This window comes from Pinus tabuliformis, chromosome 9, assembly GCF_031772625.1.
Source record: "Pinus tabuliformis cultivar Carrire ecotype Pingquan chromosome 9, CPIR1, whole genome shotgun sequence".
In the NCBI taxonomy this organism is placed as follows: domain Eukaryota; kingdom Viridiplantae; phylum Streptophyta; class Pinopsida; order Pinales; family Pinaceae; genus Pinus; species Pinus tabuliformis.
In genome coordinates this window covers 1,457,606,334-1,457,750,512 of record NC_142307.1, presented here as the reverse complement: position 1 = coordinate 1,457,750,512, position 144,179 = coordinate 1,457,606,334, and the positions used below count along the sequence as shown (strand labels likewise).

Sequence of the window (144,179 nt, the reverse complement as noted above, 5' to 3'; positions counted from 1 at the left end):
GGAAGAAAAACGACATATCTATATGATTCTTTTTCAATAGCTTGATCTCCAAAAAATATTTACAGAGTTATTATAAACATGAAATCAAGAATGAAATTCAAGCTCTCTTTATCAGTTCCACCCTCTTGGAAAAAACCTGGTGTGTCATTTCAGTTTCATACTTAATTTATTTATCAGTTCCACTCTTGGAAAAAATGTGATGTGTTGTTTCAAATTCAAACTCAATGGATTTATCAATTATATCCTTGGAAAATATGTTGTCTTTTGTTTCAGTTTCATATGGAGAGCTACCAATGAGTGCACATAAGGAGTTCATGAGCAATATTACTGCACTAGAGGCTAGGGGTTATATTTGCAAGTTCATTTCTCGTGAAATGAGATATAGTGTTCAAGTGCAATTATTGTTTTCAGGTGTCATATGTTGTGCAAGAGGGTTTTGCAATGCCTCATAATATCTGGGTAACCATACTATGATGTTTTACAAGTCATAACCTAACTATGTCTTTCTCCTTATTAAATCATGAGATGGTCAACACTCAAGTTTTCTATTAGGTTTGGTCGAGGGGTGTCGGGTGGATAAATCGTTCTTGCAGACAAGACCGATCTCCCTAGTATCTATGGATATCTAGCGACAAGCAAACCAAACAAATTCTATCTTTCTCTAAATATTCAATTTATAAATAAAAGCCAAGAGATGTTTCAGACCCTACCTCAAGTCCAGTGCTAGTTTGTGGAAGCCACGCTTCGTTTATCCAAATGAGCTCCTTTTTAAAGAATCCGCAAACACAAACAAGCACACATCAAATAACACCTGCATAGCCAATATAATAAACCATATTTATCATGATGATCAAGGAATTCATGAAATAAACCATAGAAGACAATTTATTGAGAAAAATGAATCTGATTGTATTAACTTTAAACAAAGAAGAACTTTACAACCTTGGTGCCTTAATGTTGTACAAGCTCCTCCCAGGGTCCAGCAAGAATCTCCTCTACTTTGACAAGTTTCACTCTCTTCCCAATGAAGCCAAAAGGTATGTAATCTCTCCTCTCAAGCTTAACTAGGAAGTCTCAATTCCAACAGCATTTACCCTCAAAAATATTCAGCTTTTAACCTCCCTAGTAATCAGCCCAATGCCTCAATTTATAGTGCAGAGGAAGGAAGTTACCAGGTCCACGTTCAAAGGGATAGAGTCCTCCTTCAAAGGGATAAGCTCCTCTCATCAAGGGGTTAGCTCCTTTAGTTGTGGGATGCATGAACCACCTAGGAGGAAACTAACCACGTCAAGATTCCTTCTAGAAGCGTCCAGAATTAACCCAAAGTGAGTTTTTAAGAATAAACTTGTGCCTTTTTTACTTTTACAAGGGTCCGCACCCATTCCTTTAGAGACAGAGCGGGCAGGTCTGCAGGGAACATGACCAAGGGGTGCGGGACCACAGGTAATGGTAAGGGAGAGTGCAGAACCAGACTTTTATAGATTTTCAAAGGCTTTCTCTCATTTTTAAGGCTTTGACATGAAGAGCTGAGGTTTGAGACTTGCATAGGAGGACAGTATGAGTGGTGATAGACTCACACTGACTGCAAAAGTCATGGTGACAATATTTTGTGTAACAGATTGCCCCCTAAAGTGCAAAGTCTGTAGTAGATGAGGATTTCATTTATCATCTAAGAAGAGTGGAGTACTTTATCATTTCGAGGATCATCTTGTGGAGAGCTTGGTTGGAACATATACAAACATTCAATACAAAATATATATATGAGATCATATCATCGCTGAGGTAGGCATTCCCATACTCAGATCAAAACTGACTAGAAAACTAACTAAACTGCTCTGATATAGGAATGATCTTGCAATACATCACAAGTATAGACACATGTAGACACAGTATGGGCACAGCCATCTGTTTATGAATAGTCCACTGTATAATGAATACAGAATTCCTCGCAACCTGGATCGTGGAAACTAGATCCAGGGTCTTGATTTCTACTTCCCGAAATAGTACGATTCTATCCATGTGAATGAATGTGTCGAAGTCAAACATGGTAGAAACCACTTGATTACCAGTCAATGGTGTAAACTGTTAACAAGTGTGAGAGAAACCACCAGTAATGTCAATGGCTCTCAAAGTACTCAGTACAATCCATGAAATGTGAATAGATGTGTTGATGTCGAACATGTCATGGAATCCTTTGATCGAAGGTCAATGATGCAACCTATCATCAAAGGCGAGAAACTTTCCATTGAGGCATGCAGATCCCAAGGTACTGATGATTTCTAGATCATCTTTCTAGATAATGAGCTGAAGTCGATAGAAAGCGATCCGTCATAGGCAAGCCCACAACACGAAATCATAGATCAAGTTTGAAGAAATATAGTTGCAAGGACTGACTCAGGGATGGTCAAGATGGATGACAGATATTTTGCAGATGAATGGTTTATTTGCACTGACCTCTTAAACACATAACGACACTGCAGATGGTTTTTGTGACAATTGACCCAAAGCTAATACCCAAAAACCGGCTAAAGACCTTCAATATGGTTTGATTAACTGTTAGGCAAAGGATTTCCCAACCCAGGTGAACAAAAAGTGTCATGTTCAAGAGTGGTTAAATGTTTTTCTGAGACACAAAGTATGACAAACAGGTTCATTTTTCTCTCTTTTCCCCCACCATTTCTGACAAGTACCTCTTTATTTTTGACAAGCTTGAGGAGGATAACATTTGCTTGATTATAAGCTCATCCTTCGGATGAGTCCAACTTAGTTTAAATTCGAACCCTAAGAAGGAGTGGTCCATTCCTGTTTGTAATTGAACAGGTCCTTTACTGTTAAATTTTAATGAGTCCAGTATAGGAGAAACTCGGCGTTTAAGAAAACTCCATGGTTGTCTTTTTTCGTAAATTTGTGTCTCCCAAGCCCGAAAAAAGTATAAAATAATACTTGAGAGAATCGCTTGACCATTACGATCAAGGAGTACTTTTCATAATTAGTGTCTCTGATCCGAAAAAGTAAAAAAGCGATCAATGACACGTCGTTTTATAACCAATATCGAATTTGAAACGACAAAAATCCGGCAATCTTTTCATGTTTATACGGTCAAAAAAGCGCTGTAAGTGGACCGTCTTTTTAATTCCGTTTTAACGAGCTTAAAAAGAAAAACTCGACAATCTTTTCATATTTTAGGAGTCAGAAAAGAGCTTAAAGATGACTCTAATGTTTTTGTCAAAAATGATCAATTTTGCCTGAAAAATCCGATATTCTACACAAAAACTCAAACATTACTCATACCTGTTTAAAATAAATAAAAATGCTTCAAAAGTTACCTCTTTAAAGTGAAAAATAAACAAATTAAAAATTCATTTATTCAAAAAAGCTTATAAAAAGGGCTTTTGTAAATTCATTTTTACCGTTTGACTTCAGAGTGAGAAAGAGAGCTTTTGGGTAAGAAACTTCCCGTGAAGATTGCGGAAAATCCATCCGTTGGAATCGAACACCGTCACCTCCAAGTAATCCACATCACTTTACTCTTGCATTTCATCCATTTGAAATTTGTTTTTAGGTTTATATTTTGATTTTTAGGAAGAAATTTGTTTAAAAGTCCACTCGCGGGGGTTCGCAGGCGCGAAACGCGAAACCTGCGGACCCCGACTTTTTCGTATGCAGGAAAAAGCCAAGGGCCCGCACCCGCTGTTTAGGCAGAGTGTAGACCTATGCACTGTCTCTAACTTAGAGGGTGCGGTCCCCGCAGCATATGTTCTAAAATTCCAAATTCTTCAAATTTTGCCCAAAAACTTCGATTTAAAATGTTCTAATCCACCTTTTCTTTCAATGTAGGGTATACATTATGCTTAGCTGGCAGGAACGGGAGCACGAGGATGTGGACCTCGTCACAATCAATCATCAACCTTCAATTGATGCATTAAAGGCATGCGGTTTATTTAAATTCTGGGCCATACCTGGCATGAGGACCCAAGTAGACTTTTTGTAGTGGCTGGTGGACAGGTGGAATGTATAGGACCAATGTTTCATTATTGGTGGCCACCAGCTCGAAATGGAGCCAGAGGACATTTACTTTTTGACTGGTTTGCCTAAGAGAGGTGAACAATTGACTCTATTCGGGACTAGGCCAAGTGGCCAGTCTGTCGATAGTCTCCGGCTAGAGTTTTGTAACGACCAAACCAAGGACAAAGGGATTGATATCAAAACCATCTCCCGTCCTGAACTCAAATTGATTGCATTTACTGTCACCAGACTCTGCGGAAGCGCAACACTACATATGGCCACTGGATCCCAAATGCGGATGGCAATAGACTGCTTTCGAGGCACCGTCTTCAACTGGTGCGAAGCTGTGTTGGCTAATGTAAAAGGCCAACTGACTAGAGAAAAGAATGGACAACTAAAGAACTTTCGATATGGTTTCTTAGTTGTGAGCTTTGGTCTAGAGAGGGTCCCAATGTTGGTCCCACAACATCTTTCTGTTGAAGCTGGACTTCCCCAAGAACCCAAGCTGATGCGTTGGGTTGCAGTTATGGCCCGTCATCCTGAGGAGGGTTCAGAGGTTGTTCGATTTCCTCCTGAGTATTTTCATTGGTTAGAGAACCAAGTTTTCGTGATTCAGGACTTTCCTTATGCTGGGATGGATTATCGTGGAGACCCAAACATGGCTCTTCCACCAGGAGAACAATGGGATGACTTAGGTAAAATCATTTTCAACATTTTCTAATTTAATTATTTGTTTTTGTTTTTAAACCGTCTCAAAACTTATAGCAAAAAGTTTCAAATGCAGATGTAGGTCCACGGTGACCAGCCACTCTCCGGCCCTATGAGAGGAAACAGCCAGCTGCAGCAGCACCAGCCCCACGGGACGAATCTACAGAGACCCTGGCCGAATTGGAAAACCATCTAGAGCATTTGACAGCAGACATTCTAGAGACTAGCATAGATGACATTCCTCTTAGGCTACAACGCTATGTGATTGGGGTCCCAGGACCTTTCAGGAGGTTCCTTTGTAGGGTGGCCCATACAGTGGTTTCTTATCGTGATCATCACCAGTGATAGGATGATCGCCTTTTGTAGACTCATATGACATTTTTTTGCTTTTTGTGCTATCATTTTTGCCGATCATAAGGTGTTTTTCAACCTATGATTGAAGATGATGTATATATGACACACTTCTATGCTATGCTATATCACTATTATTGGCTATCTTGTAAAACATGTTATGGAATGTTTTTAAATTTACTGTTTGATTATTGCAAATGTCTACTTAACATTCGAGAAGCAATTGCATCTGCTAATGTATTTAAATATCTTGGAATATGCTGATATTCAATATAGTCAAATTCACGTTCCAAGAGACGAACTCTCAAAAATAATCTCAATAACACTGGATTTCTAATGGCATAAACTCTATTAAGTTGCAATACAACGAGTTCAGAATCTAACCTCATAATCAAACTCCGAATTCCAAATGAGATGGATTCAGATAATAACTCAATCACTGCACTATATTCTGCAATGTTGTTCGTTGTTTGACCAAGTCTTACCCCATGCATAGATACCAACTCATCAGAGGGTGAATAGAAAACCCAAGCTGCGGAAGAAATGTTCCGTGTATTAAAATAAGCACCATCAGCAAAACCAATGTATGTTTGAAGAGACATCGACATCTGCAATATCAAGAGTAAAATCAAGATAAGCAGGAATAATGACAAAAACACTCTCTAAACTAAACACACTTTTCTAATCTAAAACACACCAGCTAGAAAGAAAACTAATCTAACTAAAATCTCCACACCTATATTTAAGCATAATATATTTTCAGGTAAAGACCATTTCTAGTTTTACCTAAAGAGACTCCGTCAAAGTCTACCAATTCATAGGCCCCTTTTGCCAGATTTTGCTTAACAACATAAGGACCATGCCACATGGGTACGAATTTTCCAGCGCCCAACTTATCATTTGCTTGATCGTACAGTAAGACTAGGTCTCCTTCCAAAAAATTACAAGGTATAACATTTCGATCATACTGAGCTTTAATACGTTTGGTATGAGTTTCGATTGCTAGTGCAGCATCACGTCGACTCTCATCTAGCTGAGCCAAGTACAACAAACGTTTCTCCTCTTCGGAAGTGGCTAGAAGTAATTCTATGGCCATTTGCAATGGCGGGATTTCGCATTCAATGGGTAACACAGCTTCCAAACTGTAAACTAGTTGGAAAGGAGTGAAACCAGTTGATATTTTTACTGAGGTTCGATACGCCCAAAGCACTGAAAATAACATGTTATGTCAATTCAACCTATGAATCCCAATGATTGGTCAGATCATAATGACTAGAACTAGGTTGATGGCTTCAACCAGACCATTAGCCTGTGGGTAATATGGAGTTGAACTATCGTGACGCGGGCAAATTTGATCTATTAGTTCAGTCATCATAATGCTTCGAAAATGACACCCATGATCAGTGATAACCGCTTGTGGACACCGAACCTAGCAATTATATGATTGAAAACTAAAATCGCAGCAGTTTTGCCGTCTGTCGAAAATGTAGGCATCGTCTCGGCCCACTTGGTAAAATAATCTACCGCAAGTATGATATACGGATGCCCCCCGGTTGAGTGAGGGTTACATGTAATAAAATCGATACCCCATTTCGCAAAAAGACCGACGGCAATTATAGGGTGGAGAGGAGCAGGTGGAGCACGCATCTTTCGATCAAAAATTTGGTAGTTGTGGCATTTTCGGACCGCGTCAATACAATCTTTAAACAAAAACGGCCAAAAATAGCCAGCGCGCGATATCTTTTGGGCTATGGCAAACCCAGATATATGACCGCCACACTCTCCAGAGTGACAGTCATATGTTAAACAACGTCAGAAAAAAGAGTCCGCCCCACGACGATAAAGTGTATCTCCAATAATTTTGTATTGTTGGGATTGGAATCGTATTTTTCGACGTTGAGATCTTAAAATTTCAGGCCAAAAGGATTGGGTTTGGAGATAAACTATGATATCTCCATACCATGGATCAAGAGTGCTAATTAGAAACAAGGATTCATCCGCAATGGGCTCTTCTGCCACAGTTTCAGTATCAGCACGCGGGAAGTCACACATCAACTCCGCAAAAACTAAAGATTTCTTTGACTTAGATTTTTCAAACTCCAAGTCAAATTCCTGCAAGATTACAATCCATTTGGAATACTTGCCCCCTAGCAATTGTTTTGTCAAAATATATATCATAGGGTTACAGTCGGAAATTACATTAGTTTTGCGTAGTAAAATGTAATGACGAAAACGTTGGACAGCTTGAACAGCTGCCAAAGCCAATTTCTCCACATGTGAATATTTTAGCTCAGTTGGATTCAAAGTTCGACTAAGGTAATAAATCACATGTTCACTACCAAATTCATCTTCCTAAACTAACACCATTCCGATGGTGGAATGAGAGGCGGTGAGATATAAGAAGTAGTCCTGGTTGTAGTTGGGAGGATGCAATAACGGTGCATGGGTCAACGCGTGTTTTAGTGCATCAAAAGATTTGTCAGCTATCTCATCCCAAAAGAATGGAGTATTCTGTTTCAACAACCTGGTAAAACCCTTTGTTATCTCGGCGTAGTTAGGAATGAATCGACGTAAAAAGTTTGCTTTCCCTTGCAAACTTTGGAGTTGGCGAAGAGTCGAAGGAGGAGGCAATTTGACAATAGCTTCAACCTTCGAGGGATCGACACGAATGCCAGCTTTCAAAACAACAAATCCCAGTAACCGACCCGTTTCTATACAGAAAACACATTTGTGTGGATTCAACCTAATTCGATAATGCCTACATCTCATAAAGATTGCTCATAAATGAATGAGATGATCGGCTCTACGTAATGAATGAGTAGGTAAATCATCGAGATAGGGTTGCACAATGTGCTTGATGTCATGAAACGCGTAAGACATGGCTCTTTGAAAAGTTGCACCGGCGTTCTTTAGCCCAAAAGGTAATTTGCAATAAGCAAACGTCCCCCATGGACAAATGAAAGCTGTTTTTGGTTGATCAGCAGGTAGAATGTTGATTTGATTGTAACCGGAAAAACCATCCATGAAGGAGAATATTTCACTGCCGGCACAATCATCAATGATTTGATCGATATAGGGAGTCGGATAATTGTCTTTTGGACAAGCTCTATTAATATCCCTATAATCGATACATATTCTTATTGTTCCTTGTTTTATATTTACAGGAACAATATTCGATACCCAATCCGTTAAGGGAATTGGATAAATGAAACCTGCTTTAAGCAATTTTTCAACTTCTGCTTTAATAGCAGCAGCTTTTCGTGGGTGAATCTGACGCAAACGTTTCCGGACGGGTTTAGCATCCGGGTAAGTTTTGATTTCATGAACAGCAATTGTTGGGTCAATTCCTGGCATTTCCTCATATGAACAGGCAAACACGTCGCAGAATTCTTGAAATAGGGCCTTATATGTTTGAAATTCATCTTCCGTACAAGAGGCACCTATATGAATGTTTTCAACAATTCCAGGTTTAACCGAAATGTCAATAGGAACTGTTCGAGAAATATTTCCCAAATTTAACTCAGAATCAGGATTTTGAAATGGATTCTGAGGTTCCTTGACATAAACAGTCATAAAAATAGATTAAAAATCATTTTCAAAACAATCAATCTCAGGTAAAAATGAAGATCTATGATGAAGATCTTCCCATGGTAAATCATCAACTGACAAGATTTCACGAATTTTCTCATCAGTATGAAAAAGTTCAGAAAAAGTTGTTGAATCTGAGTTTGATGTTGAAAGTGATTCTTCATGGACCACATTCATTAAGTCAATCTCGGTTGAAGAAGGGTCGGAAAACGACTGTACGGCCTAATATGCAATTTCATAGGGACTCAAAGGCATAGCATCACCAAATGAATCCATCTCGGATTCGCAAGGTACGATCCAAGGATCATCATAAACAATGGTCTCTGATGAAATCATATGAATGGTTGCAGTAGAAGGCAATACGTTAGGAGGAGGAAAGGAAAAAGTTCCTAGTAAACCAGAATCTTTAACTAATCCTACTCCAACATCCTTATAAGGGATAGTTGTTTTGCCGACAAGCTGGATACTTTTAGAAGAGGCTGGGTCGAATGAAAAGTAAGTTAGCTTATCTATAGTTACGATCTTTCCATTATGAGGAAACTTTATAAGCCGAAAGACCGATGAAACAACAACAGTCATAGCGTAAGACCAACTACGACCCAAGAGAAGGTTGTAATCTAGAGGAGCATCAACCACCTCCACATCTAGATTAACAGTTTTGTCTTCAACCCCTATAGGTAAATCCTGTAGAATGCCGAAAGGATGGAACCCACAACCATCAAAAGCCTTTAGAATCATCGGGGATTGATTAAGTGTAGGAGAACCAAGCGATCTCCAACACTGGATCGACATAATACACGTTGAAGCTCCCTCATCAATTACAGTCCTATAGCAAGGTCTGTTTTTGACTCACTGAGATCTGGAAAACCATTTGATGAGGTAAACGAGGTGTACTATTTTCTAAATCGAAAAGTATAAGGTTCGAGTCCTGAATGTCAACAGCTCCTATAGCCGACAATAGCAATTTACACTGTGCTGGACATGATTGCAGCACCTCCAAAGCCAACATTGCTGAAGATGAAATAGCTAGATCTTCAACAAAGTTATAGTTCTGAGCAGCTCTCGCATGTGGATTGAAAGCTGACTTTCGAAGTATACCCTTAGCAGGAGGTTTGATTACTAAGTCTGGGTTAGGTTTCTCGATCTGTAGTGGATCGGAACTGGGAGTTGAAGTTGATGGGTTCGAATTAGAAGATTCTGCTTCCTTACCACCAACAGGACTTTTACTTCCATAATCTTGCGATCGTGTCGCAATCCTAACATGGGACATCATCATTATGGGTTCTTTTGAGGCATTTGAGGAAGAACCTATCATCTTACTGTCTTGACTAGGAAAAGGATCCTTCAAGACAGCAGGCGTTTGAGAACCTTTGACGATTTTCGCAACCTCAGCACGATGAGGGCAGTCTCTTGTAAAATGCTCTTCGCCATAAATGAGACAATGATAACGAGGTTTACGTTTCTCATCAGTAGATTCTGTTTTATCTGGTTTTTCTTTCGAATTTTTATCTGATTTATTTTTCTTCTTCCCCTTCTTCTTACCACCGGATTTTGATTTGGTCGTAGATGACTCTATGACATGAATATCGGCAGAAATTTCCGCGGAAGAATCTCTTCTCGGGGAATCTAGTAAAGTTATGATAGGAGAAGAATTCTTGGAAGATTTCTTCTTACTTTTGGTGTTAACTCTACCAATCATACCATCAGCGGCATGAAACCCTGAAGGAGCTGCAGTTATTTGATTTTGTTTAGGAAGGTCGGGGATTTTCTCGTGTAAAGTACCCGATTGCGTATAAACAAGGTCAAGGTACTGAGCTTGAGCAATTACTTGCTCTTCAGTAACGACTCCTGCCTTAGCTACATCCTCAGTGATTTTAGGTAATAATGATTTAACAAACCATTCTGCTAAGATCTGATCCGGAATAAAAACTTTCACTAAACGTTGTCGACGTCTCCATTCATGAATGTGATCTGAAATATAAGTGGACGTTGACTGTTTTAATGAATTTAATAATTTCGTGCCATTGTCATACCTGACAGGCAACTAAAAATGAGTTAAGAACGAAGTAGCTAACTGACTAAAGTTATAAAAAGTGGCTCACGGTAACTCAATGTACCACTTGGCCGCAAGACCAATTAGAGTGCGTTGAAAAAGACGTAAACGAATTGAATCATCTGAAATGGAGTTAGATGCACACCAGAGGTGATAAGTCATCACATGGTTCGACGGATCCTCTCCTGATTTACCTTCAAACTTTGGGATGTCACTGAGCAACTTATTCGGCATTGGCGGCCAAAACGGAAGATAATTAATCGAATCGTTCGTAAGGCGCGACAAGTCAGGCAAGTCCAAAGTTGCAATGAATGGTAACTGATGATTAGGGTCTCGAAAACCCTGGGTCATGAGACCAGCCCTAGGAGGAGGATATCCGAGATAACTTGGAATTGGAATTGCATTTGGGATATTATATCCTCTCGGAAAACTAGGATTAATCGGACCGTACTAGGGTTGTTGAGGTTGTTGATAAGTATATCCAGGGTACGGTTGATACTGATAGACTAGGTTCTGCACAGCAGGACCGAATTGGTACTGTCCCTGGTACGGTTGATAAGTAAATTGAGGTTGACTTGTGACAACCGTACTTGGACCAGGTTGTCCTACAGGCATTTGAACCGAAGTCTGAATTGTAGGTCCAGATTGAGGTAAAGATGCTTGAGGAATTGATGCAGGAACAGTAGAAACTAGAGCTGCCGATACTCCAGAAGTAGGTGGGGTAGATGGAATAGATGTTGCAGCAGTTGCCGCAGTCGTTTGAGGCGGAGTTTGAGGCGAACTAGGCCCAGGCTGAGAAACTACAGAAGGTGCATAAGATTGAATAGTAGGCTGGACAGGTTGCTGAGTTGAACCAGAAACCAAGGGTTGTCCAGATTGAGATGATAACTGCACATTCAGTTGCAAGATCTATTAAGATTGAGATGGATCCCACACTACGTTCATTCCGGGGTATGGACCCATAGAAGGTTGAGCATATTGAGGACCATAACCGGGTTGAGGGTAGGGTTGATAATTCAAAGGTACATTTCCAGCTCCTTGGACAAATGATTGACCTGAAGGTGGTTGGAAACCTTGGATTGGGTACTGACCTTGAGGTTGATAACCTTGAGGCACGTACTGATACTGGGGTTGACCTTGAGCTACATATTGATACTGGGGTTGACCTTGAGATACATACTAAGTCTGGGGTTGACCTTGAGGAATGTACTGTCCCGAAGGTATGTACTGTCTTTGAGGTTGCCCCCCAAGGTGGTAATTGGGTACCTTGAGGTTGCCCCCCAGGCGATAATTGAGGGCCTTGAGGTTGCCCCCCAGGCGGTGACTGACTACCTTGAGGTTGCGGATTTGGAATGGTACCTGACATCATAAGAATATCTTCTAAACTCAATGGTTTAGTTCCGTTATTACCAATTAATAACCCTTGTTCAACAGGTTGAGGAGATGCTTCCGAAAAAGTACCAGTAAGTGACTGATACCCAGAGGGAACAGAAGGACCGCCATATAAAAATGTTTCCGGAGATTGAGAAAATATGGATGACTGTCTCAACATATTCAAAGGAGGATAATAACCTCTAGATGTTGGATGAAAAGGAATGCGAGGTGGTGAAAAACTTATTCCCGGGTTTTCCAAAAAATTGGTCAATGAAAGATACCAAGCATCCCTCCTAGGTAGACTATAAAAGATCGATTCATGCTCCCTAAGTTCTATAGCTGGTTGATTTTCAGGGATGGATATACCTTCTTTCGGAGTAACAAGTTCTTCAATAGTAATAAGTCCAAAAAGAAGATTTTGGGTAATGACTCTTTCTACCCTGGGTGAACCAGGACCACTGGAAGTTGGAGAGGCAAATCTTGATGATGGAGTAGCAGCAGGTTCAGTTTCAGGTTCAGAAATTTCAGGTTCCTCGGCTAATTCACTAGTAGAAGAAAAACTACCAGTAACTTCGGAAAATGAAATAGGTTCAATAATATACTCTGGTGCTTGAACTTGATAATCAGGATGCACAACTAAAGAAGATTCTCCTTCTTTGGGTGACCCAACTCTACTGTCACTAGGAGTTACAAGAGCTCGTAGCCCTTCAAGCTGGCTTGGTGAAAACTCAGGAGGTTGGCCCCGAAGTCTACGAGACTGCCTCAGTAATTCAGCCACGATTAAAAATTTTAATTACTTCACATGCAAACAAAGAAAAATCTCAATGAAAACCACCTAAAGTCTCTAAAGAATGAAACAATTTGAATCACACGCCTAAAGAATCTAGGAGGTCAAACCACACACAAACAGTAACTTTCCGTACCGAAAACACTAGTTGGTGATGAAATCCAACGTCGCAGAATTCAATACAGAAATGGCGGTTGGAACAGTTACCCCGACAACCTGCTTAATGAATAGACTGACACAAGTTTCTCCACTAAACCATCTCGAGTGAAGAGAACCCCCCAGAAAATCCAAGTGAGTCTAGTTGACGTCTGCTCCAGGTACAGTGGGATCTTCCCTCCACTGTCACCTTAGGAAAGAATCCTATAGATTATGGTCATTATGGTTACCAACAAAAACAAATATACCTGGGGGAACAGTTTGTGATCCGATACACAAGCAAGGGCAGAGCAGCAAGCTCAATCCCCTTGAAGGCTCCTTGACATAATCCAAGGTTTACCAACAAGTGACCCGAGGCTCCTCGACAATGGCTAATCCGAGGTTTACCGTTTTTAATACGTGTATATCTTCTATCGTTCCCAATGAGGAAGGATTGATTACCCCACTGGTTTGGATACGATTTCGTGCTTGACTCCTATAAGAAGAGCTTCCCAGAGCATAGATGTAACAATTGGAATTTATCTCCTACCGCAAGATACAGCTACTTGTTTGTTTTTACTATCTTGGAGAGTTAATTACTCTCTACTCCAAGATACTAGCCTAAGCTATGTTGGTGATAAAGAGCCCTAGAAATAAAAGGATTGCTGGATAGATTTTACTTTAAGCGTTACTTTTATGGTTGTTTCTTAAGTCAAAAGGTGTGGAGATGAAACTTTATGGTGTGAAGACTCGACTCCAAAACACTAAAAAATGCACCTAAGATGATAAACAATCCTTTTTCTTCAATGAATTTCTAGCTAAAGAAAGACTTGAGAATGCAATTGCTTGAAAAACAAATCTTTCCTTAACAAACAAATAAAAAGAAAAACTTTTTTTGTCTTTTTCAATAAACTCAAAAACGAGACTACTAATTATGCTCACGAAAAAATCCTTTCCTTTTTCACTCAAAAACTACAAAAACATACTTTTTCAAAAGAGATTTTCTTTTTTTTATTTCTAGAACACACTCAAAACTATTAAAAAATCTAATCTTGAGATCTATAAATTCTAAAAATCTAATTGAAGTAAAAGCTTACAAAATTTCCTTTCAAGGATGTTTGACTTAGTTATCAGCAAACTAAAAACTAACTTGTTCAGAATAACAAATTAATCAAAAAACAACCAGCGTTTGTTTTCTTTTTAAAAATGAAATCCAAAACTTTCAAAACAAGTTCTTTCGAAGCTTCGCAAAGAGAAAAACGAGATGTATTCCTCACCAAAGGCAGATTTTACAAATCGGTCAAACTCATAAAGAAGACCAGCAAAAACCAGGGTGATATGAGGTTTCTAAGGCTTCTAAGCTCTCAGTTACTACAAAGACCAAACGAAAATCAAGCCAGGCACACAAAACTTCTAGAAATTCACCTAAAACCTAAATGCCAATGGAATTCACCTACAAATTTTTTTTGACAAGACACGTGCAGATCTGGGCAGAGGCTAAAACACATAAACAAATCCTAAGCTTAACTAAACGAAATTTTTTTAAGTTTTTTCAAAATTTTGACGGGGTCCGCAGGCCCCCAGTACAACCAAGTGCGGTACCGCTCTGTGTGGCAAAGCAATAGTGCGGGGATGTCCGCACTGTGTTACAACCAGAACGTGCAGTCCTCTTCCAAAAGCGTGAAAAACAAAAAACAATTCAAAATCTAAAGAAATTACCCAATCCCACACACATCAAGCAAAAACCAGATACAGAGAAAAAGTTTCTCAAGTCAAAGTAAAAGCAAAGGCAAAAACCAAAAATTCAAGTCCCCAGTGGAGTCGCCATTTTGTTGGGAAAATAAATCGTTCTTGCGGACAAGATCGATCTCCCTAGTATCTATGGATATCTAGCGACAAGCAAACCAAACAAATTCGATCTTTTTCTAAATATGCAATTTATAAATAAAAGCCAAGAGATGTTTCAGACCCTACCTCAAGTCCAGTGCTATTTTGTGGAAGCCACGCTCCGTTTGTCCAAATGAGATCCTTTTTAAAGAATCTGCAAACACAAACATGCACACATCAAATAACACCTGCATAGCCAATATAATAAACCATATTTATCATGATGATCAAGGAATTCATGAAATAAACCATAGAAGACAATTTACTGATAAAAATGAATCTGATTGTATTAACTTTAAACAAAGAAGAACTTTACAACCTTGGTGCCTTGATGCTGTACAAGCTCCTCCCAGGGTCCAGCAAGAATCTCCTCTACTTTGACAAGTTTCACTCTCTTCCCAATGAAGCCAAAAGGTATGTAATCTCTCCTCTCAAGCTTAACTAGGAAGTCTCAATTCCAACAGCATTTACCCTCAAAAATATTTAGCTTTTAACCTCCCTAGCAACCGGCCCAATGCCTCAATTTATAGTGCAAAGGAAGGAAGTTACCAGGTCCACCTTCAAAGGGATAAGCTCCTCTCATCAAGGGGTTAGCTCCTTTAGTTATGGGATGCATGAACCACCTAGAAGAGAACTAACCACATCAAGATTCCTTCTAGAAGCATCCAAAATTAACCCAAAGTGAGTTTTTAAGAATAAACTTGCGCCTTTTTCACTTTTACAGGGGTCCGCACCCATTCCTTTAGAGACAGAGCGGGCAGGTCCGCAGGGAACATGACCAAGGGGTGCGGAACCGCAAGTAATGGTAAGAGAAAGTGCGGAACCAGAGTTTTATAGATTTTCAAAGGTTTTCTCTCATTTTTAAGGCTTTGACATGAAGAGCTGAGGTTTGAGACTTGCATAGGAGGACAATATGAGTGGTGATAGACTCACACTAACTGCAAAAGTCATGGTGACAATATTCTGTGTAACAAGGGGAAAGCATTAGCATACAACATCTTGGAGCTTAAGAATAATTATTAAAAGAGATTTAAAACTTATAAATCGGTTTGGTAATGGTAACACAACCTCAGGCTTTTGACTATGAAGCACTGGGAAATATGGAGGTTTCTCGAGCGACTGAAGAATGCATTGGAAAAGAAAGGAAAAAGAGAAAATTCGAGCATGCTTCTGAGTGCCAAACAGTTGTAAAAGGAAAGGAATCAAAATACACATGGTTGACTCTAATAATAATGAGACACAATCGTGCAAGAGGGAGGTAATTTTTTTTATTAAGCCTTTGCAAATTTCTCTCATCTTGTTGGAATCATAGACATCACATTATCTCTATCTCTTTTTCTTAAATTGGATCATAAGATGCCAATCATAGATTATGGGTTATGCTAGTTATAATACTAGTGAGAACTAAGAACATAGTCAGACGACTTTTTGCTAAAAGTCTCTAAATGAAAGCTTGTCAGAACACCTAGAATACTTCTCCATGCTAAGATTGGAGAGACATAGCTTCACTTATTAACGAAGTAGACCGAATAGTTCAAGCTTCCCTTAGACACAAGCCCTTCTTACACCTGTTGAATTTATGAAGTATAGGGCTCAACAACCAATGATGGTAGAGTAGCCCCATTCAGGGTGGGAGGGATATGGGAGATAGAAGCTATTGCTCACACCAGAATCATATCAGATAGAGGTAGGGCCAAAAAATACTGAACCATAGAAAGGAAAGATTTATTACATTTCTTCCCCTCAAATATTCTCTAAACCCTCAAATAGCTAGAAGGGAGGGTTGGTTATATTTCATAATGATTCCCCTCAAATCAAAATTCCCCTCTAAGAAGATACCTTTTATGATACTCTTAATTATGAAGTCTTGGCATTAAGGAAGAAAAACACTCTTGTTGATTCCCAACTTGTCTCACGAAACTTCTTCAGATTAGTACCTCTTGACGGTTTAGCTAGACACTTGGGGCACTTGAAATGTTGTTCCACTGTTATGGCCTCTGAAGCGCTTTCAAATCACTTCCTAGCAGTGGGAAAAATGACAATGCACCATTCTGCCTTAAAGAATGAAGGAAAACAACGCCCTACGGTGATTGGCGTAAATCAAAGCTAGAATAATATGGGTTGCCAGATGGAAGGGATGGAGGGCAGGGTCAGAAGAACCACTAACATAATATCAGCAATTGAAAGGTTCATTACACTGGTCGATGTAGATCTTATGCGAGCATATGGATTTCTTGATCACGAGATCCTGTTGCTGTCACCATGCCTCTTGGGAGGCAGGAAACTCTCTCTAAAGGTGATTAAGCATACTTTACAAATGTGACTTACGTGATAATTTGATCATTTCTTCATACAGAGAAAAGAAGACCCCTAATTTAGGGTGAGAATTCTTGGTATTAAATGAGTATCTATTCGACTAGCGAATAGTGTTATGCTTAACACATGCAACTTTGTGGATCTAGATTTTCCATGGCTAGAGCTAGTGCAACAGTGAAGTTTTGGATCTGACGGAAGAGGTGCTTAACCCTTTCATAGGCGGTAGTTAGTATCGAAAGAGAGGATTCATGGATATCTGGTAGGTCAAACTCTAATCGAGCTCGTGATGCCAAATGGGATTCTATCTTTAGAAGGTGGTCTTGGGGAAGGGAATGAAAGGTACCATCTTCTTGCTTATGAAACACCAATCGATGGATTCATAAAATTTTACTGGTCATCCACGAAGGAAAAGAGTAAACAAAACCTTCTCCACTATATGCCAAAATTTTCATCAACAAATTCTTTTTCGACCGAAAACAACAAAACCCTAATCATTATCTAAAGCACAAAACAACGAAATCCTGATCATTATCTAAAGCACAAGAATAATTGTTTTTTAGCCCCCAAAATGAAAACGATTAAAAATACCTGGAATGCTTGTCCACATTCCATGTTGTTAAAAAAAACCTTCTCTATTATATTCCAGGCTTACCTCAACTGTTTCAGTAGCTCCAAACACTTCAGATAAAATACAATGCTAGATGGATGAGAAAGACTATGATGATAATCTATGGATTTCAGACTACTCTTGGGTTATGGGAGAAGCTGGTGCAATTCACCCTGAACCCAAGCTCAAATGAAAGGCTTACGAATTAACTCCTAAACTATGGTAATTGGCCTAGAGATTTAGTAGAAATTCTTGTCCAACAAAATAATTGTCCACAAAACCTTCACATTCCATCTCGAACCCACTAATACAATCTGTCTCATCTCCTTTAGTAATAGAAACAACCCTGACAAGCTCCTTCCATGCCCAGAATCATCATCCATACAAATAGATTAATGTTGCCTCTGTTTTCCCAACAGAACAAAGGTTCCATGCACTCTCTACCAATAGAACATAGGTTGTGCTCTTATTTAATCCCACAGACCGTGAAACTCTTCGTCTGAAGGAAGAATAATATTGACCCGCAACTCCCCCCACCTTAATAATAATAAGTCAGCCAGACCGTGCTCTAACCCGGTGGACTCATGTGGTTCTGATGTGCCCTGAGGCTAGAGGCGAATCCATCCACGCATGGCCAAACATGTGACCACTTTCTTGGAACATGCCCTGGATGCTTTACGCTCTATCTGATTACCCCAGGAAAAGAGAACTTATGCTTATACCCTTGACCATTTCCCCATTATCGCATCAATGCACTCCCTGAACAAGGAGCTACCCTAAACGGGGGTGGAGAAGGCCCAACTAGAGTACATCGTTGTTGCGAACAGAGGTCTCAACCAACAAAACCGAGGTTGTGTTGTGGATTAATCCCACAGGCCATGATACTCCCCGCTTATTTTTGGCCTACGAATAAAGGTTGTGAACATACATCTAGCCCAACAGAACAGGTCGCGTTGTCGATTACTCCCATGACCACGATATTTCCTGCCTATTTTTGGCGTGTGAACAGAGGTCTCGCCCAACAAAACAAACAGTGCATTGTCAATCTGACGACCGTGTGCGAATAAAGGTCTCGACCAATAAAATAGACGGTGCGCCATCAATCCCACAACCATGATACTCCCGCCTATTTTTTGTCTCCGCTTGGCCAATTTTTGGTATAAAAAATACCTTATAATATATATATATATATATATATATACATATATATACATATATATACATATATATATATATATATATATATATATATATATATATATATATGTATGTATGTATGTATTTACATACATACATATATATATATATATGTATATATACATATACATATATATATATATGTATGTATGTAAATACATACATACATACATATATATATATATATCTATATATATATATATATATATATATATATATATATAGATAGATAGATATATATATACACATATATATACACATATATGTATGTATGTGTATATATATGTGTATATATATATCTATCTATCTATATATATATATATATATAAACCCCTCTAACCCCTATTATATAGCCAATATATTGTTTTGTGTTTTTCTTGTTTTTTATACCCCAATATGAATGCACGTGATATCATATTGCTTCGTCAGTGGCGCCCCCATGGGGTTTGTTGCTCTATATGAAGCTCCAACTTCCAAAGTGCAAGTCAGGAAGTCTGAACCAATTCAGTTTCAGATCCATTTTGGTGACGTTCTTCCTGGAACATGTGTCATTGTTTCATTATCAGTGGATAGAAGTGGATTCACCAGCGCCTAGAGATCCATGATTACTCAGACGGGGTGAGCTGATGCCTCGACATGGAGGTGGCCAACAAATGTCATTCCCTCCGAATTTTTCAGATGGTTGCGTCAGCAATTAATCATGGTTGATGATTGGTCATATGCACGTACAAATTTATGAGATCCATATCTTCCACTTCCACCACGTGCACAGTGGACCGCTGAAGGTAAAAACTATTTTTAAAGTTTTTGAAGTTTTTGATTTTTTTTTGTTTGTGTACTAAGATTCAACTTATGATGATTTACAGATGTGGGACCAAAGAGACCTTCATGGGTTTCTCTAATAGCCAGATGAGTGGCATGCCAAATAGAGGAGGCTCCTTATGAGGAGGTAGCAAATTTGATTATCGAGGTAGAACGTAACATGGAAGCTTTAACTAGGGGCATTTCAGAGTATGCCTCAATAGATGAGGTGTCATTGCAGTACCAGAGACACATTGTAGGGGTTTCCTTCTGCGTTGGTTGTTGGGCCGAGTTATTAAGGCTATTTCATGCTATGATGAGCACCATGTGGGCGAATAGCCAACTCTAGTTTACTTTTTGCACTAATGTAGGCTTATGAAGCTCAGTGTCTCAGAACACAAATTTTGTCATTTTGATGTAGCAAACTCTTTTGAAAACACTATACATATACATACATATATGTGTGTGTATGTGTGTGTGTTTTCTATTCACCACGTCTACTACGTGATGTTTTATGATTTACATGTTTCGCAAATGTCTATCTAACACATAGTTAGCCAATGCATCTGTTAATGTGTTCATGCATCTCGGAATGTGATGATAAGCAATAAAATTAAAGTTTCGTTCCAAGAGACGAACTCGCAAATACATTCTCAAAATTTGAGGGTTTCTAACTTAATATTTTCCATTAAGCTGTAGTACCAAGTTTCACGATTAACTCTCTAATGCCAAGAGCAATAGCTTCTGACAAAAGCTTGATGACCGCACTATATTCAACAATGTTATTAGTCGTATGACCTAAACATATACCTTGTAAATTCACTAACTCACCATTAGGGTCATAGATTGCCCATCCAGCGGAAGATATACTCTGAGTACTATGACAAGCACCATTAGCAAAACTGACGTAACAGTTTGATGACATCTACAAACCAAGTGGAGCACAAGGTAAGCAGAGGAAAACTCGTTTGCAAAAGAAAAATAACACACCAAAACCAGACTGCACACTAATGTACAAAAGTATTTACACAAAAAGTCACGCATAATACTTCTTAAGTTAAAGCCCATTTCAGGGCTTAGCCAAAGAATTTCCTTCATAATCGACTAAATCATAGGCACCTTTTTGTAAAACTCATTTAACAATGTAGGGCCCATGCCACATTGGTTCGAATTTCTCAACTCCCAATTTTTCATTAGCTTGATCATATAACAAGACCAAGTCACCCTCCGCAAAAATGCGGGGAGAAATAGTTCTATCATAAGAATATTTAACTCATTTTTCTGAGCTTCAATTACTGATGCAGCAATATGGCGAGTTTCATTGAGCCTGTCAAGGTAAAGTAAACGTTCCTCTTCAGGTAAGATATCAGGGAGTAATTCGACAACTAGTTTCAGTGAAGGAATTTCACACTCAATCGTAAAAGTTTCCTCTAGACCATACACCAGCTGAAAGGGTGTGAATCTAGTGGCAGTCTTAGTTGTGGTTTGGTGAGCCCAAAGAGCTAAAAATAGCATGAGATACCAATTTTGTTTATGCCTCCCAATGGTGTTTTGAAGCATGGTAACCAAGACTTTCTTAATTGCCTTAACTTGGCCATTAGCTTGTGGATAATAAGGAGTTGAGTTGTTGTGATGCAAACCCAACTAAGCAGTAAGCTCTGCCATCATGTAATGTCATAAATGAGAACCATGATCAATAACGATGGCTTGAAGGACACCAAATCGAGATATGACATGGTTGAAAAGAAATTGAGCGGCAATTTTACCATCAACAACATATGTGGGCATCTCCTCAACCTATTTAGTGAAATAATCAACAGCGACGATGATATAACCATGCCCCCCAGCCGAGCGAGGGCTACATGTCATGAAATAAATACCCCATTTAGCAAAGAGGTCGACAGTAATAACTGGGTGTAAGGGTGTAGGTGGGGCGCGCTACTTACGATTGTAAATCTGGCAGGTGTGACATTTTTTTACTGCTAAAATGCAATCTTTAAAGATCAAAAAGATAAAAATAACCGGCGCGAAGGATTTTTTGAGAATTAGCATATCCTGACATATGACCACCACAGACCCCCAAGTGATAGTCATTTAGGGCTCTCTCAGCATCTTCAAGTGTCAAACATCTACGAATAATAGAATCGACACCAACACGGTACAAAGTATCGCCAATAATCTGATAGGGTTGGGACTGATGTCGAATCCGACGACGTTTAAAATAGGACAAATTTGATCGAAAAGTTTGGGTTTAGAGATAAACAATGATATCCCCATACCATGGGTCAAGAGTGCTAATGAGAAAGAGAGTTTCATCAGGAATTAGCTCATCAAAAGTCGTAGATGTGGTTGCAGAGGGAAGGTCACATATTAAATCGGTGATTTCTTTGATTTGGTTATAGAAAATTCCAAATCAAACTCTTGAAGGATAACAATCCACTTAGAATACTTGACCCCCAGCAACTGGCAAGTCATAATGTATGTCATGGGGTTGTAATCAGAAATCACAGTGGTTTTCCATAAGAGAATATAGTGGTGAAAGCGTTGAACAACGTGAACAACTGCTAAAGCCAGTTTCTCGACATGGGCATATCAAGTTTCAATTTCAATAAGATTTTGTCTTAAGTAGTAAATTATGTGTTCATTTCCATCATCATCGTCTTGAACCATTACCATGGTAATAGTACTGTCGGCTGCGGCCAACTACAAGAAGTAATCGCGGTGGCAATTGGGGGATGCAGTAAAGGAGTACTAATGAGGGTGTTCTTTAATGCATTGAAAGATCGTTGAGCAATTTCATCCCAAATGAATGGGATCCCTTTTTCCAGCAAATGAGTAAATCCCTTGGCAAGTTCAACATAATTGGGTACAAAATGACGAAGGAAATTAGCTTTCCCTTGCAAGCTCTGCAACTGGTGTAAAGATGATGGAGGGGGTAAATTCACAATGGCCTCTACTTTGAGGGGGTCAATCTAGATGCCTTCTTTAGATACAAAAAACCCTAGGAGACGATCAAATTCAATGCAAAAGACACACTTATGCAGATTTAAACGAATATTGTAGTGTCTACAGTGAAGAAAAATCACTCGAAGGTGGTCAGGATGGTCATGACGCTTAGCAGAATGTGCTAGTAAGTCATCAAGATATCGTTGAACGATGTGTTTAATGTCATGAAAAGCATAAGACATTGATCATTGGAAGGTAGTGCCATCATTTTGCAGACCAAAAGGGAGTTTGTTGGCAAAGGTTCCCCACGGACAGATAAAAGTAGTTTTACGCTAATCGGCGGGAAGAATGTTAATTTGGTTGTAGCCAGAAAAAACCGCCCATAAAAGAAAAAATCTCACTCCCAGCACACTCATCAATGATCTGGTCTATAAAAGGAGTTGGATAATTATCTTTTAGACACACCCGATTGATATCATGGTAATCAACACAAACATGAATAGTCCCTTGTTTTTTTAGTCACGGGGACAATATTCGAAACCCAATCTATCAATGGAACGGGGTAAATGAAACCAACCTTAAGAAGTTTTTCAACTTCCCCTTTTATAGCGGCGGCCTTTCTAGGGTGCACTAGTTGAAAACGTTGACGAATAGGGTTCGTGTGTGGATAAATAGGTATTTCGTGCACAACTACTCGGATCTATGCCAAGCATTTCTTCATATGACCAAGCAAAGACATGACAAAATTCCTTAAAAGCGACAGTGTAAATATGATGGAGAACAAGAAACCCTGACATGGATGTTTTCAACAATTATTGGTTTAACAGAAATGTTGATGGGCATTGTAGCACTATTGTTCCCCATGTTTCCTTCAGATAAAACTTCATGCACCAAAATAGGCATTTGAAGTGGATGAGTCTGTGCATGGAAAACAAAGGCATCTAAACATGATGAAATCTCTCCAAGACTCGGGAGAAACGAGGAAAGATGATGGGCATCCTTCCAGGAGTTTATTCAAGAGACATAACCTCGGTGATACTTTCGTCGATTGGAAATGTCTCGTTCAGGGGATATTGAGAATCCCAAGAGCTAAGCCAAGGGGATTGTGAATGCACGTCTATATGCATACTAAGATTAGCATGACTTTCAGAAGTGGTCGTTGATAGGCTTGTTCTGTTGGGATGAGCGGCATGACAACGCTAAAAGAATTAACTTGATTAGGATGAGGAACAACCCAAGGATCGTGTGAAGTGGAGATCATGTTGAAAGAAGCGACGTTTGGAGATGGGAGAGAAAAAGTTCCCATAAGAGCAAAGTCTTTAAAAAGACCCACCCCAACGCTCTCATAAGGGATGTCAGTATTTCCCACATATGGCACATTTCCATTCGAATAGCTAGAAGAGAAAAAGGCTAACTAATCAATCGTGACTATTTTTCTCTCATGAGAAAAACGGAGCACATGAAACAATGTAGAAACCACGCAAAACCAGAGATTCCGGGTTCGATCCCTAGCGGAGTCGCCATTTTGTTGTGAAGGTAAATCCCTTCTGCGGACATAGGTGATCTCACTAGCCCAATGAGTGGGTCTAACAACAAACTTAACAAACTAACATACACCTTCCTAGCTTATGTTTAACAACTGCAGAGAGAGAGTGGCCTACCTCGCTCCAATGCTAATCACTCAATTCTTTGGAAATGACTTTTATTCCTTCGCTTCCAGGCTCGCTCCTTAATTTTTATTCACGTCTGAGTAATTGTAAGAAAGATAAAAGAGCAATCCAAGATACAAGAGCATATATGGCATACATAAAACATAAACTACTTAATAGATAAATGAATATTAAGCTAAAAGCATAAACATTTACACAATTATGGAAAGTGAACATCGAATGTATATATTAATGAGCTAAAAAGGGAAGCATACAACCTATGTCTTGATGTTGGAGACCTCCTTTTTGTGGATGTCCAAGTCCAAGAAAAGACTCTTCAAGCACTCCTTCTCCAAGTTAGAATAGACAACATTTGGGTATAATCTTAGTATAGGAATGCAAGAAATCAATGACCAACCATTTGGGGATGGAAGGGAGTTGATTTATAGGAAGGGAGAGGGAGTTAGGGATCCAAAAAAGAGGGAGGAAGATCCACATCTCAAGGGGAAGGCCCATAATGATAAGATCAATAGCTCTAAATGAGAGAGCTTGACCATATCTACAATAACCAATATCCAGCTCATTGTTCTCAAAGTTTCTAGCATACAAAGCTTCTCCCTCATTTTGGGAACACCTACCAGAAGAGGTTCAGCGCACATTGTCATATCAAAACCTGCGATGGCAGCGCTAGAGTAAAGCAATGCAACCAACCAACTGCATGGGTAGGCAGTGGAGCAAAACACGCTTGCCCTAAAAATTAGGGTTTTAGCTAACCTTCTTCAGAATTGACTCAGGGCAGTTTTCCTTTGGTTTTTCAAGGATGTTTTTATGTGTATATCATGATGGATATACTTCATAGTAGTAAACATTTTGGCACTTAGGGATATGGAACAGGAAGCGAACATGAGGTGTGACAAAATATTATGTAACAAGGGGAGGCTCTTATTTCAGTTGTGTGGGTGCTTCAAGTTGTACATGCCCTAGATGTGCACGATCATCCTGTTGACGATTTGTGTTTGGCCATCAATTTGGGGGTGAAAGGTTGTGGACCTAGTGAGAGCTTAGTATCTAACAACAACTAGTGGCTTGACCAAAATGCACTTAGGAACCGACTATCTTGATCTGAGATAATGGACTATGGGATCCAAAAGTGTACCCATACTTGTTCAAAGAAGAGTTTGGCAGTGGCTTCTATTGAGATACTCTTCTTGCAGGCTGCCATAATGACCATCTTAGAGAATCTATCAACAACCACAAAAACACAGTCATTTCCATGCATGGTAGAAGGAAGGCCCGACATAAAATCCATGGAGATGGATTCACATTGTCGGAAAGGAGTAAACAAAGGAGTATACATTCCTTTCTTCTTGATTGTAGGTTTGGCAATGACGCAGGCAATGCAGGATTTGATCTACTTCCCAACATCCTGTCGAAGGTTTGGCCAATAAAAATACTTTTGTAGTACTCCCACTGTCTTTTCTACCCCAAAATGTACAACGACCCAACTATAGTGTGCCTCCCAAATCATCTTGGCACGCTTGCTTAAAGGCACACAGAGGTGTCGGAGGTGGCATAATAGCGCGTCAAGGAGGTGAAAGACTAGAGCGTGCTAACCTTCCAGGAGCATATGGTACGTGATGTTGAATTATGGATGACTCTTGTAAAGATGTGGCAATTCCGAAGTCTCATGTCCGCAAGAGTCGAGCATAGTGGTCAGCGCCATGACCAACGGTTAGCTGAGGCAGTCTGCAACATTATTGGTGTTGCCCTTATTGCACTTAATGTTTAAATGAAACTGTTGCAGGTATGTGGACCATTTTTTATGGCAATTGTTCAGCAAATTTCCCTATGTCTGTTTGAACTATAGGGGTTTGTGGTTTGTGTGGATGATCGTTTTCTTCCATATAATGTAATGCTTCCATTGTCGGAAGATCTGCATAATGGAATACATCTCTTTGTCATACGTGGGATACTTTCAGACTGTGTTTGAAAGTGTCTCCTTGTGAAATGTCACTGAATGCCCCTGTTGGGTAAGAACTACACCAATAGCATAGTCAAAGGCATATTTGTCAATCTCAAATGGTTATTGTAGGTCTGGTAATGTGAGCACTAATGCAGAGTAGAGGTGATGCTTCTACTCGACAAATGCCTTATGTTGGGATTTGGACCAAAAGAACTTTGCTTTCACTCCACCCTTGGTAACTTGACTCAAAGGCTAAGTGATATGAGAGAAACCCAACACGAACCTATGGTAGAAATTGGCAAGACCCAGAAAGTTGAGGAGCTCTATTAGAGTGGTTGGGTCTAGACAATCCTAAATAACTTGTATCTTGGTTGGGTCCACATGTACACCCCGCTCATCGATAATGTACCCCAGATGTTGAACCTAGGTCATACCAAAAGTGCATTTCTCCAAATTGGCACACAATTTGTGTTGACGCAAGGTTTGGAGGACTTATCAAATATGGTGAAGGTGCTCTTCCCAACTCTAGTTGAAGATCAGGATATTGTCCAAATACACTACCATGAATGGGTTGGTGAAGGGTCACAAGATGTTGTCCATCATCCCCATGAAGGTTGTGAGGGCCTTCATTAACCCGAAAGGCATGACAAACCATTCAAAAAACCCCTCCTTAGATTTGAAGGCAGTCTTCCACACATTAGAGGGTTCAATTGGTACCTAGTGATAACTAAACTTCAAGTCAATCTTGCTAAAATATTTTGCCCCCTTGAGATAGTCCAGAAGTTCATCAATCCATGGGATTAGATACCTATTATGGACAATGATCTTATTAGGCGCTTGATAGTCAATATAAAGTCTCTAGGTCTTGTCCTTCTTTTGTACCAACATGATTGGGCTTCCACAGGGTGATGAACTTGGCCTGATATGCCCTTTCTACAACAGCTCCTAAATTTGCCTCTTGATTTAATCCTTCTCCATAATAGAGCATTGATATATTGGACCATTGGGTAGCAGCGTGCCCAGGGTCAGATCAATGGAGTGCTTGACCTAACAGTGTAGGGGTACCGTTGTGGGTGAAGTGAAGATGTCCCGGTACTCCTCCACGAGCTTATCCATTTGTTGTTGTCATGTAGAGGAGCCCTTTCTGGAGGTCGTGGATGTGGCCACAATATTCTTCTTGCCCTGAGGGTGAATCATAAGGAAGCCAAATTTTCCAGTTTGGTAAATGATCTTACTGGATTGCTTCATAGAGATAAAAGAGACGGCGGTAGGTGGTGCTACCTCTGGTATCCTATATAAGTTATTGTCCAAAGTAATGATAATATTGTGAGGCATTTGTCAACCCAAAAGGCATGACCAACCATTCGAAAAGTTCCTCCTTCGATTTGAAGGTAGTCTTCCACACATCGAAGGGTTCGATTGGTACCTGGTGATAGCCGGACTTGAAGTCAATCTTACTGAAATTTTTGGCCCCCTTGAGCTAATCTAAAAGGTCATCAATATGTGGGATTAGATACCTATTCCGATTAGTGATCTTATTCAATGCTCGATATCAATACAAAGTCTCCATGTCTCGTCCTTCTTCTGTACCAACACGATTGGGCTCCCACATGGTGATGAACTTGGCTTGATGTGCCTTTTTTGCAACATCTCCTGAATTTGCCTCTTGATTTTGGTGTTCTCCATAACAGTGCATTGATAGATTGTACCATTGGGTAGCGGCGTGTTGTGGGTCATATCGATGGAGTGCTTGACTTGACAGTCTAGGTGTACACCTTTGGGTGAGGTGAGTATGTCCTTGTATTCCTCCACAACCTTATCTATCTGTTGTTGTCATGTGGAGTAGCCCTGTCTAGAGGTCGTGGATGTGGCAATAATATTCTTCTTGCCCTGAGGATGAATCATAAGGAATAAAAATTTATTGGTCTGGGAAATGATCTTACTACATTGCTTCGTAGAGATCAAAGAGATGGCGGTAGGGGGTGCTACCTTCGGTATCCTATATAATTTATTGCCCAAACTAATAATAACAGTGCGAGGCCTAGACTCATACATAACTTCATGCTTCCACAAGTATGGTTGGCCTAATAATACATCATAAAATTCAAGAGGAGAAAAATCACACATTACCTCATATGTGAAGGACTTGATGCTGTAGGGAAGGCGACATTGTTAGCTGATGCGAAGATGTCATCCTTGGTGAAGCCACCTGATGGTGTACAGATGCAGGTGTGGTGTGGTCGGTAGGTCTAACCAGTTCTTGATGTCTGCTGAAATGAGGTTATTTTGGATCTTGTTGTCGACAATGAACTACAGAGGAGAACCTTTCACCCACATCTGTGAGTGGAAGAGACGCTCCCCCTCCTCTAGATCTTAAGGCTCAATCTTTTGGATCTTGGTGGAGGAAATGGTAGCACTGGGCTTTTCATCAATAATTTGCTTCCCTCTGTCATTCCCCTTATTGGGTTTTGACTTAGGGTCGAAACATGCATCTAATTCGAAAGCCTCCATCTCAACCATCAGTGACTGCTTGGTTCGTCACTCACTTGTGTTGTGAGTGGGCCCTTATGGAACTCACACAAGAAGCACACGAGAAAGTGGTGTGAGTTCCATAAGAGCTCCACTCACAACACAAGTGAGTGTCGGGCCAAATAGTCACTCATGGCCGAGCTGAAGGCTTCTGAATCATATGCATTTTTCGACTCTAAGTCAGAACCTGACAAGGGGAATTACAAAGGGAAGCAAATCATTGATGTGGAGCCCAGTGCCAAGGTGGCCACCACCAAGATCCAGAAGAATGAGTCTGGAGATCCAAAGGAGGGGGAACGCCTCTTCCACTCACAGATGTGGGTGAAGTGTTCTCCATTGTAGTTCATTGTCGACAGCAAGAGCCAAAAGAAAATCATTTCAACAAAGGTCATGAAGTGGTTAGGCCTATCGACTATATCACATCCACAACCATACACTATCGAGTGTCTTCACCAAGGACGAGATCTCCACATCAGCCAACAATATCGTCTTCCCTACGGCATCAAGCCCTTCACGGATAAGGTACTATGTGATGTTGCTCCTCTTAAAGTTTGTGATGTATTATTAAGACAACCATATGTGTAGAAGCGACATGTTGTATATGAGTCTAGACCTCGCTCTATGATTATTACTTTAGGCATTAAGTTGTACAGGATACCAGAGGTAGCCCTGTCTACTGCCATGTCTTTGATCACTACAAAGCAATGTAGGAAGATCATTTCACATACTAGGAAATCTGTTTTCCTTATGATTCGCCCTTAGGGAAAGAAGAAAATTGTGGTCATGACTTCCAAACAGGGCTCCTTCGCATAGCAGCAGTAGATGGATAAGGTCACGGAGGAGTACATGGACATTTTTGCCTCACCTACAGGGGTACCTTGGCATTGTCAGGTCAAGCACTCCATCGATCTAACCTCGGGCGCGCTGCTACCCAATGGACCAATCTATCGACACTCCATTCCAGAGAACGATAAGATCAAGAGGCAGATTCAAGATATGTTGCAGAAAGGGAACATAAGGCCAAGCTCATCACCTTGTGGGAGCCCTATTGTATTGGTATAGAAGGAGGACAGGACCTAGAGACTTTGTATTGACTATCAGGTACTAAATAAAATCATTGTTCAGAAAAGGTACCCAATCCCACGAATTGATAACCTTTTGAACTAGCTCAAGGGGGGCAAATATTTCAGAAAAATTGTCTTGAATTCTGGGTATCACCAGGTGCCTATCGAACCCTCTGATGTGTGGAAGATTACCTTCAAATCCAAGGAGGGCCTTTTCGAATGCTTGGTCATGCCTTTCGCGTTAACGAATGCTCCCACAACCTTCATGAGATTGATGGATGACATCTTATGACCCTTCACCAATGCATTCATTGTGGTGTATTTAAAATACATCTTGATCTTCAACTAGAGTTGGGAAGAGCAACTCCACCATATTCGATAGGTCCTCCAAACCCTGCAACAGAACAAGTTGTGTGCCAATTTAGAGAAATGCACCTTTGGCATGACCCAGGTTCAATATCTAGGGTACATCATTGATGAGAAGGGTGTGCATGTGGACACAACCAAGATACAAGTCATTCTAAATTTCCCAGCCCCAACCACTCTAACAGAGCTTCGTAGCTCTCTGGGTGTCGCCAATTTCTACCACAGGTTTGTGTTGGGGTTCTCTCATATCGCTTGGCCTTTAAGTTAAGTCACCAAGGGCGGAGCAAAAGTAAAGTTCTTTTGGTCTAAAACCCAACAATAGGCATTTTCCAAGTTGAAGCATCGCCTCTACTCTACACTAGTGCTCACATTACCAGACCTACAACAACCATTCGAGATTGAGGCAGATGCCCCGACTATGTTATTGGTGCAGTTCTTACCGAGCATGGGCATCCAGTGGCTTACCAAAATGAGACATTTTTAGACACAGTCTGAAAGTATACCACCCATGACAAAGAAATGTATCCCATTATGCAAGCCCGCCGTCAATGGAAGCATTACACTATGGGGAAGGAAACGGTCATCCACACAGACCATCGACCCTTGCAGTTCATACATACACAAGGGAAGTTGCAGAACAATCGCCATCAGAAACGGTCCACATACCTACAACTGTTCCATTTGAACATTTAGTACAAGAAGGGCATCACCAATATTGTCACAGACTCCCTCATTTAATGACTAGTCATGGCGCTGATCACTGTGCTCGACTCCTATGGGCACAAAACTTCGGGGTGGTTGCATCTTTATAAGAGCAATCCAAAATTCAGCAACACATACCAGACACTCCTGGAAGGTAAGCAAGTTCTCATTTTCACCTCCAGGATGCACTGTTATGCCACATGAGACACATTTGTGTACCTTCAAGCAAGCATGCCAAGATGATTTGGGAGGCGCACTACAGTCGAGTCGATGGACATTTTGGAGTAGAGAAAATAGTGGCAGTACTACAGAAGTATTTTTATTGGCCGAACCTTCATAAGGATGTTGGGAAGTACATTAGATCCTACACTACCTGCGCCATTGCCAACCAACCATCAAGAAACAAGGCCTATATAATCCTCTGCCTACTCCTAGTCGACCTTGGGAATCCATCTCCATGAGTTACATGCCAGTCCTTCCTTCTACTGAGCATGGCAACGACTGCGTTTTCATGGTCGTCGACAGCTTCTCTAAGATGGTCATTATGGCGGCCTGCGAGAAGAGTTTCACAGCACAGGCCATTGCTAAGTTCTTCTTTGAGAGAGTGTGGGTAGACTTTGGGATCCCACATTCCATTGTCTCGGATTAGGACAACAGATTCCTAAGTTCATTTTGGTCAAGTCTCTGGTCGATGCTTGATACCAAACTTAGTAAGTCCACGACTTTTCACCCCCAAATTGATGACCAAACAAAGGTCGTCAATAGGATGATCGTACACATTCTGTGCATGTACAACTCGAAGCATCCACACACATGGGATGAAAGCCTCCCCTATGTCCAACACAACTATAACAGAGTTTTCCATAGCTCAATGAACCACAACCCCTTTCAGGTAGGGCTGGGATTTTAACCATTATGTCCCATTGATGCGGTCATAAACATTGTAAACTTTGAAACAGGAACTCTGGCCAAAAAACCCCGTAAAAAGATAAAAAACAGTGCTAAAAACAAAAAGTCTTGATGCTGGAATAACACCTTTTTTTTCTAGGGTAAATTTTCAACATGTTTTAAAAATGGCGGTGAAAACCATTTTTTTGTGAAAAAATTGTCCAAAAAACACCCTCAAAACGAAGTGTTGATGTTCGAATAACATTTTTTTTTCAATGGTAAATTTTATGCAAAAAACACCCTCAAAACGAAAAGTGTCGACGCTGAAATAACACTTTTTTTTTCAAGGGTTAAATTTCAACATTTCGAAATAATGGCGTAAAATATTTTATTATGACCTCGAAAAGCATTAAAAAACACACACACACACACACAAAAAAAACAAAAGAAAAATAAAAAAATAAAAATTGTAAAAAAAGACAAAATTAACCTTTAAATAAATAAATAAATAAATCAATTATAAACAAATAAATAGTAAAAAAAACATATTTAAAAAAAAGAAGAAGGAAAAAACAAACAAATATCTCTTAAACCATAAAAAAAATTGAAAAAAAAAACCATTAAAATAAACTATAAAATTAAGTAGGTAAAAATAGAAAAAACATTATATATATATATATATATATAATTGAAAATTAAAAACAAACCAGATTTAAAATATACATATATATATATATATATATATATAAATAAAATTAACCAAAAAATAAATAAAAACCCCTAAAATTAAGATTAAAATATTGATTACTTAAAAAATATATATATAAAAAAGACAAAAAAAAATTTAAAAAGAAAAAAAATAAAAATAAAAAATATTTCATAAACCATAAAAGAATTTGGAAAAAAAATTAAATATATATATAATTAAGTAAGAAAGAAAAAAAAAAAAAAAAAAAACATTAACAAAAACTAGGAAAAAATTAAAATTAAAAACAAACTAGATTAAACAAAATTAGAAAATTAACAAAACAAAATTTAAAACTAGTAAAATTAATATTAAAAGCATTTAAGAAAAAACAAAAATGAACTCAAAGTAAAAATATATATATGGAAGATGAGGGAAAAACAATTTTATAGTAAGTTGTTGCGCGCTCGCTCGGCCCTGCATCGCGAGATCCGCACCCTGCGGATCTGAAACCTGCGGCCTCGCCCGCTCCTGCATCCTTCGGTAACTGCGAGAGGGTCCGCCGAGGGCCCTATCTACTGACTGCGATCGGCCAAGGGTTGTCCGCCGAAAGCTCTAGCTTTTAGCTGTGGTCGGCTAGGGTTTGAGCTGGATCTCCATGGAGGAGCCGGATCCCCCCTAGGACCTTCCTCCCCTTCTCCATCCTCTATTGTTGAGGCCTTCAGATCCTTGTTGGCCTCTCTGCCCAAGAAGAAAGCTGTGGAAGCCGCCAAGTTCGTGAAAAGGCTTGAAGACATCCCAGAGATCGCTCTTCCTCCTGAAGGTCCGATTCAAGTAGCTCTATCTCTGGCAAATCGCGCTTTGGTGGGTCAGTTTACAGGTCTCTTGCCCTCACCGAAATCAACAGAGAACTAGGTCTCCAGAAATTGGGCTCCGCTGATCAAGAAAAAGGTAACATCTTACTTCCTCGGAAGAGGATACTTCCTATTTGAATTCTCAGAAAAAGAGGACAAGGATCTTATTTTCAGAAATGGCCCCTACTTCATGGGGCCCCAAGGGCTGTACCTGAACAAATGGACGCCAGAATTCGACCCAGCGGTGGATGTACCTTCAGCGATCCCGGTATGGGTAAGGCTCCCCAATCTACCGGTCCACTACTGGAACTGGGACTCCCTGAAACACATCGGAAACACCCTTGGGAAATTCATAGACAGGGCCAACAACAGGGACCAGTATGACTGCGCCAGAATTTGTGTGGAGGTGGACCTGGAGGTCGGACTACCAGAAGCCATCAAAATAAGGGTGGGTCCTTGGACGCATGTTCAAAAACTGGACTATGAACAACTGCCGTTCAAATGCCGGAAGTGTCAAGTCTACGGACATTTCGCTAGAGATTGCCCGTCCAAAGGGGTTGAAGAAAAAGGGAAGGAGGAAGGATGGAATCAGGTAAAGAGATCCAAAACTTCCTTCAGGAAGACCACAAATACTAATACCAGAGCCCCCCAAACGGGCCCTGCTCAGCAGCCACCCATGGAGAGTCAAGGGAACAAATTTGAGATCCTTGGATCTGAAACCATAATTACCCAAGAGACAGAAACCCCGAAAGAAGTCTCTATGCCTAAATCTAAAAGCGAACCAGAGAGATCCAAAGGAAAGATGTCATAGGAGGAGGAGGAAACCCAAGAGTCCGAGGAATCAGAGGAAGAAGGGGAAATAGGGGATTCATAGTCTACCCCCAGAAGATCTACAAGAGGCCGAATGTCAACAAAATAAAAAAGGGACCAAGAAACATACAAAGACAAGCTCCAGGGTAGCCAACCTACGCTAGAGAAACTCCTAGCAAAAACCCCGAAGACGAAGAGGATCCAAACCCACAGCTCCAAAGGAGCTCACTACATCAAAAGTAAATAATGAAGATAGTCTCGTGGAATTGCAGGGGAATGGGCTCCAAAGCCAAGGAAGAAGCAATGAACAGTCTAATAAGGCTGGAAGCCCCAGACATCCTTCTCATCCAGGAGACCAAAATGGAGGATTTAGCCTTCCTCCAAGCAAGTAGAAAGTTTTGGAAAAAAGACGGAACGCATGCAACCTCTGCCCGGGGAGCATTAGGAGGAATTGGGTCGCTCTGGAATCCAAATAAGTTATCCCTTATCTCTGAGTCCCTGAATACTCATTGGATTTTGTTAAAATTGCAGCATTTAGAATCTAAAGAAATTATTAGTTTGGTCAATGTATATGCTCCTAATAATGCAGGTGAAAAGAAATTATGCTGGGATTCCATCAAAAACCTGGCAGATCTGGAAGTTTTGGAGAACATTATCATCGCCGGAGATTTCAATCTCACCCTCCTTTCATCAGAAAAAAGAGGAGGCAGTATTGTCAGAGATCCGGCAAGAGAATCAGTAGAGGATCTCATGCAGGATTGGGATCTGATAGATATTAAGCCAACTACCGGCAAGTACACGTGGTCAAACAAGAGGGCTGGCCCAGGACACATAGCTGCAAGACTGGACCGTTTCTTGGTGCAAAGTTCCTTCCTGCTCCTTGGATTAGAAGCTAGATCGCACATCCTTCACAGCAGTATATCAGATCACAAGCCTATCAGCTTGGAATTGCTGACCACTAAAGATCTGGGGCCTATTCCATTCAGGTTCAGCTCTCTCTGGATCAAAGAGGCAGACTTTATGGATAAGGTCAGAGACTGCTGGAAAGACCCAGTCAAGGGTTCTGCCTTCTTTGTGTGGGAGGAAAAACTTAGAAGAGTGAAAGCCATGCTAAAAAATTGGGCCAAGACCCTGCCCAACCCAGCTGCGGAAAGGAAAAAATCTCAATTAGAACTTGAAAGCCAGCATCTTCATCTTGAAACAGCTGAAATTTCAAAAGAAGATCTGGAAAAGGAGGCCAAGCTTCAGCAAAACTTCCATAAGGCATGCCTGGCTGAAGAGGAGTACTGGAGGCTCAAATCTAGAAGTCTTTGGCTCAAATCTGGAGACAGGAATTCCTCTTTTTTCCACAAACAAGCTCAAGCTAGGAAAGGACGGAACTCCATCATTGAAATAAAAGAAGAAAACAACGTTCTAAAGGACTTTGCAAGCATAAAAAAGGTAGCTTCAAAACATTTTGAGAAGTTGTACAGGGAAGATATAGGAGCTGAACAAAATGACAGCCTACTAAACGTTGTCCCTAATCTCATCACCCCCAAAATGAACCAGGTTCTAGAAAGTAAAATCACGCACAAGGAAACCAAGGAGGCCCTCTTCGCCATGGACCCGGATAAAGCCCCGGGACCAGACGGTTTCACATCGAGATTTTTACAAACCTGTTGGCAGATAATTGAGAAGGAATTCCTCAAAATGATTCAGAAATCCCAAGACTGTCAGAAGATTGGAGGCTGCACAAATTCGACATTTCTTGCCCTCATCCCTAAGGAAAAAGGGGAAAACTCCTTCAGCAGATTTCGCCCAATTTCACTATGTAACATCGGGTACAAAGTGATAGCAAACAGGTTGAAAAGATTCCTCCCTAAAATCATACTGGACAATCAAGGGGGATTCATCAAAGGCAGGCAGTTGGTGGACAACTTCGTGCTGGTGCAATAAGCAATTCATTCTAGCCAACACCAAAAGGAAAAAGGTATGGTTATCAAACTAGATCTAGCTAATGCCTTTGATCGTGTTAGACATAGGTTTTTGTTTGATGTAATGTATAAAATGGGATTCAGGCAAGGCCTCATAAAGTGGATAAAAGCTTGCATACAGAACCTTGGATTGCCCCTCTGGTGAATGGAAGGGCTGCTAATTTTTCAAAGCTTCTAGAGGGCTGAGGCAGGGGTGCCCTCTCTCACCCCTCCCCTTCGTCATTCAGGCTTCTATTCTCAGTTTCTATTAGAATAAAAAGCAACAAGAACATGCTATTACCGGGCTGTGCATTGCAAGAGGGGTGAAACGCATCAACCATGCCCTTTTTGCTGATGATACTCTTATGCTGGGAGCTGCCACACAACAATCATCTATTTACTTCAAAGCAATCTTGGACGACTTCTGTAAGATCTCAGGTAGTGTGTTAAATAAGGGGAAATGTCAAATATTTTGCTGGAACATCCCTGCTTCCACTGCAAATTCCATAGCTAGATGTCTGGGATTTGCAGCCTCCACTATTTGGTCCTCATTCAAATATCTTGGGTTGCCAATCTTCAATAAGAGGGCGTCAAGCAAAGACTTGTTTCCTCTACTAGACAAATTCAAAGCAAAGATGCAAGCCTGGGGATCCTCTTGGCTCAACATTGCCGACAAAGCAGTGCTCATCAAGGCAGTTCTCAACAGTCTTCCGATCTTCAAATTCTCTGTCCTCCTGGCACCTATGGGAATTATCAATAAGATGGAGGAATTAATCAGGCATTTTTGTTGGAAAGGTGGCAAGCAAAATGATAAGAGATTCTCCCTAATCAATTGGGAAACAGTCACAAAACCATCTCTTGAAGGGGGACTGAATCTTAAAGATCTCAAGGCTCAAAATCTAGCTATGGGAGCCAAATTAATTTGGAAAATTATTTCCCCTAATCCAAATTGGGCACAGATCGCATTATGGAGGAAATATTTCAGAGGAACGAGGCTCAGGTGTTTGGATCAGCCAAAAAACACATTTAGAACTCACTTCAGCAGCTTCATTAACAGAATCACTCCGATGATAAAAAAACACTCGCATTGGATCCCTGGAAATGGCAAGCGTATCCAGTTATGGAGTGACAGAATACTGGATCGCTCGCCTCTAGAAGAATCGGGAGATTTTACAGCGTTAAGGCCCTGGCTTGCTGCGGCAAACGTCCACACTCTGTGGGACATCTCAATGTGGACAGAGGATTCCTGGGCGGGTTGGAAACAACTATCTGTGCCCAACGTCTTACAAACTGAATGGACAATGCTCAGATCTCATTTACATGGACTGGCCCCTATCCACGCATGCAGGAAGGACGCGAGAGGCTAGGGGAAAAAACGAGCAGGTTACACAGTCAAGCAGGGATACTCTAAGTATCTAGAGTGCCCCCACGTGCCTCCCAATCCTGCCCCTTGGGCAGGCATATGGAATTTCCCCACTATTCCCAAAATAGACCACTTTTGCTGGATTCTCTGCCACCAAAAAATCCTCACTGAGGACAGACTCCAAAAAAGAGGATTCAATGGACCGTCCAGATGCACTCTTTGCAAGGCAAACTCTGAAACCGCCCTCCATATTATGATTGAATGCAATTACACAATCTCTATCTGGCAGGAGCTGTTGGAACCTTGGAATTTCGATCTCAATTTTCCCACTTCTGTTCAAGATCTGTTCGCGGGCTGGATGGCCAGATATCCAGGCATTCAACCAAAAAACAAAACGATCAGATCAGCTTGGAGTGCATTGCCAAAATTCACTAGTTGGCAGGTTTGGTTAGAAAGGAACAGGAGGATATTCTGGAACAAAGCTCAGGATCATAGAATAGTAGCCAACTCAGTGAAATGCCAATTAAACGAGTGGCTGGAAGGCACAGGTGACGATTCAAATCTTAGTCAGCAAGACAGAGAACTGGGTTCTGCCCTTAAGCTTCGCTTCTAGAAGCCAAGAAGCTCACCCCTAGCTCTCGAAGATTGGTAAATCAGGAAAAACGAGATAGACTTTCAGGATTGGTTGTCCAAGCAATCAATTCCCTCCCTATTCTTTGATGGAGCAGCTAAAGGGAACCCAGGGAAGGCCGGGGCTGGAGGACACATTATTATGCCAGACAACACTTCTCCACATAATTTTGCCTAGGGTCTAGGCCACACATCTAGCATGCAAGCCGAGGCGTTGGCCCTCTTTCAAGGTGTAATCTTCCTCAAAGAGTTGGGAATTCGAGAAGCAAATATCTTTGGAGACTCCCAAGTAATCATAAGAGCAGTGGCGACTAACTCCAACCCAGCAGATCTGCAACTAGCAAGGTTATTTACAAGAATCAAAAGCATATCAAAGCCTCTACACTTGACTTATTTTCATGTACTGAGAACAAATAATAAAGCAGCAGACATCCAAGCAAACAATGCAGTCCACTTAGAGGCTGGAACTATTCTCAAAAATAAGGAAACTCTGTGGGCGCCTATCCCGTAAAAAGCCATGTTTTACTGCTATCTTTTAAATCAGTTCGTTTGTATCTTTCAGCTTGGACAATTAGCAACAAAAGTGCACTTTAATAATTGTAAAAAGAGGAAGCGGATAAGAGCAAAAGCCAATTCCCTCTTGGTAGAAAGGCACGCTGAAAATTGCTCCTCCCTTTGTAACCGATTGTGTGGCCATTAGCCAAGCAGATAATGAAATCCTATAACCGTTCTTGTAATATATATATATATATGAAAATTTTAAAAATATATGTCTTTTAAAAAAAAAAACATTTTAAGCTTATAAAAAAATATGTGTTTTTAATTTATTTAATATATATATATATATATAAAAGTTTCATTGTTTATTTAAAAACAAACAATTTTTTTTTTTTTTTTTGGAGAGCCAAGTCTTCTGCATTAGCGGAACATGCAGAGAAGACTAAACATTATGTGTGCATTCAGGAGGCTTAGGTTATTGCTAAGATTGCGCAGTTCCATCACGGGAAATTTAGAGAAGCCATTGAGATTGAAAGGAGACCTAGCAATCTCAATCGAGATGACGGTTGGAAGATAAGTAGTTGCTGAATCCCTGCCCTCTCTTGCTAGTCATTTCCTTCCCCTCCCTCTACTATCGTAGTGCCCCTCCCTCATTCTCTTTTCCTTTCGTTTAAGAGATAGTCCTTGTCGTAACTATATAATAGGGTTATAATGATCTAGTATATGATAATTTAATGAATTTAAGATAACTTTACTATTAGATTTGTATTAATTAGTCGCCCTTACCATTAGTAATAAGAATATGTTATTGTAATATTATAATAATAATAATAATAATAATATAATTAGTATTATTATTGTAGTTAATATTAAATCCATACAATTTCTGGTAGTTATAGTTATTATTTTCATCATTATATCCCTAGATTAATTTTAACTCTATATTGGATAACACTCAATTCAAACCAGAAAATATTAAAATAATATTCCTTATTAAAAATAAAAAATCATTATAAAATACAATGATATTCACCTACAATGAATTTTTTTTGTTTAATGGTCAAAACTAGCTGTTTTCTGGTCCATTGTAATCATTTGTCCTGTCTAATTAATATAGTCGTTTTCTAGTCAAACCTAGTCGTTGGAAGATCTGCTATCCCTATTTAACTTGTAGCCACGATCTGATTCTTCAACTTGTTCTGATGATGAACCACACTTGCTGGTTCGAAACGCGTTGACAAATGTATCTTTATGTGATTTACGCTGAAAGATTCTTTTCAAACTTGATATGGATCACATAAGCCTCAATTCAAATATATAAAAATAAATATATATATATATATATGTGTGTGTGTGTGTGTGTGTTAAATAATAATTGTTAAAAAATATTTTTTTTAACGATTAAAAAAAAAAAAAACCACCCGTCGACCATTTGTGGTGGCGCGACCCTGGGCAGATGGCTTGCACGCAGGCCCTCCACCCAGGGTCGTGTCACCACGAGCGGCGGGCGGGCTATAGGGCAATTTTTAACAATATGATTTTTTAAATTTAAAAATAAATAAATAAATCGTTAAAAAAAATAATATTTTTTAACAATTATTATTTAACATATTTTTTAAATAAAAAATAAAATAAAATAAAAGTTGTTTTAAAAAAATTAAATTTTTTTAATAATTTTAAAATATATATATATATATATATATATATATATATATATATATATTTTGTTTAAAATAATAATGATAATTTTTTTTTTTAAATAAAAAAACAAAATTTTGTTTTAAAAAAAAAATATTTTTTAAATTTTGTTTAAACAATGAAAGCTTAACAAAAAAAAATAAATATTTTTCCTTTTTTAAAATAAAAAACACATATTTTTATAAACTTAAATTTTTTATTTTTTAATTTTTAATTTGAAAAGACATATATTTTTTATTTTTTTTTTAAATTTCCATATATATATATATATTTTTTGAGTTTATTTTTGTTTTTTTAAATGTTTTTAATATTAATTTTACTGGTTTTTTTTTTTTTTTTTGTTAATTTTCTATTTTTTTTTTTTTTAATCTAGTTTGTTTTTAATTTTTTTTTTTTATTTCTCTATTTTTCTTTACTTATATATATATATATATATATTTCCAATTTTTTTTTTTTATGGTTTATAAGATAATTTTTTAACCTTTTTATTTATTTATTTATTTAAATAATCAACATTTAAAAAAGAAAAATAAAACAACTTGAAAATTCGTTAAATAATCATAATTTAAAAAAAATAAAAAAATTGGACATAATAAATTTTAAAGTGTGAAAAATAAGTTCTCTAAAAAAAATGTATGCTGCATCAACATGTTTCAAAATCACTAACATTTAAAAACAAATATTTATATTTGATACATAAGAAAATTTAAATGTCAAAAATGTGCTCCAAAAAAGAAGAAGTGTATTTTGCATAACCACTTTTCAAAATCGGGTCACGTTTTTACTACCCCTACGAAACGGGTAATTGTATCGATTATTTAAAGTGCCAAAAACTATTCTCTAAAAAAAATATGTGTGTTCTACATCACCCATTTTCAAAATCCGGTCAAGTTTTTACTATCTCTATGAAACGGGTAATAGTATCAGTTCATGTTTCAAAGTTTACGTTGTTCATACCATTTGCAACTACTCAAGCAGATTCGGCTTACGTCCTGTCCAAAGCCAACAGGCTAACAACTTCATTGAGCGCATTCAACACATCCACCAATGGTTCCATGATATTTGGACAGAGCCAATGCCAAGTACAAGTAGTGACATGATCAACATTGGGTGCCACACAAGTTTCAGGTGGGTGACAAAGTGTGGTTGCATTTGCAGAAAGAACGTCTTACTGGAGCCCATCAGAAACTTAGACCGGTCTGATATGGGCCTTACACCATTACCAAGGTTGTGGGAGGCAATGCTTTTGAGCTCGACATTCCCCCATTCCTTGGCTAGCACTTAGTGTTCAATGCGGACCGCCTTCAACCATACTTCCCACCATTATTGGACACATTAAACATTGCAGAACAACTCACACCAATAGAGTTAAACCCATAATGCAAGGAACAGGACACAACCGATTAGATCATGGACACACAAATCAAGAACTAGCTAACAGAAGATCCAACTATATCAGGTTGTCAAAGCTGGCTAGCTCCTGCACCAAGGCAAGTGGCTCACCAGAGACCAAGTTTAGCAAAAGTTTCCCCATCTCATGGAGGCACTGAACGCAAATGGGGACCATTGCTTCTTAAAGAGGGAGGACTAATCCAAGTGGATATTGGTGGCCACCCGCTTATTCCACTTGGACCCCCACCACTGTCTCTTTCAGTTTTTCAGTTTCCTTAATTGTACCCAGTTTACTATTTTGACAGTTTTTCGAGTCGTGAACTTCCAAAGCCATTTTGAAGCCCTAAACAACATTTTTTTGGGAAAACTAGGAAAACATCATTATTTAATTGATGTTTGCATTCAAAAGTTGTATTCCCCACATAGATATTTCTAACAAGGTATTGTGTGCATCAAACAAAGATCGTATGCCAAAGTTACGACCCGGGGAAGTTGATGCACCAATTTACCCAAATGGAGCCCATAGTTTTGGCACTTCATCTCATAGGGTTAGGTTTTTGGATGTTTAGGGTTTTACATTGTTTCTCAACACAATTTGGAGGCATGTAGCCACCACATCTCTTCTCATAGATAAGCTACCATCACCCGAGCTAGATTATTTCCATTATGTTTGTAAGCTTGTTTCAGTATTTGATATTAATGAAATGAAGTGTTATTTCTGTTGCATCTATGTATTTATGGTTATATATGTAATTTGTTGTGTTCCTGTTTAAGTTCAGATCATCACCCCACCTTGGCTTTGTCATTTGTTTTGTGGTTCAATGGTGTCTTTTCCTTGCTTCAAATTCACAGATCCAAAGTCTCGCTCTTCTGTTTAAATTTATGTTCTGCTTGATCTTGACAGTGTATCGATGGGCAGTTCCGAGTGAGGAGATGTCCAGGAACTCCATTTGGTCTTGGATGTACTTGTGTAGACAACTGCGGTACTTAAGTGCCAAATGCCGCTCAGAATCCTTGATACCTAACTTCGTGCGAAAGGTATGAAAAATATTTGTAAATTTTGGCATGTCTCGGTCACTTCCTTGTCGTAGCGTGGTCTGCTTTATGTATTTATCTTCATATCTCCCGACAGGGTAATATTGTTCCTTGATGGTGTCCTCGAAAGAATTCCAAGTGGGTGTGGCTAAAAATAGTGAGCGTTCTATCTTATCATTCTATTCATAGTAGGTTTCCCACCAATCCTTGACATGGGGGCTGGCCTTGAAGAGTGCAAAAGTAATATTTTCCCAATTGGAAAAATCATGAATCAAAAAATATCCTTCTAACAAATTTAACCTTTTATCTACGACTTTTGCATCTATCTAGACTTCAAATATGGGAATGTCAAAGTTGACTTGTACCTTAAAGGGAGTGGCACCTCTAGAGTGGTTGTTGGATGAAGATGCATCGCATGTGGGTAGCCACTGAAGGATCTACGCAAAGTTGTCCATCGTCGCATTCCTTTGTCAAGCAAGGACTTCTTCGAACAATATTTTGAAAGAATCTCCTGCTCCCTCATATTTCTTTTCTTCTTCCATGGGAGGTCGTCGAGGTTTGTGACGCTGGCCTTGAAAAGGTTCAACGAGTTCGAGCCCTAACTCTTGATACCCTAACCTCGTTGGGGACATGCAAAGAAAAATAGAGAAAGAGCAAATTGCTCTGATACCATTGATCCAGACTTAGGCGTGAATTAAAACTTCATTGCATTAACATCAGAGAACTGAAATATGCTTAAGTACATAATGGAAATAAACTAGCTCAACTGATGGTAGCTTATCTCTAAGAAGAGATGTGGCGGATACATCCCTATGAATTGTGTTACAATGTGGCTCAAGGGATTTTTTTATTATTTAACAATAAAAGGAAACCCTAAATAACCAAAAACTTAACCCTAGGAGATGGAACACCAAGAGTTTGTGGGCCCCATTGGGATTAGTGGGGCATCCAACTTCCTGGGGTTGTAACTTGGTCATATGATCTCTATTTGGCGCATACAATACCTCGTTAGAAATATCTCTCTGAGTACTGCAAGATTTGCGGTAGGGCCAAACTTATTGCTACGAGGTTGCAACAGACCTCAAAAAATGCAGTTTAGGGGTAACAATAGCTCCAGAAGTTTAGAACCAGAAAAAAAACTGCTAAAAACAGTAAATGTTGCTATAATCAACGAAATTGATGAAACCGACCAGAGGTCTAGGTGGAATAGGTGGGTGGCCATCAAAATCCACCTGGATCATTCCTCCCCCTTAGGAATAAATGGTCCCATTTTTTGTAGAGCCTCCATGAGGTGAGGGAATTTCAGTTGAACCTAGTCCCTAGTGAGCCATTTGTCTAGTGAAGGAGTTGGCCTATTTTGACAACTGGATATAGCTAGATCCTCTATTGGCGACTGTTATTTATCTATATATCCTATCAGTTGTGGCCTATTTGATACAACTTGGGTTGAGCTCTGATTGTGTCCACTGCTCAGCAACATTAGATGATTCCAACAATGGGGGAAAGTATGGTCGTAGCCGGTCCACATTGACTACTAGGTGCAGGCCAAGGAACGATGGAATGTTGAGCTCCAAAGCATTATCCACTAAAGCCTTAGTGATGGTGTAAGGCCCATATCAGAGCGAACGAAGCTTGTGGTGGGGCCTAGTGAGGTGCTCCTTCTACAAATGTAACCAAACTTTGTGTGGAACCCGATGTTGATCACGACGTTGCTTGTACTTTGCACTTGCTCATTCCAATATCTAATGGACCTGTCGGAGGATGTGTTGAACGCACTCAATGAAGTTGTTAGCCCTCTTAACTTCGAAATGGACATGATCTGAATTTTCCAGAGTAGCTAGAAATGGTATGGAACCATTAATGGGGCATAGTGGCTGGAATACCAGTCCGACCTGAAAGGGGTTGTGGCTAGTTGAGTTGTGGAAAGCCCTATTGTAGTTATGTTTGACATAGCGCAGGATCTCATCCCATGTGCGTGGGTGCTTCGAGTTGTACATGTGTAAGATCTGCACGATCATCCTGTTGACGACCTTTGTTTGGCCATCAATTTGGGGGTGAAAGGTCGTGGATTTAATGAGCTTGGTATCTAACAACGACCAGAGGCTTGACCAGAATGTAATTAGGAATCAACTTTCCCAATCTGAAATAATGGACTGTGGGATCCCAAAGTGTACCCATATTCGTTCAAAGAAGAGTTTAGCAGTGGCTTCTGCTGAGATACTCTTCTCACAAGTCGCCAGAATGGCCATCTTAGAGAATCTGTTGACAACCACGAAAACACAGTCATTGCATGCTTGGTAGAAGAAAGGCCTAACATGTAATCCATGGAGGTGGATTCCTAAGGTTAGCTAGGAGTAGGCAGAGGAGTATATAGGCCTTTCTTCTTAATTGTAGGTTTGGCAATGGCGTAAGCAGTGCAAGATCTGATGTACTTCCCAACATCTTGTCAAAGGTTTGGCCAATAAAAATACTTTTGTAGTACTTCCACTGTCTTTTCTACCCCAAAATATCTAGCGACTTGACTGTAGTTTGCCTCCCAAATCATCTTGGCATGCTCGCTTGAAGGTGCGCAGAGGTGTCCTAGGTGGCATAATAGCGTGTCGTGGAGGTGAAAGTTTGGTACCTGCTTACCTTCCAGGAGCATTTGGTATGTGTTGCCCAATTTTGGATCACTCTTGTAAAGATGTGGCTATTTCGAAGTCTCGTGTCGATGAGAGTCGAGCACAATGGTTAGCGCCATGACTGGCGGTCGACTAAGGCAGTCTACAACATTATTTGTGTTACCCTTCTTATACTTAATTTTCAAATGGAATTGTTGCAGGTATGTTGACCATTTCTGATGGTGATCGTTCTGCAACATTCTTGTGCCTGTATAAACTGCAGGGGTTAGTGGTTTGTGTGGATGATTGTTTCCTTCCCCATAATGTAATGCTTCCATTGTCGGCAAGCCTGCACAATGAAATACATCTCTTTGTCATAGGTGGGATACTTTCGGACCGTGTCTGGAAGTGTCTTACTGTGATATGCCACTAGATGCCCCTGTTGGGTAAGAACTGCACCAATAACATAGTCAGAGGTATCTGTCTCAATCTTAAATGGTTGTTATAGGTATGGTAATGTGAGCACTAGTGAAGAGTAGAGGCGATGCTTCATCTCAGCAAACGCCTTCTGTTGGGATTCAGACCAAAAGAACTTTGTTTTTGCTCGCCCTCGGTGACTTGACTCAAAGGCCAAGCGATATGAGAGAAACCCAGCACAAACCCGCGGTAGAAATTGGCAAGAACTAGAAAGTTGCTGAGCTTTGTTAGAGTGGTTGGGCTAGCCAATCTCGAATGAGTTGTATCTTGGCTAGGTCCACATGCACACCTCGCTCATCAATTATGTACCCCATATATTGAACTCCAGTCATACCAAAAGTGCATTTCTCCAAATTGGCACACAATTTGTGTTGACACAGGGTTTCGAGGACCTGCCGAATATGGTGAAGGTGCTCTTCCCAACTCTGGCTGAAGATCAGGATGTTGTCCAAATACACTACCACGAATGAGTTGGTGAAGGGCCACAAGATATCGTCCATCAGACTCATAAAGGTTGAGGGGGCATTCGTCAACCTAAAAGGCATGACCAACCATTCAAAAAGGTCCTCCCTGGATTTATTGGCAGTCTTCCACACATCGGAGGGTTCGATTGGTACTTGGTGATAACCAAACTTCAAGTCAATCTTGCTAAAATATTTTCCCCCCTTGAGCTGGTCCAAAAGGCCATCAATCCATGGGATTGGATACCTATTCCGGACAGTGATCTTATTAAGCGGCCGATAGTTAATACGGAGTCACCAGGTCTCGTCCTTCTTCTGTACCAACACGATCAGGCTCCCACAGGGTGATGAACTTGGCCTGATGTGTCCTCCCAACTCTGGCTGAAGATCAGGATGTTGTCCAAATACACTACCACGAATGAGTTGGTGAAGGGCCACAAGATATCGTCCATCAGACTCATAAAGGTTGAGGGGGCATTCGTCAACCTAAAAGGCATGACCAACCATTCAAAAAGGTCCTCCCTGGATTTATTGGCAGTCTTCCACACATCGGAGGGTTCGATTGGTACTTGGTGATAACCAAACTTCAAGTCAATCTTGCTAAAATATTTTCCCCCCTTGAGCTGGTCCAAAAGGCCATCAATCCATGGGATTGGATACCTATTCCGGACAGTGATCTTATTAAGCGGCCGATAGTTAATACGGAGTCACCAGGTCTCGTCCTTCTTCTGTACCAACACGATCAGGCTCCCACAGGGTGATGAACTTGGCCTGATGTGTCCTTTCGGCAATAACCTCCGAATTTGCATCTTGATTTCATTGTCCTCCATAACATAGTGTTAATAGATCAGACCATTGGGTAGCAGCATGCGCAGGGTTAGATCGATGGAGTGTTTGACCTAACGGTGTAGGCGTACCCCTGTGTATGAAGGGAAGATGTCCCGACATTGCTCCACGACCTTGTCCATCGGCTGTTGCCATGCGAAGGAGCCCTGTCTAGAGGTTGTGGATGTGGCCACAATCTTCTTCTTGCCCTGAGGGTGAATCATAAGGAAGACAAATTTCTTGGTTTGGGAAATGATCTCACTGCATTGCTTTAGAGAGATCAAAGAGATGGCAATAGGCGGTGCTACCTCTGGTATCCTGTATAATTTATTGCCCAAAGTAATAATAACAGTGTGAGGCCTAGAATCATACATAACATGACGCTTCGACAAGTATGGTTAGCCTAATAATACATCACAAACTTTATGAGGATCATCATCATATAATACCTCATTTGTGAAGGGCTTGATGTTGTAGGGAAGACGACATTGTTGGCTGACGCAGACATCTCGTCCTTAGTGAAGCCACCCGATGGTGTACGATTACGGGTGTGGTGTGGTCAGTAGGCCCAACTGCTTCATGACCTCTACTGAAATGAGGTTCTTTTGGCTCTCGCTGTCGACAATGAAATGTAGCAGAGAACCTCTCACCACATTTGTGAGTGGAAGAGACGCTCCCCCTCCTCTGGATCTTCGGGCTTAATATTTTGGATCTTGGTGGTGGCAACGATGGCACTAGGCTTCGCATCAATAATTTGCTTCCCTTTGTCATTCCCCTTGTTGGGTTATGAATCAGAGTCGGAACATGCATCTTATTCAGAAGCCTTCAACTTAGCCACCAATGACTGCTTGGTTCGACACTCACTTGTGTTGTGAGTGGGCCTCTTATTGAACTCACACCATTTTCATGTGTCCTTCTTTGTCTTCATGGTGTTGTTATTTGCTTGTGGCTTCGACAGGTTCTCCTTGGTCACCCCACCTTGGCTTTGTCCTTTGTTCTGTGGTTTGGGGGCACCTTTCCCTTACTTCAGATTCATAGATCCAAAGTCTCACTTCTCCTGTTTAAATTTCTGTTCGATCTTGACAATGTATTGATAGGTGGCACCAAGCGAGGAGATGCCCAGGAACTCCATCTCGTCTTGAATGTACTTGTGTAGACAGCCACAGTACTTGAGTACCAAATGCCGCTCATAATCCTTGATACCCAACTTCATGTGAAGGGTATGAAAAACATTTGTGAACTCTGGCACATCTTGGTCCCTTCCCTACCGCAACATGGTCCACTTTATGTATTTATCTTCATAGCTCCTGACAGGGTAATATTGTTCTTTGATGGTGTCTTAGAAAGAATTCCAAGTGGGTGTGCGATCCGAACTTAAAGAGGAACGCAACAACTTATAGATATAATCATAAACACAGAGATGCAGTAGGAAAACACTTCATTTCATTAAAAAAAAAATACTAAACTATGCTTACAAACAAAATGGAAATAAGATAGCTCGGGCGATGGTAGCTTATCTCTGAGAAGAGATGTGGCGGTTACATGCCTCTGAACTAAGTTACAATGAGGCTCAAGGGCCTTTTTATTATTGAACAATAAGAGAAAACCCTAAACAACCAAAACCCTAACTCAACATCACACATTCTTCTAATTACACTTGTCTAAAATATCATTCAACCAACCAAACAATTGATGTTTTCCCATTAATAGTTAATAATTTCGATAACTTGTTTGATATATTGAGTATAATGTTTAATATTGTGTTTTTTTTAAATTGCTTATGTTTGTTAATTAAAAGGAGCTTGTTACTCTAGAGACCCAAAGATGTATATGTGTGCATATAATGGTGTATTACTTACTCTCTAATTTTTTCCCTTCTTGAAAGGTGACAAAACCCATCATAACTTAGTTGTCAATAAAAAATGAAGGTGCAAAACCTATCATAACTCAGTTGTCATAAAAAATGAAGACAACCATCATTGATTGCTACTACCTACAAATGTAAGTTGACTCATCATCATCATGTAAGGAAAATTATTCCACTTAAAATAACTCCTTGATAATCCATAAAAAAATTATACTTTCATTTGTGTTATATACCTCTTTGCCTCTCATCATAGGCCATTATATTCCATGAAAATTAAATACTAACTAATTAAAAATAATTTTTAGTTTTATAAGAAAATATGAAAAAGATTTTAACTTTGAAAAAAAATCCAATTTCCCTTAATCATCTTAAAACTATGTTCAACCTTGCGAAGTTATGTTTTGTTATAACATTTTGTGTTAAAAATAAAACAAAAAACCATTTAGTAATCCCATACATGAAAGCCGATACCACCCTAGTTACTTGTTCTCCAAGAGAAAGTAACTTTAAATTCTAAAAAATTAAGATCTTTATATTTCCACGTTGGCAGAGCTTTCTAAAGGAAAAGTAAAGGTTGCTCTCTGAACAATTTTCAGCTCGCCACCGAGAAAAGCCGAAAACACAAATACCAAGTGACGGTCTCCTCTTCCCTTTGCCGCGATTTAGGGTTTGGAAGGTCTCAAACTTCGACGGAATTTCACTGATTTCGGGAGTTTGCGGGGTATTATTCTGCATTTTACAGGTTCGAAATCTCGTATGTTTTGCGGATCCTTGAACTTTTCACAGGTTTCATGCTTGCTTTTTAATTCGCTATCTTGATGGCGGATTATGACTTTTTGACAGGGTTTCTGTTCCCATCCGCGAAGCCATGGCAAATACTACGATCGAACTCCCCCCTAAAGGCGGCTTCAGCTTTGATTTGTGTCGGAGAAATGAAATGCTTGCGAAGAAAGGTGTTCAGCCTCCTTCGTTCCGCAAGACAGGAACAACCATAGTAGGCCTCGTTTTCAAGGTCAGCTCCGCTGCTACTTCTTGTTTTCTTATCGTCATTTGCTCATGTTGGTTGTTTGCTTCTTATTTTCGTATTCTGAAGTTCTCTGGCGATTTATTGAACAATGAAATTAGATTTAGGTTACATTTAAAAATGGCCCAGAAGAGTTTCGTATGTAAGAAGGTAAAAGTGAGAAATGAGCATTTGTGAAACGTTACAAGGGGTCAAAAACTGACCAAACGGGTTTTTCACTGGAAAAAAAGAAAACATTTCTTAAAGCTACGGAGGTAAGGGATACATGGGGTTTTAAAGGAATGCCCGTTGTATCATGGGATCTCTGGAGCTATTGCACCGAAGTTGAAATTCACTAAAAATAGAGGGCAGGGATCAAAAGGTTTGGTTAGACTGTTTCTTGGCTTCCAAGGACTAAGAGTTGTTAATAATCCCACCGGACTTCAGAAGTGAGTTTACATGAACTGGCCGATTGCAAGTTGAATTTAAGTTTGGGCTCTTTATGAAAAGCTTTCGCGAAGATTCTACGCCAAGCTTCAGAAGCAGGAACTGCTGAACTGAAGCCTATTGAATTGAAATGTAGGACTAGGATACTCTTGTGGAATTTTCTATTTATAGGTTCTTTACCAGGAGACTTGTGCAGGGGACGTTGTTGCTATTTTTGATATGGAGGGTGCTCATAATTTGCATTTTGTGCAATTGATGTGGATTAGTGGACTCATTGTTTTTTTCCCATGGGAAAATCTGGGCAGATCAACCCTGAAGAGGATCTTTTAAAGCCCATCGGCCAGACTAGCAGGGCCTAACCCAAACGCCAAGGGAGCTGAGGAGGAGAATTGACCCTGTGGCCTCCCGATCGGCATCGGGCGAGGTACTTAACAACGGGGACTCGAACAGTTGAGCTAACCCTTGGGGCTGCTAGACTCATTGTTTACTATGGAGGGTTAACTGTTAAAGCTGGCTACACAGGCGTGCTTACTCAACCTGGAACGAATCCTTAGGCAGTGTTTAAATACACTTCTTTTTAGATAATTTTATTGATCCTATGGGGCAATTTTTGTTTTTGTTTGAGTGGCTTCAAAATCTCCACGTAGACTGGGTCACCATGCTTAGCCACATAGCTGATGAGATGTTCCAGATGCCTCCGAATGTTCTCTACAAGAGCTTCACCTTCCTGCCTGTGTATGTCTGCCATTTTGACCAGTGCAACCAGCCTTTCAATTAGAGAAATATTCTTCTCCTTGAATTTCGCTTGCCTGACTGCGTTCCTCTTGTCATAATCATGGAGTCTTCTGCCTGTGTATGTCTGCCATTTTGACCAGTGCAACCAGCCTTTCAATTAGAGAAATATTATTCTCCTTGAATTTCGCTTGCCTGACTGCGTTCCTCTTGTCATAATCATGGAGTCTTCTGCCTGTGTATGTCTGCCATTTTGACCAGTGCAACCAGCCTTTCAATTAGAGAAATATTCTTCTCCTTGAATTTCGCTTGCCTGATTGCGTTCCTCTTGTTGGAGTCTTCTGCTAGATTTGCACACAACATAATGGAATGTATCCGAAAGACATCAACAATAATGTGATTAATCCGAAAGGCATTCTTGAAAGCATTGGAACATGTTAACAGTAGCGTGAGTTTACTTTGGGTCTGAGAGCCAAGATCAGAAGAATTGGCATCAAACAATAATTGCACACAACATAATGGAACGTATACGAAAGACATCAAACAATAATGTGATTAATTCAAAAGGCATTCTCGAAAACATTGGAACATATTAACAGTAGCGTGAGTTTACTTTGGGTATGAGAGCTAAGATCAGAAGAATTGGCATGGAAATCTTGCTATGCCATGAATTTCCTGAACCATTGCTTCAATTTGAAGGTGTTTAACACTCAGATTAACTGCTTTTGTAAATGTCATGTTAAAGACTTGGCGGATGTGAAAGATATTTTTAGTACCAGGGTTCAAGATCAGGCAGAGTTTCATTGCTAGACTTCGGCAATTTTGCATCGTTGACATCACCGGGAGTTTTCAGGATGAGAAAGCTTTTGTATTTTTTCATGTGAAAGTTTTCGCAAAGAATGTGCTTTCCAGGAGGGAGTTACTTTCAGGGAACAAGCTTGTCTGTCCTTGGTGTGCAAGAGGTTGCTTGATCAGCAACTAGGGTTCGTGATCTTGTAGATTTTGGGCTTTTTCCACCTGATTTTTGGGGTCTATATTTTTGACAGAAGTGCCCCGGAGATAATTGATGGGCAAATTTCAGGGACTGGTTTGCTTGCTTTTTGTGCATGTTTTGGCATTATTTTTGATAGATCTTAACTTCTGTTCACATACGCATCTGTTTCAAATTTGTGTATATTTTGCCAGTTTGATGGAAGGAACCCTACGATGACTGATTTGCCTGGGGAAGAAAATCTTCCATGCAGATTTTGCTTGTCTAATTTTACTGGACTATATCATTTTTCTGGCATCTGTACACTAGCATTGTTTGAGAGCACTTAATGGTGAATTTTGAGATGGACTTGAACAACACTTTGTCTCAGAACTGTTATATTGAAGGAGTTACATCGTTTTCATGATGGAATATTTTTATTTTTGACACAAATAAGAAAAGATTTGCTATTAAGTCTGTGCTTGGTCATAGCAAAGTACCCGCGAAATTTGCATATTGTTTGAGATGACCAGAGCTTCTAAGAAGAACGGGAGAATTATCTCGAAATGATCTGGCAGACTTTTGCTACACTCCCTCCAAGTACCAAAATTTAAACTTTTGCTACTATAGGCTCTATAAAATTGGCCATTTATCAAAATACATTTACATGGATCAGTCATTTTTTTACTGAGGGGGGCTACTTGCTGTACTTCTTGAGTCCTCATTGTTCCTCTGAGCTTGGAGGTCAGCTAGTTGAAGGCGCACCTCATCTAGCTCATCCTCCATGTGATGAATTTTGACTTGTTGATTCTGCATTGTTTCTGTCAGGACCAGGGTTTGTTGACGCAGTTCGAGGACTTCTGCGTACCAATCTAGAGGAGGGTGCGGACAAAGATGGCAGTGGTGAGCCATTGGAGAGATGATACTCGTGAAGACCCTTTGGGTGGTTGGGCTCAGTGAAGTGATGTACTCTTCTGTGCAAGTGAGCAAGCTCCTAGAATACCACTGGGGGGCAGGGTAGGATGAAGTACCAGCCAGACAGTGAGTGCACAATGTCTGCCTTTGAGCTAATTCTAATCTGCTGTGCATGCTTGAACGCAGAGATTGGGAGTGATATGGCTAGAAAGTTGCGACTAGGTCAGTCGACACTCTTGGAAATGCTGACTTATGAAGAAGGATGACCTCCAACACATTTCTCTTCCACTGAAGTATGAGAATTACACTCAAAACAAAGTTTGCAAGAAGATGACCACCATGATTTGCCTGGAGAAGAAATAAACTAGAGGAAGGATGACTCCCAGATAAGAGAGCTTCTAGGCTAGCCTGCGGTGAATTACCAATATTGCCTTGGCCACCCCACTGACCACCAAATTTAAATTTGCTTGATGAATTTCGCAGCCTCAGCATGAGCTCAACTTGCATGAGTGGATGCATAGAATTTAGGAATTCCCATGCTTCTCGGATAGCCATTAACGCCAAAAATTGGAGGAGGTGCTAGCAATGCCCATTTTGCAGAGTATGATGCTGTGTGAGAGATAATGTGAAGGACTTCAATTAAATTCTAACCCAAATCTCTTATGAATGCACTTCATGTCTCTAGACGAGGCAAGTGTCCCTTTGAAGGATGTTGCATGCGATGAGTGCCATCAGGATGGCTTCACATGTTTATAGAGAGCGTGGATTATAGGAGATATGTTGCCATATTTGTTAACCAAAAGGAGTAGTTCCTTCCATCTTCTTAAAGGTTTAGAGATGATCTTTCCTAAGATTCAGCTTTGAGCTTTCTCCCTTTTTGAATTTCGCTTAGTTATGGTGAATTAATGCGGGAAATTTGCTTTGATCATGGGATATGCTTCCAATTGAGATTGCCATTGATCATGAGTTGCCCTTCTTCCCGCTGACAAGCCATATTAGCCTATTAGTCAACTTCCTTATTCTGACTACGAAAAATGTGGTGATATGACTTATATGAGAATGATTTTAGGACACCGGAGATTCTGTAAAGAAGGAGAGAAAGCACGTTGTTCTTAGGGAGAGATCCAGAGTGAAGGTGCTGAATGATTAAAAGAGAGTCCCCCAATGTATTTTGGCAAGGTTGTTTGTTCTTTGCCTTAGGCCTCAGGCAAACTTTGTTTTCGTTTCTCCTTCAAGACTTATGATAATCCCTCCCCCTCTAGCCACCTATTCATGATGGAATATTAGTAGGTATGATTGTTTGTTTTTGGAAGATCCATCATGGAAGATGAGCACCTTGTCTTAGCTTAGTACTTGTGCATTGGGGGGAGAGAGAGAGTATTTGAGTAAGAATTCTTCATGATCAATGGTTTTAACTTTTACGAGTGTATGATAGGCTGATAACATGACCTTTAGTTTTGAGGGGGCGGAGTTTCTATGTTTGGATCCTTCTATTCTGAATCTACCATTCTTCTAACAATACCTTAGCAGGTTTATCCTAAGTGTTTTTATTGAAGCTTTCTTCCTTGGCTTTTGAGTACTATTTGCACCAATATAGGCACCTTTCTTGATTGCCTTTTCATGTCTTTTTGGATTTTATTGGTGGTAGACTTAGGTTCCTTATTAGTGTTTTGTCATGTTTTTATGCTACCATTTATAGCTACAATTGGGTGTGTGTGTGTGGAGGGTTTTTCTTGATTTATAATGTTATATTTCAAGCACAGTTGGATGCGTGTTATAAAACTTTTTTCACTACCTTTTCACATGCTTAGTTCAAGTGCTTTGTTGTAAGACTTTGTTTCATGCTTATATATCTGATATTTCAAACCCATATTATGAGCACTGAACTTGGTTGACCTCGAAAACCTAAGTTGCATGATACGAGGAAACCGATGTGCATTTCTAAAACAATAACACATTGGAAATGTGATCCCCCCAGAAATTTGGAAATGGGGAATATATATATATCAATGTTTTAAAACTTCGACTCAGATTCGGAACCGACCGAGGGTCGACTCCAACTCCGACTAGGTATCGACTCGGCTGATTTGATTTCAATGACTTGGTCGTTGTAAAAAATACATTAAATATTATTTTTTTATTTATGAAAAAACATAATTTTAAAGATTTTCATTTATGTTTCCAAACACAAAGCATTAGAATGCAGAGAGAAGACAACATATTATCAAAGTAGGCTCATGAACATATCCATTATATCAAAATGGCACCCAGTGCTGTTAAAATTGGCAACCAGGGCAAAACTTCATGTGGGTCATCTTATTCACGGATGATAATATTTTTATTAGATTCCTCTCGTCGAGAGGTGTAGGATTGATATAAAGATCATCCAATTCTAATAAGTATTCATGGAGATATGAATTTATTTTGATTATGGAATTATTATCAAGCCGACCTACAACTCATGTAGGCTCAGAAGCCCAACAGTCGCATCTATTCACCCACCAACGTTGTGTATAAATATAAGAGGGCTTTTCCTCATTTGGACTCACTCATCTCATCACATCTCTCTCTCTACTGCGCAGATATGAGTCTCTTCTCTACTGCGCTGAAATGGGTCTCTCTCTCTCACACATGTGAAGCCGGAAACTGCTGAAACTGAAGCTACAACTGCAGAAGTAAAGATTGACTTGCGTGGCCTAGAAGATCTCCTCTTTGGAACTACGCTGTAGGTTCATCTGAACCTCCTTTGAAAGCCGCAACTTTTGGTGGTGGAATGAAGTCAATCCGACGAACAGTTTGCAAGATATCGACTGCCCTAGTTTGAAGCCGGAAACTGCTGAAACTGAAGCTGCAACTGCAGAAGTAAAGATTGACTTGCGTGGCCTAGAAGATCTCCTCTTTGGAACTGCGCTGTAGGTTCATCTGAAACTCCTTTGAAAGCCGCAACTTTTGGTGGTGGAATGAAGTCAATCCGACGAACGGTTTGCAAGATATCGACTGCCCTAGTTTGAAGCTGGAAATTGCTGAAACTGAAGCTGCAACTGCAAAAGTAAAGATTGACTTGCGTGGCCTAGAAGATCTCCTCATCTGAACTGCGCTATAGGTTCATCTGAACCTCCTCTGGAAGCCGAAACTTTTGGTGGTGGAATGAAGTCAATCCGACTGTCAGTTTGTGAGATATGGTCTGCCCTAATTTGATAATGAAGCCGCTAATGTTGATGCTACTGATCTAGGGTTTGCTACTGCTGATATGAATCAGATTTATTGTACTATTTCTCTCTGCTGAATTATTGAAGATAAAAGAAGATTTGATCAAAGGGTTTCCCCACACATTGTGGGGTTTGTCCCTGGCTAGCCGCCACATCTTGTGTCTCTTGTCTTGGCTTGTTTTCTGTCGATCGTTTAATGTTCTATCTGCACTTTACTTTATGTACATGTGATTGCTAATCGGTGGAATATAATAAGAAAAAGAAGTAAACTGTTATAAGCATAGAACATACCATAACTTAACATGGTATCGGAGCTGAGGTGAAGACAAAGCCCGAGCAAGAGCAAGAGCAATCATCGAAGAGAATATTGGCAAGGTTATCCTAAAAGAACTATGGGGTCCTCAACACTCTTTCCTGCTGAAGACAAGCTCCGTGAGAAAGTTGACTATCACGGATGGAAGATGTCTATCGATCTAACCCTTGAGAATCAAGGAGTGTTGGATCATGTGAGAGGCAATATTGTTGAGCCTCCATCAAATGCATCTGCTGCTGCCTGGAACAAATGAAAAAATGGAGAAGTCAAAATAATAGAATATCATCCGGGACTCTATTGACAAGCACTTGGTGGCCTACATCTCTGAACTGGACACCTCCAAGGAAATCTACGATAGACTGGTGAGTTTATTTAAAGTTAATGATGCAAATCAAGTTTTGTTTCTTAGAAATAAGCTGAGAGAAATCAAGAAGGGTAAAGATGAAAGTATGCAAGCATACTTCTTAAGAATCACCGAGATCAAGAACGATCTCCTATCTATTGGGGAAACTATTACTGACAGAGAAATGGCACTCACAACTCTTGGAGGATTGCCATTTGAATGGTATGTGTTCAGGACTACTCTTTTGAACTATAATGTAATTCCTGGTTTTGAGGAATTAATGGCTAGATGCATTCAAGAAGAAACAAGGGAAGAAGTGCAAGAAATGCCCATGCCTAAAGGTACTCCTACTACCTTTTCTTCTCATGCAAAGAAAAGAAATAATTCTGGGACTAAATCAAAAGGAAAGGCTGGACCTAAGGCTAGAAGAAAATTACGATGTTACATTTGCGATAAAGCAAGTCACTATGTATGAGATCATGAGCATCATGATGAATGAGATCATGCACATAAAGGGCAACATGAGATCATGGACATATAGGATAGCATGATGATGATGCACACTAGTTTGAGCAGCATTATGATGGATAAAATCATGGACATGGGCAGGTGATGATAATCATGATTAGAGAAGCATGGTACAGTATGCAGTGGTGCAACTCGAAATCCCTTTGATGGCAATCAAAGGAATGACAAATTCAACAGCAAAGGTAAGAGGAGAGCTGGGAATCAAGGAAGAGGACAAGCATTCAAGAAGGCTAGAAATTCTAGGATGTATTAAATGCACCTGACCTCAAAAGGAACCTAGTGTCCATCTTGGCAATGGAAGACAGAGGCTACAAGGTAACCTTTAGCAATGGCAAGGTATGTATATGGAAAAATAATGTTAAAGATGCCTTTACTCTTGGGTTTAGTGTTGATTCATTATATCAGGTCGATGGAAGTCCGCTAGGTGTCATGTCTTGTGACACAACTCTTTAGTCCGAACTTTGGCATCAGAGGTTTGCCCACCTTCATTACAAAGCTCTACCCGATGTAAGATAGATGGTAACAGGGATGCCCAAATTCCAAGTAGAGAAAGAAGGTGTATGTCCAGGATGTGCCAAAGGAAAGCTCAAAAGGGGACCATTCCCCTCAAGCCAAAGCAAGACCTCCGATATATTACAATTGGTTTACTCAGGAATACCTGAGGTTGGCATTAAGAGGGAGACTACTACACCACATACTCCTGAGCAGAATGGTGTGGTGGGAAGGAAGAACCACACGATGATGGAAGCTGTCCGGGCCATGCTACATGATCAAAGACTTCCAAAGTTTCTATGGGCTGAAACTACAATCACTGCCGTATATGTACAAAATCGATGCCCTCATCAAGCATTGGGTTCCTAAACTCCTGAATAAATGTTCACCACCGGTCAAAGGGAAGTCATGATTAGTCATGATGTCACCTTTGACAAAGATATGGCTCTCAGCAAGGTGGACAATCTGCTGACTTTGAGTAGCTCTCAAGAAGCCGACACTAGGGAACCGAAAGAAAAGGATGATGAATCAATGCCTGATGTAGAAGAACCCATGGATCCGATTGATCCTCATCCACATGAGCCTTCCTCTTCTAGGAAGAGGCCTTCATGGCTTAGGGGGATACTTGATGATGCTGAAGGACATGCTGCACCTTGAGGAACCTTCCATCAAAGTAAGAAACTTAACAGGTATCATGGATACCTGACCATCATGAGCACGATCATACAAAATGAACCTTCATCATTCTCAGATGTCATCAAGCATTAACTATGGAAGGATGCTATGACCATAGAATATGAGTCTATTATGGAGAATGATGTCTGGGAATTTGTTCCCAGACCCTGGACAAGACAATTGTTACTTCAAAATGGCTTTACAAGATAAATCATGCAGCAAATGGAAGTATGGAAAAGTATAAGGTTCATTTTGTTGCTCGTGGTTTATCCCATAAGGGAGGTATAGACTATGATATTTGCACCTGTTGCCGGATATACGACCATCTGCTTGATCATAGCCCTTGTGGTTTCACAAGGATGGAACCTACATCAGATGGATGTTAAGACCGCGTTCTTGCATGGTTCTATCAAAGAAGAGGTCTATGTGGAGCAACCTGAAGGATTTGAGATTTATGATTGAAAATCTCATGTATGCAGGTTTAAAAAGGCTCTCTATGGGCTGAAGCAAGCACCCCGAGCATGGTATGAGAGGATCGATAGCTACTTGATGAAGCTGGGATTCACTAGGAGTGAAGCTGATCCTAACCTTTACTTTAAGGTTGAAGATGACAAGCCTCTCATACTGGTGTTGTATGTGGATGACCTCTTTCTAACAGGTGCAAACCCTCTCATTCACAAATGTAAGAGGGAGATGGCTTCTGAATTTGAAATGAAGGACCAAGGACTTGAAGTGTGGCAGAAGCCAAAGGGAAAATTTCCTATCTCAAGGAAAATATGTGGTAAATATATTGGAAAGATTCGGTATGATGGACTGCAAGCCTGTGACTACCTCGAGGATCTTAACTTTTAGAAGTTATATGGTAGTGATGTCGGACCAGACTTGGGAAACGCCTCTGAGTTTCAAAAACTCATTCGCATTGATGTTCTTGGTGAACCTCTGTCCGAACATATGTTTTGCAGTTAGCATTGTGAGCTCATATTTGGTTGAGCCTCACTGGATTGATGCCAGGAATCTTCTGAGATGTCTTCAGGACACAATCTCTCATGGATTAAGATACACTGCCGGAGATGTGAGACTACTTGGATATATTGATGTTGATTGGGTAGGCAGTGTGGTGGACCGTAAGAGGACTTCCGGGTACTGTTTCACCTTGGGATCTGCTTCGATATCCTGGATGAGTAGGAAGCAGAAGTCGGTGGCTTTGAGCACCGCCGAAGTAGGATGTATTGTTGCTAGCATAACCTCGTGTGAGGCAGTCTGGTTGCGAAAGCTCTTCAGTGAGCTGTTTGGATTTACATTGGATACCACTGTGATTCTTTGTAACAACCAGAGGTGGGATTCGATTATTGAGGAATCCCGTATTCGTCAATTGCTCCAGCAGATAGACATCATTTGGGATATGGTAAGTCGATGAGCAAGGAAGCTCCATCACATTAAGATGATGTACAGGTTGATATACCTTGTCAAGGCCCTGAGGAAAGATCTAATCTGTGATTTTCCCAAACGACTTGGAGTCGGCAAGAAACCCTTGTACAAGGGTCCTGCATGTTGCATACATTGAGCTCTGGGAGCTCTGAGGGCTTGCGGTTCCTACTGGAGCAACATATGACCACAGGGTGACTCACCCTCCCCTGGTGGTGCACACTAGAACAAGATGATTCACTCTCTTGTGGGACAAGATGATTCGCTCTCTTGTGGAACAGGATGATTCGCTCTCCTGTGTAGCAGGATGATTAGTTCTCCTGTGAGGCCTGGATTGATGTGTTCTCCATGGCAATTGTAGCAGGATTGATGTGTTCTCCTGTGAGGCTTGGATTGATGTGTTTTCCATGGCAGCCTGGATTGATGTGTTCTCCATGGCAATTGTAGCAGGATTGATGTGTTCTCCCGTGAGGCCTGGATTGATGTGTTCTCCATGGCAATTGTAGCAGGATTGATGTGTTCTCCATGGCAATTGTAGCAGGATTGATGTGTTCTCCTGTGAGGACATGATTGATTAGTTCTCCTGTCGAGGCATCCTACCCATGCAGTCTGGGACTCATGGGAAGTACCTCTCATCTGATCAATGAGCAGGGAAATGAAGTTAGGGACCATAGTAGTACCGATGGACGCATCGTTGTAACTACCGTACTCCCTACGCTAGGATGACCTCCATTGATCTGGGATCAATGATACTGGTATGGGACCAGTGGTAGGAGTTGTACCATACTATGACGCTGACTTCGGGTCGGTTGAGACTGGTCTGGGATCAGTGGTACATACTCTGAGACTGACTTTGAGTTAGTGGAGGATGATATTGGTCTGGGACCATTGGAGTTGTACTCACTATGACGCTGACTTTGGGTTGGTTGAGACTGGTCTAGGACCAGTGGTACATACTCTGAGACTGACTTTGAGTCAGTATGATACATCCTCGATCATTTCTTCTTCTTCATAATTCGGACAAAAGCAGAGTAGAACAGAACAATGCAAGAGCAGAGCAGAACAAAACAAAAAAAAAGTACAGATCAGTGCAGGGCAGAACAAGACAAAGCAGAACAGGCAAAATAGAGCAGAGCAGGGCAAGGGTCAGGCTGTACAAGGCAGTGCATTTGATGGATGAATAGTAACGACCGATAGACAGATTGCAGATGAAGTTCTCCATGGTTGAGAGGGAGTGTTAAAATTGGCAACCAGGGCAAAACTTCATGTGGGTCATCTTATTCATGGATGATAATATTTTTATTAGATTCCTCTTGTTGAGAGGTGTAGGATTGATATAAAGATCATCCAATTCCGATAAGTATTCATGGAGATATGAATTTATTTTGATTATGGAATTATTATCAAGCCGACCTACAACTCATGTAGGCTCAGAAGCCCAACAGTTGCATCTATTCACCCACCAACGTTGTGTATAAATATAAGAGGGCTTTTCCTCATTTGGACTCACTCATCTCATCACATCTCTCTCTCTACTGCGTAGATATGAGTCTCTTCTCTACTACGCTGAAATGGGTCTCTCTCTCTCACACATGTGAAGCCGGAAACTGCTGAAACTGAAGCTGCAACTGCAGAAGTAAAGATTGACTTGCGTGGCCTAGAAGATCTCCTCTTTGGAACTACGCTGTAGGTTCATCTGAACCTCCTTTGAAAGCCGCAACTTTTGGTGGTGGAATGAAGTCAATCCGACGAACGGTTTGCAAGATATTGACTGCCCTAGTTTGAAGCCGGAAACTACGGAAACTGAAGCTGCAACTGCAGAAGTAAAGAGTGACTTGCGTGGCTTAGAAGATCTCCTCTTTGGAACTGCGCTGTAGGTTCATCTGAACCTCCTTTGAAAGCCGCAACTTTTGGTGGTGGAATGAAGTCAATCCGACGAACGGTTTGCAAGATATCGACTGCCCTAGTTTGAAGCCGGAAACTGCTGAAACTGAAGTTGCAACTGCAAAAGTAAAGATTGACTTGCGTGGCCTAGAAGATCTCCTCATCTGAACTGCGCTATAGGTTCATCTGAACCTCCTCTGGAAGCCGAAACTTTTGGTGGTGGAATGAAGTCAATCCGACTGTCGGTTTGTGAGATATGGTCTGCCCTAGTTTGATAATGAAGCCGCTAATGCTGATGCTACTGATCTAGTGTTTGCTACTGCTGATATGAATCAGATTTATTGTACTATTTCTCTCTGCTGAATTATTGAAGATAAAAGAAGATTTGATCAAAGGGTTTCCCCACACATTGTGGGGTTTGTCCCTGGCTAGCCGCCACATCTTGTGTCTCTTGTCTTGGCTTGTTTTCTGTCGATCGTTTAATGTTCTATCTGCACTTTACTTTATGTACATGTGATTGCTAATCGGTGGAATATAATAAGAAAAAGAAGTAAACTGTTATAAGCATAGAACATACCATAACTTAACAAGTGCACTGTCCAATACATACATGATATAGAGATCAGAACAAAAACGCATAACCAAGGAGGTTCTGAATGGCCTCTACAACAAAAGTAAAACATCAATAGTCACTAGTCATTACTGGCCTCACTATTGCTCCAATGATTGCCCAAGACTCCTCACTACTGCTCCAAAAACCAACTCCACAACTCTTCACAAACTCCTCACAAATTCTCACACAAATGTAATGAGATAGCTGTGAGGAAATGTGAGGGGGTTGGGTAGCTTTTATAGGCTTGGGAGAGGTTAGATGCACAAACAGAAAACTTAAAACCAAAAAATCAGTGAGTTTGGAGTCTGCATTCCCTCCAAAATGCGTCGTTGACCGAGTTTGACTCTCTCGGCCGGTTTAAGTCAGACTCGGCCGAGTGGACTGGTCTGTTAACGAACTGACCGAGTCGGTGACCGGTTCAGCCGGTTCGGCAACAGATCAACCAATGAATCGGTTTTTGTGTCGAGTCGGCCCGGTGTGCTAAGACGAAGTATAGAAAAGGTGAGGTCAAAGCAAAGAAAATTTTGATTGACTCTATTCAAAAGCATTTGGTTGCCTATTTTCCTGATTTGGGAACATCTAAGAAGATGTATGATACGCTGGTTGGGATGTTCAAAGTGAACAATGCAAATCAAATCCTATTTCTCAAAAACAAGTTGAAGGACATCAAGATGGATAAAAGGGGGTCTATCAAATCCTACTCCATGAGAATAACTCAATTAAAAATTGACCTACTATCTATTTGAGAAGTTATTGCTGACAGGGAGCTCATTCTCATTGCACTTGGAGGTCTTTCAAGACATTGGGATGTATTTGTTACCACTATTCTAAACAATGACAGGATACCTGGTTCTGATCAGTTATTAACTAGATGCACTCAAGAGGAGACAAGGATGATGGAGAGAGATAAGTCCTCCAATGGAAATGAACATACTAGCTTCTCTGCTCATGCAAAGAGGAAGAATAACGCTGGTCCAAGGAGTCAAGGTCAAGGATTCAAGAAGGGATTCAAAGAAGGAACAAAAGGAAGGTGCTACAAATGTAACAGGTTCGGCCACTATGTTAGAGAGTGTCTTCACAAGAAGAATTCTCCAAGGGATGATGAAAACAACAATCACAACAATTTCAAAGGCAATGGCAATGGCAATCAAAGGAACAACAGGTTCAACAACCAAAGGAAAGAGGAAAGCTCCTGCTACTTGAAATGGAAATGGTCGACCTCCCAAGAGGACAAGAAATGCTAGGTATGATGAAAGTAATGTTGTATAAATACAAGATGAGTTTTTATCTTATTTCCGTTCTATCTACTACCTCTCCTCCAGATACTTTGGATCATTGGTTGATTGATAGTGGAGCCTCAAGGCGCTTCACTAGGTACAAGGAGGCCCTCTCAAATTTGGTTGAAAAGAAGACTAATTTGAAGATCATACTTGGAGATATTGCCACCTACCCTGTGAAAGGGATAGGTACTGTCACTCCTCACTTGAATCGAGGTCAAACCATTCATCTACAAGAATAGTATGTGCCCGATTTGAAGAAGAACCTGGTGGCTAATTTTGCGATGGAAGATAAAGGCTTCAAGGTAGCATTCATTGATGGAAATGTACGTATTTGGCAAAGAAACCCCAAAGATTCATTTACTCTTGGATTAGGGTCGATGGTCTCTATCAAGTTGCAGGAAGTTCTTTGGGAGCTTTGGCAAGCGATACTTCTCTTTAATCTGAGCTATGGCACCGAAGATTTGCCCACTTAAATTACAAAGTTTTACTTGGGGTTAAGGAAGATGGTCATAGGTATGCCTGAGTTTAACATGTACCATGAAGGTGTTTGTCAAGGTTGTGCAATTGGGAAACATACAAAGGGCCATTCCCTTCTAGTGAGAGCAACATAATTGATATTCTTTAATTGGTCCATTCTGACCTGTCTGATATGTTACTCGTAACATCATTAGGAGGATACTCATATTATGCAATCTTTGTGGATGACTACTCTCGCAAAACATAGATCTATTTTTTGAAGAGCAACGATGAAGTGTTCAAATGGTTCTTTCAAAGCAATGGTGGAAAATCAAACGGGGAAGAAGATCAAGATATTGAGCACTGACAATGGAACCAATTATGAATAAAAATAATTCATTGACTTTTGTTGAGAGGTTGGCATTAAGAGGGAGACAACTGTCCCATACACTCATGAGCAGAATGGTGTTATTGAAAGGAAGAATTGAACAATCATGGAAGCTACTTGTGCCATGCTCCATGATCAAGGCCTACCAAAGTTCTTATGGGGAGAAGCTGCCAACACTGCCGTATATGTTCAAAATAGGAGCCCACATCAAGCCTTGGATTTCAAGACACCTGAGGAAGTCTTCACTGGTAAGAAACCTGATGTTTCTCATTTTAGAATATTTGGGTGTCCCGTGTATTTTCACGTGCCTAAAGAGAAAAGGAATAAGTTGGAAGCTTTTGGGAAGAAAGGAATATTCGTCAGCTACAGTGAAAATTCAAAGGCATATAGAATCTATGTGCTTGGTCAAAGAGATGTGGAAGCAAGTCATGATGTCACCTTTGATGAAGAGACTGCGTTTGGGAAAGACAAAGATCTCCCTATCCCAAGGAAGGACGATGATGATGTCGCGGAAAAACAGGATGAACCTCAGACAGATGAGCCTATGCTCGATGGATCGTATCGATCCACTTTTTGGTGATACCTCTACCTCAAGGAAACATCCACTATGGCTCAAAGGTTTTCTCGAAGATGCTGAAAGACATATTGCTCCAAGAGGGACATTTCATGAAAGTATGAAGACGAACAGTTATCAAGGTTATTTGGCTGCTATGAGTACTATTGTTCAAGCTGAACCATGCACGTTCGAGGAAGCCGTAAAACACCAAGTTTGAAAAGATGTGATGAATGAGGAGTATGAGTCAATCATGAAGAATGATGTCTGGGATGTGGTGCCTAGACCCAAAGACAAGTTTGTGGTCACTTCTAAATGGATTTACAAAATTAAACATGGCACTGATGGGAGTGTTGAAAACTATAAGGCTAGGTTCATTTGCTCGAGGCTTTTCTCAAAACGAAGGAGTGGATTATGACGAGATATTGGCATAAGTTACTCGATATACCACTATCTGATCTTTCTCACTACCAATCAAGGATGGAGCCTACATCAAATGGATGTCAAGACTACTTTCTTGCATGGCTCGCTTAAGGAGGAAGTCTACTTGGAACAACCTTAAGGGTTCGAAGTACAAGATCGAAGGACACATGTATGCAGATTAAAGAAAGCCCTCTATGGGTTGAAGCAAGCCTCAGGGCTTGGTATGAGAGAATTGACAGTTATCTTATGAAGCTGGGATTTACAACTAGCTATGCTGATCCAAACCTATACTTCAAGGTTGAAAAGGACATGCCTCTCATTTTGGTCCTTTATGTTGATGATCTCTTTTTGACTGGTGCGGACCCTCTCATTTATCAATGCAAGAGGGAGTTGATTTTTGAGTTCGAGATGAAGGACCTAGGACTGATGCACTACTTCCTAGGCCTGGAGGTCTGGCAAAAGCCAGGGAGATTTTCCTTTCTCAAGGAAAGTACATTGTGAAGCTGCTAGAGAGATGTGGGATGGTGGATTGCAAGTCTGTGTCTACTCCGATGGAACTCAACTTCAAGAAACTATGTGGAAGTGCCACTAAACCCGAATTGGCAAACCCTTCCGAGTATCAACAACTTGTGGGGGCCCAGATGTTCTTGGTAAATTCCCGTCCAGACATATGCTTCGCTATGAATACTTTGAGTTAATTTATGGTAGAGCCTCATCACATACGTTGGATTGCATTCAAGAGTCTCTTGAGATATCTCTGTGGCACAATCAACTATGGGCCGAGATACACTGTTGGAAATTTGAGGCTTCATGGATATTCTGATGTTGACTGGGTTGGCAATGTGGTAGATAGAAAGAGCACGTTTGGATGTTGCTTCTCATTGGGGTCTGCTTTTATTTCTTGGACGAGCAGGAAGCAGAAATTGGTTTCTCTAAGCACTGCCGAGGCCGACTACATTGCAACTAGTATGGCTTGTTGTGAAGCTACATGTTTGAGGGAGCATTTCAATAAGCTGTTTGAGCTCATGCTGGATACCACCGTGATCTATTGCGATAACCAGAGTGGGATTTTCCTTTCAGAGAACCCTGTGTTCCACGACTGCTCCAAGCACATTGATATCAGGGACCACTTTATCCGGGATATGGTACAACGAGGAGCAATTAGGCTTCAACACATTAGGACTGATGAGTAGATTGTTGACATTCTCACGAAGCCCGTAGGGAAAGTCAAATTCTTAGCTTTTTGAGAAAGACATGGAGTCGTGGAAGGACCCTCTCATGAGTGTGCCGCTTGAGTTGGACACTGAGATTTGGGAGCTCCTGAGGGCTTAGGGTACTTCTTGGAGCTATGAGCGACCATAGGGTGAGTGGTTCACCTTACGCTATAGGTGTGTTTTGTACAGGTTGAGTGGTTCACCTTACGCTATAGGTGTGTTTTGTACAGGGTGAGTGGTTCACCTTCCCCTGTGATACCCCATGATGGTTGACATGTGTGTAGGGTGAGTGGTTCACCTTCCCCTACGATTGATGACATATCCATATGATGAGTGGTTCACCTTTTCCTGTAGATGCCCCAGCATACATCCTATCCGTGTAGTTCGAGATTCATGGGAAGTATTTCTCATTTGGCCAATGAGTTGGGAAAAGTGGATAGGGACAATACAGATGGAGGCATCGTGTAATGTCGTACTCCCTATGTCTAGGATGCATGGTGTTCAACAACTTGATCTGGGATCAAGTCTGATTGGGGTTCTACCCTTGGACTAACTTTTGTTAGTGGAGAGTGGTAAGGTCTTGTGACTCACTCTCGATCAATTCTTCTTCATTATCTATATCAGTGTTTAGTAGAGTAGAGACGAGATGCAAAGATGATCCATGATGATAGGATGGCAGATGATGGATGGATTGGCAGGTGGAATTCTCCCTAGTTGAGAGGGAGTGTTAAAATTGGCAACTAGGGCCAAATTCCACTTTGGACAACTCATTTGATGGAGATGATTATTGCATTGAATTCCTCTTTTCGAGAGGACCAAAATTGACCTAAAGATCATTAAATTTGGATAAGCATAAATGTGTTTTTGAATTTATGCCCACACATGTGCAAATTGTCAAGGTTGGCCACATCATCATGTAGGCTCATGAAGCCCAAGAGACATGTCACTTGACCCCCAATGACTTGTATAAATATGAGAGACCTCAAACCTCATTTGGCATCATATCATCTCACACATTCTTCTCTCTCTTCATCTGATTGGTTCGTACAACTTATTGGGCATCTCTTTTCCTCACACGTGTGGCAACAAAAGGACGAATTGCAGGACAAATTACAGGGCCAAAATTTCAGAGTCTGAGTCTATTGCATGTTTGACCAGTGTTGACCAGGGGTGTTTTGATCACATTTGACTGCAATTTTTGGGTCAGAATTTTGTTTTTGGCAGACTGCATTTATTGGCACAAGAATCGAGGCATTCTGTTGACTTTGACCATAAACCAATTAAAAGGTTGATCACAGGCTTGACTATAGAGTTTGACCATTGTTTTCATGACTATTTTGGGTTGACTTTGACTAGCAAAGAAGGCTGAGTTTGACTAGGTTTGATCGAGCTGCATAGAGGATGATTTGTTTCTGTGTTGACCTACGTTGACTTTCTGGTTAGGGCGGAATTTGACTACTGTTGACTACAGATTTGACAAGGTTGTTTTGACTGTGATTTGACAATTCAATTTTGACTTTTGTACTCTCTCTCATTGAACATTTGATATAATATAAGAAGAATTGATCAAATGGTTTTCCCTATCTTGGGATTTTCCCCTGGCATTCGCCAAATCTGGTGTCCTCTTGTTTTGGCTTGTCTTTTGCATTTTATTATTCATGTTCTATCTACAATTATTGTCAATATGATTTATGATTAATGTGATTTCTATTGGAAACTAAATTGGAAATTGTCATTGGGCTGCTAAAAGGACATTGAAGTAATTGTGCTAAGCATAGAGCATACCATTGTTAAATAAAATTCACACCATATGAAGTTCAATTGATGTGTCCTAGATGATCTCTAAATAGTAAATACTCCTTTGATCTTGTCATTTGTGGGTCATGATTAGAGGCACCTTCAAAATTCACTTCGATCCAACCCTCCATGATTAGAGGCACCTTCAAAATTCACTTCGATCCAACCCTCCTAAAGGGGCGGTGATTAGGGATGCATAATGACTAGGTATTTCAACTTATATCCATTATTAGGAATGAGAGAATGAAATATTGAACACATAGTATGATTGAGTAGGAAGAATCCATATTTTTAAAAGTTTTAATTTATCTAAAAAGAATTAGAGGTACTAGGGATTTGATGGAATCAAATGTCCAAATAAAGCATCTATTCTTATGAGATTTTTAGATGCTCTCTACTCATTTATTGAATCTGTGTTGGAGTAGTTTTGAAATTAAAATTTCTAATCCTACACATAATCATAATAAAATATGAATCCTAAATGCTTATTGTCATCTAACCACAATTTCACCTTAATTGACCAAAATAATTGCTTCACTTATACTTATTTTGTCAATTTTGTATAGTATAAAGGCTCAATATATTGTTCTAATGTTTATTTCATTAAATAATTCATTCTAATATTAGTCAACGTTGCTAAGTTCATTGATACAAAAGAGACAAATAATCAAAACTCTATTTTCCTCATTTGTGTTAGAGACAAAAATAGAATGTTTGTTTTTCATTCCTTCATTCTTTAGTAAAATTAGAATCCTTAATTAACTACATGATATAACAATTGTTAATCTTTTACTAGCAAATTCTACCCACTTTGGGAACCTATTCTTACTCATGTACCACGACATTTGCCTATATGTTTCTTTATTTTCTCCATGAGTGAAATCATAAATTCTAATGGACATGCAAAAGCCTAATTATGAACCACACATGCATAAGCACACATGGTAGTTCTTAAAGACATAGCATGCAAGTCAACAACAAAATCACTTACTATTCTCAGATTTGGTTGATGTGCCAATTTGTGTTTTGTTTAGGCAAATTCCTCTTTGCTCCAAGTATTTATTGGATATCTAGCTTTATTTCTCTCTCCCAATTATTTGAGAACCTGCTAATACTTATGTACTACACTCTTTCCTTTTTCCCACCAAAACTAGTATTTTTCTTTATTTTTCTCCATTTTAAGGCCAATTGGTGTCAATTTTACACATGACGATAGATAGAAAATATTCATACTAATAAAGAAGGGAATAATCACGTGATTATTTTGTGATGCAATAGTTTTAAAAATCGGCTGGGCTAAACTGAAAACTGATCAAACTAGCTGGTCAAATAGGCCCAGATAACAAACCGGTAGAAAAATTCGGTTGGAGGGCCGGTTTGTATCAGTTAGGTACCAAATTGGCCGGTTTGATACCTAACCAGTACAAATCTGCCCTAGCTGATCGGTTCCAGCCCCAATTGGCTTAGTTAGATCTCACATGCATGGGGAGCCTAGGACCTTCAGTGGCAACTTTTTAGGTGGTTTTGGAGGAAACTAGGGGTTTTCCTCCCAAAATAGCTCCCCTTGCCACAAAACCAACCCTCCCCCTCCTAGCTCAACCCTAGCAATGTTGGCAATCAATTATCTTTCATTTTCATCCTTTTACTTAAATCTTTAGCCCATTAATTCTTTCAGGATGTTTGAGAATGGTTGCAACCTCATTGAAATTCATATGGAGAAACTAGAATTTTAGAACTCACTCAAAATCCAACAGACTTAATAGTTTTCAGGATTTCAGGATTTGGGGGATTACAATCTTTCCATTTGATTTTGTCATGTGCGAGGGTATGAGATTGGCATTTGATCAAGAGCATGAAGCCCTTTGTGTCCCTTGACGGTGGCAGTGTTGATTGTTGAACTCGGTTGATGTTGGTGGTTTTAATTGTTGAACTCCTTTACCATGGCCTTGAAAAAAATGTACTCTTGACTCAAAGCAAAATAATTGGTTAGGCATGCTAAGATTTTTCTACCATATTATAAGGTTGAGGAGATGAGCCCTACGCTCAAACCAAAATCATTGTTTAGGCATGTTAAGCTTTTTCAATTTCTACCATATTATAAGGTTGATAAATCCAAGTCTGAAGACTTTGAGCTAGATGATGTTTGTGTAGCTCTTGTTGATGATCCCATTTTTAGTAGTGGTGAATCAATGATGAGCTTGATGAGTGATGATGTTGATCAATGACTTGTAGTCGGCAATGGCCCAATAACTTGTAGCACTGTTTTTGGACTCAAGAGGCCACTTAGAGCCTTATTGATTATGTATTTTTTTGTTGATATGTATTGCATTGTGTGCCATTTTGATACATTCACCCTTACATGGTATATAGATGAGCAAACTTTACATATTTTGTTCAAACCTCATCATCATTGTATACATAATTGCAAACCGCTGACAAAGCACCCGTGACCGGTGAGGATCGAACAAGACTGTGAATTAAGTCCTCAATTTGCCTGAAAGACCGTCGGAAGCTTTGACAGACAAATCTCTTTCAAGGTTTAATATTCTTTGCCTTATATACAAAGTTATATTGAACCACAGGCCTGAAAATAGGAATCACAGATATCATATCAGAGTTTACTGTGCAATTTTGGAGAAGGAAAACTAGCCTTAGACATCTGTATGATAGTGAAACCCTCAAAAACATATGCCAAATATTCAAGGCCGCAGGTCCATGCAACTGTTCAGATAGGTGCCCTAAAGGGCCGAAAATTATCAGAGGCACTCCAAAAGAACTTCGGTTTGATTGTAGTCTGTAGCCCAAACATACTTCAGATTTGTCCTTCAAGTAGAAGCCAAAATGCTGAAAGAATCAATCCAAAACAGGGTGTGAATCTTTCTCAGAGCTGTCTGTGAAGTAAACTTGAGAAAACCCAGTGGAACCCTACCAAAACATAACACAAGAAGATAAGCCCAAAACCATTTCAGAATTCTCGGCCTCCAAGAAAAATTTTCAAGACAGCTCCAGGTCGATAGATTGTAAGAGCGAATGCCAAAAGATCAGCGTACAAAATCCTTTTTATGGTGCGCATCACCCACAGCTCTTCTCCAATTCCCAGCAATGGCAGTCAACTTATCAAGGCTTGCTGCATCAGCAACAAGTTCCCGAATCCGAAAAACAAATGGATCTCAAATCATCACATTCAAGATCATTTTCTGCAAGAATCTCTGGAATGTGCTCGTCACCATTCATATATTCTCAACACGAAACGCATGGACTCTTCTCAACACCATTCAAACGCACATCATATCAACAGCCATTCAGTAACGCAGCGTTAATATTCAACACTATTCAAACGCACAACGTTAATATTCAACAGGCATACAATAACGCACAGCGTTAATATTCAACACCATTCAAACGTTCAACATTATACCATATCAATTCACATAGAAATGGCTCAAATAACGTTATGGGACAGCGTTAATACCGCAGTTTAATGGGACAACGTTAAAACAACGTTTATATGCATTCAAATGGAAACCATTTGATTTAAGGTTTCGCTACTTATTCTTGCCTGAAAATAAGAACTGAGATATGGTTTGAGCGAAGTTCTGTTGTTTGGATAGTGTTCACTGTTCAACTTTCTTCTCTGCATTAATCCCTTGAAGAAACAATCACGAAAAAAGTGGAGATCTTTGAACTAGCAATTTAAAACAAGGAGGCTATGGACGAAGATCAGCTAATCTCGATTTGAATAAGGCTGACGAGGGAGTTGAATATGATTATCAGCCTTATAAAGAAGAGCCAGAGAAGACTGAAAGCAATGGCAATCATCAAGTTCAAGCTCTTGTTCAATACCTACCTATGAAGATCGAAATGAATAGAAGTCCCGAGTCAAATAGATGCTCTCCGTCTCTTTCAAAGTCGAGATCAGTCTCACCTGTTACGATACAGAACATGTCTGAAGGAAGAAGGGTGGCTTCCTCCCGTCGTAAAGATCAGACAGGGGATTGTCCTGGCAGGATGTTTGATTCACCTTGGAAATCTTCTCTGGGGCAATCACTTGCGAGAGACAGGTCGCCTTCTCCTTTAAGGGTTAAGTCACCTTCACCTGTTAAATGTATCTCCACTTCCCAGAGCAGACATATATCTTCTCCTACAAACTATAATTCGCTGTGGAGCAGGTCATTCAGGCGTACAGGCACTGCGTGGATCATTCAGGCGTTCAAATGTTCAGGGTTTGTCAAAACAGCGTTCAATAATGGTGCGACTGACAAACAGGTGGGGGCAGCTGCTCATCAATCTGGTAGGTCGGACCAGCGGTTATGGACAGAAATGTTTATGCACAGTCATAGTTGTCAGTGGTCACAGAATATGAAACGTTTATGGAGTTTGAGCGTATTCAACTGAAGAGGGTGCAGAATCATAAATAGAATATGTCAGGGCAGCGCAGGTGTGGCAGACAGAACGCAGGTATCTCATTTAACAACGCATACAAGGAGCTGGACCTTCATCGATGGTGGCGTATCAGCTTCAGCGCTAAAACAGGAAATGACAGTATGGACAGATGTGCAGTGCTGGCAGAGGTAGGTTATTTCAGGTCTGAGGAGGATAAGGCAGAGGCAGAGGTCAGGTAACACAGAACTGACATATATATAGAGACCACAAAACAAGTGGCTCAAATTGGAGTAGGACCAGCAATCGCCCGCTCTGATACCATGTTAAACACACATGGACAACAAGAGAGATATGAAAGATAAAACATGCAATACAATTTTATTAACAAATGGTTTACATTTATAGTACATGTAGTGACCGTTGGGTTTCACATCCCAAGGTCTCTTGGACTCCTTTTGTCCATTCGGCTTCCACACTAACCCATTTAGGATTAGGTTCCAACAGGAATCATGGTTTGAAATGTTAAAAATAATTTTTTCATTAAAAATTAACTATTTTATGTAATTTTTTTTCAAATCCGGTTCTTGTTCGAATCCCGGTTAGATAGGTGGCTAGTTCAAAACATGGTTCTAGTTTTCAAAACTATGGATGTAATATCCGTATGCACAGTAAGAGGAGCACATTTTATAACTCTTGAATACCTAAGAATCTAATAGTTTAATATTCATTAAGTTGATAAATGCAGAAAGGCATTTGAAATACAAGATTGAAGAGGAGCTGAACTAGAAAATGGATAGATCTAGAGGGTAGCAATGGTGCTAGTTTACTTTCTAAGTTTCTATAGAGATGACAATTTGTGCCATTATTCTGGCCTTGTCCACTGTTGCGAGGGAGATTTGTTATGTCTTAATGCTTAGTCTCTTTGAGATTAATTGAAGGACAATGGTGGGTGAAATAGAGATTTCTCTACAAAGAGGTGTTGCCATCACTGATTAGAGGTAGGGTATCCATTTTATCTTGCAATAATGTCCAAAATGCAAAGGTTTTCATTGAATTTATGGTGTTTGACAATGTGCTATTAGAATCTCAAAGGAAGTTATTGCAAATATTTGTGTAGGAGTTAGGGTAGTTAGAGCTCGAGGATCACAAGGTGACCCAAATTCAGTTTAGATTTGATTGCTTTGAAGAGCTTGAACATTTTTGCTTGGTAGCCAGAAATACTGTCGTAGTAGGTTTTGATCAATGTTGTGAAAAGCGCGATCGGGATTAAATCGGTGCGGGGAACGAATCGGAAAAAATCGGAAAAAATCGGGAAAAAATCGGAAAAAAGCGGGAAAAAATCGTTTGGTACAAAAATATTCATTTTTTTTCAATTTTTTTAATATCTAAACCATCTACAACATAAAATAAATACATTGACACATAAATATGATAAAAAAACTAATATATAAGATGTTTAATATCATTTCTAGCGCTAAAATCACACATAACATTGAATCATGTCTTGAATAGTAAGTCCTGACTCCTGAGTCCCAACTCAGCCTCAAAATATCAACAAAAAATATGATAATGTATCTCATCATGTCATAATGTCATATACAATAAAATGAAATTCTAATCCTATTGATTTCCTCTGCCCCTCTTGCGAGAAAATGCCACAGCTTTCCCTTTCCCTCTAGATGTAGATGCTGGTGCCCGTGCAGGTGGAAATGGCAGTGGAGTCTGATGTGCTCTAGACGTTGAAGAACTAGAAGTAGGAGCTATAGGAGGTAGACCACGTCCTCTACTGGTGGCAGGGGTAGCCCGGGCAGGTGGTGTCACCTGGAAACATTACAATCTCCCAATCCTGAAATCCTGAAAAACTGATAAGTCTGCTGAATTTTAATGAAATCTAAAATTCTACTTTCTCCATATGAAATCCAATGAGGCTGGAACCACTCTCAAACATCCTGAGTCATTTCATGGTAATGTTAAAAATTTAAGTAAAAGGATGAAAATGAAGATTAAGGAGAATGTCACTTTTACTTTAAGAATTTAACATTACCATGAATAGCATATCCATACTAGGGCCTAGACTTGATCATTAAGCTACCCCACTCAAAAATTATTTGTTTCTTTCAAAAAACATTGCATGAAAAAACCCAAAAAAAGTTATAAAACTATGCTGTCCTGAGCCCCCACGATTTTTTCGTTAAAAATCGCGCTTTTTTCGAAAAAATCGCGATTTTTTGAAAAAAGAGCGATTTTTCAGTAAAAATCGGCAAAAAAAAAGTAGGCGATTTTTTCGTATAAAAATCGCGATTTGATCGGCAAGCTGAAAAAATCGCGATTTAATCGCGCTTTTCACAACACTGGTTTTGATTACCAAGTTTTTGATAAAAGGTTTGCACGTAAAGTATTTGACTCAATTCCTATATGAGGTAGCGTTAGGTCATTGTGTTATCATTCTCCACAAGTTGATAATGCATACCAAATGTTTGATGAAATGATTATAGGCCAAGTGTTTGAAATGATTGCAGGTCAAGTGTTTGAAGAAATGATTGCTCAACAAGCATACTTTCAAGTCATGGTCAAATGCCTCACAGGGAAGACTGTGTTATTGTGGGTGAAATCTAGAGATTTTGTGGTAGATATAAAGCTCAAATTGAAACATGCAGTGAATCCCTATGGACTAGCAACAACTTCTGTTTGTAGTGAAACAAATTGATAAGGTTTTGTTATCAAAATTCAACCTCTTGTTTTATGCAAGCATGGAGAAGCGATTAACAAAGATGTGCATTCATCCTTCAAGCTAATTTCTTTCAAGGATGTGGTAAAAAATAAAGCACCCTTTCTAGATGATTTGAATCCTCCTATCAATGCATACATCATGGAGAAATCAAAAGAGGCCTTAGGGTATAATCTCCACTCATCACATGGAACAACTGTGGTCATGTATATTTAATGGGCTATGGCCTCCTACATTTGACTTGTACTGCTAGATCTACACGAACTAGACAAAACATTATCAGGTATCTCTATATGCTCTAAATGATTTTTTATTGTACTATTTAGAAATCTCAATGATTATTACGAAGTGTTTGAGAAGGGTCCTTGGTTTTGGAGAAGAGCGAGACTTTTTTCTGCCATGGTTCCCAAAATTTGATCCTAACACTATGTTGGTCACTACAATGCTAATTTGGGTTTGTCTCCCAAGTTTGCCATTACATTTATTAGCATTTATTAGTGTTTGAGAATATGGGGAAGACTTTTGTAATCTACATGAGAATAGGTTTTGAGAGGTTGAATTAGGTTTGTGCACATATGCCCAAATATGCATTGAGACAGACATCATCAAGGTTTATTGGACAGTTTGATTCTCGAATGAAAAAAATTTAATTGGGCTTAGGTCTTGGATTATGGGAATACTAACATTTTGGTATTGGATTTGTTGACAATGCGATATCTTCATGATACTTGCCCTTATGCACGAACTCATCCACCAAGGGGTTCAATCTGAAATAAAAAAGTTGGCTATCTTGTGAGCAACCTTTGGTGAAAGATGAAGGCAATTATAATGAAGAAAATTAACAAACCATAGATTTAGAGAAGGTTAAAAATCCTTGTGTAGAATTGCCAATTAAGGAAAGATAGTAAGGTAGGGTTTCTTCCTAGGCAATGAAATTGTGAAGGAAGCCCTATCAGAAGGAATGAAGAGACTTAATGAATGTGGAAATTTTGATTCTGATAAGGAGTCTATATTCCCTATGAATGTTGGAAATATTATTTATGAATAATGGAATTATGGAATCTTCTTGAGGGGGGAGGGGGAATGGGATTGAGGTCAAGAAGAAAGGGGAAAAGCAATGTAGGATCAAGAATTCCTCTCATATTTAGTTATTGACATGTTTTCATTATCGCTCATGTTTAGTCTCAAAATTAGTTGGTGCTTGACTGCCTATTATGATTAATCATTAGCTACAGGGAAGATATGCTTCTTAATTGATATGAAATAATGAAATGCTCTAGTAGTGTTTGTAGAATGTAACCTCTTTCTTTGTTCTATGAATGGGAAGGTGTGATTTTTTTTTTCCCAGGGAAGGACTCAATATTCATCAAGTTATCATTACATCACTTTATGAAATAGACTTAGCATGTGTCATTTATTATAACTTTAATACATGAAAAAAGTATGCATAAGTCCTAATTATGGAAATTATATTTTACATCCTTTCATAATAGTCATATTACATAGATTTGCATGTTCAAAAACAAAAGAAAAATCTTTGGACCAAGCAAGATGTTAGCAATGCACTCCAAAATAAAGTTTTCAATGAACAACTGGAAGTGAACTATATATGGCAAGGTTGACGAAGAACAATTCATGTCACCAACCTTCTATTGGACCATTTAGTCATTAGTGTGATGAGAGCCAACATTGGCTGAATACTAAGTGTTTCCACCATTGATGCAAAACTTGTCTTGTTTGTTGAACCCCCTCCACACCAAATTAACAAAGACTGCTTCACGAATAGAAAGTCCATGGTTGTCATCCTACATGGTGTCACGAATTGGTCACTGGACAGACCATACAATATATGATGTAACAGTTGCCATTCTTCTTGCTACTTGTGATCCAACTCTACAGCCCCTTTAAATATAGCATTCAATGACTTGACCTCCACACCAAATTAGATTAACAAATCAAGTTTCCCTTCTGATTGAAAGTATTGTCCCACTTCACTAAATCATTGCTATCGGAATTGAACTGAAATCGATGGAACCGGTCGGTCCGACTGGTTTGGGCCCAAAACTGGTCTAGTTCAAGCTACAGATTAAAAATAGGTTGGTTCGCGATTGGTTCCGTGGGGTTCGTACTTGAGTGGGCCAACTTAAATAAATTTTATTTTTTATTTTTATTTTGTTTCATTTGCTTAGCCCACTTCTAATTTCCCCCAGGCTAGCTGAATATTGAAGCCTATGGCCCTAGTATTGCTATGCAATTCATGGTAATGTTAAATTCTTAAAGTAGTAGTGTTCACCTTTTTATTTAATTTTTTAACATCACCATGAAATGACTTAGGATGTTTGAGAGTGATTCCAACCTCGTTGGATTTCATATGGAGAAAGTAGAATTTTAGATCTCACTCAAAATCTAGCAAACTCAATAGCTTTTTCAGGATTTTAGGATTGGTGGGGTTGCAACATTTCCATCGGATTTTGTCATGTACGAGGGTATGGAAATAGTATTTAATCAACAACACCAAGCCCTCTATGTACTTTGATGTTAGTGACATTGGTTGTCGAACTCCTTTATAACGACTCTACTAAAAATGTATCCATCACTCTAAACAAAATCTTGACTTGACATGCTACGTTTTTTCTATCTTATTTTAATGCTTAAAGGGTTAACCGCTATATTAATGATGAAGGCCCTAATATAGGCAATGAGATGATATGTAGGTATTTGTTGTAGCATGTTTTTTTTTGGATGCTAGAGGCCATATAGAGCATATTTGGTGATGTATTTTTGGTTCAGAGATGGATTTCACTTGATGCCATTTTGGTTATGTACACCCTTACATGCTATATAAATGGGAACTTTTGCGTATTCGTGTATAAATGGTTTGGATTCATATGGACACACATGAATATATGTTTTTCTTTACAATTTGAATATTTTATGTGTTTTTGGTCAACCGGTTTTTTGGTCCAGTTTTTTTGAATGGTTCCAGTCTGGTTCCCGGTCCACTAGGTTTTCCTATTTGGTTGTTGGTTCAGTTCCAGTAACATTGCATTAAGTACATTGCTTGTGTTTATCTTCACGAGTGTCTACTTCTGTTCACCTTTTACCTCGATAGATAGAACATAATGAATATGTTGCCTACCTTACCTTTGCTGGGTTGTCTTCTCTTTATCATCCATCAATCAAAAGAAACCTTTTTCTTCCACACCTAGAGGAATTGTCTTTCTACTCTTTTTGTCAACAATAGAACATGTATTATTGCAAAATACAACATCTAAGAGTATGCTTCTTAATTTGACTAATTGAGAGTAGACTTTTCTACAAACTAGGTACATACTGTACATCCCTAAATAGCAAATTCTAGACATTCTCACTCGCCAAATTGCCCGGGATAGGGTTAGGGTAGAGCGTTGTAAGCTTTTGTGTCCTTATCTTTTTGCCATTTCCTTAATGCTGCTTTAGTTGAATTGCCTTGCCATTTGGATTTCAAGCTAGTAAGACCTTCAATTTCATTCCAAACTTGTTGTGTGAAGGGGCAAGAGAGGATGAGGTGATTATTTGTTTCCAAATTTGCTTCACATAGGCTACATCTACTAGGGTCCTTGTAATTTCATTTTTGCAGGAAATCCAAAGTCAAGGCTTTGTTATTTAGAAGAAGCCTCATAAAGAGTTTAATTGGGAATTTGTATTTCTAAAGGGATTCCCACCATCAGGGTTGTGGCTGATTTATGCCTTTTACAACCAAAGTCTCTATCTAGTTTTGTGTTCATGTCCTCCTAGGGATTTAGAGACCAAAGGAGTTTATCCTTATTTTCATTGATGAAGACACCGCACTTCCTAAGATAGTTTGTGAAGGTGTTTTAGGCAATGTTATTATAATTGGACTAGAATTGGCAAAACAAGCTGGTCCGACAGGTTTTAGGGCCATTTCAGGTTGGTTTGAGATTTAAGATCGTTTTTGGCTAGTTTTGTACTGAAGCAATGAGTTTCGCACGGAACTATCCTTAAATCATCAAACTGATCGTTTTTGTACGAAACTTTCCTTAAAGCACCAAAATGGTGAAACTTGTCTTGAAGCATTGAATCGGTTAGTTCCGTATAACGCTGTACCATGTAGCGAGGGACCACCAAAACTTGATTTTAGAAGAAGCAATATGTTGATTTTGTAACCTCGGAAGGTCTTCTACATTGGCTTGACATGTAGATGATAATTGATTGCCTCTTTAGATGCTGGCTTGGTGGAGTAACTGGTATTATGATTTCTTTCCTAAGATTAACCTAGGAAAAGTACAATAATTAATCTAATTAATTATTGTGGACTATTAGGCCAAAGTTCTAAGGATAAATAATAAAAATATTTAAATGACTTAGATATAATCTCAATCATTGATCTCAAGTGAGGCTTAGGATTTAATCATAGCCACTAATCACTTAGGAGATTAGGGTTAGGGATTTTGACTTTAATGAAATTATAAAATAAGTTTAAGGGAGAGGTGAAGGCACACAATTGTGGAGGAACAGAAGTGAGGTGAAGTACAATAGGGAATTTAAGGAGAAATTTAGGGAGTTTGAGTTTAGGAAAGAGGGAGGCCAAGTTGCTGAAGAGGAGGGCCAAATTGTGCAGGAGGTCAAAATATACTGAGGTCGATTTTCTCAAGTGCATAGGGGATGTACAGTGAGAAGAAAGGGGGCCAATTTGCGGGTGAGACAGGTCTAATTCTCTAGGGCCGAGTTTCTTTAGGAGGGTTGATTTCCTTGACTCCGATTTTCCCAGTGTGTTCGAGTTTCTAGGTTCCTAGCAGTGGTATTTTTCTATGTATTCTTTGTGGGTCTAGGCCTTAATTTTCCTAAGAAATTTAATATGAAGAAAGATTGTGTTAGGTACAAAGTTGCTGTTGTAGTGTGATTGATCTCTCCATTTTATTTTTGCTACATTTTATTTTTCTAAGTTAATACACTAGTGTGTTTATTTTATCAACAATTTCAGAAATATTTTTTGGGTTTTAAGAATTTATCACAATAAACAATGCTATTTGCAAGCATAGTACCTAATCCTAGGACCTACTAAAGTTGGCAATCTCTATTATCTTTCATATTCATCCTTTTAACCTCATTGGGTGTCATATGGAGAAAGTAGAATTTTAGATGCCATTAAAAATTCAAAAGACTTGCAATTTTCAAGATTTCAAGATGGTGGATTGCAACATTTCCATTGGATTTTCTTGTGTATGAGGGTATGGAACTTGCATTAATCAAGAGCACCAACCCCTCTATGTATTGTTTTTTTTTGTTGACAAAAACGGTTATGGGGTATTTATATTCATCTTGGCTTGAAACCTGAAAATCTGATTACATTGAAGACTTCTGTGTCCTGATGCATCTCTTTGCTAAGAATGAGAATGTTGTTAAAACTTGAAGACTTCTTCCTTGATAAGGATTCTAATTTTTCGATTTCAGAGATATTCCCCCACTTGAAGATACAAACAAATTTGTTTAGAAGCAGGCAGTAAAACATGACAGTAACCAGCTTATGGGATGGGTTCCCATGATTCTTCTTCGTCTTTTATCTTGACCCCGACAGAGAGAAGGGTTGCTTTGTTGGCTTCCATGTCCGCCTGTTTATTATGAGTTCTCAACACATGAAAGTAATTCAGCTTCTGAAAAGCGTTTTCCAGGCCTTTGATTCTGGATATCAGTCTAGCTAGATTAAGATCCAGCGCTGGGGAGTTGGAAATCATTGCATTTATAATGACCTGAGAGTCGCCTATAACAATAGCTTCACTTATGTTTAGTTCTTTGAGGATCTTTAGGCCTTGGAAGAGGGCCAAAGCCTCAGCTTGAATGCTGGATGCATGGCCAAGTCCCCAAGCAAAGGAATGAATTTTTTTCCCAAGTGGATTTACAACAACACCTCCTGCTCCTGCTGTGCCCGGATTGCCCTTTGCTGCTCCATCAAAGAAGAGAGAGTGTCTTGAATGCGATTTGAGCCAGTCGTGGAAGTCAGTTTCAGGTCTCCTTATTTGCCAGTCTTTAAGAGGGGGGGCGATTCTGACTGCTGGTTGAAATTGCAGATCTAGGAATGATCCCCAGTCAATGTCCTGTTGGCTGAGGTTGGAGTCATCTTTTATATCTGTCAAGCACTCCTTTATGTGACATTTAATTTTGATTTCTAAGACCTTGTGATTCTGGTTAGTATTTCTGAAAATTCTTCTATTCCGTTCTAACCATATCTGCCAACAAATAATCTTTGGAAGGATAGCCCATGCAGCTTTGATTACCTGATTTTTGGGGGGCTGACCAGGATATCTGCTTGCCCAATTTGAGAAAAGATCAACAATGGAACTAGGCAGAAGAAGGTTGGAATCCAAGTTGTAAATAAAGGAGAACCAGATCTGCTTAGAAAAATTGCACTCAAGCATTAAATGGACTGCTGTTTCTGCGTTTTCTGTGCACAACGAGCATCTGGAGGGACCATGGAAGCCTTTCCTCTGCAAAATGTCATATGTTAGAATTCTACCATGGCAAAGGAGCCAAGCAAAGAAATCGACCTTGGGCCAAGAAGGAACATGCCAGACTCCCTGCCAAGGTGCTGGGTCAGGGGGGATGTGAGGCCTCTCGATCAGCTTGGAGTAACCTATAGAGACAGCGTATCCACTTTCCTTCAGCCCCCAGCCTTTCGTGTCTCTTTTCTTCATGTGCGTGGGAGCCAAGCCGTGAAGGAGATCAAGCAGCGAGGTCCATTCATTGATCAACTGAGCCGGTATCTCAATTCTTTTCCAGCCTGCCCATATAGAGTCGCTCCAATGGGAAATGTCCCACAACGAGCTCAGCCCCTCTCTGTCCATCCAGCATCGCAATTCTCTAAGGGAGGCTCTGTCTTTAATTGGATCCTTATTCATAATTCTATCAGTCCATATATTGATTTTTTTCCCATTTCCTGGGATCCAGTAGGAGTGCTCTTTGATTAAGTAAGCAACTTTGGCATACAGTTTGAGGAAAGACGAATTGGGCAAATGGATCACATTGTCTAAGCAGCTTGAACGTGGGCCTCTGAAATACTTTTTCCAGAGAGCCAATTGGGCCCAGCCAGGCTTGGGCGCAATGATCCTCCAGACAATCTTGGCTGCCATAGCCACATTCTGCTGACAAAGATTTTTGAAATTCAATCCACCCTCCCACAGTGGCTTGGAGATGGTTTCCCAGCTGATAAGGGGAATCTTTTTTTCATTCTGTTTTCCGCCCTTCCAAAAGAACCTGCGCATGAATTCTTCCATCTTTTTTAATATGGATGCCGGAGCGAGAAGCCCAGTAAATTGAAATAGAGGGAGGCTGGAGAGCACGGATTTTATTAGGACAACTTTGCCAGCAGCGTTGAGCCAGGAATAGCCCCAGGCTTGGATTTTGGACTTGAATTTTTCAAGCTGAGGAAGCCAATCTTTGCTTGAATGTCTCTTATGAAAAACAGGAAGGCCCAAATATTTGAACGAGGTCCAAGAAGAGGAGGCTGCATAGCCCAAACATCTAGAAATAGCAGAGAGCAATCTGGGCGTAGTATTCCAGCTGAAGATGTGACATTTATTCTTATTTACAATGCTGCCTGAGGCCTCACTAAATTTATCCAACACAGCTTTAAATTTGGAGGCAGAGGAAAGAGAGGCGTTGCCTAAAAGAAGAGTATCATCCGCAAATAAGGCGTGGTTTATGTTTTTAATCCCTCTTGCAATACACAACCCATTAATTTCTTGATCTTGCATCTTTTTATCTAGCAGGAAGCTGAGGACAGAGGCTTGGATGACAAATAACAGAGGGGAAAGAGGACACCCCTGCCTAAGTCCTCTCGAAGCTTTGAAAAAATCAGTGGCTCTTCCATTAACAAGAGGAGCAATCCATGGCTCTGAGATGCATGCCCGGACCCATTTAATGAAGATTTCCCCAAAACCAAACTTGCTCATGACTTTTAAGAGAAAACTATGATTTACTCGATCAAAGGCATTTGCTAAATCAAGTTTAATCACCATACCTTGTTCTTTTCGAAGAAAACTGGAATGAATTGCCTCTTGAACGAGGGTGAAGTTGTCCACGATCTGCCTCCCTTGGATGAAGCCTCCTTGATTCTCCGGAATTATTCTGGGCAGAATGGTCTTCAGTCTATTTGCAATTACTTTGGTGATTAACTTGTACCCAGTGTTGCATAAAGAAATCAGACGAAATCTGCTGAAATTGCTGGCGCCTTTTTCCTTGGGTATGAGGGCTAAGAAGGCGGAGTTTGTACTGCCTCCTATTTTCTGAGTATTTTGAGACTTTTGTATCATTTTGAGAAGGTCCTTTTCGACAATCGGCCAGCAAACTTGAAGGAACCTGGCAGAGAAGCCATCCGGGCCTGGGCCTTGTCCGGATCCATATCAAAGAGAGCCTTTTTGACTTCTTCCTTAGTGATTTTGGCCTCAAGTAACCTGTTCATACGAGGGGAAATTGATGAGGGGATGACGTCTAACAGATCTGAATATTGAAGCGTATCCTTATCTTCGTTGTACAGGTTTTGGAAGTGAGAATAAGCCGCTTTCTTGATGTCTGCAAAGTCCTTATGAATGTCATTGTCCTCCTTGATCTCAGAAATAGTGTTAAAACATTTCCTGGCCTGGGCTTGTTTGTGAAAAAAAGCAGTGTTCCTATCCCCTGCTTTGAGCCAGAGACTTCGAGATTTTAACCTCCAGTATTCTTCTTCCGCTAAGCAGGCCTTATGCAAGCTCTGTTGCAGTTGAGTTTCTTGCTCTAACAGCTCCTCTGTGACTGTGGCGCTCTCCATGAGAGATTGATGAGAGGCTAGAGAGGCTTTAATGGCTTTCCTTTCAGTAGCTGGATTGGACAGGGATTTGGCCCAACGTTTTAGAACTCCTTTTACCCTTCTAAGCTTTTCTTCCCAGATGAAAAAAGGAGATCCTTTGACGGGCTGACTCCAACAATCCTTGACTATTTGCATGAAGTTTGGTTCCTTGACCCAGAGGGGGCTAAATCGAAAGGGTATAGGGCCCAGATCTAGGTGGGCAAGGAGATCTAATTTTAAGGGCTTGTGATCCGAGACACTGCTAGCAAGGATGTGCATTCTGGGTTCTAAACCTAGTAACAGATAGGTACTTTGAATGAGAAATTTGTCTAATCTGGCAGCAATATGACCAGGACCTACTCTTTTGTTAGACCAAGAGAACTTACCGGAAGAAGGTTTGATGTCCAGCAAGTCCCATTCCTGCATTAGATCCTCCACCCATTCTCTTGCTGGATCCCGGACTGCGCTGCCTCCCCTTTTTTCAGACGAATGAAGAGTGAGATTGAGGTCTCCAACAATAATTATATTTTCCAGATCTATCATGTCTGCTTGATGCCTTATAGAATCCCAGCAATCCTTTTTTTCCCCAATGTTGACTGGAGAATATACATTGAAGAGGCAAAAGTTTTCCTTAGTGTCTAGATTCTGCATTTTCAGCAGCAGCCAGTGGGTATTGCTTGCCTCGAGTATGACTGTAAATTTGCCGGCGTTCCATAGAGTACCAATCCCTCCCGAGGCTCCCCGGGCAGAGATTGCTCTTGCTTCACTTTTAGACCAAATTTTCTTGCTTGCTTGCAGGAAGACTGTGTCTTCCAGCTTGGTCTCCTGGACGAGAAGTATGTCTGGGGTTTCAGATCTTATTAAGCTTCTCATGGCTTCTTCCTTGACTTTGCTCCCCATACCTCTACAATTCCAGGAGATGACCTTCATTATTTATGTTTCTGGTGGGCTCCCTTGGAGCCTTGGGGCTGATTTTTCGACATCTTAGGCTTTGAGGCTAGAAGTTTTTCCAAAGTTGGCTGGCTGCCCTGTAGCTTATCTTTATAAGTCTCCTGCTCTCTTTTTTCCCTGTCAGTTTTACGTCCTCTTGTAGATCTTCTTACCGAGGCCTGGGACTCTCCTATTTCTCCTTCCTCCTCTGACTCGTCCGATTCCTGCTCTTCTTCCTCAGCTTCTGAAGTCATACCTTTAGGATCTTCAGCTCCTTTGATGGAGGCTGAGGGAGTACCTTTGCTTGGAGAAGCTTGTTTTTGGGTCTCGATCTCCAGAGTGTCTTCTGTCTGCTGGCTTAATGGATCAAATTTGTTTTCTTGCGCCTTTTTGGGAGGGGGACGTTGAACATTAGCATGGAGAGAGCCTTTTCCAGTGGGTCCTCCCGGTTTCTGCCCTTTGTGGTGGATTTTTGCTCGCTTGACTTGATTCCAACCCTCTTCGTTCCCTTTCTCTGGCTCTACGTTGGACGGACAATTTCTAGCAAAGTGTCCATGAACATGACATTTCCTGCATTTGAATGGCAGTTGCTCATAATCTAAAATCTGCACATGAGACCAACTGCCGACTTTGATTTTGATTGCCTCTGGGAGACCCACCTCTAGATCTACTTCTACGCAGATCCTAGCACAGTCATACTGATCCTTGTTATTTGCCCGATCTATGAATTTCCCGAGAGAGTTGCCGATGTGCTTCAGGGAATCCCAGTTCCAGCAGTGAACTGGAAGATTTGGAAGACGAACCCACACCGGGACAGCCTTGGGAACATCTACTGCCGGATCAAAGTCCGGAGTCCATTTGTTCAAATAGAGGCCCTGAGGACCCATGAAATACGGCCCATTTTGGAATATCAGATCTTTGTCTTCCTTGGAGGTGAATTCGAAGAGGAAGTATCCTCGCCCAAGAAAGTAAGAGGTAACACTTTGCTTGATTAGAGGAGCCCAGTTCCTGTTAACCCATTGCTCAGTGGTTTTCGGAGAGGGCCAAAGTCCCGTGAATTGGCCAATGAGGCCACGCTCAGCCAGTGATAACGCTACTTGAATGGGTGTCTCTGGAGGCAGCGAGATCTCAGGAATCTCATCAAGCTTCTTAACGAATTTTGATACTTCACTTCTTTTCCTCGGAGGCAGATCAGCCAGAAGCTGGTTGAAAGCGTCTAAGGCAGGAGCCGAAGGCGGATCCTTGGAATGGCCCTGCATCTCCATAGGATCAGGCCTGAGGCCGGCCGCCGCAGGGGCAGCCACGCAGCAGGAGCCCAACCCTAGCCTCAAGTCTGGGACGACCGCAGGACGGAGACAAGCCCTCTGCGGGCACGCCCGCAGGAGTCAGTTGATCAGGAAGCAGGCAAGGCCGCGATCTTCAGAGCCCGCGAAGTGCGGAATTCGCTGCAGGCCGAGACTCGCAGAGTGCAAAGCTCGCGTTTTTGGACCCCTCTATGTATTGTTACAACTTGGTGTACCCTAATTTTTTTCACTTGATGACAATGCCATTGCAAGCTCGAATTGTGCCTATATGATGATATTTTTGAATGTAATGACCATAATGGGATCAGTTATGTACATGTGTTGACTAACAGGTATCTTAGATTCCCTCAGGTGGATGGTCATGACTAGTCTTTTTGGTCCACATTCTCATTGCCTTTGGGTCTATGGTACTTATGTACTAACTACCCCTTGATAGGTGGTAACTCCTTGTTGGTTCGCGGAGGTCTTGGGATGGATCTACTTGGACACATGATTTATGGAAGCCCCTAGTTACTCACTTACTATATTTGCGATGTAAAAAATGATTGCACTTTGTAAGGGTTGTCACATCCATGTTTAACACACCTATTTTGTTCCCCATATGGACCACTTTGCCTTATGTACATAACACAAATTTGGCCATGGTCCCTTGGAGTTGATTTTGCATATGTTCACCTTGTTTCATAGTTCCTAATGTAGTTTCACACTTCATGTTTTCCAATGCACGTGACACCCTCTCCAAGGCAAAATAAGTTTCATTGCACTCTAATGCATCCTCTATGCATGCCACATTGAAGTTTGTTGAATGCCTTCTCCAAAATGATATTTTAAGCTCTATCCATTTTAAATGAATCTGACTTCTCTCCATGGCATGCGTGGGGTTTTATTGATGACATGGCAAGTCACTCAAGTGATTTATGTTAAATCTCCTAATACTAGCCTGAATTTCTTTTCTCGCGACAATTGTGTATTTCCAACAATTTATTTTGTTAACCAAATAAATTATGAAATGTTGAAAATAAAAATCGCTAGTATTTTAACATCTAGTAATTTATATGCAGAGAAAATAAATCAAAGAGAGATCAATGACACATTACAATAGATAAACACCCACAACAATTCTCCTTCATTAATTAATTTGGAAAATTAGGGTTTCAACCCACAAAGAATTTACAAAGAAAAATACAGTGACTGAAACCTGCAACTTGACCATATTGAAATAATTTGGCCCAAAGAAATTCAACCAGTTGGAAACTAGCCACTAGGTGGTAACTCCTTGCAGGTTCACGAAGGTCTTGGAATGGATCTATTTGGACACATGATTTATGGGAGCACCTAGTTACTCACTTATTATATTTTCCATGTAAAAGATGATTGCACTTTGTAAGGGTTGCCACATCCATGTTTAGCACACCTATTTTGTTCCCCATATGGACCACTTTGCCTTATGTACATAGCACAAATTTGGCCATGGTCTCTTGGAGTTGATTCTACATATGTTCACCTTGTTTCATAGTTCCCAATGCAGTTTCACACTTCATGTTTCCCAATGCACATGTTTCCCAATGCACATGACACCCTCTCCAAGGCAAAAGAAGTCTCATTGCACTGTAATGCATCCTCTATGCATACCACATTGAAGTTTGTGGAATGCCTTCTCCAAAATGCTATTTTAAACTCTATTCATTTTAAATGAATCTGACTTCTCAACATGGCATACGAGGGATTTTATTGATGACATGGCAAGTCACGTAAGTGATTTATGTTAAATCTCCTAATACTAGCCCAAATTTATTGTCTCGTGACAATTGTGTGTTTCCAAAAATTTAGTTTATTAACCAAATAAATTCTGAAATGTTGAAAATAAGTATCGCTAGTATTTTAACATCTAGTAATTTATATGCAACAAAAATAAATCAAAGAAAGATCAATCACACATTATAAAAGATAAATACCCACAACAATTCTCCTTCTTTAATTAATCTGGAAAATTAGGGTTTCAAACCACAAAGAATTTACAAAGAAAAATACAGTGACTGGACCTTGCAACTTGACCCCACTGAAATAATTTGGCCCAAGGAAATTCAACCAATTGGAAATTAGCCACTAAAGAAATTCACCCTGCAGAAAATTTGACCTTCCTTTTACTAGTAAATCGGTCCTTGCGCCTTAGCCTCGCTCAGCGTTTGCGCACTCGCAAATCAACCATGGAAAATTGGCCTCGTCAACAACTACGCTGCCTCCTTGCTTCAACAATTCGTCCTTTCGAATCTCCAACAAATCGGCCCCTTGGAAACACTGCTAAATCTATCCCTGTATTCTCCTTCTCCTCGGTCTAACTAAGCCTCTCGCTCTAGAGAATTCGCTCTCTCGTTTTTGAGAAAATCGCTTTCCCAAAAAAGTTATAGTTGCCTCTCTTCCCTGTCTCTTTCTTCACCTCTCGCTTAGGCTTTCATTTATAATTTTCATTAAGCTCAAATCCCTAACCCTAATCTCCCTTATAGAAGATCTAGTAGAGCTATGGTTGAGATTTGTCAGGCCAGGGGGTAACTCAAATCAAATTGTTTATTCATTAAGATTACTCATGGTTATATACAGGAGGGAGAGACTCTTGGGCTTCACCTCCCGATGTCTTTTCATTTTCCATTATTTACTATTTACATTATTTATAAATGTTCACCCAATCCCAATCCTATTCATTCTTTCAGCTACTCTGTTCTGTTGGGGATTATAAGGCACAGTTGTTTGATGTTTGATCCCATGCTGGCGAAGATAGTTTTCAAACTCATTTGAAGTGTATTCTTTTCCATTATCAGTGCGAATAGAGCCAATATGAGATTGTGCATCATTTTCAATTCATGTATGAAAGTTCTTGAATGTTTGAAAAACATCAAATTTGTTCTTCAACAAATAAACCCAACACATTCTAGTGTAGTCACCAATAAATGTCATCATATATTTATTTTTATTTGCAGAAGGAACATGCATTGGACCGCATAAATCTGAATGAATGAGTTCATGTTTTCTATGTGCTCTGGAATGTGAATCATGAAAAGACTGTTTGCTATGCTTTCTTGGAATATAAGCATCACATTGCTTAAGTTTCCTAGGAATTGTAGGCAAACCAGTAACACCATTTTTCTTCAACAAGCGAACGCTGTCATAGTTCAAGTGTCGAAATCTAGCATGCCATAAAAGACTTGATGGAAATGTACCTTCATCATAATGAGAACTGTATGAGAAATTTTGTGCACGAGCAGAGATACCTTGCAGCTTCAGAAGTTTTTCTTCTTCTATCCCTGTCATGACAAGTGAGTGATCTGATGCTTTTCTGACCTCAACCTTGCCATCAAACATATGAATGGAGTGTCCTTGCTGGTGGATGTGGACCAAGGACAACAAGTTTCTCCTCAGCTGTGGGAGCTATAAAACATCATGCAGAAGATAGTTTGGAAGACTCGGCAATGTGAGTCTGCAAAGTATACTGCTCCATCAACATTATTAGTAAATTCTTCAAAAAAATCTCTTCTAAAAGTCATATGGGAAGTTGCTTCTGAATCAAGCAACCAATCATTTTTCCAAATAACAATTCTTAATAATTATGAAATGTATATCTAAATATGATCATCATTTGGTATTAGACTATTATGAATCAAAATTATCATTTGACATTTTCTGCAATCATCAGTGTAAAATTGTAAATCTAAAAGTAAATTACTAAATTGAATCCATCATTTGACATTATGCAATGTTCCATCTAAATTCATCATTTAGCAATGGGCATTAATATTATGCAAGGTACATCTAAATTAAATTAATCATTTGACAATTTAAATTACACAATGCACATCAAAAAGTAAATTCATCATATGACAATGACATTATGTTGAAGTCTAAAATAGCCATATAATACTAAACTAAAAGTAAACATAGAAAGCAATGAAATACTAGTAAATTTCTCAAAAAGTACTAAACAATAAATCAGAGCTCCAATCTGGCAGCTCCAAGTCACAAAATGAAAATCGCAACTCCAAATGTTTCAGGCCCCCCGTCGATGGTAAATCTGAATCACAACAAATTGCAGATGGAAAATGTTGAGTGGCGGTAGTAGGAAAATCTCGGGTGGCAAGGTAAAATGTTGACTGACAGCAGAAGGAAAATGTCAAGCGGCAAGGTAAAATCGTAGGGTTAATGAGAAATGAATGAGAGATTTGAATGATTATGTTTTAAAGTTTTAATTTTTCCTTTAGTTTTTATTTTTCGTTTCTTTTTGAATTTTAATGTTTTTAATTGTTATTAGCAAAAAAATTTGGCGGGGACACTTTTCGTCGCTAGAAAAAAGTTCCCCCCCGCCAGAGTTTCCCCAAAAAAGGGGACGTGGGGAAAAGTTTCCCTAGGAGTTTACCCGTCTTGGGAACGTGGGGGAGCAAGGAAGCACGCCCCCCACCTTGGGGGGCGTGTCCCCGTGGAACATTGATTCCAGTGCACACGTGCGAACTGGAGCTGCACAACTGATCTAGAGGCTAAGGCAATTCGACCTTTTGTTGATCTGAATCTCTCTTGCAAGCTAAAGCACAACGAACAACTGAACTCTTGGCTCTTCCTTCACTGCGCTCTCACTCCTACTTGTGCTCAACTTTATCACCAACTCGCTTTATCTCCTCTTATATTTCGACCTCAACTCTAATCTCCTTTTGAACGACTGAGATTAAATTGTGTTCAGTGGCTGAGATTATATCATAAGTTAACTTATGAACTTTTACTTTTTTCTAAGTCTAACTTTAGGAAAATAAATTAATATTTTGCTAAAGTGGCAGTGTTTTATGTTCTTCTGCTAGTCGTAGCACTTGGACAAGAAAAACACTTCTTCTCTACTCCAATCAACACTCCCTCTGAGAGAGGAAGGTGTTCTGCACTACACCAACTTCTCTTTGAGGTAAACAAATCTAGTCCCTGGCAAAGCCTTGGTCAAAATGTCTGCTGTCTGCTCCTTTGATGGTACGTACTGGAGAGTAATGATACCTCTGAATAGAAATTATGATGTGGTGGTAATGTATGTTGATGTGCTTGGAGTGATCATGAAACACTAGATTTTCAGAGAGCTTGATGCAACTCTGATTGTCACAGTGTATCACTGTAGGCTCCAACTCTGTCCTGAACAAGCCCATGAGAAGCTTCCTCAACCAAATAGCTTCACACCCTGCCAAATTGGTATTCATGTACTCGACTTCGGTTGAACTCAATGTGACTGGTCTCTACTTCCTGCTGAACCAAGAAACAACCATTGATCCATCAGTGAACGCACATCTCAATGTGCTCTTCATGTCTGTGGAGCTCCTTGCCCAATCTGCATTAGTGAAGCCCTCAAGCCTCAACTCATCAACCTGTCTATACCACAATCCATGCTTTATTGTCCCCTTGAGATATCTCAACACGTGCTTTGCAACAACCCAATGTGCTCTGGTCGGCTCAACCAAAAATTGGCTCAAAGAGTTGACTGCAAAACATATATCTGGTCGCATGTTCACCAAATTCTTCAGCGACGCAATCATCTACTAGTAAACTTTGGGATCTACTCACTCTGATCTTGATGTATCTACTTTCATCCAGTTTGTGACTAGAGGCGTAGTTATGAGCTTGCAATACTGCATGTGAAATATCCTCTAAATTTGCAAGGTGTACTTACCTTGTCCCACAAAGATCTCTCCATTACCTTGCCAAACTTCAAGCCTAAGGAAATAGTGCATCATCCCCATATCCTTCATCTTATACTCCCCTTGAAGATCTCTCTTGCACTCTTGGATGAGCTTGTCTGCACCTGTTAAAATCAGGGCGTCTACATATAGCACCAGAATAAGTGGCTCACCTCTAACATCAATGTAGTAGAGATTGTGGTTTGCTTCACTCTTGGTGAAGCCCAATCCTTGAAGGTAACTGTCTATCCAAGCATACCATGCCCGCAAAGCTTGCTTGAGTCCATATAAAGCTCTCTTTAGTTTGCATGCATGTCTCAAATTCCTTTGATTGCTCAATGTAAGTATGCTTCTCAACAACCCCATTGAGGAAGACTATCTTCACGTCCATCTGGTGGATCTTCCACCCCATCTCTGCGGCAATAACTTCAACCACCTTGAAGGACAAATACCAGGCAACTGGGGCAAAGGTCTTGTCATAGTCAACTCCCTCTCTTTGTGAGAACCCCTTGGCCACAAATCTTGCCTTGTGCTTCTCAATACTCCCATCAACTCCATGCTTGATCTTGTAGACCCAACGAGAGCCTACTGCAAATTTTCCCTTTGGGCCCTGGCCTTGGCACCACCTCCCAAACATTGTTCTTCATGATGGAGGCATACTCCACCAGGGCATCTCTCCAAATTTGTTAAAGTAGATGCCTCTTGATAACTAGAAAGCTTGACATCTATCAACTTGGTCATAATTGCCATGTATCCTGTGTACCTCTGTGGTTGTTTGCTTTGTCGAACTGAAGTACTTGGAGCACCAACTTGCTCTTGTGCCTCTTGAATCAACTGATCCATCCATCTCGCTCTCCTTCTCCATGTGCTGGGAGTCGTTGCTTGAGTGGGCTCCACTAACTCTTCCATCTGCATGTCCTTTTCGTCCTCATCCTGCCCACACACAACTGTGGTCTGAGGTACTTTTTGAGCTTATTGCTTTGGAGCGTGCTGCTCCTCCACCTACATAGTAGTTTGCTCACGCTTTAATGAATTTCTCAATGCCCTATTCTCCTCAAATCACTGTCTTCTTGTGTGTTGGCATGTACACCTTGTATGCCTTGGACATGTCATTGTAACCCACGAAGATGCCCTTCTTTGTTGTGGGCTCCAACTTCTTCCTCTTCGCCTCTGGTACAGGGAAATATACAATTCTACCGAATATGTAGAAATGAGACACATCCTATTTCTTCCTTGTAATCACCTCCTTTGGTGTAACTTGCCTCAACACTTTGTGGGCTTTGGTTTTGCAAGAGCCTCAACCCAAAGGAACTTGGGTAGCCCTTGGACATGCAACATTGCTTTGGCCATTCCAACTATGGCCCTGTTCTTGTGCTTTACCACCTCGTTCTGCTGAGGCTTCTATGGTGTGGTCAACTCCCTCTTGATGCCCTTCTTGGCACACAACTGCTTAAATGCATTCGAGGTGTACTCCCCACTGTTGTTCAACCTCAACGCCTTGATCTTCCTGCCAATCTAGTTCTCAATCAGGGCCTTAAACTCCAAAAACTTCAAGAAGGCCTCATCCTTTTTCTTCATGAAAAATATCTAAGTCTTCCTCGAGTGATCATCTATGAAGGTGACATAGTACCTGTACCCACTAAGGGATGTTGTAGAGAAAGGAAAATATGACTTGGCATACTTGCCAAGTGTGCAACCCTTGCACACCTCATGTCAATCCACACTGCACTGTGGTAGTCCTGTAACTATCTCCTTAAGGATCTTCAACGCTCCATGGTGCAAATCTCCCATGTGCCTATGACACAACTCTCTAAGCTCGCTGCCCGTGTCACGACTTCCTTTGCTAGTTAGTGTTGCGACTTCCTCAAACTGTAATCTGTATAGGCTCTTGTGCCTAACCCCAATCTGCTTCGACACCTTAGAGTTTAGGGTTTAATAAAAACCCTACCATGCTAGAAGGTCACCTTGCACCCCTTATCCTCCAATGCTGAAACTGAAACAAGATTCTTCTTGAGCCTAGGTTTTTAAAGAACATCTCAAGATATAGAGGGTTTCTAGAATCCCTCTCAAAACGAATTGTACCAGTTCCCTCGACTTGGTACTTTCCATTGTCTCCCATCTCTATATCGAACTGCATGTCCTTCTTTGATAGTTTGTTGAAATACTTCTTGTTTCCTATCATATGACAAGATGCATCGTTGTCCACATACCATAAACCGTGGCCACTGAACTTGCCATACAAGCAATGAGTGAAACTCTTTCTCAAAATGAGAAGATAACTCATCTATCTCCGCAGAGGCTACTACTTGGTCCTTTTTGGACCCTTTCTTCTTGTTAGGGCATTTGGTAGCGTAATGCCCAAACTGGTGGCATGAAAAAGACTTGATCTTGCTAAGATCCTTCTTCTTCTCGCCCTTGGAACTCGACTCACCACCACCACTGCTCTTTTTACCCTTGGACTTGGCCCCTTTGCTTGCTAGAGCCAAATTTTCTTCATCTTCCTCGCTTTTAATACGAGATCTAGCTTGAGCTTGTCTGTGAATATCCTCTTGGACGCAGTCATCTCACAACCTCTCCCTATCTCGAAGTGTTCTCGGGCACATATTCCACCATTGAAGGCTTACCACAATTTGGTGAAACTCAATCTCTATCTGGAATTGTCTCACCCACACTAGCCAACTCTTCCTTTACCTTGGAAAACTTGGTTAGGTAAGAAACCACTGAATTTGACTTGGACGTTTTAATGCACCGGAGCTTGTTCTTCAACGCCAGCTACCTGGCCTCGTTCAATCGCTAATAGAGACCAATGATGGCAGTCTAGATTTCTTTGGATTTCTTCTCCTCACTCAGGTGAGGGATAATGTGGTCTTTGACTCCTTCAAAGATAATCCTTCTTGGTTTGGCATCCATCTTATTATGCTGAGCCAATTGTTGAGGATTTGATGGTGCGACTGGGACATTATCAACAAATTCCCAAACCCTTTGTTCCTCTAAAACCATTGCTATCCTTTCATGCCACAGACGGCTGCTGGATGCATCATCCAGTCTGCCTTCAAATTTGAGACTCTGATATGCCATACTGCCAAATCAAATTGCTAAATACAAATTGCACTCGTAAAATCAATGTGCATTGCTTAGAACCATAACGACCAAATCAATCTGATAACTTGCTCCCTCTGAAGATAAAATCTATGCTTGGTCTTCAATCACAATCTGAGCTTTGATACCATGTGAGATTTCCTTAAAACCCATTAAACTGATTTGCAATTTCAAAGCGTAAAAACCTAGAAATATAAACAACTGATATTCTGGAAACTTAAATCACTAACACACTGAGTTTTCTAACATGCACAATGGAAAATAAATAAGAAGACAAACATGTCAACACAGAGAATACAAGATATACCTAGGAAACCCCAACCCTGGGGAAAACTTGCAATGATGTGTGTATTTTATTATTCTTTTGCAATAAAGGATTTTCTTCTGAGAATTACAACAAGGGAGAAACTTCCCTTTTATCACAGAAATACAACTGATCAATCGATATGATAGTTGTCTCCTCTATCTGCCAAAAGGCCGCGCAAATTTCCCTGTCTGCTTGCACGTGCGTGCACAAATTCTCTCTTCCAGTGCACACATGCGAACTGGCGCTGTGCACCTGATCTCTGGGCTTGTTGGAAACACAGAGAGGGGGGGAGGGATTCAATATTTCTTTTCAATTGTTATTTTTACCAGCTTGATCACTTATAAATAGAACACAAAATGAACAATAAGAATAAATACTTTTATTAATCTTATTAAATCAAGTACAATATTTGTGTAGGGCTCCAACCCTAGATGAAGACACCTCTTCAATCTCCCAGGCTCCAACCTGTATTATGCAAAGCACCGAATTGGACTTCCCAAGACTCCAACCTTGTTAGTTTGAGGCACCAAACTCTAGGGCTTCAACCCTATCCCTGGTACAGGCTCCAACCTGGTCTCTTGAGGACTCCTATCCTCCAGGGCTCCAACCCTTAGCTTCAATTCGTCAAGATAAGTTTGATGATTCTTTATGGCTCCCAATGTCTTCTTCGAGCCCTGTGAATCTTCAGCAATGCCTTAACTTAGTCTCCACGTCACTTCATCAATGACAACCTTGTCTTACCATGAAGGTGTCGCTGCTACTCTTCATATTACCTAAACATTTTCTCCATGGTCACTTTATGATGACTAATGCATCATGGTCTCTAAGATAAACTCCAAGGACAACTAGGGCTTCTCAACAATGTGTCTACAATAATTTGCCCTAAGCCTCAAAGTCTGCACCAAATAATTCTTCTAAGGATTCTATAATGTACCTCAACGCAACTGCTTCAAGGATGCTTCAATATGTTTGCTACAAGGATATCTTCAAATTGTCATCAACAAACTTCACTGTCCAAAGGCTAAGTTCTTTCCTTAAAAGTCTGCTCCAAATAATGACTATAATCCTAGACCGTATCACAGAGAATAGGACAAGTTTGAGCCCTCCACGGGTGATTGGTTCAGAGGTTTGTTCACAGGTCTGTTCACAATGTCGATTTAGTGCTTTAGAGGTCTGTTCACAATGCTGAGGTGACTGCTTTAGAGGCCTGTTCACAATGCTGAGGTGACTGCTTCAAAGATTTGCGATATGCTCACTTCCAAGAAAAACTCACAAACACTTCAATGTTGGTGTCGTCTTCAACTCCCTTCAAATGATGACAGATGTAACCTTACTCGGTCTTCAATGATGTATTGCTATCACAAATGTACACTTGCTGTCACATGAGTATCCGAATCACACAGTTCTGAAATATGGAGCCTCGTTCTGAAACTTTAATCCACTGTTCCGAAACCTTACTTCACTGGTTTGAGGTCATACAGATTCGAGGTCACACATGTCCAATAATTAATCTTTTCATAGGTCCGAGGCCTGTTCCACTGCTTGGGAACCTGTCCAACAACAAATCCGAGCTACAACCCTTCACATTGGTTCAAAACTTTTTTCTTTTCTGAGGTATAGTCCTTGTCGCAGGTTCTGTGGTATAGCTCTTATCACAACTGCAAGTTCAGTGTATCAACTCCAGATTTTTCACCCAAACAAATCTTCCAAAAGCTTCCTCAGTGTCCCTAGTTCACGAGGTGTGAATTGTGATATATCTCTGTATCTCCTTGACCGAAATTGAAGAGGGAGAAATGCAGTTTGAACTCTTATTTATATGGATTCAATTTAGAAATGAGGGGACTTGACTAATAGAGGGATGCTGACTTGACGTGGATGGGTATTAGAGGTTTGGGTATCAGAAGTTTTAACATGACACAGCGTGCCAAACTTGCGATATTGGAAAGTTTCGACGGAGCGGACGCGACATTATATTAAATCATTATGATAAAGCCAATTGGGTCCGCAACCATATCGACAATCAGAGCGTAGGACTTATTAGAGGGTCTTATCGGAGGTGCCATTTCAAAAGTTCTGATAAAGTGGTGGATGCGATTTGATAATTAACTCGTTAGCTTAAATCATGTCGGGTCCGCATATCGGAAATTAGAGTAAATCAGAGATTAGAGTTGGGTTGTATATATGACATCACATATCGGAGATTGGATTTGGGTCGCATATATGATAACACATATTGGAGATCAAAGGTTTTGAGTGGTGACACAATAAAAAAACGGCAATATGATATTGCTCCGATAGGGTTTCGTTGTGTTATATTTTCATTTGTGAACATTGGTTCAAAGCTTATTACTCCGACGAGGATTATTGTTCAAAGGCCTGATTTAACTTTGGTTTAATATAAAGATTAAAGGCACATGATAATATATGTCATGATATGGTCCTCCATCTCATTATATGGTCTCCAACCATGTCATCATTTGTCATCAAGTTCTTCATCAAGCATATCATAATATACATGCGGTTATGGCATCTTAATAAGAACTTTCATCATTAGGGCATTGTGATCAATGGGCATCTTAGGCTAGACTTCTTCATTAATGGTTTGACATCTTCATAATGTAAGGGCAACCTTTAGGGTTTGCATGAGGTTCATTGACATCACAAGAATATTTTCCATCTCCAATAATGCCATATTGACATCAATGACAATCTTGACCAACAGGGCTAAGGAAATTCGACATTTTCTTGATATGAATCTCTCTTGCAAGCTGAACCTTTGCGAACTGCTAACTCTTGACTCTTCCTTCACTACGTTCTCACACTTGCTTGTGCTCAACTGGCTTGTCACCAACCCGCTCTATCTCCTCTTATAATCTCGACCTCAACCCTAATCTCTCAATGACTGAGATTAAATTGTGTTAAATGACCAAGATTAAATCACAAGTTAACTTCGGAACTTTTATTTTTTTCCCAAGTATAACTTTAGGAAATAGTTAAATAAATTAATATTATGCTAAAGTGGCAGTCTTCTGTGTTCTTTGGCTAGTCTTAGCACTTAGACAAGCAAAACACTTCCTTCTCTAATCCAATCAACAAGGCTCCCGATGCTCTTCACAATCTTGCTCTGCGCTCTACTTTGGCAAACTTGGTCGTCATTTAGGTCCAAGCCTCTCCAAGAAAAGCCATTGTTGTTTGGAATTTATAGCTTGACCCCTTTTGATATGTCGAAGGGTGTAGAATCCTTTTGGTATGATGTCATGGATGAAAGGTATGGATAGTCTGTGCATGCCTTTGCTTCCAATCCAATGATCAAGTCCAACTTGGACCTTGTCCCCCGTTCTTGACTTTCAATTTAACGAATTCCCAATTAAAGGGAACGCTGTGATTGTAGCCTTCCAAATGATAGAATAACTCTGGACTTTTTTTATTTGGGGATCCAATCCAATTTTCAATGGAGAGGGGGCCAAGATACTTAGCTTTTATAGTTTGCGCCCAAAGGCCTTGTACCTGAATGTGCCTCCAAACATTCTTGGCTGCTAAAGCTTTGGAGAAAAGAAATAGGTTTTTTTAGTCCCTATCACCCTTCGCTGTTTGGGATGTTTAGCTTTTTGCAGGAGACCAAAACCATTCCCTTCTTCTCCTAGTCAACTATCTAGATAAAATGGTAATAAATTTGTTGGCTTTTGTCAAGGATCCCTTTCAGTGTCCAAGCAAGAGACATCCAATTTACTAATATTGCCTAGAAGGATTGGCTTGACCAGGACTAGGCCAAGTCTGAGAGCCATCTGTTGGACGAGGTGTTCATTTTTCCCCATCTTGTCTTATGAACCACTGGCAGTCTCCCTTGAGATATAAGTTTTCCTTAAGGTGGAAACACAAATACCTAAACCTTTCGTTTTTGGCAGAGGTCATGAAAGGAAGGATATGGGCAATATAATTCTTCTCAGGCACCAACTAATGACCAGAGACCTGGAAAATTTGATATCATACCTGTAGTTTTGTAGAATAAATCTAGGATTTCTTTAGTATGTCCACCATAGGTTTTAAACCGTCACAAAATAAGGATGTCATCAATGAAAGTAAATCTGAAACAGAGCAGGAACTGCCATTTAAAATACCTTTTAAAGAGCCATTTGTTGAAGCAGCCCTGAGTGCCTTGCTTAACCCCTTGGCTATTGTTATCGCTTAGATTGTATAGGCACTGCGACAACGACTTAGGTTGGGGGCTATGAAGTGAAAACTTCTTGATACGCAGAAAAATATATATATATAAATATGTATTAATGATTAATTGACTGAAGATGATTGTTTACAGTGGGGGTTCTTGGCTTATATATCGCCATGGGCACCCTTTGGGGAAAGGGCATGATCTTATGATCGTGCCCTTTCGTCTAATTAACCTAAAATTAAATAATAAACCTAAAATTAAATACTAACTAATTTTTTACATAACATTGCCTTCCTCTCGAAAGAATGCTTTGTCCTCAAAGCATACGTAACGACGGATGTTGTTGACAAAATGATTCATTCTCCCAAGAAGTGTCTTCTTCGGGTAAGTCCTTCCACTTGATCAGATATTCCAAGATGATCAAGGTCCCACACTTTAAAAGGTCTTGGATTAATCTCTCAATTTTCGTTTTTTGGTGATGTGGATATCGGTATGGCTTGATGTTGACGAGATCTGACCCTGCCTTGACTTCTATTGTATGCTCAATTTCCCTATTAGGTGGCATTTTCATAGGTAGGTCTTGAAATACTTTTTCATGCTTCTGAATTAGATCTTGTATCTCTGGTGACTCTTCACTGGTCATATTTGCAGATAACATTTCTAATTGGTGACATTGTACTACATAAGCGGGTGCTCCTTTTCGACTCATCTTCATCATTTGAGATGATGATACAATTTGATTCTCTGGTGCTTGGAATCCGTGTAATTTGTACTTCTGACCTCCCCATTTGAATTTTATAAATTTTATTTGATGGTTGGCGGCATAAGAACCTAAAGTTCGTAGCCATTGGATACCTAAGATTACATCTACTCCTCCTAACGGTACCGTGAAGAACGCAGACTCTAAATTAAAGTCTTGAATCTGCAATTTGACCTTAGGGTATTTCCCCACCTTTTCAATCTTCTTACCGTTAGCTACCATCACTTTCATGTTTGGTAAGGGAAATGAAAAAATATTGAGTCTCTTTGCCATGCTTGCATCTAAAAAATTGTGTGTGCTACCAGAGTCGATGAGAACCACTACGTTTTTCTTCTTTATGTGTCCTTTTAACTTTAAGGTCTGAGGTTGTGATATACCTGTCATAGCTGATAGTGACACTTGCGGAATACTTCCGTCATCTAATTCTGGTGAGAATTCTGGGCCATCTTCTATTTCTTCTATGTCAGAATCTTCACTGTTTGAATCATTGGTTGCTTCACAATTATATAGCTTATTTGGTTCTTTTCCTTTAGCACATCTATGTTTGGGGTCCCACTTCTCACCACAGCGTTTGCATTTACCCTCTTTTATCCTTTGCATTTCCACATTAGATTTTTCATCTTCACGGCGATGTGGTGGAACATATCTTGTATTATTTGAGTCCACATACTGGGGTATTCTTTGTTTTGAATATGTTTTCTCCGATTTTGACCAAAATATTTGTTCGAATTTCCTTTCGGCTGTTTTTGCTTTTCATCTTGCTACTTCTATTGATGAAATGTCATGCATCTCAAGTTCTACTTGTAAATGGGTTTTGAGTCTCGAGACATATGATTGAATTAGACGAGATTCTGATAACCCAAGTACTTGTGTTACTAAGGTCTCCCATTCTTGAGTGTATTCGTCCACACTTCCTTTTTTTCGTAATTTGATGAGTTTCGAAAAGAACTCTTCTTCCTTTACACCTTGGAATCTTTTAAAGAATGCATCCTTAAATTTTCTCTAACTAATGACGTGTGTTGTCTTTTTCCACCACATATACCAATTATATGCTTCCCCTTCCATTTTCATGGATGTGTGCCTGAGCTTTTCGTCATCACCATTGATGTCATATATCTCAAAGTATTCTTCTGCGTTATTTATCTATGCAACATTGTTTTTTTCGTTTCCATTGAATTTAGGCATCTCGACTTTTGCCCTTCGCTGGTATGTCGCTAATGGTTGAGCGAAAAAGGGGTGTTGATTGGTAAAGGTATCCCAGAGTTGCTTGTTTGTAAGAGTCGCATTACTCATTTCTTGGTGGGGTGTGCTGATTTTTTTGGGGATTCAACTTTTTCTTGAGAGTCTGTTGATTTCGTTGAATCTGATGAGTTGTGCTCTTGATTTTCTTCATCTTCTTGTATTAGTTGTGTGGGTGTATAATTCATCTTTTTACACAGAAGTTTCAGAAATGTTAAGGTCTCTTTGTGATCCACCTCTGATTGGACACGTTGATGCTCCATCTTTATTTCTATTTGATTTGTCGTATCTTGAAGACTTTTGATATCATCAACTTGCCCCTTAAGCTTGATCTGGAAATCATCTAATCTTTTATTGACCTCATCCTTGTTGTTATTTATCTTATGCTCTGCGTCAACCAATTTTTTTTGGAAATCTGCCATTGTCATTGTCGACATTGAGTGAGTTTGTGGGGGCATTTATTTATCTGCCATATGATCTCTACACACTTAAGATCAAGTTATTAGATCAATAGGGGCTAGATAGACACCATAACCCTCAAGATCTAGAGATGCCTTCTAGATCAATTAAGTTAGAATGCCTTTCTAAACTCACAAACTAATGCAAGATACCTGTGCAAATAGTTAATCCAATCAACTGGCTAAAGAAATATTAACTCATAAAACATTATTCAATAGAGCATTAAGAACATGATTCAAAATTTACCACAAGAAGCAAAAGAGTAAGACCACCATGAATAAACCCCAATGTCATTTGCATTATTGATCAAAAAATATTACAACCAACAGAGCTTGCCTCAGAGTTGTTTTTACAAAATTTTCTGTGTCTCTTTAGAAACAAATGACTTCTAATTTATAGATAAATCCTCTAAGTGGAAAATAACGGCTAGTTGGCTTGATCCTCGTCAAAATAATTTCGACCGTTGATAAATATTTGATCATCTTTTAATCTCCACCGTCAAAAATCTTTATTTTTGAGGAATTTTCAAATTTCTTATAAAATTCATTTTTTATTAGCTCAAAAATAATTATTTGAGTTAATTTCCCCCCAAAATTAACTGTTTTAAGTTTTAACCATTAAGGCCCAAGGGTCCAATTTTTCTTGAAATTTCCAATATTCCCTTGTTGGGGGACTTCCAAAAATTAATTTTTTTTAATACCCACGAATTTTTCCACTTGGAGAATTTAATTTCTTTAGGACATTTTTTTTGTTAAGCTTGGTAGGACTCACTCATTTTCGATTTTACATGTCCATTATTCACCCCGCAATGGGGGGAGGGTAGTACAAGATTCGAACCCAAGATCTCCGGTTCGATGAGACTTTATTCCACGACCATTGCCACTTGAGCTACCCTAGGCGGACAATTTCTCTAAGACTTTTAATTTTGACTGTAATTAATTAAATTTCTGGCTTAGGATTTTAATTTTTTTTTGCCAAAAAATTTAATTAATTGATACTTGAGAGGGTTAATAATATTTCCAACTTTTAATGTTTTAGCCATGGTGTCTAAATATGAGGGGCCATGCATCAAAATATTTTTTACATTAAGATATTACAATTTCAACCCTCAAAGGGGGAATGCCCGTTCGTTATAGACCCTCAATATATTACCCAATTCTGTGACTCAATATGATCTAGTAGATCAAGTGATTTGTAATAAAATAATTTAACTAATTAGCTTAAATTATTCCCAATCACTTTAAAAAAAACTCTACTAAAACACTAGGACTCACTTAAGACCTTGACGTTAAATTCCATCCTAGCTTTGGGGTGAGGCTGGAGGGAAAAACACGGCCGATTATCCATGTTTAGAAACACAAAAATCAGTGAGACGAAAAACCTCCTAGGATGAAATTTGTCGCCAAAATAATAGGCTTACCTAGGTTGTTACATACATATATGGTCGTACAAACATCATTTACATTAAAATTATGCAGAATGGGTTTACAATTTTCACAAACTGACGATGAATCTAGGATAATCTGAATGTTCGAACATGACGTAATCCCTTTGCGAAAAAGTGTACTGCTATAGGGTAGTTGACAGGTAGTGGTCAACAGCTACTAAGAGGAAAAACAAAGGTAAGCGTGGGCTTCCTTGCCAGATGCCTCTTTAGGATTTGGAGAAGGGTGAAGCTGACCTGTTGATTAAAATTGCAAAACTGACCAAGCTGGTGCATGCCATTACCTAAACCATAAAGTAAAGCTGAAACCCAAATAAATATGATGCGAAGGTAGAGCCAGCTGACCGTTTAATGCCTTCGAAAGGTCCACTTTGGCAATCACGGCCATTGGATTTTTGCTTTCACAGAGTGTAGGCCTTTCTGGCTATATAAGTTTCTTAATATTAATATTTTTATTTTGTTTCCTGCATAGAGTTGCAGATATTAAGCCATTGACACCTATTTTGTTCGTTTTGGCCATTCCAACAAGGCTGTTGTTATATTTTCTGGTGATATTTGACAAAACTTATACTCGAGGAAGAATGCATTTCTTTCCTTTCAAAATGTGAAGGTCCCCATTGGCATTTCTGATTTCAAATTAAAGAGAAACCTGTCTTGATGTTCAAATCTTATGATCAAAACATCCTTTCTGAAAGGGGAGCCTCTTATCTAATTCTATCTAATGTTATTGCTTAAATTATCAACCAATTATTACCACCAGGATGTCCTAAGAATGTGCTTTCAACATAGGAACATGGCAAGAATGCCAACTAACCATTTCAGACCAATTCTCAAATATTTCAGTCTTCGAAGTTTTGTAGTCTGTGCTGCAATCTCTTGAGGGTCTCTAAGAGATAAATGTGGTGTCAGTATTATTGACCTGTTGGAATGGAACAACTAGGCGTGGGGAAATGATTTAGAAGGGTACAAAGTGCCAAAACTTCCACATACTAAATGCCTGGGAACATTTTAAACATCATGTAAAATGTGGAGATTGTTTTGTCAAATAACTGTGCAATGGAGTTGCTTCAAATGATATGATATATGCTGAATTTGTTTTTCAGTGGTAACGATGTTTTGCTATTCTTATTTGAGAGCCTCGGTTCTAGATTATATATTAATTAGAACTATATTTTTAAAAATTTAGGATGGAGTCATTCTTGGAGCAGACACTCGTGCAACAGAAGGTCCAATTGTATGTGATAAGAACTGTGAAAAAATACATTATATGGCACCAAACATATACTGCTGTGGAGCTGGAACTGCTGCTGATACAGAAGCAGTGACAGGTTCTCTTTCCATAGTTCTATAGTTCTTTATAGTGTATCACTAAGTTAATGGGCAGAGCTGGAATTGCCAGAAATTTTTAGTTTTAAAATGATTAATCTTTTGTTTTCTCTGAAATCATTCATTATATTATCATGAAGTATTTAATGCTCTTCTGTTTGGTGATAGATATGGTTAGCTCCCAACTAGAATTGCACCGCTATGCAACTGGTCGAGAATCGAGGGTTGTCACTGCTCTTACCCTTCTCAAATCTCATCTTTACAGGTATATTTCTACCTTTGTGGCATGTGTATGAACTGATATTTTCCTTTGATATTTTGCATTTGAACTTTGTATGGAGTTGTCTTTTCTTGGTAGAAAACATTAATTGTTTTCTGTACTTCCCTCTTTGAGCAGTTACCAAGGCCATGTGAGTGCAGCCCTGGTACTTGGTGGTGTGGATTGTACAGGACCACATTTGCATACAGTAAGTGGCTTATACAGAATTTTGGACGTATGGGGTCTTGCCATTGCATATCATGTTCTGTTTTATCATAACTGTGAGCAGATTGATGACATACTTCTCATAGAGTGCTATGCTTCTCGTGTTCTTTTATTTTTTTGATGAGTGAGCAGATAGATGACATACTTCTCATAGGGTGCTATGCTTATGATGCAGATTTATCCCCACGGATCAACTGACACTTTACCTTTTGCTACAATGGGTTCCGGTTCTCTTGCTGCTATGGCTATGTTTGAATCAAGATACAAAGAAGGCATGACAGTAAGTTCTAAAACTTAGTCTGTTTATTTTTAGTTACTGCAGCTCAATTTGCTACAACAGGTTCTGACATTCTTGTTGCTATGGCTATTTTTGAAATTTGAATCAAAATACAAAGAAGGCATAAATTTAAGTTCTGAAACTTATTGCATTTTTCTTTAGTTTACAGCAGCTCAATACTTTTGTTTTGGGCTGACTGACATCGAATGTTTAATTCCTGTGCCTGCACATTGGGAATGATTGTTATATATAGGTATGAGCTATGAATCACCCGTAGAAAGCTTCACTTACTATTTTATCATTTATATATTAAGGAATATTTATAAATTTATTTTACTGGATCCGTCTTATGGGTAATCAAGGTACAGAGAAGGCATGACTAAGCTTTTTACGTTTATGGTTTGTTTACTATAGTTAAATTCTTTTATTTTGAGCTGAATGACATTGAATTTTGAATTACTGTTCCTGTTATACATTGAACGTTGAATTACTTTTCTGTTATATATATATATATATATATATGTGACAGACATTTCCAAAGCACAGGAACACTAATTCAAGGTTGAATTTCATTCAGCTCAAGACAAATTAATTTAACTCTATATATATATATGAATGGCCTGTAGAAAGCTTCACCTACTATTTTAGCATCCACGTTAATTCATATTTCTAAGATTATGTTACTAGATCTACCTATGGAGGATCTGGGATCAGTGTTTTCTGCAAATCTAGATCCAGATCCTCTGGGGATCCGTTTCTGGTATTAAATACCAGAGATTCTGCTCAGGATCTGCTTCTAGTTTGGAAACACTAGAGGATCAACTGAGGTTCTGTTTTTGGCCTGCCACAAATGTCAATCTGACAGAGCCTCCAAAAGATATTTTTAGAAACATGCCAGATAAAACAAAACTCTATTATTAACTTATAAAATGGTTCCTTCCTCCCTTCTAAGATGCAAATCTGTGGTTTTTGTAGCAGTCTGCATTTCTGAGTTTGAGGGTGATGTGGAATTTAATTGTTATAGATTTGAATTTACTCTTTCGTTGGTTCATGGTTAATTTGGTGACACACACACACACACACACATATATATATGCCCAAAGGTTTACTCAACTGGTTGCCAATGTTGTTGGGCATTTGGCTAGTTCCATGCTGGCATGTGGCTGGTTTCAAATCCCCCCTAAGTGAGGTGCACTAGTTTATCTCAATGGGTTTACTAGGGATGCCATCCAAGAAAGTGGGAAATATTCTTTGGGTTTCATGATGAGGTTTGCTTTGGTCTCTATCTCTCTCTCTCTCTCTCTCTCATACTATTCAAAACCAGCTGGTTCATTAGCCCAGGCCACCAAATCGGTTGAAAAACCGGGTTATTTGAGCAGACCCCCCCGGGTTTTTGGGCTGACCAGGCATAAATCGGTCGGTTTATGACGGAACCGGCTGGTTCCATCATAAACTCGTCGGTTTATTGTAGGTCGGCTGCAGACCCCAGAGAATGCGGGTTTGTGAGTTTTGAAGCGGCTTTGATGGAATCTTGGGGTTGTTTCCCTCTAAAAACAGCCCCCCCAAGAAAAGCATGCCTCCCCTCTCATTTGCCTCACACATCTCAACTCTAGCAACATTGGCAATCAATGGTAATGTTAAATTCTTAAAGTAAAAGTGACATTTCCCTTATCTTTTGTTTTCATCATTTTATTTAAATTTTTAACATTACCATGAAATTACTCAAGATGTTTGGGAGTGGTTTCAACCTTATTGGATTTCATATGGAAAAACTAGAATTTTAGATTTCCCTCAAAATTCAGCAGACCTAATGGTAGATCTGAGACTTTTGTGATCCATATTGTAGATAAATGTCTTTCGGATTAATCACATCATTAGGATTTGGTTGACGTTTCGAACCAACTAATGTGGTTCATCCTTAGGATTTCATGGTTTGGAGGTTTGCAATGTTTCCATTTGATTTTGTCATGCATGAGGGTATGAGATTGGCATTTGATCAAGAGCATGGAGCCCTTTAAGTACCTTGATGATGGTGGTATTGATTGATGAACTCCTCTGCCATGGCCTTAACAAAAATGTGCCCTTCACTGTAAGGTTGAGGAGATGAACCCTTCACTCAAACCAAAATCATTGGTTAGGCATGTTATACATTTTCAATTTTTATCATATTAAAAGGTTGAGCAATTCAAGTGTAAAGACTTTGAGCTAGATGCTGTTTATGTATCTCTTGTTGATGATTCCATTTCTAGTAGCGTTGAATCAGTGATGAGTTTCATGAGTGATCATGTTGATCAATGATTTGTAGTTTTGATGTCTAGTTTTGGTGCTACAGTCTACTACTACCACTACTACTGAGGTTGCAAAGGAGTTTTAGGACTCCTCAAACTCTGAGCCAGATTATTTATGTAGCTCATGTTAATGATCCCATGTATAGTAGTGGTGACGAGTTTGATCATGATGAGGAGTGATCATGTTGATCATCGATATGTAGACTTGTAGTAGGCTAGTGGCCCCATCGCTTGTAGTATTGTTTTTGGACTCTAGAGGCCATTTAGAGCTTCATTGATTATGTATTTTGTTGCTGATATGTATTGCAATCGGTGCCTTTTTGATATATTCACCTTTACATGGTATATAGATGAGCAAACTTTGCATATTTTGTCTCTATTGGTGTGGAAATGGTTTTAAATCTTAAAAATAGTTTTTCATTAAAAATTAATTTTTTTATGTACTTTTAAATATCAGTTCATTGAGATCTGACCAATCCCATTTGACCGGTTCTGATTTGAAACCTTGTTTTATAGGTGGATCGGTCTGGTCACCGGTTTCGGTTTTGAATACTATATATATATATATATATATTTTTTTTTTTTTCACAGGTACAATGCTGTACATTCCATATGAGGGATATACCTATATTGTCAACATCTGTCATGTCACTGGTGGGAATTGAACCTTGGTGGGGAGGATTCCATTCCTTTCTCCCAACCACCTAGGATAATCCCAATTCACACACACACACACACACAACATTCTTCAAGTGTCCCGGTGAAGTTTGCTTTGGTTTCTCTCTCTCTTTTTTTCTATATATATATATAAAACTAGGCTGTGGTTTGGTGGGAACTTGGAATAGTTGTGACAATGTCCAAAGTACAAATCATATATATATATATAACTAGGCTATGGTCTGGTGGCAACTTGGAATAGTTGTGACAATGTCCTAAATAGAAATCTTAGTGGGCATGCTCCTTGTGTGGTGTTTTGCTGGATGTGGCTATTGATTATATTGAATCTTGTTGATGTAGCTTTCTAATAGATTATTGTAATGATTTTGGAAAGGTGCTGGCAAATCCTATCCTTCACTCAAGTGTATGAGGGTGGGTTGAATGTCTTTCTAGGCTTTGCCATTTGTAAGAAGACGGGTTTGCATTTAAAAAAAAATATTTTTTTTTCCCAAGGGAAACATTGTGTAGAAACCCAAGGAATGCATTACCACATTGTAGATGGTGTCCCTAGTTAACATGTTGGTGTAAACGAATGTTTTAAAACTTCAACTCAGATTCATAATTAGTCAATGGTCAACTTGGACTTGGATTGGCTCGGACTTATTTGATTCCAATGATTCGGTTTACTAAAAAATGCATAAAATGTTTAGATTTTAATAACAACATATATTTTAAAGATTCCAAGCCATGATTTCAAACCATTAGAGACAAAATATGCAAAGTCTGCTGATAGGACATACATATATCATGTAAAGGTGAATATATCAAAAGTTTCAAAATAGCACATGCAATATATATTAGCAACAAAATACATAATCAATGATGCTCTAAATTGGCTCTAGCTTTAGAGTGAAAAACATGCTACAACCATCTCCTTTTGCCTAACTTTGTTTTCTTCAAATTTTGCAAGCTGATTTTGCAATTCCAATCTAATCTGTCCAATCTCCTTTAATGGGGCCATGCATGGGGCAACTTGGCCTCTTGTACTAGCCAGGTGCTCTTTCAACCTACAAATTGCACCCTCCCCTCATATGCATTTCTTGCAATATTTGCAATAAATCTACTCGTCAATCAGATCAACATGGATTCATGTAGGATCTTTGACACTTGGGGTGGTAGCCCTGGTGAGATTTTGATACGTGAATTCAAATATGCGTGATTGCAAGAAGCAAATCCCATCTTAAATCCTTAATAGGTGAAGTTTGTTGACCGCTCTGTGTCAACTACCCTATAGCAGCATACATTTTTTTCAAAGCATTCCATCATTTTCAAGTCGCCAGAGATCCAACGATCATCATTATCTTTCAACAATTTTGTCAAGATTGTAATCCAAATTCTGCAGCCTTGTGTGACCATTGTAAAAATGATTCTAGTATGTCTATAAAGCCATGTAAAACACCTAGGTAAGCTTAAGATTTTCAGCAAAGAGTTTCACTCTAGGGAGTTTTTTAACCTCAACTAATTATTTATGTTTTTCCTAAACATCAAATAATTAGCAGAGTTTTTCTCCCAAACATACCCCAAAGCTAGGGTGGGGCTCGATGGTGATGTCTTAGGTGAGTCCTAGTGTATAGAGTCTGTAAATTATCATACTAGATCATGTTTTGAGTTTCGCAGAATTTGGTAAAGTCTAATTGTTTAATTTTAATTATTAAAATTTCCCACTGGTCGGGATTTTAATAATTATTTTGATGTAAATTGTAAAATTTAATATAGAAGTTGAGGGGGTAAAGTACTCATAATTAGAACCTCTACACCTCAACTTTCTATTCAGACACTTTTTGAGGGTTGAAATCATGTCTATCCCCTCAAATTATTTTTATTTTATTTTTCCGGCAAAAAATGGCAAAAAATTAGTTGGAAAATGGTCAAAATATAAAAAATGAGAGAATAAAATTCTTTCCAAGTGGAAAAACGAATTTTTGGAAAAAAAAACCTTTCTGAGGAAGATTAAATTTGAAGGACTCATTTCCAAAGCAGCAAAATCCCACAAAAATTATCCTTGGACCAAAAAGAAATTCTCCCGAAAAATCAAATTTTTGGGTCTAGGTGGTTAAATTGAATGAGGGAATTTTGAGGAAAGAAATTGGAAAATATTTTTTAGGCCCTCTGTCAAAGGAAAAAAATGATTTTTAAGAAACGTCGAACTATTGGACCATGCTGTTTAATTGAAGGGGGATTTTTCAAGGAGAAAAAATGTTTTTTTTTGGATTGGGATCAAAGCCTTCTTCAACAAATTCGAATTTCTTCTTCCAGATCAAGGGTCAACATTAAATTTTGGCATGGATCAAGCTTCAACTAGTTGTTATTCTCTAGGATCAAGTCAAATTTGTGGACTTCATTGGACCTAGTCGTTTCCCACTTGGAGGGGGGTCTAGATCTCTCATTTTATATAAACTGAGCCTAAGGCTCCTCATTGTAAACATCTTTGGATGGTGTAAATGGCTTTGGAAGGTCTGTAATATTTTCTCTGATTAATAAAATCAAAAGTCTTCGGGGTAAAAGCTATGGTGTTCTTTTCAGCTTGTTATGGTAATATTTTATGAAATATGCGTTTAATTTATATTATTGTTTTAAAATCATTATACTCATTAGCCATATGGATTTATTGGTTGCTTGTTTGCTACCTCTATTTCGATTGGGGAAACATCGCTGATTGGGTAGATCTGTTGGGTTCTTGTTTGAACCACTAGAGCTCCTTCTCTTTGTGCCACCCAATCCCTATGAATCTAACAAAATCCTTCAAAGTTGTGTAGAAAATTTTTGTGATCAGATATCGAGGGCTTGGGGAAATTCTTGTTTGAATCAACTTAAGTAATCGAGCCTGGCATTTGGGGAGGTTCTTGCTTGAACCATCCATCTACTTGGTACATAACAACTGAGAACCCATAGTGGGTCTTCTAAAGGCCAATCATTCAAATAAAAGGGAGTTTCTTGCCATTGTTTCTAGATCGAATTTATCTATCTTAATTTTTTTTAAACTTAATTTAGAGCTTTAATGAATAGATTTGTTATAAGAGCTTATCATTTCGGAATTTGTATATATATTTCACTCTTATATATATTTCATCCATTTTTGTATATATTGCTGGTTTCTTTGGTGTTTCTTTGCAAATTTGAATAAGGGTATTGTTGTCTTCTAGATTGTATAGGCACCGCGACAATTGCTCAAGAGGGGGGCTGTATATATATTTCACTCTAACATTATATATATTTCATCCATTTTTGTATATATTGCTGGTATCTTTGGTGTTTCTTTGCAGATTTGAATAAGGGTATTGTTGTCACCCAGATTGTAAGGCACCGCGACAATTGCTCAAGACGGGGGCTATCACTCTGATTCTCGTCCACTCTATTCTAGCTGTCTCCCAACAACAAGCTATGGGGGGTAGTCCCTATGAAATGAGGCGAAGGAAGATAAGTTGGGAACTGACTCGCCCGGGAGACACGGATGAGTGGCCTAGCCACTTGGTTGAATTTGAGCAAGATTATTGATTAGATTAGATTTTCGAGTATGAGACCAGTGCCTTATGGAGTCACAATTCTTGCTTATTGTAAATTGAAACCAAGTAACTGGATGGACACCCGCTGCTTAAATGATTGGCTAACCTATATGATGTGCAAATCCTAGGATCTATGTGTGATGCAATGATCTTGGTTATTTTTAGTTATATGCCTAGTCTAAATAGAACCTCTCCCCTAACTGTTTTGAGAAACAGTCTTCAGAGTAGGTTGTGAAATGGAAGCCAACGGGAAGCAAACAATGGCTTGATTAATGATACCTCCCCCTGTGTTCCACCCACTCAGCGCCTCCGCGTTACAGAGATTGTGGCTCTGACGACTGCAAGGTCATTGTGTTAAACACTAAGAAGAATCGAATCTTTCAAGCTAATTGGAAAAGGGTTGCCATAGATCTCTATCAACTTAGCCTATATTAGAATGTAAATTTTAATGCAATATAGAACTAGGATGCTTGTGCAAGAGATTATGAGTGAGACTTTTAGGTGAGATTACTTAAGTGTTTCTTTAAGTACTTAGTTATATTTTACTGTAGTTATGATGTTAAGTACTTCATAATGCTTAGAACAGGTAATCTCAACCAAAAGATAAGTATGAGATTTCAGTAGTGCTAACTAGAAATAAAGATATCCACAAGATGCGATTGCTCAAAAATATAGATCCACAATTTATAAACAATAGAGCAACAATTAACCAATGATTCAGTATGATAAGCCAATGACCATTATCCACAAAAGACAATAAGTGTTCTTAGCCAATGTTCTTCAACACAATATGATTTACCAATTTTCGAGTTAAGAACACTTAGATGCAATTTAGATCACCACCAATTAGATGCACAAATGAAGCAAGTTATTTCAATACCAATTGGGGTTAGAGAGACTTAGGAGTAATTTATGTAAATTAAACCAAAGATTTGAAATGTGCTTAGAGAGTGAGCTTATTAAATGTGAATTACAAACTTTGTAGCATATAAACTCACAAGGAAAACACAATGTTAGTCACTTCCACAATGCATATGCCTGCCCAGTATCACAAAAAATAACCCACCTGCCAAGTAAACTTAGCTAACTCAAAAATTAGATGTGTTAGCCCTTTTAAGATGTATTTTTCAGAGATATTCCAGATCTGATCTATTTATTGCAGCAGTAAATACACCACAGATCAACAAACCAATGATGTTAGAAACAATGCCCAATATGCCAAAAAAAGGGAAAATTTCACTGAAACTGAAAAAATCAAGTTTTTTGACCCTCTTTAAGTGAATGATTTAGAAATTTCAGATCTGATATTTTCAGTTATGCAGTAAATTCCAGCAAGCAGAAAATTAGATCTAGGCTACAGAAAATCAGATCTAGGCTAGATCTAAGGTGCCCAAATGGCCAAAATCTAGGAAAATCAATATTTAACAATTTTAAACAATTTTGACCAATTTGCATGTGATTTTAGGGCCTAATTATCACTATTTTGACTGTTGTAATAAAAAAAGAGAAAGTAAGGGTTTAGAGGTCAAACCCTAGGCCTAAGGTCTTATAGATGTACTTGCCCAAGTGTCCCAAAATTTTAGGATGAAGATGCCACATGAGAATCAAACTTTTGAAGACCAAATACCTGCAAAAACACCAAGATATCAGTCTTGGAAATTTCAGAGGGTTTAGGGCAATTTAGGGCAGAAAAGGTCAAGAAAAGCCAACGCTAGGCCAAGGAAGGCCAATGTTGAGGGAAGAGGGGCCTAGGAGGGTAGATCAAGGGTCAAATAAGGCATAAAAAATTTATTTCTCAAAAATTTTAATTTTCAAAACCCTTGTATATTTTGTAATTTTTAAAATAATTTTTGCTAACTTGGGTTTTGGGGTTTTAAGAGATTATGTATATATTTGGGGTTTGGATGTTTTATTTTCATTTTTGGAGGTTGAATCAAGAGATCAAGCTGAAGTAGAGCTAGATCTAGGCCATTAAGGGTAAGATCTAGTCTCTAGAATTTTTTGCAGGGCTACCCATTGAAGATTTTGTAGCAAAATTCAGATCTAGAAGAGATTCTTTTTTGTTCCCTGAATCAAGGGTTTCACTTTTCAGGCTTCCCTGGCCCAGATCTAGCCTCCGCTAGCCTGGCGTCAACCTAATAGCCCCCTACGTCAACATATTTCGGCCCTTCAGAGCAGGTCATAAGCCTTAGAGGCCTCAATCTCTCCTATCCAACGTCGAGCCTTTGGTGCCTCTCTCCCTCCAATGTTGCCTCTTTTGGCCTTTTCCTTCCTCTTTGGCCCCTAATTTGTCATCCTTGCCTCCTTAGCCCCCAATGCTAGCCTTGGTAGGCCTAGCGTTGGCCTTCCTTGGCCTATTTTGCCCTAGCTCACCCTTGTTCTTCTCTAAAATTTTCAAGATTGATTCCTTGGTGGTTTTGTAGGAGAAATTTGCTCAAAACCTTGTGTTTTTAGGTGCAAAATCATTGGAGAAATTTTGGACTACTTGGGCAAGTTCATCTTCAAGGCCTTGGGCCTAGGGTTTGATCTTTAAACCCTCATTTTGCCTCTGTTTTATTACAGCAATGATAACAGTGATAATTAGGCTCTAAAATCACATATAACTTGGTCAAAATCACTCAAAATTGCAAAATCTAAATTTTCATGAATTTTAGCCACTTGGGCATCTTAGATCTAGCCTAGATCTAGATTTTTGCTTGCTGTAATTTCCTGCATAATTCACTGAATCAGATCTGCAATTTTCTGAATCACACATCTAAAGAATACTAATTTCTTTTTCAAGTTCGGTGAATTTTTACTATTTTTGGGCATACTGGGCATGGTTGTGGCATCGTTAGGTTGTTACTGCTGTAATAACTTATTTCAGATCTGATATATGGCTGAATACTGCATCTTAAAGTGAGCTAAAATTCAATTTTTCACTTTGGAAATTGTTGGGCTCTTTAGTAATCAAATCTAACTGCTATAGGCTTGTTGTCTCTTGAGTTAAAGTGATTTTATTACTGCTGTCACAAGTCTAATAAAGTGCTGAAATTTTTTGAAGTTACTGCTGATTTGATTATTGAGATCTAACACTTGCTTGTCTCATTCTAAGTTTACAAAAAATTCTGAATTTTGCACTAAAAACACTCCTACACTTAAGCTCTAAATCTCTGATCTTGTGATTGGTATAAGTTGCTTTAACACTTGGAATCTAATTGGCATTATTGTATTTGACATTTAATTGTGGCATTGTTAAGAAATCATTGGATAATTGCTCTAAAAGATCATAATCTTAAGAGACTTTGATATCTTGGTTGTTTATCTTAAGCATTTGGCATCTTAAGTTTCATTGGTCATTTGGAAATTTTCTAAGCATTTTGTGGAATATTGTTGAATATTGGCACTTGTATCTTTAAACACCATGTCTTGTCTTAAGATTGTTAATTAATCATTGTTAAGTACTCTTGCTATAAGATAATTCACACTAAGTACTTAATTAACATAAACCAATCTTAACTCAAGATAAGTTCACTCAATCTATTTTGCATAAGCATTCTAGGATCTAAATTGCATTAAGAACTTACCTCCTAGCATAAGCTAAGTTGATAGACTCTTAGGGCAACCCTTTTCCAATTAGCTTGAGGGATTCAACTCTTCTTAGTGGTTAACATAGTGACCTTGCATTCCTCAGAGCCACAATCTCTGCAAAGCCGGAGGCACTAGGTGGGTGGAACACAGGGGGAGCTATCGATAATCATGGTTGTTTATCTTAAGCCTTTGACATCTTAAGTTTTTTGGTCATTTGGCATTTTTCTAAGCATTTTGTGGAATATTGTTGAATATTGACACTTGTATCTTTAAACACCTGTCTTGTCTTAAGATTGTTAATTAATCATTGTTAAGTAGTCTTGCTATAAGATAATTCACACTAAATACTTAAATAACATAAACCAATCTTAACTCAAGATACGTTCACTCATTCTATTTTGCATAAGCATTCTAGGATCTAGACTGCATTAAGAACATACCTCCTAGCATAAGCTAGGTTGATAGACTCTTAGGGCAACATTTTTCCAATTAGCTCGAGGGATTCATCTCTTCTTAGTGGTTAACATAGTGACCTTGTAGTCGTTAGAGCCACAGTCTCTGCAGCGCCGGAGGCACTGGGTGGGTGGAACACAAGGGGAGGTATCGTTAATCAGGCCACTGCCTGCTTCCCGTTGGCTTCCATTTCACAACTTACTCTGAGGATTGTTTCTCAAAACAGTTAAGGAAGAGGTTCTACTTAGACTAGGCATATAATTAAAAATAACCAAGATCATTGCATCACACATAGATTCTAGGATTTGCACATCATATAGGATAGTCTATCATATTAAGCAGCGGGTGTCCATCTGGTTACTTGGTTTCAATTTAAATAAGCAAGAATTGTGACTCCATAAGGCACTGGTCTCATACTTGAAATCTAATCTAATCATTAATCTTGCTAAAATTCCACCGAGTAGCTAGGCCACTCATCCGTGTCTCCCAAGCAAGTTGGTTCCCAAATTGTTTTTCCTTCACCTCATTTCCATAGGGCTACCCCCATAGTCTGTTGTTGGGAGAGAGCGAGAACAGAGTGGGCGGGGATCAGAGTGACAACCCCTGCCCTGAAGGGTTGTCGCAGTGCCTATACAATCTGGGCGACAATAGGTATCAATCTTGGGATAAGATCTATTTGAATATATTGTTTGCAGGCTTGATCCCATTAAGTATCAAGGCTTGATCGATTTTGAAGGGAAGATCAGCCTCCAAGCCTAGAAGGCCAGGGCTTGGAGGCCTTAAAAGAGTTTATTTTGTTAAGTCGCATACCTATTTCTTGCTACTCCTTAGCTGCAAGCATATACGACTGTCTCTGCGTTCGAAACATTTTTTTTTTTTTGGAAAACAATTTGGGGCATAGGCTATTCACACAATTTTTTTAAGGCTTTTTTCTCTAACAGAATTTGTTTTGCAGGCTTTAGGACCATTACTTCAAGGAAGGTGCGGGCCTTGTGGTCTCGAAACTCTTGTTCCACACATATAATATTTGATTTGGGATTTTAATTTTTTTTTGAAGGCGTTTGATATATCCGCAAGGGTTTTGAAACAATTTTGTTTTGGATCCACTACCATTCCACTGACTCTTGCATTTACAAAAGGATCTAAGGAATGTTGTGGAGGGTTTGAACGTTAAATTTTGCAAAAAATTGCTATTGGTTGCATTGATCCATTTGTGAAATTTTTACTATAGCCGCAAGGATTTGGGATCACAAATTTTAAATTTTTCTAACCCTTGCTCATTTTGCAGTTAAGACCGAATTATTTGGAAGTGATTTTCATTGGTTTGTGGGGACGAATTTTATTGATTTGCCTTGGTTTACTTGTAATTTTTTTTTGAAGCTTGGTCGCTAGGGCTTTTGAGCCTATTAGAAGCTTGGATTTTTATTGCATCAATTGTTATCTGATCATTGAATTTTTTTTCCTTATCAATTTCAAGAGGGTTTATCCATCCTATTGGCATAAAATTAGCGGATCTAACCTTTGTTTTCTTGACAGGGCCGAGAAAGCCTTGTTGGAGGCCTAGTTCTCTCTAGGCATGAATCTAGAAGCTTATCTTTTTTCACCTAGAGCGAGAGGCCTTAAGGGTCTAATGGTGGCTTCATTTGTTTTCATAATTCATTAAGGCTTCAAGCTTTTGAAACCATAATAAAATTCCCTTAACATTTAATTCTAATTGAATCAATTTTTGGAGCTCGCTGTGAGGGTCTTGATCTTGTTTCTCTCCTACTCGTATACAAATTCTTGTCACTAGTGCAAAGGTGTTTTGAAGGTTTGATATTTGTTTTTTGCAGGGATATAATCATTGACATATCAAGCCTCTATTCATCATATTTGAGAGCTATTTTCCTCTAGGCCGAAAGCCTTCTCAATTGTCATCGTCTTGTTGCAAGATTGAAAGCATTTGAGGTCAAATATTTGGAGAATTTGTGAGCTATCTTGAAGAGGATCCATTTAGATCTTGAGGAGGTCCTATATTTTGTAGAACTATCAATTGTGAAGCTGCTTGAAGAAGAGTCCTTCTCATTTGTCTAGAAGGCCTTTCCCATTGTAATCTCATTAATAAAAGCAATCTTTCTTTCGAGGGAGCTTGGAATCCTATTCCAAGGCATCATTTTCTCCTTATTTAAGAGAGAGAATCTACTAACTTACTAATTCTCTTGCTAACTTAGATCTAGCTGCTAACCCTTGCATTGCATCTTAATTGCATTTATAGCTTGCATTTTCTAAATTGCTACTTGATCAAATTTGCATTGGAATATTTGCTGTCTTGTTTCATTTTCTATTTATGATCTAAGTAGTTTCTCTAATCACTGTTAGCAATCCCATCTGCCATCCTAAAATTGTGTTTACATCATATAACTTCCATTTAAGTTCATTTTTAAGTGGGGATCTCTCTTAATAAACATATCTAAAGGCATTTTCAGCTATTGTTAACTCATCTTGTCCTAGTTGTCATTCTTGCTATTGTTTCATTGAGTAACTTTTCTTGCTTCGCTAATTACTGCCATAAGCTAATAATCTTGTGCTCAAATCATATACCTATATCTTGGTTAGAAGCATATTGGCATCTATCTATTTTGGAAGCATATTGAAATCATTGTAGCTCTTTGAAGCATTGCATCTTTCATTTTAGAGTTAGATTTTGCATCTTTAAAATTTACCTCCAAGCATAAGCTTGGTTGAATAGAAAGTTAGGAACACCTTCTCCCCTATTCAATTTGAAACACTTGGCCCTTATTCAATGGTTAAAGCAAGTGACCTTGTAGTTCTCTTGTGGTCAAACCCTTGTAGGGACAGAGGGACTTGGATCGTTAGAACTCCTGGATAGATATCGTTAATGAGGCCTTAGCCTCCTTCCCCAATAGTTCTTTCTACAAACTTGTTTAAGACTTGCTTCAAAACAATTGAGGAGAGGACCTTCATCTAGATTAGGCATTCAATTAAAATCAACCAAGATCTCTTGCATTTCACATAGTTAGATCTTGCATTCATCTTGCATTCTCATTTGGTTATTGTAACTAGAATTGTGGGCTAATTTGTTTACTTGCAAGTTTTCTTTACATTCTGGTACTTGTCAATTTCATGCTTATTGTATCTTGAATGCTATATCATTTTTGAACATCTTTCTTTGAAGTACAAGTTATCTTTTCTTGCAAGTTGCATTTAAATTTCATTGCTCATATTTCCAGTTGCTATAATGTCTTGTACTAACTTTGTCTTGCAGCATTGTTGTTATTGCAACTTGAATGATCCATCTATTTGCAAGTATCTTGATTCATATTTGAGCATTGTTTTAAGGCACTATTCTATCATTTTATACATCTTGTTTGTCGTAATCTTAATCGAATCTTCCTCGTATACATTGCTCATAAATACTTACACTTTCTCTAATTAATAATAATTGCCTTGCCTTTAGATCTCCTAGACTTGTTGATTCAACAAGTTTTACTTCATTTTCCATCCTTTAGGGACTACCCCCCTTAGCTTGCCTAGGAGAGAGATTAAACGGAGTGAGTAGGGAATAGGTGACAGCCCCTCCTTTGAGCGTTGCGCAATAAAAACTATACCTTGTGCGGTTGGGAACTTTTCCCACATTTAGGTGTACATTTTAGGCGACAACAAAGTTCACACTTCAAAGTTTAAACTTCAAAGTTCAAACTTGAAATTCAAACTAGTAGAATGCCAAAAGTACAAAACTTTAAATATTGATTTCAGATATGAATTTTAATGAGGAAAACATGGACATATTTATCATTTAACATACAATATACCTGGATGGGATATATGCTCTTCGATATTGCTCCAAAACGCCAAATGCTCAATGAGAAAGGTATGAGACAAATTGTGTTGGGGGCGGGGGTGGGGGGGGGAAGGTGGGGGCACTCTCTTTATAGGTTTTTTTAAGGGCTTATGATGCTTGAAATTAGGTTAAGGCCTTTTTAAAAAAAATTTAAATTGATTTAATCATCTACGGGCCACTCAGGTGAATTGTACCAGTTTGGTTCGAAACTGGGCGAGTCAAGGGGCCCAGGGATTGACTTGCTCGAGTAATGACGGACTCAGCCGAGTTGTACTGATTTGGTATCGAATCAGCTGAGTCAAACATTCACTCGGCCAGTTTGGTAACGAAGTGGTCAACCTAGTCGATTCATAGGCCAAGTCGATATCAGCAGAGGTTCACTCGGCTGAGTTGATTGAATCTGAGTCAACTCAATCTGAGTTTGAAAACTATGGTGTGGGCGAGTGCATATCATTCAAGGGACTTTGAACTGGGCCCGGTTGGCATGGAGCTAGCCAAATGCCTAACAACATAGGGGGGGATGGGGCGAGCTTTCTAAAGTGGTTTATGCAAGTGTACAACAGAATAGCAAAAAGTTGCTGTTGACTCATCTCTCAGAGTTCACAAAGCTGTGCAAAAAAGTTAAGAAATAGAGCAAGAGAAAGCATCGATGCAGTCATAACTTGAGTGAAAGCATTAAGGTAAACATCTATTCTTCCATTGCAGCAAAAGGAAATAAATTATAAACCAGAGTACTATCCAACACTATTTGTAGAATATAAGAAAAGAGAAGAAAGGAAGAAAAGTTTTCTATAAAATTTGCTGCCATTGAGTTGGTGGCTGACTTCAAAATTCCATGTTGGAATACTGCTACAATGTTCAGTCTCCTGAATCATGAGTGGCTTGCTGAATTGCTGGGTTTTGTTAGATATCTGGGTTGGACTCAGGTAACATATCTGGTAGTTTACCTATTTGCTCTGTGTGTGTCTTCTTTGGTGGTGCGGCGATCTCTAGCAGATCCAATTTCCAGTCTTGAAGTCTGTGCAGCTTTGATTGCTTTGTGTGAGGAGAGCACAGTTAATGAAGATGCAGCTTTAGTTCAATAGGCAGCCTGTGTGTGAGGCACATGCATGCACCACATTTCGCATGTCTTTCTTAGAAGTATTTGCCAGTTTAGGATCAGCTTTTCTTTCTTTATTTATAATGTGATTTTCTGTCGTCGTTTAGGCACGTTTCTTATCTCTAGTTAAGTGCTCTTATTCAATTAGGAACATGACCAGATTTATCCTAGGTGCTTTTTTCTAGAACCAAGGGGTTTCATGTAGGGATTCTTTCTAACTTAACTGCACTGTAGTGATGGTTCTATTTTTGTAAACCCTAGTCCTCTCTTATTCTATAAGAGATAAATAGGGATGGTTCCTAACCTGAAGTTATATGCTGATGTGAACTCAGATTTGGTACATCCTTTTGTGTATAGGCAATGGATTGGTTCCCTTATGCGTATTGTGAATACTTCATTCCCTGTTCTTCTATCTGGTCGTCTTACAAGGAAATGTTTCTGAAATACTGAAACGTTTTTCCAACACTGGGGTGGTGTTTCTGGTAACATATGTGTCTAGTAACATAGAAGCAGCAAATATAACATTGAATGACCCTTCCAAAAGGGCTGAAATCATGTCGACAAACTGAAGAACCCAAAAGTGCATCCTCATTTCACATCCTGCATGAGATGCCTTGAAAACCGCATTTATGCCACAGTTGACTGATGGTGATATCAGTTGGATTTCCTCTGACATTTGTGCCTGCAGACCATTCTAGTGGGAGGTGCTAGATTGGCCTGATAAGATGGCCACCACCACATATAAGAGCATCCAAAGCAACGTGATTGCCCTTCTAGTGTCAACAATTCTACCAACTAAGGACATGAAAGATCCTAAGAAAGATTGAAAAGGATTTCTGCTATTGTGTTTGTACTGCCCCAGGGATGGCCTGAATGGTCTTGAGTTTGCTAAAATTCATCTATGTTCTTTATTTAGATAACCTTTTAAATTGTTTCAAAATGCTTCTTTGAATAGAATCTTATGTGCTTAAAATATTTTGCTTATATTGATATTTGTGTTACTGCTATTATGATATCTGAAATCTGCCTTCTTTGAGAGTATGCAATGTTGAGCAATTTTTTAACAACTGATTATGGAATTATGAAATATATATACTCTGTTTTTACCTTTTTGGAGGGCATGATCACTTTATCATTTACATTCATTTCTAACCTTTTGCATGTTTATTTCTTTCCGACTGAAGTTCACTAGCGGGATAGAAAAATGACATTTAACATCATTACATAATCTGTGCACTCTTACAGTTTCCAGTTATGCATTGCTTTGCACGTTAGAGCCACTAAATACATTTGTGTAAACAAACATTTAAATATTATTAGTCTGGTTTTACCATGTTCTCCAGAATCAAACTCTTGAGCTTTGTATTGGAGTTGTGCCAAGATGTTCTGATCAATTCTCAACTATTTGTAACTAATCTTTTTAATTTGTATTCCACCATGTATAGCATGTTATGAACTGTGATGTGTCTTCACAATCTCAGTCAATTACTGCTTCTCCATTCAATTGTTTTTGTTCTAAAAATTTCTCTTTATGTATGTATGTATGATATATGTACTTATTTAGAAATGTTGGATTAGGAGGCATCGAATATTTAAAATTTTATGGCTTGTGAATTTGTCACATTAGGGTTTTAAAAAGTATATATGGATTACATATATAAATGAATCAGATGATTTGTACATTTTAGTGATAAGTTAGAATTTCCTTTTTCCTTGGATATAAATCCTCAGGAAACTACTGGCTACTTTCTTCGATTCTGAGGATGGTATCCAGTGTGAAGCGGGCAGTGTAGACTTAGTGGGCACCTGCACAGCATGCTGGATTACCAGCAATGACCTGGCAACAATGGCACCAACCAATTGAGCTAACTCTTGGGGCTGATGAAGTCGGAAATTGCAATCATAGATTATATATTGAACATGATACAATGGCAGTTTAGTCCCTATTTGACATGTTCCTATTTTCCCTTTATTTTGAGTTTTTGTTGTGGCATCTTTTGTAGCTTGCAATGCATACAGGAGATCAGATACGTTACAGGGTTTGTATGAAATCTGTTTCCATTTTGAAATCCAATTGGAAATGGATTCTTGCTAAATGATAAAAGGATGGGATCCATATTTAGATGGCTTCAGTCATTAAAATTCAACACACACACAGAGTCAGTCTCTCTTAGATCTGGATCGATGTGTCCATTCATAAGCTTACATGATTTAGATCTTTTTCCATCTGGTAAACAGTGTGTGTGTGTGTGGACAAGTATAACTTGTTAGTATTATATTGGATGTTTTTTTGTTACTCTAAGTACCAGTAACATTTATTATTTGGTTCTTGATGTTAACTCAAACATGAATACTTTTATCAATAAGAAACTTTCAAGTCTCTAGCTACTAATTGTCTAACATGTTACATATTAATCCTTTGTTCAGAGAGAGGAGGGAATAAAGCTGGTTTGTGAAGCAATCTGTTCTGGAATCTTCAATGATCTGGGAAGTGGAAGTAATGTTGACGTATGTGTGATAACAAAGGTGTGGTTTAAAAACTTGACAAATAATTGCTTCCTGTGTAGGGAATTCTGCTAAATCCTGGATTTTTTGTTTTGTCAAGATTTTATGATTTAAATCTTGGTGGTTATTGCCCAGGGTCAAAGAGAATATTTACGGAATTATGCGCTTCCAAATCCACGTACCTATATTAGTTCAAAAGGTTATTCATTTGCCAAGGGACATACAGGTTAGTACCATTTACTGCTGTGCATGTGACATATCTGTGGCCAGAGATTTCAATAATTTTGACAGCGTGCTTATATATGGAAAATGCAATGGTTTAAGGGTCTTTAACCTGCATCTGTTTTTAAAGGGAAAGTTACAGTAGCCTTTAAAGCCTCTGAAGTATAAAAGTCATATTCACTTAAATTCTATACTAGTATAATTCTAATATTAAAATAATGATATACACAATCAAAATTTTAATACTAAAATATATTTCCTGGAAAAGATCATTACTTAAAAGTTAAAACTAGAATGACAAGATAATAAAATTCTAGCAATATTATAATCAGTCTAATAAACGACAACTAAAGAATGCCAGTATTTAGTATCTATGTTTATATCAAAGTTGAGCGAGAGGGGGGGTTCTAGGAGAACAAGGGTAAACAAAAACTTTCTTTAAGCCTTGAAGAGAATGGAGTGCGATGTTAAGTGGAGGAGGCCATAGTAAGCCTTGAACCCTGAACCACTGACTGACAGCATGTTAAGCTTGAACTATATCTGTAGGTTTTTGGGATTATGATCAATCCTATAAAATTATTCCGAACTGGATACCAAAAAACTTAAATCACCAGGGATCAGCTTGAGGTAACTGGAATTTTTTGTAGTTATTTTGCTGGAGGAGAGAGACAGGGACGGTTGGTGAAGAGAGTGGGACTGTTTTTGAAATACTGGACAGTGCATTTTGATCATTTGGAGAACGGATTCACAACTGCCTCTATTTAGGTGATATTACCAAATCTCCCCTTGAATTCTGGCACATGATTTTTGAAACAGTAGGGAGCAGCCAACTCATACTGCAAAAGGTCTCAGAAGTCACAAAAGAAAAAATGTCAGATCATGCTGGAATTTATGTTGGAACTTAAGAAAGGACTCTGGCTTCTTTAAATTTAGAGCTCCTGGTTTTGAGATGGAATAAAGTGGATTTAAAAAACATGGTCTTAAAATGCAAAACATTCTTTCATGTGCATTGTGCAATATATGGCCCAAAAAAGGAAAATCTAGAGAACTGAAAACGAACAAAAACTAGACTGCAAAATGGGAGGAGGCAGGAAGAGGGAATCCTGAACGAATTCAACAGACTGAGGGTAGCAATCCTTCCAGAACATGCAATTAGAAGAAGGCGAAGACATAATAAAGAGAGTACAATACGGCCATCTGTCAGAGGACCAGATAAAAGAACAGAGAACAAAGCAGAAGACAATTATACTGAATGATTCAGAGAAAAAATTCTGAATGGCAAGAAACATGAAGTGGAGAATATCTTGGCAGAGTAGAAACTGGGGTTTGAAAGTGCCCAAGGACAGTATCTATTGTGAGAAGAATAATCCACGGAAAGTGAAACTTTGGAGGAAAACAAAGAAGTGAATGAGGGAGATGTGTTAGGTGCAGACCATAACTATTTCCTTTCAAACGATGCAGTTTAACCGAGTAAGGAAACACAGAAATTAGTTTCTATGAACGTAAGGAGAAACCTTGATGTTGCTAAGTTCTCATCCAAATATGAATGCATATTCCAATAAGCTGAAGTGCGGGCAAAAAACTTAATGAAAAAGAAATCTTGTTTGGTACCAATACAAAAGTATACATCTCCTAGATATGAAAATATGCATTTTGTTCCATAGTTATAAGAATACAGTCTCAGGAACACTCAGTAAACCAAATAAATAATTCATTTTGAATTCCTTGAAAATTTTGCAATTAGTTTATGTTTGTGGGGTTTTTAGTTGTGTTTTGTTTCTTAATAATTAAATTAAATAATTTTGAGTTTTTTAAGCTGTGTTTCTGCTATTTGGGGCTTATAGGTCCATTGGTATCAAATAGAGTGAAAAGTAGGTTGACTGCACAATATACTTAATGCAAAATTTGCTGAATTTCATACTGTTGCCAAACTTCTGTACAGTGAAGGCCACCACGGCTGAATCTTGCTACTATGGTATGGAACAAAAGGGAATCACTGGAAGTAAGAATGCCTGAATGTAAAGTAGTCTAGGAAAATGTTTGACATGATTGCTTGCATGGAGAATACAAAACAGTATCTCGCCTTAAGAATTTCTTAGACTCTGAAATCACAGAAAACAGCTTAAATTTAGCTGATTTTCATGCAACTCATCTGACAAAAGGTTTTTCCTCATGCTAGTGCATCACTGGAAAGCAAAGAATCTTTGAATTGTTGGGAGATATAGCCTACATCCTAGGAGGTGAGGGGAAAGCATTGTAGATGTAGGCGAGGAGAGAGCATTTTATCTTGCTTGAAAGGGAAAAATTTAGTTTGAAAACTCCATGATTACTACTTGCTAATGTTTTGAGGCATATGTTCTAGTCTACAGCTCTGCAAAGATGATCTCTGCCTGTAAAATTTGTGAAGTTGGAATAAGTATTGAGCCGTGTTTGGATTCTCTTTCAAGCTTCCAGTCTAAGCTTTGATTGCATGCTGGTGGAGCTATTATAAAGAGGCCGATACATTTTGCAATAAACAGTATGAGTCAATGTTATGTCTTGGACCTTTATCCAATTGGTCCATGTTCATGCAATCACAGTAATTTACTAAATTGTACTGCAATCTGTCAATATGAGGAGGGATATGCCAATTGAAGAATAAAATTGTAGTATCTTGTCTTTCTCATCAAACAATGCTATGAGTTGGTGAATTCTTAAATGTTGTATCTGCCGTTGGTTTTGGGTTTTGGCCTTGAAAACAATTTAGGTTTTCCCTTACGGAATTGAATGCAGGCAAGTACCAAAAAATTGTAAAATGTTAAAATCTCAGGAATAAAGGTGTTGGAGAGAGATCAATACACAGAGAGTGATCTGAGGCTTGGAAAAATCCTTGGAGACTTGTTCATCCTCAGTACATGCTTACTGCTGAATGGTTGTCACGATTTTTTTTGTAGTGTTAACTTGAGTCCTTCTGTTCAAATCCTCTGACGTTAGGTTGAAGTTTGAACTATGGTTTACATTAGGTTGACATTAGATTCCGCTAAGTTAGGAGATACACAGATGCAGACACCTATAATCGAGTAAATACACAAGCACCTATAATCATTTCCATTTTATTTCTTGTCTTCCATATATTATCGAGTGTACTGGCCATAAATCCATAAACCCCATCATTTCCTTTCTACTGGTATCCCATGACTTCATCTTGTTTGGGCTTCTTGAATTCAAATTTCAAGATTTTTTAATAGGAAAGGGATGTTTGAATACTGCATTTTTAAAGTTCTGGATAATTCTGACTGCACTGATCAAGATTATAGTGCACTTTGTTTGGTATAGATTTCTCTGCATATTTCTTCAAATCTGTTGCATAATTGACACCATAATAGCCTAATAGGTCATGTCATATAGCTGCAATAAGCAAGTCAAGTTATAGAACGTCTTTGAGTAACATCTATTTGCTAGCAAGGAACTAGTAACTGGTGGTTGGAATATTTTGGTACCAGATTGACATTACTGTTTTAGTATTTACTCTCAGAACCATTGATTATATGGTGACTTCAAGAATGATTTGGGGCTTTATTATAAAATTTTTAATTCAGAAAAAAAATTGTTGTCTTTCATCTCCTGACTACTAATTTATTCTTTTTTAATGCACAGAGGTTCTTTCAACGAAAATAATCCCTTTGAAAGAGCATGTGCAAATTATTGAAGGGGATGCTATGGAAGAGTGAGTAATGCAGAGTAAGAAACTGAAAGCATGCCTAATGAAAGGAGGCTTCCTGCATCTTTCCCGAGGAAAAAGTATTGTTTATGGATTTGTTTTTATTGTTGATGTGATGGGACAGTTATGCAGTTTTCAGTTTAACATTACTTCACTCATTGCTATTCTGAAACCATCTTATTTTGCAGTGATAAATTCTGGTATTTCTTGGGATAGTTATTTCTCCTATAAATGAATCCTTCACAGTCATTGAACATAATTTGGAAACCATTCCATTCAATTAATGAATCGGGACTCGATCCCTGAAATGGATTTTGCGAAAGGAACATCACACAGATATCCAACATATTCTAAATAGATCTTCACTCTCTGCAAAAATTTGTATCATAACATTAAATAATCTATGAGCTATATGATGTGATGAGAGAAGGATGGATTAATTTGAGAGAGAGAATAATTCAGGTGTTGGTGTTGCTATATAACATGGAGTTTTATATATAAAGCTAAACTGCTGTTTCATGTTTACACGAGGAAAGTTTCTCTCATATATATATATACATATATTGTAATTTCATGTTTATTCATAATTAAATATTTGGAATTTTTTTTGAAAGAGAAAAATGTAAATTTCCATTCTAAGGAGAATGAAAATAACACTAATCAGGTGCTATCAGCACTCTACATAACCAGTACATTGACTGAGCCATACACAATTTTATCCAAAGCTGCAGCTTGCCATGAGATCCACTATCAATAGTCATCATACTTTGCCTTCACATTTTCTTGTTGTTTTAAGTTGACCAATAATCATCATTTTCTTGTATGAGTATTTGGGCTTTCGTCTTCATCAAAAAAGTTCAACATACATTAGTTTATCAAGAGGCTATTTCTGGAACGTAACAAAAAATAAAGATTACAACAAAAACAAACTCTTCAGAGAGAAACGACAGGACTGTCCAGCCATATTGTAGAAAAGAAAGACTGGGAGGGAGATGAGTAGTTAATATCCCAAAATTTACTAGGGAGATAAAGGTGGCTCCCACCCTAACCTCCTCCACAGCCATAGAACCTTCAGCCAGTATTTGCACTTTTGATAAGTAAGTCAGCTATTATATTCAATTTCCTGTATATATGTGTGAGAGAGATAAACACGCAGACTCTGGATGGAGAATGACAAGAAGTTTTGAAGTTAAATCAACAAGTGCGAGTTTAAGTGAAAGGGTGAGCTAAGGGTTGAGCGAATGAGTTAAGGCGAGGTGCAGACGATTCTTAGCCGCAACACCAAGTCGAGGAGCAACGAACTCGGGTGGCGGACCATAGGTCGGGCGGGCGGCCGCATTGCAGCAGGCAAACGAGCTGCAGTTCGGGGTGCGGGCGAGCTGAAGGTTTGTGGACGGGCGAGCATGTTCGGCGGGCAAGTCCACAAGTCTGTCGAGCGGTGGGCAGTGCTTCCAAGGCGAGCTGGGCAGGCGACCTGTGAAGGGCGCCGCTGCATGACAACTAAATGACGGGTTGTGCGTGGGTTGTGACCGCTGTAAGACGTGCAGAGGTGCAGACAACCTCTGAGTTTATGCATTTTCCAATGTGGAAATCTATTTATGATAATGACATACATGATGGTTAAGCTACGAAACATGGTAGCACACAAATTTTATATTAAAAAATATAATCCAAAGTTGTTCAAAGCAGTAAAGATTTCAAGGAACACTAATTAGTAATAAGAAATATGTTTGTATGTTATAATGTGGGTTGTTTTGGGGGCTAACAATAAAATAAGTATGCGTGTTAAACATAGTTGATTTTGTTTTTTGTTAGCTTTGGTAGATATGTAGACATATGCAGAGTTTGGTAATTTGTTTTTGAATGACTAGATTGCTTCTCTCTTCGTTCCCATTTTCATATGATTTTAAAACAAATATGAAATTTACGGTTCTTTTGTCGATTCATACATGATGTTAAAGATTAATGTTAAGATCAATTTTGATAGAACTGTGAACTTGTTTTTTCAAACATTTTTCTTAAAATTTTTATTTTATATTATTTTGATTTGCATTATATTTTCTTGTTAAAATATTTTTTTAATTAAATTTACTTGGTAGCATTGCTTTTTTAAATTGTATTGTATTTTTGTTTTCTATTAAAATATAATGTGATGGTTATTTTTGTTTATTTATATATTTTGTCCACATTGTTTAATGTGATTTTTTTATGGTTTGGATTTAGTGGTGACAATTTTGATAAAATGTCTTTTGATAAGAAATGAAAAATTATAAAATGAAAAATTATTTGTTTTATGTTTAGAATTAATTTTTTTTAGAGTGTCAAGTTTGTTTATTTGGAGAGATTGATGATATTAAATTTACTTTGAAAATGTGTATTTTATATAGATATTAAATTCATTTTCAAATTAAGGTTTTATTTTAATGCAAAAAAGATAAAGAAAGTAAAGCAAGTGTTAGATATAGTTGGATTAATGTAAATTTTTTCTATATAGGATTTGATTTTGTTATTAGATGGCGTGTTAGAGAAGATGAAATATTTGATATCTTCTTGCCCTAATTGACCCCATGGTGGGTATTTTGTAGACAAAAAAACCGCATATACAATACTTAATCAATTCTATTATTGGCCATCTCTGTTTAGTGATGTAAGACAATATGTTGAAGTTGTGATCACTGTAAGAGGAGTGGCCAACCAATAGCATCTGATGAAATGTTCTTGCAGCCACAATTTCTTCTAGAACTATTGAAAAATGGGTTATATATTTTGTCGGTCTAATCAACCTTAAATCAAAAGGAAAGAAGTACATTCTGGTTTGTACTATGTTACCAAATGGGAGAAACTAAAACATAAGAGCTTTTGAGTAGTTAGTGGTCAATTTTCTCTTTGAAGACATCTCTGTCAGATTTACAGTCTCTTGAGAAATTGCTACCGACCAAGGAGCACAATTCACTTCCAAGTTAGTGTAAGAAGTAATGGAGAAATACAAGATCAAACATAGGAAATCAATTCGTTATCACCCACAAATAAATGACTAAGTGTGGTCAACTAATAAGATTCTAAGTATGGTCAACTAATAAGATTCTAGAAACAATCACGACTAATATATTCCAATTGCATGGAAAAGACTGGGCGGGTAGGGCTCTCAATATCTTTGTGGGCATATAGAACAACTTGGAAAAATGTTACTAGTTTTACTCATGAACTTGTTTTGGTAAGTAAATTCTCCTTTATATTGAATTCCAAGTTCATACATTTAGATTAGCAACAAAAATAGGGTTAGATTTATTTGAAGCCCAAAATGAAAAAAAATCATGCAATTGAATCAACTTGATGAAATTAAACAAGAAGCACTACAACATAATATGATAATCCAACAACAAAGATCAAAATGGCATGACAAATTCATTGTGGAGTTCAAAGTAGTGGTTGGGCTTTGATCTTTAATTCCAAATTCAAAGACTTGGGGGGCAAATTCACCATTCATTAGCTCGCATGAAGTAGAAGAGATGATCAATATGGATCAATCAAGATGAAGATAACCGACGAGGAAAACGTTTCGTTTCTTGTTAATGGCCATAGACTAAAACTCTACAACAAACCCCCAATCCATGAAGACTTTATTTCTATAATATTTCAACAAGTTGAGATGTGAGTTATGGTATTGACGACAACACTTTTACCTTGCCATCAGGAAATTTACTTTTCCTGTTAAAAAATAAAAAAGAAGAAAAAAATATATGAAAAAGAAAAAAAGTAATAAAAAGTTTGGTTGTGAAATATCAGGTTCTAAACACAACTTAAACTTGAACTTTCATATGAAAACCAAGCAATTTGCTAATTAAAATTTCAAATAAAAGATCCTTCCAGTGGTTTTTGTTTCAAAGTTGTATTCTCTAATGACGATTAGGATAATTTGAGGAGAATGCTTTAGAAAAGGTTTTTCAAATTCTTATATAGATCTTTTACTTTTAGATATTATATATGAGTTCAAGGGAATGATGTACATATACATAGGTCTTAATCTTGTTCCACTACATGCAGTCAATCCATTTTGAAGGCAACTACTTCAATCTTTGAAGAGTTTTGTAGATGGTCTAATCAAGAATGACAGGTTATTTCAAAGTTCCAACAAAAAATAGCATTAGCCCTTGTTCAATACAAGGAGATGATCAACAACAAATTAGTAACAAGGAAACACTATTTCCTAAGTTCAATGATATCACAACTTTTGGCGATATTCTAGGCAACATCCCTCAAAATTCGAGGCACAAAATGAAGTATTTTCAAGACAAAAATCTCTAATAAAGGAAGTTGATCAACTAAAAGAGAATAAGCAACTAAGGGAAAATAATCAAAAGCTCCACCAAAGAGAAAGAGCAAGGCAAAAATCTGAAAATGAGGCTACCCCAACATTAACCAAGGCGTCAAAGATTCAAGCTATCTATCACATCATCAACAAAGACCCTGTCAACATGAAGCAACATACAACCAACCGTATAAACAAACATAAGGTTTGATAATTTGTTTTACAATGTTAGTGGTATAATTACCCCAATATTAGGATTTATTTATCACAAAAATGTTAGTGGTATAAATACCCCAAAATTTTCTGTTTCCCTTAAAAAAATTCCATATTAAAACTTATCTTACAGTATTTGCCATATTGGATTACTACTTTTCATCACCATTCTATTCATTACCACATTATCATACTATTCCTTACCATATTTGCTTTGTACTTTACCATATTTGCTCCATACCTTGCTATATTGTAGATCATTTTATACTTTACCATAGCAACACTTTTCACGATAAGGACATGTCAAAAACTCCAAAACAAAGATTTTAATGATAAAGTGATCAGGTTCAAAGAGGCAACCCAATTATGTTGAGAAATGAGGACATAGTCACCAACAATAAATGAATTTTGTCATGAAATAGAAAGCAATGATTAAATTGAGTGGGATTGCAAACTTATGATGAAGGAGGTGACAATTTAAAAATGGACAATCATAGTTCCAACATATGGAAACATGTAAACTTATGGGTCACAATGGCAAGGAAGTTGACCTACCAAAAAGGACTAATAAGAGTTACTAAAAGAGAAGTTTGTTAGCAATGATTACACCGAGTCGGATTGCAAACTTATAATGAAGCAGGTGATGGTTTAAAAATGGGCAATCAAAGTTCCATCATATGGATATGACATGTAAACTTATGAGTCACGATGGCAAGGAAGTCGACCTACCAAAAAAGACTAATAAGAGTTACTAAAAGATAAGTTTGTTAGCGACAAAACTCAACTCAGTTGTTATACTCTGTTTTCTTAGTTGAAAATGACTCTTTCAATACTTCGTTCTACACCTCATTTGATCTCTTATTCCGCGCTTTGGTTTGAAAGAAGTCCATATTAAGCCTTGAACCATATAAACAAATTTTGAAAAGGTTTTCAAAGGAGGGAAATAGTTTTTGAAGCTAGGTTTCATTTTTTCCTTTTTTGAGCTTACAACTTAAATAGATTTGAATAAGGTGTGGGCTTAGTTGACAAGTCTATAGCTCTATCAACCACAAATTTGCAGCCACAAAGATAGAAATTTACAAAAGATAGAGGGCTAAGTCTAATATTTGATTAGAGGTCGAGTTCATCACCAGACAAAGCATTATTTTCTAGCTAAAACAAAGCACAAGTTTGCAATTAAGGTGGATCACGAGATGGAGCAAACATGGCATATTTTTGGTGGCCAAAAAAGCAAGAATTGAGTTTCAAAATTGTTGGGACAAAGGTATGTATAATTTCCTTCTTAGGAGAAGAAAAGACAATGTTTTTTGAGCTACACCCTATGACATAAGTGAAGGAAATTAAGAATAGTGAAACCATTTTATAATAGTACTTGACAAAACACCCGCAGGGAAATGACACAGGAACCCTATATTCAATTCATTTTTCAAAATTGATTTCAATTCACAATGATCTCTCTTGAAATCGATTTTACTATGTATATCTACATTCCTGGGTATATAAACATTTTCAAAATAAATTCACAACCATTTTACTCTAAAAACCTCACTCAAAGAAAAAGGTTTCCCTACTCAAATTTGATTTGAACTACAACTTCTTCTCAAATCGATTTTGTTCTATATACCAACAATTTTCAACCAAGAAACTGAGATAACAAAGATACTTTGAAATAGCCCTAGGTCAAGAAGGTATTTAAATGGTATTTATAGTGAGAATCAGAGGGCAAACATGGGTCCTTTGCTCAAACTTTCACATGGTATTTGTCACTTAGAATATTCACTTAGCATGTAAAAGTTTTTATATTTCTATTGTTCAAGATTTTTAGGATCAACTTAGTCATAAGATCGATGTATGCATGCACAAAAAAAGAAGAGATACAATTTATTTGGAATTTCAAGTCACATAGGTCATAAATGTTTGGAAAATTACTCAGACTTGGGGTAAGTTTTCAAACTTACACTTCTTTGAAAGATATCATGGTTTAGATATATGGTTTTCCTTTGAAGAATTGGTTCTTTTTGTAGTTGAAAATATCAAAGATACATTGCTCTTGATTCCTAGAAATTAAAGGAGTTATGCCTTGTTTCTTATATTCGAGATTGTGGCATGCCAATGATAAAAACACTATCATTTTTCTCTATTCAACAATAATGTAGCATATTTTTTAGAGAGTTACTTGGCATCAACATACAATATTGACAGAGGAAGTGTCACATGGATTCAAATATGGCAGTAAGAACTGAAACCAATGGATTTGATGTGATAAAATATAACAATGATACCATTAAAATTTTGGAAGAAAGGAATTGGGTAGATTTTCTTTCAAAATTCAAAGGCTATAACAATAATGTCTCAAAAGCCTTTGCAACTACATTTGATGGAAGGTGTGCCAAGATAAGCAATCTCACAATTCACTTATCAGAGCGTAAACTTAGTCAAGTTACAAGATTGCCTCAATAGGGTGAGAAATGGATTAAAACACGCCATTAGATGACAAACCATGGACATACTTCATCAAGAGGTCAAGAACACATCCCTATTGGAAAAGAGGTATGCATAGTAGATGACTTAGATATCCTTGGGATGAGGTCACTTTAATAGTGCAAAAGTGTGAAGAAAGATTCAACTTGATCTACCTTTATCATATGATGGTGTTACAACATTTGAGGGGGGAAATCCATTGAACTTTCCCTATTATTTTATGAGAAGTTTTACTAAAATGGCCAAATTGATAGAAAGACATCTTGGAAGTGAAACAAGAAGTGTGTATCATTAGGGACTGAACATGGGAGTCATTCTTAAGAGAAAATAAATTTATCACAATCACTGAAGACGAACTGATGGAAGAGGAGGAAACTTCCATAAGGGAACATGCAACAAAAAGAACATGTATACATACAATAAGAGGAACAAGTACAAGTACAAAAGAAGGAACATGCACAACAAATAAGTCAAAGGACCATGAGGAGAATTACAAGATCAATGACCAAGAAAGTCACAAAAAGAACAAGAGAAAGATCCAACATTCATCAATGTAGATAAAATGCCAAGAACAATGAATGCTCCAAGCGCTGTTGACATTGATGAAGGTCACAAACTTTGTATGATTATATAAAGTCGCTAGAAACAAGAGATAGAGAGAAACAATCATCCATAGAAGATAAATGAAAACCACTTGAAGAGTATATTCTTATTGACGAGACTCCCACTGATGAGGAGATTGAAGAAAATATGAGGGACATACTCCTAAAGAAACTAAATTTTTTTCTATGCCTTCTTAAGAAAAATCCTAGATAAGAAGAAAAAGAAAATTAAGAGAATGAAGACAACCACTTGAGAAACTAGAGTGTTCAAGAGATACCTTAAAACTCAAAACGAGTTACTCACCAGGCACAATATAACCTTGGTGGCAGAAAATGAGAAGGTTGTGGAAAATAGGAAATTACAAGAAAATGATATGATATCAAAACGAGCTTACATTTGGTATGAAAAGAAGGCCCACAAAGATAAGAACAAAAATCTCAAAGTAAACTTGCTCATGAAGAAACCAAAATCAAAAGGACAAACATCACAAGCGCCATCGAGTGATAATGTGGACATCTTATTACAAGCAACAAAATTTATCTGATAGGGACAACAATAGCTTTGAGAAACAATTTTAGGAGACAATTTTGAGCTTGAGGACATGCTCTACTCTAAGTTTGGGGGAGATGTCAGTGCTCTATTATGACATAATTTTTCTATGGTTTATCATTCCATTTGGCCTTAGTGAATCCATTTCAAGTTACTTTGAATGTCATTTAGTCATATTTTTCCTAAATAATACATTCCCTAAGGTATTTAGTTGGTATTTTTAATTTTTAGAAATTTATGGAATAATTGCATTGTAAAATGTAGTTACAACAACAATTACTCTCACAATTAATCATTCGTTCTCATACATGCAAGGCACCTAGGTGAAATGAGACATGGGTTTGCTTCCTAGTGTCTCAAGATGGACAAAATCTTATCCACCCAACCAAAATTGACCCTGAGATGCTTGGTCAATGCATGCAATCTAGTAGAAAAAACACAAGGAAACTTTGATATTTTCACTCAAATTTGTTTTTTTTTATGATTCTCTCCACAATTTAGCCTTGAGAAAGGTCGATTTGATTTATCTACAGTCCCCAGATAACCCAAAAAGAGAAACAATGAGGAGTTTTGGGTTTTTAGTTTTTACTTTTGCTTATAAAAGTAGATTGTTAGAAATTAAATAACATAGCAATGGAACACAAAATATTGCAGAAACACAAACATAAAAACACATAAAACAAGAGAGACACAGATAGATATACGTGGTTCACCCAATTTGGGCTACATCCACGGAGGAACAACTAGTCCTTTCTTATATATTATCCAACAAAATGAAGGGAGACAACCTACAACACATCCACTGTAACTTCCTCTTCGCTCTCACATAATCTCCTCTCTCTTTCTTGCACAAAATAATAATAAACAACCACAATACAATTCCCTCATATAAACAGAGAAATGAAGGGAGACAACCTATAACACATCCACTGTAACTTCCTCTTCGCTCTCACATAATCTCCTCTCTCTTTCTTGCACAAAATAATAATAAACAACCACAATACAATTCCCTCATATAAACAGATGGTTCCTTTTAGGGCCAAACACCCTAAATTAACATAACTTCTACTATCAGATCTTCCGACTAATGAACGAACCAAATTGACTAGGGGTGCTGTCCTCCTTGGACCCCTCGGGCGATGCTCCTAGTGGGGGGGAGAGCCCCTCCTCACCCGTTGGGGACTGGGATCCAAACGCGGCTGAAAAAGATAATAAGGCTGCACACCCAACATAGATAGTGCTTGCTAAGTAAGTTTCTATTTCTAAAGACATTGAAGAAATAATTTGTAAGCTCACACTTCAATTTTGAAGTTTGCTTCAAGTTTATTTCATAAAATCATGGAAAATTTTAGGGACGAATGTTCGCCCTTAGGCGAAATTAAGGGGTTTTAAATTTTTAGTGGGCGAATATTTTGTATCATAGTACATTTTTACAAATCGCCTCAAATAGTCCACCTTATTTTAAGGGAGAGGGTAAAAAAAGGTAAATTTAGCGCTTGAAATTAGGAGTTACAACTTTCCATTCGCCCTAATTTTCGAGAATAGGTTTTATTTAAGTGAATCCTATAGGCCAAATACCATATTTATAAAAGAGGTATGGTAAATTAATAAAAATATAAATAAATGAGAGGTATGGTAAATAAATAAAACATTTTTTACATTTACTCCATAAGTCACTTTATATACATGCAAGGGTGTAAACAAATAAAAATATAAATAAAGTGGAGGTATGGTAAATAAATAAAATCTATTTTTATACTTACTCAAAAGGTATGGTAAATAAATAAAAATATAAATAAACTAGACGTATGGTAAATAAATAAAACCTCTTTTTATATTTAGTCCATAACCTTCTTTCTATTTCTGAAGGCTCAAAAAGAGGTTTTATTTAAGTGAATCCTATGGGCCAAATACCATATTTGTAAAAGAGGTATGGTAAATTAATAAAAATATAAATAAGCGAGAGGTATGGTAAACAAATAAACATTTTTTATATTTACTCCATAAGTCACCTTATATTTAAGGACACTCAAAAAATGTGTTATATTTAGGTGAAACCTATGGGCAAAATACTATGGGTTAGATTATTATTAATACCATGCAAAAATACATTATTAACCCTAATATTATGATTAATAAAAATAAAAATGTCACGTGGAATGTAGCCTATTTAAATGGGGAATTAAACCAGCATAGATCCATCTTTACTCTGGATCTACTAAGCCCCGAGAGGGATCAAATATCGTGATATGCAAACTAGCATAAAGTGAAAAAATATTTGATCCCTCAAGCCTTGGTGGATTAAGAGTAAAAAATGGATGTTGTAATTTAATGTATGTTAAACATTTTAACTCGGTTAAAATAAAAAAATAAAATAAAAATCAATTATTAATTTTATTAATTTTTATAAATTACTAATAGTAATTTTTAAGATCCAGGTTTATGATAACGCGTGGTATTGACCCATGGTAATACTATGGTATTCATGTGAGCATAGACTATTTAAAGGGGAAATTATATCATCTTAGATCCATCTTAATTCTGGGTCTACCAAGTGCTAAGAGGGATAAATAGATTTCATCCCCCCAAGAGTGGTAGATGTAGAGTTAAGATGAGTATAGGTTGGTTTTTATGATAATGAAGATATTACATAGACTTAGGAAATTATATTGTAAAAACATCTTAAGGTGAATGGTTAAAGCTACATTTAGTCTCTTCACAAAATATAGTAAAAAATACCAATATCTCCATTAATATTGGTTTTTAACTTTTTCTAATTTAACAAAAAAAATTTGAAAACAATGAAACCTTATCACTCTTTCCGCATCACCCTCGCAGAATATTTCTCACCATTTTTCAACCTTTCATCTTCTGTGCTATTCTTAGTTTGTCCTAATGATCTGTAGCTATTCTTAGTTTGTCCTAATGATTTGTAGGGGTTGGAGCTACTGCACTATATTTTCCTAAAAGGTGGAGATTGTTCACCAAAAAGGAAATTAATCTACATGTTACAACGCTGTTAAAAAATGCGAGACCTATGAGGGTAGTGAATTATGCTAATAAGCAATTTAGATTGGGAGAGACGTAATTAAATTTTATTATTTAATTGAAGATTTCCAATTAAAATAATAATAAATCTACATTTATATATTCATATAATGATTGGAAGGATTCTCACAATGGTCACTTCTTTCAATTAGATCCCCTTCAAGCTTTTGGGATACCTAATACTTTCTTATATAATATAGTTGGGGGTTGCTATTTGTTGGCGTGTTGGGGTAAACAAACTTGATGTGTTTTTTTTTTATCTCGCAGTTGGAGTCTATGGAATAAGAAAGAAATTTGATAACTTGAAAAAAGTTGTAGCTTGACAAAAGTTGTAGAGAAAAGATTAATCTCTCCTACCTTGATAGAATTCGTTGTCAATATCAACACCTACAAGAACTTTGTTGTGGAATATTATCAAAACTAATAGAAGCATATGAAAGAGTGTATTGTAAGAACCTTGACAAACACGGCCACTGAAACTTGGAACATTGTTTGTAGGAAGAGAAAATTATGTTTCTTTTTTCCAAACATGTATGTTGTCAATATCAACACCTACAAGAAATTTGTTGTGGAATATTTTCAAAACTAATAGAAGCATATGAAAGAGTGTATTGTAAGAACCTTGAGAAACACGGCCACTGAAACTTGGAACATTGTTTGTAGGAAGAGAAAATTATGTTTCTTTTTTCCAAACATGTATGTTAGTATATTACAGTTTAATGAATATGTTCTCTTATTATCATATATGGTTTCATACTTTAACAAAACATTCGCCAAGACTTCCCAATGTTTTATTATTCAATAAAATATTTGTCAAGATCTTACAAGATTTTATAATTCATTGAAAGATTCTCCATCATTGTACGAGATAATATAATCTGGTGAGAGATTCGCAAAAAAAATTATATATACATATTATATTATAGATAAAATCGCCTCCCATTTTTCCTATGTATCATGGGGAATAGCCCATTTATTATACATATAAATTTAGGGTGGTTCTTAAAATTTTCCCTGCATAAAATATATGCAATTTTTTTGATTTCAAGCCATTGGTAGTCACTTGGTGTGCTTGCTGAGGCGTGGAGGCCCCTCACTACTGAAGTTTGTATACTATATTTTGTTTTATGTTCAACTTTGGTATATATTGTTGATAAGTGTTTCTTTCGTATTCATACCTTTTAATTTTCAATTTCCACTATCTTGTGCATACTAGTCATTTTATGCTAATATGTTTGTAGTTTACATGTGAGCTTATTGCTATATTTTACTATATACTATTGTCTATATTTTATTACACATTGATGTTCATATATTAGTGTTCAAAGTGCTATTCATAAGCTATAATTATCATAGGGTAGCTGCTGCCTATGAGGACAAGCTAGTTGACAAGTTGAGTAAAGGACCAAGAGTGCCATCCACTACCTTTCTTGGTGAATACCCTAACTCTTTCACAAATTTTCACTTAGTATTGTATCAATAAACACCATAGTTCCTTGCTTTCTTAGAATTATTATTCATTTCTTGCTTTCCTAGACTAAATCAATGACTTAGGCACATAAAACTAATAAGTTGAGTAAAATACTACTTAAGTGATTATCCACTTTCTCTCTCATAAGTGGAGAAGGCCATAGTGCATTCTTACCTTTTTAAGTGGTGTTAGGTTGAAGTTTACTAGATTGGATAAAATACTACCAGAGTGTCCACTTGCTCTCATTAACAAGAAAGGCCCTTGTGCATTACCAATCCATTAAACCAAAACCCCTTAATCATTGTTTCCAATTTTGGTCATTTACAAGTGTTTGAGTGTGGGAACATGCAAATTTTTGAACATGATTGCATAGAAGACTATGACCTGTGTGAGGGACCGTAGTGCATGCCCCATCCTAAGTGTTCACGATTCAAGTGTGTGTGCTTTATTTCCCAAGCAATGTGTGTCGTTTCATGTTTTCTTAGCTTAACTTTAACTTTTGTTAGGATTCTAAGTTTTGATTTTGATTAACTAACTTTAATACTTAATCCTTAAAAGTGACAACCAATCTAGCCTAGTTCTTTACATATTGTATTGTGATTCTAAGTTTATAGACACTTAGATTGATACACACATTATGTCCTAATTTATATACTTAAATTAGCCTGATATTGTACAATTCTCCATAATTGCCAAATTTGCTTGACTAGTCCATATATGTCCTATTGGCCAACCCCCCCTGGGAAATTTGTTGGGTTAAACCCATTTTTTTTTATATCCACCCAACCTAAAAATGGAACATCAATTGAGGAAAATTGTCCTTTCCATTATCTTCCTTATTCGTCTACTAGTTCATCGAGCCATTGTGATCTGATTGGGAAAATTAGTTTTGTTGTGCTAATTCCTTTTCAAAATATGTTAAATATGCTTAAGGATTCATGAGGTTAATTGCAAGTTTAAACATGAGTTTTTGAGTGCTTTTAAGTAATATTTATGTGCAAATTAAAATAAACAAATGACTGAACAACATCATATAATAGACATAAACATCACCATAAACAATATCATAGCAACACATGATGAAGGAGTTCACCCTTTCTGGGCTACATCTCCTTGGTCCAAATTCCAATGGCTTGACCCTTTATATTATGCTCAAAAGTGTGAATACATCAATTTACAATGCCCAGAAAGCTCCGAAACCTGTTCCAATGGCTCCAAAATGCCCAAAAATGAATGTGTAGCCTCTTTCAGCTCTTGATTTGGACAAAAACTGAAGAAGTTATGGTTTTTCCAAGTTTTCTGCTAATCGCATCGCAAATTCCCCAAAATCCGGCAACTTCCTACAAATTTGCCCCAAAACGCACTAACGGAGCGACAATTTTGCCGAAATTCGGCGACAATTTCACCGAAATTCAGCGAAATTGCCTGACATTTTAAATGTCCGCTAATTCCTTAAATTTGAAAAATTCGGGCACATGGCGGCCACGTGCCTAGGGCTAGGGCCAATGGCTCGCCCCCGCCGGCTGGGCCCCTGCACCGCTCACTGGTGGTTATATGGTAGTGTCGTGACCAAGCGCCGACCCCTGTGGGCTGGCTCCTTCCCCAAAATGGTGCGCAAGTCATATTCAAATAGAACCCGCGAACTATATATGTTAAGTTCTAATGCTATGGCGTATTGGTGGAGGCTTTGGACTTGTGTTGTGAGGTCGCAGGTTTGACCCCTGCTGCTGCTGCCTAGACTTCGACCCAATATTTTGGTGGCCCTCGGGTTGCCACGTGGCAACCTTCGGCTGGGCCACATATCAGCGTGTGGTTGGCCACCAATCCAACCAATCAAAAACATCGAATTACAACCAATAACAAAATGCCACTTGTTAACCTACCATTCGCTGAAGGAGCACGTTGACTAGTCAAACTGCCACATAGACCTGCACAGTCAGTGCCACGTCAAAGTACAGACTGCTGACTGGGTTGTTAATTTTTTTTACAAAAGTTCCCCTGTTTGGGAAAGTGAACAGAACATGATTCTAGGAGCATACAGTGTCCGTTTCACACGAAACGAGTTGCGCCAGATTTAGGATGACGAGCACTACGCGGTTGTTCAGTTTCCACACCGACCTGACAACTTTGAATTTTGAGCTAAATTTTGAGCACCTGATCACCTTGGCCCTTAGGACATAACACACATTCTTTTTGGTTCAGCCTGATGTCCAAGGAGCCAACATTTCGATACCCCAAAAGGGTCAATAGTCGATATACCACAATTAAATAATGGGAAAACCAATCTCCAATAGCTAACAAGTGTTTTGGATTTTTTTATTATCAAGGGGTAAGCTCAATACAAAGGTCCCAACCTATGGAAATTGCGACACTTGATAGCCAATCTCCCAATAGCTTGAAACTCCAATATTTGATACCACATCACCTCTACCTCAGCTGCCACCTAGTTGCATGGGAACTTCGCCTTGTTTATCTTACCACTTTCTTTCATAAAGAGGGTATTTAAATTGTGAAAAATAGAGTCAATATATTATTGGTATTGGGGAGGAGGGATGTGGGTAAGAGGGAATCATAAGTATTAGGGGGTATATAGGTATTTAGTAAAAAATAGGGAATATCTATTTTTTTGTTGGTTTGACCTGGGGGATTTGAACCTTGAATCTCATGGTTTACATTACTTCATAACATTGCAAGCGCCAATTGAGCTATCCCTTGTGGGAAAAAAATAAGGGATATCTATTAAAAACAAGGTTATTTTTATTAGAAAGATGTATTAGGAGGGGGTTCAACTAAAGGATTTTGGGAGATTTTTATCAATATCCATTGAGATTAAGGGTATTCTTTAATAGCACATGGACACAAAAACTATGACATAGGTTGAATAATAAAGGCCCCATGCCTGGCTACCACCTGCATGCCACTACGCACTCTAATCCATGTCATCCTACCATGGTGGCACCACATCATATGCCACAACATTAATGACTTGTCCTTGTGCCATGTCATCATGAAACATCACCCAGCCACATAAGTTTCCATGTAGCTCTTATGCAACTCTATTGTGCTTCTAAGTTTATAGACACTCAGATTGATACAAACATTATGTCCTAATTTATATACTTAAATTACCCTGACATTGTACAATTCTCCATAATTGCCACATTCACTTGACTAGTCCATCGATGTTCTATTGGCCAACTCCCCCTTGGGAAAAACTTTGTTGGGTTAAACTCATTTCTTTTATATCCACCCAACCTAAAAAGAGAACATCAATTGAGGAAAATTGTCCTTTCCATCATCTCCCTTATTCATCTACTAGGTCATCGAGCCCTTGGCCCTTAGGACATAACACACATTATTTTTGGTTAAGCCCGATGTCCAAGGAGCCAACATTTCGATACGCCAAAAGGTCAATAGTTGGTAAGCACAATTAAATAATGGGAAAACCAATCTCCAATAGCT

At 38.6% G+C, this 144,179-nt stretch overlaps 1 protein-coding gene across 2 annotated transcripts; it reads left to right on the top strand.

Moving 5' to 3' along the window:
* The first annotated feature begins 49,609 nt into the window (after nt 1-49,609).
* Nucleotides 49,610-128,365, top strand: LOC149154079 (proteasome subunit beta type-7-B-like). 2 transcript variants are annotated; one of them, XM_089445920.1, is made up of 9 exons: nt 49,610-49,817; nt 49,907-50,075; nt 105,245-105,386; nt 105,553-105,649; nt 105,782-105,851; nt 106,044-106,148; nt 124,044-124,142; nt 124,257-124,347; nt 127,980-128,365. In XM_089445920.1, the coding sequence occupies exons 2-9, from the start codon at nt 49,932-49,934 to the stop codon at nt 128,051-128,053; spliced, it is 822 nt and encodes a 273-aa protein (XP_089302046.1). In that variant the 5' UTR covers nt 49,610-49,817; nt 49,907-49,931; the 3' UTR covers nt 128,054-128,365. The 2 variants fall into 2 exon arrangements, with proteins under 2 accessions (XP_089302046.1, XP_089302045.1); XM_089445919.1 differs by having other exon boundaries at nt 49,612-49,805.
* The last annotated feature ends 15,814 nt before the right edge of the window (nt 128,366-144,179 follow it).

Coding starts and splice junctions, on each gene's coding strand:
- LOC149154079 (XM_089445920.1), top strand. CDS start 49,932: ATGGCAAATACTACGATCGAACTCCCCCCTAAAGGCGGCTTCAGCTTT. Junction 105,852..106,043: donor CAGGACCACATTTGCATACA/GTAAGTGGCTTA, acceptor CTTATGATGCAG/ATTTATCCCCACGGATCAAC. Junction 106,149..124,043: donor GATACAAAGAAGGCATGACA/GTAAGTTCTAAA, acceptor TCCTTTGTTCAG/AGAGAGGAGGGAATAAAGCT.